Source organism: Pan paniscus, chromosome 19, assembly GCF_029289425.2.
Source record: "Pan paniscus chromosome 19, NHGRI_mPanPan1-v2.0_pri, whole genome shotgun sequence".
Classification (NCBI taxonomy): domain Eukaryota; kingdom Metazoa; phylum Chordata; class Mammalia; order Primates; family Hominidae; genus Pan; species Pan paniscus.
In genome coordinates this window covers 23,643,189-23,778,710 of record NC_073268.2, presented here as the reverse complement: position 1 = coordinate 23,778,710, position 135,522 = coordinate 23,643,189, and the positions used below count along the sequence as shown (strand labels likewise).

At 42.6% G+C, this 135,522-nt stretch overlaps 14 protein-coding genes and 1 pseudogene across 17 annotated transcripts; 10 read left to right on the top strand and 5 right to left on the bottom strand.

Annotated features, from left to right (window-relative positions):
- Window positions 1-4,260: 4,260 nt before the first annotated feature.
- LOC117974276 (keratin-associated protein 4-2) lies at window positions 4,261-4,746 on the bottom strand. Of its 3 annotated transcripts, none has more exons than XM_055101136.1 (2): window positions 4,481-4,746; window positions 4,261-4,411 (listed from the first exon to the last, which is right to left on the bottom strand). In XM_055101136.1, the coding sequence occupies exons 1-2, from the start codon at window positions 4,744-4,746 to the stop codon at window positions 4,261-4,263; spliced, it is 417 nt and encodes a 138-aa protein (XP_054957111.1). The 3 variants fall into 3 exon arrangements, with proteins under 3 accessions (XP_054957111.1, XP_054957110.1, XP_034799222.1); XM_055101135.1 differs by having other exon boundaries at window positions 4,261-4,456; window positions 4,502-4,746; XM_034943331.2 differs by having other exon boundaries at window positions 4,261-4,746.
- Window positions 4,747-10,984: 6,238 nt separating this feature from the next.
- Window positions 10,985-11,482, bottom strand: LOC100980510 (keratin-associated protein 4-1). Of its 2 annotated transcripts, none has more exons than XM_063598623.1 (2): window positions 11,244-11,482; window positions 10,985-11,195 (listed from the first exon to the last, which is right to left on the bottom strand). In XM_063598623.1, exons 1-2 carry the CDS (start codon window positions 11,480-11,482, stop codon window positions 10,985-10,987), a joined length of 450 nt encoding a protein of 149 aa, XP_063454693.1. The 2 variants fall into 2 exon arrangements, with proteins under 2 accessions (XP_063454693.1, XP_063454694.1); XM_063598624.1 differs by having other exon boundaries at window positions 10,985-11,138.
- Window positions 11,483-16,234: 4,752 nt separating this feature from the next.
- On the top strand, window positions 16,235-17,014 carry LOC100969024 (keratin-associated protein 9-1). Its single transcript, XM_024926269.3, has one exon. The coding sequence runs from the start codon at window positions 16,235-16,237 to the stop codon at window positions 17,012-17,014; it is 780 nt and encodes a 259-aa protein (XP_024782037.2).
- A 14,725-nt stretch (window positions 17,015-31,739) lies between these two features.
- Window positions 31,740-32,764, top strand: LOC100969370 (keratin-associated protein 9-2). The gene has a single exon (XM_003813821.6). It carries the CDS (start codon window positions 31,793-31,795, stop codon window positions 32,288-32,290), a length of 498 nt encoding a protein of 165 aa, XP_003813869.3. The 5' UTR covers window positions 31,740-31,792; the 3' UTR covers window positions 32,291-32,764.
- Window positions 32,765-37,564: 4,800 nt separating this feature from the next.
- Window positions 37,565-38,570, top strand: LOC117976483 (keratin-associated protein 9-3). Its single transcript, XM_034941897.4, has one exon. The coding sequence runs from the start codon at window positions 37,618-37,620 to the stop codon at window positions 38,095-38,097; it is 480 nt and encodes a 159-aa protein (XP_034797788.3). The 5' UTR covers window positions 37,565-37,617; the 3' UTR covers window positions 38,098-38,570.
- Window positions 38,571-43,126: 4,556 nt separating this feature from the next.
- LOC106633958 (keratin-associated protein 9-2-like) lies at window positions 43,127-43,636 on the top strand. The gene has a single exon (XM_034943328.3). It carries the CDS (start codon window positions 43,127-43,129, stop codon window positions 43,634-43,636), a length of 510 nt encoding a protein of 169 aa, XP_034799219.3.
- Window positions 43,637-54,741: 11,105 nt separating this feature from the next.
- Window positions 54,742-55,743, top strand: LOC100969721 (keratin-associated protein 9-4). Its single transcript, XM_003813822.6, has one exon. It carries the CDS (start codon window positions 54,793-54,795, stop codon window positions 55,270-55,272), a length of 480 nt encoding a protein of 159 aa, XP_003813870.1. The 5' UTR covers window positions 54,742-54,792; the 3' UTR covers window positions 55,273-55,743.
- A 4,739-nt stretch (window positions 55,744-60,482) lies between these two features.
- Window positions 60,483-61,477, top strand: LOC106633959 (keratin-associated protein 9-2). The gene has a single exon (XM_034943378.4). It carries the CDS (start codon window positions 60,485-60,487, stop codon window positions 61,007-61,009), a length of 525 nt encoding a protein of 174 aa, XP_034799269.1. The 5' UTR covers window positions 60,483-60,484; the 3' UTR covers window positions 61,010-61,477.
- Window positions 61,478-70,538: 9,061 nt separating this feature from the next.
- LOC100981175 (keratin-associated protein 9-6) lies at window positions 70,539-71,603 on the top strand. Its single transcript, XM_024926176.4, is given in 1 exon segment — window positions 70,539-71,603. A coding segment is annotated over 1 exon segment (483 nt). The 3' UTR covers window positions 71,022-71,603.
- Window positions 71,604-76,374: 4,771 nt separating this feature from the next.
- On the top strand, window positions 76,375-76,899 carry LOC112437580 (keratin-associated protein 9-7). Its single transcript, XM_034943327.1, has one exon. The coding sequence runs from the start codon at window positions 76,375-76,377 to the stop codon at window positions 76,897-76,899; it is 525 nt and encodes a 174-aa protein (XP_034799218.1).
- A 3,857-nt stretch (window positions 76,900-80,756) lies between these two features.
- LOC117976718 (keratin-associated protein 9-7) lies at window positions 80,757-81,266 on the top strand. Its single transcript, XM_034943380.3, has one exon. It carries the CDS (start codon window positions 80,757-80,759, stop codon window positions 81,264-81,266), a length of 510 nt encoding a protein of 169 aa, XP_034799271.1.
- Window positions 81,267-95,802: 14,536 nt separating this feature from the next.
- On the bottom strand, window positions 95,803-96,828 carry KRTAP29-1 (keratin associated like protein 29-1). The gene has a single exon (XM_003813823.1). It carries the CDS (start codon window positions 96,826-96,828, stop codon window positions 95,803-95,805), a length of 1,026 nt encoding a protein of 341 aa, XP_003813871.1.
- A 4,864-nt stretch (window positions 96,829-101,692) lies between these two features.
- LOC100970401 (keratin-associated protein 16-1) lies at window positions 101,693-104,950 on the bottom strand. Its single transcript, XM_003813824.4, has one exon. It carries the CDS (start codon window positions 103,244-103,246, stop codon window positions 101,693-101,695), a length of 1,554 nt encoding a protein of 517 aa, XP_003813872.2. The 5' UTR covers window positions 103,247-104,950.
- Window positions 104,951-108,719: 3,769 nt separating this feature from the next.
- Window positions 108,720-109,818, bottom strand: LOC130540924 (keratin-associated protein 17-1). The gene has a single exon (XM_057300230.2). It carries the CDS (start codon window positions 109,559-109,561, stop codon window positions 109,244-109,246), a length of 318 nt encoding a protein of 105 aa, XP_057156213.1. The 5' UTR covers window positions 109,562-109,818; the 3' UTR covers window positions 108,720-109,243.
- Window positions 109,819-117,368: 7,550 nt separating this feature from the next.
- On the top strand, window positions 117,369-124,825 carry LOC100981520 (TBC1 domain family member 3B-like; annotated as a pseudogene).
- The last annotated feature ends 10,697 nt before the right edge of the window (window positions 124,826-135,522 follow it).

Sequence of the window (135,522 nt, the reverse complement as noted above, 5' to 3'; positions counted from 1 at the left end):
CCAGCCCCTCCTCCTCTTCCTCTTCCTCTCAGCCTAATCAACATGAAGATGACCAAGATAAAGACCTTATGATGATCCATTTCCACTTAATAAACAGTAGATATATTTTCTCCTCCTTGTGATATTCCTAATAACATTTTCTCTTCTCTAACTTACATTAATGTAAGAATACAGAATACAATACATATAACACATAAAATGTGTGTTGATTGTTTATGTTTTCAGTAAGGCTCTGGTCAACAATAGGCTATTAGTAACTGAGTTTTGGGAAAGTCAAAGATATTCTTTAATTTCTGGCTGCACAGGGTATTGGCACCATAACACTTGTCTCATTTGAGGGCCAACTGTATATCTGTATCTCCAACTGTGTATATGTATATTTCAACAGCTTAAGATTAAACAAGCAAAAAGATAAGTTGCTCCAATGGAAATTCATAATCCTTTATCCAGTTTCCAGATGTGAGTTGATTATTGGACCTAGAATGTATCAACTGAAGGAGAGGCCAGTCCTCCCAAAAACGGGGTCACAGCAAATAGTAGCCTCACTAGTCCTTTCCCATAAATACCCACAGCCATCTTCTTAGGGGAAAGTGGAATCCCCATGCATTTGGATCCTGTTCGATACCAGATCTGAGTTGACATTGACAGTTGGAAACCCAAAATGTGAACACAAACCCCATTAGGATCTCATAATGACGGTCGGAAAATAAATGGAGTCTTGATCCGGGTTAGTCTTACAGTAGTTTCACAGGGTGCACAGACCCGCATGTGGTCATTTACCCAGTTCTCCAATGTAGAGTTCACCAATAACATTCCTTGACCTATGGAGTAAGAATTATTACAATAGGAAAGGCCCAATGGGAGCTCGTGACATTGCTTGGGACCTCTCACACATTCTCCACGCAAGTGAGTGGATAGAAGCAAGAAATTAGAGACATATTCAAGACTTACAAATGCAGGAGAGGTGAATACCACCTTCATATGATTCACTAGTTCAGACCCAACAAAAACCACATAGATCATGGCAGATGACAGTGGATGAACACAAACTCTGTCAAATAAAAATCTAATTATAGCCAATGTGATTGATGCATGTAGAATCATTTCTGGGACAAATGAACACAGTCTCCAATATGGGGTGTATGGCAACCAAACTGGCAAATGTATCCTTTTCAATAACCACCAGGAAGCAGCATCAGAAGTGAATCCATTTCACCTGGAACAGACAGTGGTGTTAACACTCTGTGCTGAACTAGGGATATGGTAATTCTCCTGATCTTTGTCACAGTATAGTCGCAAAAGATCTAGGCATTGTGAGCATCCTACAGTACAGCATGCTGATCCACAATATTGATAATGTCATGTGAATCAGATTTGATGAACACAAAATGTGAATACTGTGGAGACCTTGCTAAGGATCCATGTGCTCTAGAAGAGAAGAGAAAAGGATTCCAGAGGCTGCCACACTGGTAATATTTTTAAGCGTCCTGTCTACAGCATACCAGGACACCACTGCTGAATATCCGACCTGCCAGCAAGAGAGTGGCCCTGAGTCCCTCGTAAGGTACCATCCTATGAGAGGATCAGCCAGTTACTTGCTGCTGATGGAATTGACATACAGTCAGGCGATGGGCTTGCATTTTCTGCTTGCAGTGCCTCAGCCAGCACCGTTATATGGGGGCCCAAGAGAACTTGTTGTGGCAGTGTGGAATCCTACCTAACTTCACCTTTGACTGATCAACCCCATATGGAGCACAAGGTGTGTGGCAATGGGCAGGTAACTGTAGATGCCCTGTTATCCACAGTATACTTTATGCTGCACCATCCAGAAACAGCTGAATGGATAGTGTGATGCAACCACCTCTTGAAGCCATAATGGAGGTCTCAGCTTGGAGATGACACCCTGTGAGGTGGAGCACTGTTCTTCAGGATGCAGTAAGAATTATTACACCAATCACCATCACATGGTACTGTGTCCACAACAGGTAAAATACATTAATACAGAAAACCAAAGTGTGGACAGAGGAGTTGCTCACTCACCTTCATGCCCTGTGAGCCACTTGAGGGAATTTGTGCTCCCTCCCAAATAACTGTAAGTTTTATGGAGAGATCCTGGCTCCAAGAGGGGAGGAGCCACCTCCAGGGGGCATAGTAAGGATTTGATTGGAATTAAAGCTATGGTTGTTACCTTATCACTTTGGCTGGAGAAAAGCACATAAAGAAAAGAGCTGTTGCCACAGGCAATTGGCCTCATCATCGTGAGGAAGTAGGACCGCTGCTATGCCAATGGGGACAGGGAGGAATATATTTAGCACTTAAGTGATCCCCTGGGGCATGCTTGGTGCTTCTACTTCCAGCCTTGGCTGCATATGAGCAAGTTCAAGGGCTCAAGCCTGATAAGGACACAGTAACCAAGGCTTAGAGCTCTCAGGATGAGGACTCGGGTTACCCTACCAAGCAAGTGACCTAGACCAGAAGCAGGGGTGCCCATGACCCCTCCTCTCATACGTTTCTCTAGAAACTGTGACCAACCAGTTGGAGTGAGCCTAATGAGAGAAACAGCTGCAGCTGAGCAGTGCCAGAGGTGGACTACAGGGCTCCCTATCCTGATCCCATTTACCAGAAAGATACCCCCATCCCCAAGCTAGTGTAAGTAGGACAGCCAGCAGCTCCCTTTGTTCACCTGCACACTTCTCCAGATAGTTGTCCTCAGCTTACAGGAGCCGCCTCATCTGGAGGATTCCGCCCTCTTTGCATCCTCTTCCTCTCCCACAGGTGGGCCATAGCTAGTGGTAACTGATGTAGGATTGTAAAGTTCCAACCACCTTACCTCTCAGAAAGATGGGTCTGTAATACCATTCACACTCTAGAGCTTCCTGTGGGGTCAAATGACAATAAAATCCTTTTGGGCTTAGCCTCTTCTACAATCCTATTCTGTTTCCGACATTTCCTTACTGATTTCTCCTGAGAGCATTTTCTTATAAAAGTCACTTGTGCAAACATCCTGTTTTAGATCTTTCTTTGGTGCCTCCAACTTAGCAGCGTGGCTCAGGGTGAAACCTTTTTCAATATAGCCTTTTTTAGGATGAGAATCACCAACACGGTGGTTGTGTCCTATCCCTCAGATAAAACGATGTGAAGAAAAAAACAATCAAAGACAACTAGTTTAAAAGCAAACATGCATATTGAAATAAAAACTTTAAAAATTAAAATTCTTAAAAGAAGACCAAAAAAGTAAATGAACAAATAATAGAAAAAAATTGTAATGCGCAAAAATTGAAAAGAAAAAAAACAGCAAAATGTTCAGAGGTGTCCATTCAGGTGACAGTAAACTCAAGAGTTGATCAAAATCTATGGTAACCATTCATATTGTACAAAAACATTTTGAAGGACACTAATACTGAGATTAGGAATGCTGCTGTTTTAGATTGTGTGCTCTCTGGGGCAAACCCACAAAAGAGGATCTGAGAACATGTGGTATATTTGGACGATTAACCCAAGAAACACTGGAGGAAACTTGAAGAATGACCCTGGGAAGGAGGGAAAGTCATTATAGAGTGAGTTCATGATCAGAATGTTCCTGCAGGCATCTGGTATAAATCCCGCTGAAGACCTCTGGAAGACTGGTTTGACATACCCCCCACTGGAGGGAAACAAGCCAGGGCATATATTACCAACTCCCACTCATTCTCTGAGTGCTGTTCCTAGAGGCTTTAAGTCTCCAGCCCAGAGTTTGCTCCTTTATCCAGAGAAAGTCCTCAGGTAGAGAGTTCCAGGTGCCTGCTCTAAGGAACCATTTTCCTATGTTTGAATGGAGAGTGCTGATAGGATAGAGGTGGAGCCCCTGATATCATCTGCTGTGGTCTTCTCCCTCTGCAGGGAAGAACATCAGAAAATTTGACAGGTAAGGATGAGAATTCAAGGAGGAAAAATGAAACACAATGCCCGTATATTATTTGTATGCCTCAAAAATTAAAATTTATTTAAGAAAGAGGAATAGCTCCATGTGATAAATTATGGTAGAGAGCAAATATTTCAATTCAGGGAACATGGGGTTGACATATTTCAGAGAAAATTCAAACTTGTATTCATTTGGTAGAGGGTAGCAACATAGTGTTTGGTGAGCATATTTGGAGGCCAAACTCAATCCAAGAATTGGTTGGAACTGAGGTTGTCCAATTGGCCTTGCATGATTCAGTTCACAGGTGGACCATATCAAGAATGCTGGTTAATAAAGGCAGGTGAGTGTAGGTGAGGGCATCAGCAGCAAGAGCCACTAGAGCAGGTTGGGCGGCAGCAGGTGGACACATAGCAGCTGGGGCGGTAGCAGGTGGTCCTGCAGCAGGTGGTCCGGCAGCAGCTGGGGCGGCAGCAGGTGGGCTGGCAGCACACAGACTGGCAGCACTGGGGCCTGCAGCAGCTGGACACACAGCAGCTGGGGCGGCAGCAGGTGGTCCTGCAGCAGGTAGTCTGGCAGCACTGGGGTCTGAAGCAGCTGGACACACAGCAGCTGGGACGGCAGCAGGTGGTCCTGCAGCAAGTGGTCTGGCAGCAGCTGGGGCTGCAACAGGTGGGCTGGCAGCACACAGACTGGCAGCACTGCGGTCTGCAGCAGCTGGACACACAGCAGCTGGGGCGGCAGCAGGTGGTCCTGCAGCAGGTGGTCTGGCAGCAGCTGGGACGGCAGCAGTTCTCTAGGCCACAGCCCTGGTCAGAGCACACAGAGCCACAACAGGAGTTGACCATGGTGTCAGAGGGTGGAGGTTCTGGGTGGATTTCCAGGAAGGTGGGTTTGGAAGGTTTGGAAGTTTCCTTGCCCCAGATCCTCTTTTATACCTTGCTAAGGCCTGATGTCATCAGATGCAGCACTCTTTCCTTGTTATTGTTTGTCCTGATATGTAGGCAATTATCAAATTAGGCAAGTTTGTTGTTCTGGTTAACTTATCCACATAGATGGAAACACTATCTCCTTTCCCTAATGTGTTAGGACTCCTTAGCTCAGCTCTTCCTGAACCACCTCCTGTGTCTCTCTTACTGTAGCTTCCTCCTAGAGCAGCCATGTGACATCTGCCTGTAAGCACATACTATGTGCTTCAGTCTCATTTGCTTAACACATCATGACTACTCTTGGGTGATTACTATTCTTACAGGCCCATGACTCTTTCTGGTGACTCAGGAGGATAAAGCTGCATTTCAGTCTGATGGCTCCTTCATTACAGGTCAGATGGCCTGTGAAGGTTTCAGTGTGAAACAGATTTCAGTGTGAAACAGATGACCACTGGTGTGAGAACGAGAACACTGTAGGACCTATTGCTTTTCTATCTTCCGCACTCTGAATTGTGACCCATTTTCTAGACCTTCTGATGAGAAATACAGAGCTGTTTTAAGGTGGAAAACTAAGCTGTGAAAGTTTGATGCTTCCTTTTCTACAGAAACAACCCTCCAAAATTCAGATTCAGGGCCTCTTGGGGAATGTTGGCTTCAGAGAACAGCTATACTTAAAGGTCCAAGTCCCTCATTTTTTTGCTCCCTGGGGCAGATTTTCCTTGTGACTTTGCCTTTCTGCCTTCCTAGCTCTAACAGGGCACATGAGCTCATCTCTCCAGGTTCCAAAATTTTCTGGCCAACCCAAATTAGATGACTCAGTATCCTTTTCTTGCTCTAATTCGCTCCCAGCCCTCTTGCTTTCTCTGCTGAATTGCTGGGCCTTGAAGATGCCCTATACTCTGCTGCTTCCTTATAGAAGTTGTTGATCCAATTTCACACTTTACATCTTTGTTTTCAAAAAATAAATCAATAAAGAGAGAAAGAAAGCAGAAAACAGGTATCAAGAACAAAGGATATCAGCCTATATTTTTTCATGTAGGGATGGCTGACTATTGTTTCAAAAATGTGCTATGTTGTCAATTCATTAACTCATCAGTTAATAAATATATATGTATTTCCCCACCCCTGAGGAGTCAAGGAACCCAGGGAAGGGGGTGGAAAAATGTCTGACTTACCATGATAGAAATGTTTTATGAACTGGGCAGCCTCTGCAGATAATCAGGGAAGGAGTTTCAGTGTAAGCTGGTGTTTCTGAGGGAGATCCAAGAACCAGATGGAGGGGATTGGATGAATGAGGGAGATTCCCTTTCTGCTCTCAGGTGCTTATAAGTCTAATAAATCAAATTGTGGTGTTCTTATGATGCTGCTATGTTCCAAGCCAGTTCCTACTCCTGCCCTGGCCCTAATTTCCAGGTGATTCAAGCAGAATGAAAACAACTTGGGCTCCCAAGTGAACCCCTGCTTGGTGCGCTGGCTGGTGTTCTGAGCCTGCACTGTTCTCTGGCTCTGATGTACCCAGACATCATATTTTATTGAGGGATGAAAGTGGGTTCCATGATGCTGTGGGATTAAGACCCTGTGAGCCCCATGGTGGTGTACGAGAACAACTCTAAGATTTCCAGGAGACCTTGTATTTTGGAAAAGAATCATGCCCTTGAGAAGCCGTGACGATTGGTGCCTGCTGATGATTCAGTAGAGATCACTTTATATTAACTATTTTTCTCATGATGTGAGTGTGTGTGAGTGTGTGTGTGTGTGTGTGTTTTCCTTAAGATAAATTTACATTATATTTAGGAATCTCTCACGATTTCTTCTAGTACTTTAACAATTTCATTTTTTCTACCTCTACTCAGCTATAATTGAAATATAAAATTGTATGTATATAAGGTGTACACCCTGATGCTCTGATATGTATATATTGTGAAATTATTGTCATGATAAAATTAGTTAACGCCTCCACCACTTCACATAGTTACCATTTTTTGAGTGTGTATAGTGAGAACATTTTAGATCTAGTCTTTCAGCAAATTTTAAATATACAATACAGTGTAATTAACTACAGTGACCATGCTGTACATTAGATCCTCAGAACCTATTCTTCTTATAAATGAATATTTTCTCCCTTTGACCAACATTTCCTCATTTCCTCCATCCACAACCTTTGACAATCACCATTCTACCCTCTGTTTCTATGAGTTTTTAGATTCCACATGTAAATGAGATTATTTGTCTTTCATTGTCTGACCTACTTCACTTAGCATAATGTCCTCAAAGTCCATCCATGTTGTCCCAAATGACAGGATTTTCTTCATTTCATGGCTAATAACATTTCAGTGTGTGTGTGTGTGTAAAATCCTTGCAATCTTACCTTGGCGTTTGTGCCTTTGAGGACACAGTCTCCTCTTCCACACTTTACAAGTTCCCTTTGGCAGGGAAAGACTCTCAGCAGTCAACTCGGCCTGGGATTCTGGACGGGGAAGCTGGTAGCATTTGTGAACAGGCAGGGCTTACTCTTGGGGGTCTCTGGGTGGGTAAAACTCCTGCCCAGGCCCTGAGGTTCAGTGGGGCTGCTGCCTGGGCTTTTGTGCAGCTGTGGCTACTGGCTGGGATCCACGGTTAGGTGTGGCCACTGAACGGTTTCATTTTTATGTTGAATATTTTATCTGGATGAAATTTGTTTTGATTTAACAAATGAAAATCTCTCCTTTTTTTCTTCATTCTGTACATCTTTCATTAATCCCTTTTACTCTTTCTTCCTTTTTTCCCTTTCCTTCGTTTATTCCTGAATTTGGCTACCTGTTTTATAGTATATTTGAAATAATCCTTTCCATACTGCTTTTAAGACACCAGCTTTAGGATATAATTAATTTGTATAGACATTTTTTTTTTGAGACGGAGTCTCACTCTTTCGCCCAGGCCAGAGTGCAGTGGCGCTATCTTGGCTCACTGCAAACTCTGCCTCCCCAGTTCACACCATTCTCCTGCCTCAGCCTCCTGAGTAGCTGGGACTACAGGCACCCGCCACCATGCCTGGCTAATTTTTTGTATTTTTAGTAGAGATAGTGTTTCACCGTGTTAGCCAGGATGGTCTCTATCTCCTGACCTCGTGATCCACCTGCCTCGGCCTCCCAAAGTGCTGGGATTACAGGAGTGAGCCATGTATAGACTTTTAAGTCAATTTCTGGGCTCTACTCAATGGCAAACTTCACTGTTTGAAAATCTCTGGGTTAGATATCTCTAACGTGACTTCCAGTTTACAAACCTATACATTTATGACTTTTTTTTATTCCCTTTTACTTGATGACTCATTGTTATCCTTTATCCCTCCCATCCATGTTCATGCTTATCTTTTAAAATTTATAATTGTCCTCAGGTTCAGTCATGTAAAATCCCATTTTTAAGAGTATGGATCCTATAAGATACAGTAATTTTCCCTACATGCTCCTCCTAGGAGAGAAGCAATTCAAAATAAAATACCCAGCCACAAATACCCGAAAGACATTTCTGTCTAACCTAAATTATGACTTAAAATAGTGATATAAACTCTTCAAAAATTATTTTTCCCAACAACCATATTACTAGGTTAGTGCTGAATGCACCAAAGTCCTCCAAATATTAGCCATAATTAGATAGGCCACAGGAATAAATACAACCTGCATTTTTATACTTCTGGCAACACATCTTGCCTGTTTCGTGCCTATGTTCATTTCAAAATTTAACTGAGACATAAGCTAATGTTTACCCAGAAAAGTGTATTTAGATTCTCATAAGAATAGAGAGATACCCTTACAAGAAAGACTTAAATATTAGAACTCTTTCATCCAGAAAGAAAATAGAAGGTTGGTTAAGAAACTCTTAAAAGCCTTGGCTGGGCGCAGTGGCTCATGCCTGTAATCCCAGCACTTTGGGAGCCCGAGGCAGGTGGATCATGAGGTCAGGAGATCGAGACCATCCTGGCTAACACGGTGAAACCCTGTCTCTACTAAAAATACAAAAATTTAGCCGGGCACGGTGGCGGGTGCTTGTAGTCCCAGCTACTCAGGAGGCTGAGGCAGGAGAATGGCGTGAACCCGGGAGGCAGAGCTTGCAGTGAGCCAAGATCGCGCCACTGCACTCCAGCCTGGGCGACAGAGTGAGACTCCATCTCAAAAAAAAAAAAAAAAGAATGTGACTTTTTTTATGACACTAATGCTATATTGCTCTACTGATATGATAATGTACTTTAATTTTTGCCATTTTCTTCTTCGTCCTTGTCTAAATTTTGCTTCTAACTAAAGTCCTTAACTCTTGGGCCTATTGATATTATTTGGTTATAGAATGGAAATTATCTCAAAGACATGAGAAACTGTGATAAGTTTGAACTTCCAAAAGGGAAAGTAGTTGCTAAAGAGCAGAGGAAACAACCAGATGGCTGCCTTGGAGCTAGGCTGCCTTGGGTAAAACATTCACTTGTCATGGGGAGATGAGAGGCTGCTGTAAACATGGTGACACACGCTGTAAAGACAAAACAGATAACATTTCTTGACAATTTGCTTTGCCTATCCCAGACAAGTGTGGACAGTAATTGGTATTTAGGTATAAATTATACCAATGAAAATGAGAAATCTACCAGTATTTCTCGCTTTACCTTCCTGCTGTCTACCCATCAGCTGAGTGGCGCCCCCATCATTTGCAATGACCTTCCACTGCATCTGTGCTTCACCTTGACAGCCTTGGCATTACTGCTTACTGCACTCCTGCCCATATTTTCTGATCCTTCATGATTATTATCATTATTGAAAAGAATATTATTTCCCCATTTTAGAACATCTATAATTTTTTTGGTCCTTTCCTGAGGATAATTTTTATTCTATTAACTCCTGTATTTTGCTCAAGTATATATTTTTTTCATGTGGAAGTGACATAAGGCAGAATAAGCAAAGCCATGTGGCTACAGGAGACATATGGTTTGCTTGTCTGAATATGACCAAGTTTACCTGAGATACAAGAAAGCTGTAGAGTCTAAGCATATCCCGAGAGTGCATTCTTAGCTCACAGCTTAAAATTACAGCCTGAGTCCTTCTCTTTTACAACTCTATCATTGCCTACCATTCAAACCCTTACCCAACTCCTCCCTGACTCTTCCCCAAAGAGGATATTCCCTTGTCCATGTGTGGCTCCATCTTTGACTAAGAGCTTTCTCATTTGCCTATGACTTTTAGTATAGTACCATTAACATAGAGGTGATGGGATGAGGCCAGTGAGGTTTAACTTCCACCACATTTGGTCAACAGCAACTGTTTCTTAGCTCATCTCAGTCTTGACCTCATAAGAATGTAAACATTTTCCTATATTTTCCTCCTCTTCATTTCATGGGTCTGTGACCTGCACATCTTCCCTGTACCGACTTAACTCATTCTATTATTAAATGTGTGTATATGTATATTCCTAATGTCTTACTCTTCCCCAAGACAGAAAGTTCTCCTCTGATCAGTACTACCCAGCATAATCTATCTACTTTGCTCTTTCCTCTTATTTCCAAGATTAGACAGTGAGCTCCTTTCAGGAAGCTCCTGTGCCTCACATATCTTGATGTGATCTCCAGAGCCCAACAGTGCAATGAACATGACAGATGATCAATAATTTCATTGACTGAATAAGAAACTTTTGTTAGTTAAATACAGCGAGTTATCTTATTTTGAAAAATTTATGAAGTCCTTTCTATAATATAAGCATTACATTATATTTACAAAATCAGTTTTCTTTCCTGGTCGTGGGAACCCAAATTTGTCTTTATCTTGAGAGAAGTAATGCTAAAAAATAAACTGACAACTAATTCTCAAAAAAATTGAAAAAAGAGAAAAGAATTACTGATATTAAGATAATATTTATTGAAGAACAGTTAATATGTAATTTTGAAGGTCAAATCAGGCATAACAGTCAGAGACTTAGAGGCTTAGTCTAACTGCATCATGCATCTGAGGTCTGAATGCTGGGAAGAGATCCATGGGAAAAATGAGTGGTATTAAATGTAGATGGATGCCCTTTCACCAGTTACTTAGTGGAATAACAGGATAATAAAGCTGATGGCCATTTAACACATGGACAAGTTGATATAAATGACACTTTCATATCATGTGATGGTGACTGGCTCATGGTTGATAGTCCAATATGAGGTTCAACAGGAGGATCCACAGCAGCTGGGGCGGCAGCAAGTTGTACGGCAGCAGGTGGTCTGACAGCAGAGTGGACGGCAGCAGCTGGACACACCACAGCTGGGGCGGCAGGTGGTCTGACAGCAGAGTGGACGGCAGCAGCTGGACACACCACAGCTGGGGTGGCAGGTGGTCTGACAGCAGAGTGGGCGGCAGCAGCTGGACACATCACAGCTGGGGCGGCAGGTGGTCTGACAGCAGAGTGGGCGGCAGCAGCTGGACACACCACAGCTGGGGCGGCAGGTGGTCTGACAACAGACTGGGCGGCAGCAGCTGGGGCGACAGCAAGTGGTCTGGCAGCAGGTAGTCTGAGAGCAGGATGGGCGGCAGCAGCTGGATACAACACAGCTGGGGCAGCAACAGGTGGTCTGGCAGCAGCTGGGGCGGCAGCAGGTCTCTTGGCAGAGGCCTTGATCACAGCCCTGGTCAGAGCAGACAGAGCCACAACAAGAGTTAACCATGGTGTCAGAGGGTGGAGGTTCTAGGTAGGTTTCCAAGACAGTGGGTTTTTCGAATGTGGGAATCTCCTTATCCCATGTCCACTTTTATACTCAGCTGAGGAGCTGTTGTCACCACGTAAAAGCTATTTCCTTGTTATTGTTTATCTTAATAGATAGGCAATTATCAAGTTAGCTAATTGTGGGAAAAAATCTGTATAAAAGGTGGAATGCACTTTTATTCTTTCTCTGTGTTAGAGTTTAGCCAATCCAGTCTTTCCTCCTCCTCTTGTCTTCAGTTAATTTAGTGTGTCATTTAATTTCAAAGACTTGTAATCTTACTCATCCAGTCGATTGTCAGGTGACAGATCACTTGGAACTCAGCATTCTGTGTGTCATCCTGAAAACTGCGTGTCTCACAGCAGTCCTCAAATGGGATGATGTTTCTTGTTTTCTGAAGATTCTTCTGAGAAAAATAAACTGTGAAACAACTAGAAGAAAACAGCAGAAATTGTCTTAAAATATTAGAAGTGGAGTGGATTTTCTAATACAGAAAAACTTAATAGCAATGAAGAAAAGGATTGAAAAAAATTTACAACAGAAAAAAACTCAAATGCCTGATTGAAAAACAAGAAGGCTAAAGAGTAGGCTGAAAATAAATAATAATACCTTAGCCAATCTACAAATAAATGAGCTAATATTCTTAATGCATGAATACCTCTTACAACCCAATGAGAAAAACAACAACAACAACAACCAAACAGAAAATTGAGTAAAGGATATTAACAGTGATTTCACTAAAAAAAGAAATTTAAGTGCCTTTTGAGCTTCTGAAAGATGTTTAGTCTCACTCATAATTTAAGGTATTTTAATTGAACAACTTATTCACTCATCAAACCATCTACCGAATACCTACTGTGTGCCAGGTTCTACTGCATGCTCTGGGGATATGGCAGTGAATACTTGCTATTTGTAATGACAAATGTAAAATATTTAAGTTTAAAAACTTTAATAAATTGGTGAAATTATAAAGACATTGACATTTTAATACACAGTTGGCAGGGATCTAAATTGAGGCAACTTCTTTAGATGGTAATTAACAGAATCTGAAATTTAACAGTATCTTAAATTAATTTACCATATTTTGAAATGTGCGTGTGTTTTGATTGAGCCGTTTCACTTCTAGAAATGTATTCAACAGAAGAACCTATACATACCTTCCAAGATATAAGTTCAAGGGTATTCTTTGCAACATTGTTTGCAAGAATAAAGCCTGATTTTAAATTCTATTGTGTTTACGGAGGGGAAAGCCCTTGATGTAGGCAACACACACTAGTGCTCACAGGCAGTGAAGCATCACTTTCTTTTTATCACCAAAGAAACCTCTTTGACCTATTCTTGCAATTTTTCTATAAGTGCAAGATGACATTAATTTTTAAAAAAAGAAATTAAGAATGTTATCTCTTTAGGCCATCCCTATCCCATGCAGACACCTACTTTCCATTTAGACTGAATTATTCAGGAAGGAGGGAAGAGGGGATGGAAGGAAGGATACAAGAACATATTTAGAATATATTTTTATGGACATATTTTATGACTATTTGGGGTATATATAAAAATTATGAAAATTCAGTTTGTTAGGCATAAGATGGCATAAAAATATCCATTGCGTCTAAGTTGATAATGATTTTACTCAAATTCTCCATATCTTTGTTTACTTTTATTCTTCAAATGACCGTTTTTGAAATAGTATGTTTAAAGCCTCTGCTATGATTGCAGTTTTATCACCTTCCTGTCTATTTATAACAGATTTTTTCTTTGCACTTAGTTTGAATGTAGCCCAACTGCTTATGACAACAAGAATATTAATATTTTTGCAGACATAATTAATGTATCATAAGGAAGTCACTATCAAGGTCAAAGCAAGTGCAGGTATCATAGGCTTGGGATTCTGGTCTAACTGAGCCACAGTTCTATGGTCACTTGTTTGTTTAGAAATAGTTAGCCCTCTCTGTCTGAAGGCAGGGGAGACAGCTTAGAGATAACCCTTCTCCTTAAAACAAGTATGTTTTCAACATGATAGTTGACTCAGGCTGGTGGTCAGGAATGAAATTCAACAACAGGATCCACAGATTGGTGGTCTGGCAGCAGACTGGATGGTAGCAACTGAACTCACAGAAGCTGCAGCAGCAGCAAGCAGTCTTGCAGCAGGTGGTCTGGCAGCAGCTGGGATGGCAGCAGATCTCTTGGCAGAGGTCTTAACCACACCTCTGGTGACAGCAGAAGGAGCTGCAGCAGGAGCTGACCATGGTGTCAGAAGGTGGAGGTTCTGGGTGTGGGTTTTCAGTGGCATAAGGTACTAGAGTTCATAAGCCTTCTTCCTTCCAAGTTTCCTTCTCTACCCTGCTGAGGACTTGCCATCACCATGACCTGGGTTATTTTCTTGCTATTGTTTATCTTACCTGAAGAGAAATGATCAGATATTCTGATTGAAGCATGACATTGTAGCAGTTAGCCTTGGTTTTTAAAATGGATGCTAAGGTAATTTCCATTTAATCAGTTATTTATTCCTAAAAGCACCATTTTTCTTCCTTTTTTGTTTTAGCATCATCTCATCCATTCCTTTGTATACTTTTCAGAGTGTGTCATTTGATATTCTGAGCACAGGACGAGTCATTCTTTTGTTCCAACCATTTAATTTCCTGTTCCTGAATGAGCTGCACAGCCACAGTCCCTTCAATTTGAACAGTACTTAAAATAGATGTAAACATGGATATGTTAATACCCAAAAAATAAGACCCCAGTACATTATAGCAAATAGCTGCTAATGAAATCAGCATAGCACACTTATAAATTATGAAGTAGCTAAAAAACATTTAAGGCACGTGGCTTCAAATTTAACTTGTTCAGAATAGAATTGCTCATTCTGTTTCTTTTCCAAACCAATGCCCTAATTAATTCCCCAGTCCTATTACAAATGGTTGTTAGTCCAAATTTTCAAGCTAGGGCTGGGCGCAGTGGCTCACGCCTGTAATCCCAACACTTTGGGTGGCCGAGGTGGGTGAATCACCTGAGGTCGGGAGTTCAAGACCAGCCTGGCCAACGTGGTGAAAGTCCATCTCTACTAAAAATACAAAAAATTAGCCGGGAGTGGTGGCACGTGCCTGTAGTCCCAGCTACTCAGGAGGCTGAGGCAGGAGGATCATTTGAACCCATGAGGTAGGGGTTGCAGTGAGCCAAGATCACGCCCCTGCAATCCAGCCTGGGCAACAGAGTAAGACTCCATCTCCAAAAAAAAAAAAAAAAAAAAAAAAAAAAAAATTCAAGCTAGTAAATGTAAAGTTCTTCATTCAATAATCATGTTTTGGTTCCCGCTATGTGCCAAACCCATTCTCAGGGTGGAGACACAAGTGAAGAATACTCCACCCCATCCTCTCCTTCACTATAACTTCATTCTGACTCAATGAACTGCACCAGATCATTTTACGGGATGAACTGGCAGTGCCGTTACCCATATGCTGGACCAGCAAACAGAGGCTGTGTCCACCTTCACAGCTAAGGTCAGGATGCCTCAGCAGCAGAGATGGCAGAAATTTTTAGCCACAATTTAAGTCAGAGCAAGTCAAGCTGTATCAAAAGACCATTTTGTTGCCAGTGAAAATAAGAAACTCTTTATTTGAATAGATTAGCCAGATATGGAAATTGCTAAGCATCCAAAATATTATGCAACTTATTCTGTCTTTTCCCCATTAATACACATGATGGAGTCATTCTCGTCCTGTTTGTTCCTTCGTTTAAAACACACAACGGTGTTTGTATTTTTAAACTGCAATTCAAAGCAAAATATTTTAGTTGTCTGACTAACTGCTTTTAAACTTTTCTTTGCACCACTAAGCGTAAACATCATGTACCCAGGGATGTTTGTACTTAGGGCCATCAACAGATGTGGAGCTCAGCATGGAAAAGATTACGACAATTACAATTGAGCCCAGTCCCCTGTTTCAGAAATTGAGATACCCAAGTGGAGTTGCTATTACTATTAGAATTACTGTCATTGAATCTGTGTTTGTGTGACACAGATGAAAAGTTTGATAAAAAATAAATTTTAACGGAAAATATTTTAAAATATGGTTTACATTTGTCACCTTGAGTTAATCACCATGTTCTAGTGCTGGAGGGGAAAATGTAGGTGGTGACAATAGTTCTGGCCTCTTCAAGTTAGTTTCAGTTGTCAGGGGATCAGTCAATGTACTCTGTCTTAAAGAATGATAATTCAGGCGAGGCACAGTGGCTCATGCCCATAATCCCATCACTCTGGGAGGCTGAGGTAGGAGGATCGCTTAAGTCCAGAAGTTCAAGGCCACAATGAGCTATGATCGCGCCACTGCACACTAGCCTGAGTGACAGGGTGAAACCTTGTCTCTAAGATAATAATAACAGTAAAATAATAAATAAAAATATACACTTTGTAGTTAAATGATGCTATTGATGTTGATCACCTCTCTCACTTCTGGATATAAGTTTTTATGGGTTATCTATTATTAAGTAGAACAATCATTTATTTTCAGAAGATTCATAACACTTAAGGAACACTTCCTCCCTGGACAATTCCCTATAGGTTATGAAAAATAATGTCATAAATAATAACCAGGAAAATTCTACTCATTGGTTCCAGATTTGGGAACCAGTGTATAAAAGGTCCAGATACTAGAAGGGGGTCATCAGATTCTTGGAAACTCACCTCTGAACAGGAGCCCACTCTCCACCCCTGACACCATGACCCACTGCTGTTCCCCTTGCTGTCAGCCTACATGCTGCAGGACCACCTGCTGCAGGACCACCTGCTGGCAGCCCACTACTGTGACCACCTGCAGCAGCACACCCTGCTGCCAGCCCTCCTGCTGTGTGCCCAGCTGCTGCCAGCCTTGCTGCCGCCCAACTTGCTGTCAAAACACCTGCTGCAGGACCACCTGCTGCCAGCCCACTTGTGTGACCAGCTGCTGCCAGCCTTCCTGCTGCAGCACACCCTGCTGCCAGCCCACCTGCTGTGGGTCCAGCTGCTGTGGCCAAACCAGCTGTGGGTCCAGCTGCTGTCAGCCTATTTGTGGGTCCAGTTGCTGTCAGCCTTGCTGTCACCCGACTTGCTATCAAACTACCTGCTTCAGGACCACCTGCTGCCAGCCTACCTGCTGCCAGCCCACCTGCTGCAGGAACACCTCTTGCCAGCCCACCTGCTGTGGGTCCAGCTGCTGCCGGCCTAGCTGTGGGTCCAGCTGCTGCCAGCCTTGCTGCCACCCAACATGCTGTCAAACCATTTGTAGATCCACCTGCTGCCAACCATCCTGTGTGACCAGCTGCTGCAGCACACCCTGTTGCCAGCCAACCTGTGGTGGGTCCAGCTGCTGTAGCCAAACCTGCAATGAGTCCAGCTATTGTCTGCCTTGCTGCCGTCCCACCTGCTGCCAGACCACCTGCTACAGGACCACCTGTTGCCGCCCCAGCTGTTGCTGCAGTCCTTGCTGTGTCTCCAGCTGCTGCCAGCCTTCCTGCTGCTAATCCACTTGCTGCAGACCCACCACCCACCAGAGACATATTTCCTGAAACATTTTGTCAAAGTTCCTATTCTACCAAGAAACATTCGCTAAGCTTTTCTGAGAAACAACATTCTGACACTGAACTTTGTGATCATCTTCTTCCTACCATGCTTGGGATTCTGCTGAAGGTATGCAGTCTACCTCACTTTCATTCTTCTTCATTCCCTCTGTGTTAATGTACCAGATGGTGGTCAGTCAGCTCCACCTAATTGACATGGATACATGGTCTCAGCCACAGAAAGTGGTCATCAGCTTTTGCCCCTATGGAACTTAAAAAAAAATTCTTAAGACTGCATATCTAACTCTCTATAATGATCAATACTGATCATCTTTTTAGATATATGCATTTTATTTAGAAGCCTCTGCCAGATTACTAAACTCTTTCATGATCACTTTTAATTGTCTCCCTACCTGGTCTTTCCTAATAAAATTTATATTATCCTGCATCTTATGGTATGATTTTTGTTCCATTTGTTTGTTTGTTTGCAGCAGTTGCTTTGCGAAGCCTTACTTTTGAGTTGTGGTTTATATTTATTATCTTGTTCCAGTCTCACAATGACCTACAAGTTGGACAGAGCAAACATTTTAGTGATGAGAAAATGATTTGCCATACAACTAGCAGTTGACAAGGGAAGGTTCAATGACCAGGTACTTTGAATCCAGGTTAAGGACACTTTTTAAAAAACATTTTTCTCCAGGTAGATGCAACAGTGGTGATTGAGTGCAGGGAATATGTACATTTTAAGTCACATCTCAAGCAAACACTTTTCTATCTACAAAGCACTTCCCAAATACTCTCCCCACCTCTATGACCATTAGAGACCATCTTTAAGAGTTCTAGGAATGCTTTTACACTCTTGGTGGGAGTGTGAATTAGTTCAACCATTGTAGACAACAATGTGGCTATTCCTCAAGGATCTAGAACCAGAAATGCCATTTGACCAAGCAATCCCATTACTGGGTATATACCCAAAGGATTATAAATCATTCTACTATAAAGACACCTGCACATGTATGTTTATTGCAGCATTATTTACAATAGCAAAGACTTGGAACCAACCTAAATGTCCGTCAGTGATAGACTGGATAAAGAAAATGTGTCACATATACACCATGGAATACTATGCAGCCATAAAAAGATTGAGATTATGTCCTTTGCAGAGACATGGATGAAGCTGGAAGCCATCATTTCAGCAAACTAACATAGAAACAGAAAAACAAAACACTGCATGTTCTCACTTATAAGTGGGAGTTGAACTGTGAGAATACATGGACACAGGAAGGGGAACATCACACACCAGGGCCTGTCGGGGGATGGGGGGCAAGGGGAGGGAGAGCATTGAGACAAATACCTAATGCATGCGGGGCTTAAAACCTAGATGACAGGTTGTTAGGTGCAGCAAACCACCATGGCACATGCATACCTATGTAACAAACCTGCACATTCTGCACGTGTAACCCAGAACTTAGAGTAAAATAAAAAATAAAAATAAATAAAACTTTTTAAACAGTGTTCTAGTCCATGAAAAGAGCTTTGTGTCTCTAGATTCTGATCCACCACTGAAGAATCTGTCACCAACAACTAGTGTGACATGGGTTTTCCCGGCCCTACTCTCACCAAGAAGAACCTCCTCTTTGCTGTCATGATTAAGCATCTGGGTATCATTTCATTTATTTTAACAGGAATTAGGATTAAGAATCACTTTTGCAAAGCGCACAAGATTGGACCATGCTTCCTGGGTTCCCAAATTTTGAGGCAATTTTGTTTCCTAACATGAACTTTGTTAAGGGAAGATAAATTTGTACAGAATCCTAAGAATTAAGGTAACCATGCAATGGACTTATGCCCTTTGATCCAATCATAATCTCTGGGCCATAAAAGGAAACAAAATAACTCCCTGTGTTTTATGAGATAAAGAAGATAAAGTCAATTATGCTAAAGGAAGTCAAAATCAGAATTTTCAGAAAAAAAGGGAGAAATGTTAGAAACATGAAAATCGGAAGAAATGATGCACTATTTAAAGCCAAGATGGGCATTAAGTTGGTTCCTAAATGGAGGAAACTGGATCTTCTGATGAGAAACTGAATAAGAAAAGGAATAGCCAGAGGACGCAGCAGTACGAAGGCTAATTCAGCTTTGGGAGGACACTAAGAGGTTTTGACTGTGGCCACCTTCTTTTTAATTATTATTATTATTTTTTAATTTTAATTTATATATTTTTATATTTTTTTATTATACTTTAAGTTCTAGGGTACATGTGCACATTGTGCAGGTTTGTTACATATGTATACATGTGCCATGTTGGTTTGCTGCACCCATTAACTCGTCATTTACATTAGGTATATCTCCTAATGCTATCTCTACCCGCTCCCCCCACCCCACAACTGTGGCCACCTTCTTAAGAGACCTGAAGGTGCTTTGGGTGAGCGAACTTCTAGATGTGACAGAGACATGTCATCTTCCTAGGGGATGTATCTGGAATTCTCTGCCAGGTTATTAACTTTCCAACAGGGGGAATGAATGGGTAATTTGCTGACATTTACTGAGAGCCTGCTATACACTAGGTATTGAGGTAGTTGCTCCATGCGCCCTCTGTCTCATTCCCAGGCAATCCCAAAGGTAGGTATTAGTGGCCCCACGTTCAAGCTGAGGAAGTCAGTGTTGAAGAAGTTAAAGCAACTCATATGTGTTGCATAAATGATACAACATTTTTCTGCTTTCCAAAACAAAGCTGTTTGGGGGAAGTACTGGTGAAATGAGAGATATGGATCAATGGAAAATATTGAGAGACAAGAAAGAGATTCACATATATATTATCAATTGATTTTTTGACAAGATGCCAAGTGGATGTACAGATAATCTGTGGTCTTTTGAATAAACAGTGCTGGAACAATTAAACATCCATGAGCAAAAAGAAAAAAAAATAGAACTTTGATTTATACATCACATATATACAAAAATAAGCTCAAAATGGATCACAGGCCAAAGTGTAAAACCTAAAACTACAAAACTTTTAGAAGGAAACATAGAAAAAAGTTTTAGGACTGTAGATTAGGTGAAGATTTCTTAGATGAATACATAACTCCCTCAAAAAGTGGGCAAAGGATATGAACAGACACTTCTCAAAAAAAGACATTTATGCAGCCAATAAACATATGAAAAAAAGCTCAACATCACTGATCATTAGATAATGCAAATCAAAACCACAATGAGATACCATCTCATGTCACTCTGAATGGTGATCATTAGAAAGTTAAGAAACAATAGATGCTGGTGAGGTATGGAGAAATGGGAATGCTATTACACTGTTGGTGGGAATGTAAAATAGTTCAACCATTATGGAAGGCAGTGTGGCGATTCCTCAAGGATCTAGAACCAGAAATACCATTTCACTCGGCAATCCCATTTCTGGGTATATACCCAAAGGAATATAAATCATTCTGCTATAAAGACACATGCACACGTATGTTTATTGCAACACTATTTACAATAGTGAAGACTTGGAACAAACCCAAATGCTCGTCAATGATAGACTGGGTAAAGAAAATGTGGCACATATACACCATGGAATACTATGCAACCATAAAAAAGATTGAGATCATGTCATTTGCAGGGACATGGATGAAGCCGGAAGCCATCATCCTCAGCAAATTGGCACAGGAACAGAAAACCAAACACCACATGTTCTCACTCATAAGTGGGAGTTGAACAATAAGAACACATGGACACAGGGAGGGGAACAACATACACCAGAGCCTGTCTAGGGTGGAGGGCAAGAAGAGGGAGAGTATTAGGACAAATAGCTAATGCATGCCAGGCTTAAAACCTAGATTACGGGTTGATAGGTGCAGCAAACCACCATGACACATGTATACCTATGTAATAAACCTGCATGTTCTGCACATGTATCCCAGAAATTAAAGTACGACTTTAAAAAAATTAAACTGATATCCAAAACACATTGCATCATGTCATGGCTATGTAGATTTTTGCCCAAAAACTTTCAGTTAAAAGTTAAAATGAAAAAAATAAAGTTGAGATGAAATGGGGAAAAAAATAGAATAGGTAAGATTGTGAATATCCAGCAAAAGTTCTGTGAACTCAATTCTAACAAAGCAGAACTTGTGGTTAATAAGGTCAGTGATGGTCTTCACAATAGCAAAGACATGGAATCAGCCTAAATGCTTATCAATGGTAGACTAGATAAAGAAAATGTGGTATATGTATGCCATGGAATACTACACAGCCATAAAAAAAGAATGAGATCATGCCCTTTGCAGCAACGTAGATGGAGCTGGAGGCCATTATCCTAAGCAAACTAACACTGGAACAGAAAATTAAATACTGCTTATTCTCTCCACTTATAAGTAGGAGCTAAAAATTGAGTAAATATGGACACAAAGATAGGGACAACAGAGATACCTGTGTCTACTTAAGGGTGGAGGGTGGGAGGGGGGTGAGGATCGAAAAACTGCCTGTCAGGTACTATGCTGATTACCTGGGTGACAAAATAATCTGTACACCAAACCCTGCAGCATGCAGTTTACCTATATAACAAACCTGCAGCCGGGCGTGGTGGTTCACGCCTGTAATCCCAAAACTTTGGGAGGCCGAGGCGAGTGGATCACCTGAGGTCAGGAGTTCGAGACCAGCCTGACCAACAGAGAGAAACCCTGTCTCTACTGAAAATACAAAATTAGCTGGGTGTGGTGGCGCATGCCTGTAATCCCAGCTGCTTGGGAGGCTGAGGCAGGAGAATGGCTTGAACCCAGGAGGCGGAGGTTGCAGTGAGCTGAGATCGCACCATTGCGCTCCAGCCTGGGCAACAAGATCTAAACTCCATCTGAAAAAAAAAAAAAAAAAGTCCTGCACATGTACCCTTGAACTTAAAATAAAAGTGAAAAAAAATAAAGAAATAAAGTCAGTGATGAAGACCTTGGGAAACAGTGAGCATCTTAAAGTCTGCAAAGGCTGGGGAGAAGAAATACGCCTGGTAAGAATGTCATCTGTTCAGTAGGAAGGCAGATGCCAGAGCTTAGAAGAAATTTAATGTGATTTTTTTGGGACGAAGCACTGGGAGAAAAGATGGCTAGTAAGAGTAGGAACCTCACAGGAATTCCTTTCGGTTCATTCCATTTGCAAATGATCCCAATGAGGAAAAATTGCCAGAGGCCTAGAGTGGAAGGAGCTAATGCAAAAATTATTCTGGCAATGTGAATTCTAAACACTATTGGGATGCAAGCGTTGGCTGGACAATCATTAGAACATTGCGCCAAGGATTCGCAGTGTCTGGTAATTGGTTATTATTATTGGACTTCAGAGGTCACTTCAGTTCTTGAGATACTTCAAAAGTTCCCAAATGTTTTTGTTGGATTCAAAATTGACCATTCGCTGATTTTTGAAGTCCATAAGCAACAAAATATGTAAAATTTAAAAAGAAACACAAAGTGCCATACATACTTATTAGGCATTCTTTTGGAGGAAACAGGAAGTCTGTCTTCCAGGGTAGTAAATACTACCTTGAAAAACGTACCAGTATCTGGCCTTCAGCCTTGCACACTCCAGAAACTGAAATTATTTACATTCTAAAAGTGAAACCACCTCTGGGAGCAGGCTCACTTTCACCAAGCCCATAACATTAGTACCAGTTGAAGAATCTACATGAGAAATAACTTAAAGAGAAGATGACATTTTCATGGGTCTTTTTGACCAGGATATTTTCTTCCTATAGATATACCTGCATGAAAAGTGAAATTATAACCAAAGGTTATTTTCTTTTTTATAATTAAACTTTTTGAGATAATTGTAGATTCACATGCAGTTGCAAGAAATAATACAAAGAAACCTCTGTACTCTTTACCAAGTTTCCCCCCAATGATAACTTCTTGCAAAACTACAGTAAGGTATCACAAGTCCAATGGTGACATTGATACCTTCAAGACACAGAGTAGCTCCATCAGCACAAGGATCCCTTGTATTGCCCTAAAAGCTTATTTTCTCAGCAAATATTTAGAACATTCTAATATTCTAGAAGTTCTAATAATACGGAATGGCATCTAATGCATTTGTTCTAAAACAGATTTTGCCAGGCACTCTGGAAAATTCAAGTGCCTTGCGTGGCTCTCCCTCCCCCATGCAATGTGTCGTAACCAGCACTTCTGAATTTGTCTCAGACTCTCTCTTTTCTCTAAGCTGCCATGGCTCACCAAACCTGCACCCCCATTTATAAGTCCCAGGTTCTCTTTAAAACCATCTTCAATCAACTTACAGTAATTTCTGCAGGTCTTGAAGCAGCCCCTCCCATGTTCCCCAACTTCTGATACAACCTCATTTATGCCTTTGCCTCATAAAGACCTACAAAACATTTTTAATTTTGTTTACTTTTGCCATCATATTTATGGATCATTTATGAAGTTTCAGGCCATAGCATACAAATTATATTTTAGGCGACTCCGGATTTTGTCCACTTTCTCTTTCTTCCAAATAAAAATATAAGCTGCAGCCATGCAGGTCTGTCTTCAGAAACTGGCATGGGCTCTTTGTTATCATTAGACAGTAACGTGACATCATACACCTGTTTGTGTGATTCCCCCATCACACTCCTTCCCCTGGGATCCCTCAGTGAGTTCTGATGGTTTATGCACATCCTACTGCAATTTTTCCTATGACTGCCATTAAACATAAAAGACAATTCCACACTTCAGTCCTCTATTAAAATATAATATTATTATGGACAAGACCAAGTAATGCTTTCACGAAATGGTTTTTCATTTTCTTTAGCTCTGTCCAGTGTACAATGTATGTAACAAAACTTCCCTATTTTTCCACTGGAGAACCTCCATTCAGAATTCCCCCTAGATGGCAGATGTTGGCATGAGTTTACTCCAGTATGTGTTTTAAAAAGAAAAGGAATGACACTCCCTAATTCCAATCCCTGCTATAACATTGATAGTTTAAGAAGTGTGAGAGATCCCCCAGAACTGCCAATATTGGAAGTCCTTTCAACATCAGATTGACTCACTGGAGAATTGTGAAGTTTGTTATGTTCAGAGTTTGCTCATGTGTAAAATGTGGAAAAATGGAAAAAGAATCAGAGGAACATGTATAATGATTCCCACTGAGGTTAACAAGTGTAGATTTGTTTCTAAGATATTAAGAACTTCATGAAATTATAGAAATTTTGAAGACTGATAATACTGATATTATATGAAATTATAGAAATTTTGAAGACTGATAACACTGTATTATGTAAGTTGTTCTGAGAGATTCCCACGGTATTTGTATGATGTTTCAATACCTTCTTTCAGCTTAGATAAGAATATTGGAATCTTCTGAAAATCGATATCAGAATCTACCCAACCTAAAAGCTTTCTACTGTACCTGTCTAATTAATATAAAAGCTTGAGAGTACTTGATATAAGTATAAATAAATAATATAAAGGCTTGAGAGGATGTTGATAGAACTTCCAGGGATTGGATTTAGGGAGTGTCCTTCCTTTTGTTTTTAAAACACATACTGGAGTAAAATCATGCCAACATCTGAAGTCCCCTCAGAATGGAGTACAGGTATTATGAATCCAGATTCACCAAGAAGTTAGTTTTGTTTTTTTTTTTTTTTAATTTAAAAAGCTGCTCATGCTGGGAATGTAAACTGGTACAACCACTGTGGAAAATAGTGTGGAGATTCCTTAAAGAACTAAAAGTAGAACTACCATTTGATCCAGCAATCCCAAAACTGGATATCTACCCAGAGGAAAAGAAGTCATTATACGAAAAAGATACTTGCACGTGCATGTTTATAACAGCACAGTTCGCAATTGCAAAAAATATGAAACCAGCCCAAATGCCCATCAATCAATGAGTGGAAAAAGAAACGGTTGTATATATGATGGAATACTACTCAGCCATAGAAAGGAATGAATTAATGACACTCACAGCAATCCGGATGGAATTGGAGACTATTATTCTAAGAGAAGTAATTCAGGAATGGAAAACCGAACCTGAAATCTTGTAAGTGGGAGCTAAGCTATGAGGATGCAAAGGCATAAGAATGACACAATGGACTTTGGGGACTCAGGGGAAAAGATGGGAGGGGTGAGGGATAAAAGACTACAAATTGGGTTCAGCATACACTACTCGGGTGATGGGTGCACCAAAATCTCACAAATCACCACTAAAGAACATACTCATGTAACCAAATACCACCTGTTCCCCAAAAACTTATGGAAATAAATTTTTTAAAAAAAAAAAAAGCTGCTCAGCTCTGTCTGATGCATGATCTCGTGGTAACAGTGGAAGTGGTCAGATGTTTGACCAATCTCCAAAACCCATGTTCTTCTACCTTTTAAAGATAAAATGCTTCTTAAAACTGTTTCATCGGGGCATGGTGGCTCATGCCTGTAATCCTAGCACTTTGGGAGGCTGAGGCAGGTGGACTGCCTGAGGTCAGGAGTTCGAGACCAGCCTGGCCAACATGATGAAACCCCATCTCTACTAAAAATAGAAAAAAATTAGCTGTGCATAGTGGCGTGTGCCTGTAATCCCAACTACCTGGGAGGCTGAGACATGGGAATTCCTTGAACCAGGGAGATGGAGGTTGTAGTGAGCTGAGATCACACCACTGCACTCCAGCCTGGGCAACAGTGAGACTCCGTCAAAAAAAAAAAAAACCACTAACATACACACAAAAACCTGTTTCTTCCTTTGTTAAATTAAATTTCTAATTAAAATTTTTATTTTTAAAGAATAGAGATTGGCATGCAGTTGTAAGATGTGATACAAGAGATCCATGTACTCTTTGCCCAGTTTCCCCAAAAAATAACATCCTCCAAAACTATAGAAAAATATCACCAACAGCATATGATATTGATATTGACATAGCCAATGTACAACACATTTCTGTCACCGCAATGATCTCTTTTGATTGTTCTTTTATAGCCACACTCACCTGCCTCCCACACCCACTCCTTTCTTTACACCTGGCAACCACCAATCTGTTCTTCATTTGTATAATTCTGTCATTTCAAGGATGTTGTATAAAAAGAATCATACAGTGCTTAACATTTTGAGACTGGTTTTTTCAACACAGCATAATTCCGTGAAAATTTAAACAGATTGTTGAACAGTTTTTCCTTTTTGTCACTAAGAATTACCCTCTGGTATGTATGTACCACAGTTTGTTTGATCATGTGTTGAAGGACATCTGGGTCGCTTCCAGTTCAAAGCAGCCATAAACATTCATGTACAAACATTTGTGTGAACAAGTACAATTACTGAGTTGTATGGTAGTTACATGTTTAATTTTTTTTTTTTTTTTTTGCAGAGTCTTGCTCTGTCACCTATGCTGGAGTGCAGTGGCACTGTCTTGGCTCACTGCAACCTCCGCCTCCTGGGTTCTAACGATTCTCCTGCCTCAGCCTCCTGAGTTGCTGGGATTACAGACATGCGCCACCACGCCCGCTAACTTTTTGTATTTTTAGTAGAGACAGGGATTTACCATGTTGGCCAAGCTGGTCTCAAACTCCTGACCTCAGGCAATCCACCCACCTCAGCCTCCCAAAGTGCTGGGATTACAGGCATGAGCCACTGTGCCTGGCCAGGATGTTTAATTTTTAAGCAACAGCATCAACTGTTTCCAGAGTGTCTGTACCATTTTACATGTATGACTGATTCTGTTTCTTTGAACACTCACCAGCATTTATTTTAGCCATTTTGATAGGTGTGCTAATTTTCGTGGTTTTAGTTTGCATTTCCCTAATGGCTAATGATGTTGAACATCTTTTCACATGCTTGTCATCTGTATATCTTTTTCCATGAAATATTTCTTCATGTCTTTTGCCCATGCTGTACTTTTAGTGTTTGCTTTCTAATTGTTCAGTTTTTAAAGTTCTTTATACATTCTAGGTACTACTCCTTTGTCAAATATGTGATTTGCAAATATATATCATGTATAGTTCACAGCTTGTCTTTTTCTCCTCTGTTCTTTTGCAGAACATAATTTTTTAAATCAATTTATTAATTTCTCTTTAATGGATCATGTTTTTGGTGCTACCTAAGAACTCTTTGGTCTTACATGCTAAAGATTTTCTTCTATTTTTTTCTAAAAGTTTTATAGTTTTATATTTTATATTTAAGTTTGTAATTTATTTTTTTAATTCTTTTTTGTTTGTTTTGTTTTGTTTTCTTTCTTTTTTTATTATACTTTAAGTTTTAGGGTACATGTGCACATTGTGCAGGTTAGTTACATATCTATACATATGCCATGCTGGTGCGCTGCACCCACTAACTCATCATCTAGCATTAAGTATATCTCCTAATGCTATCCCTCTCCCCTCCCCCCACCCCACCACAGTCCCCAGAGTGTGATATTCCCCTTCCTGTGTCCATGTGATCTCATTGTTCAATTCCCACCTATGAGTGAGAATATGCGGTGTTTGGTTTTTTGTTCTTGCGATAGTTTACCGAGAATGATGATTTCCAATTTCATCCATGTCCCTACAGAGGACATGAACTCATCATTTTTTATGGCTGCATAGTATTCCATGGTGTATATGTGCCACATTTTCTTAATCCAGTCTATCATTGATGGACATTTGGGTTGGTTCCAAGTCTTTGCTATTGTGAATAATGCCGCAATAAACATACGTGTGCATGTGTCTTTATAGCAGCAAGATTTATAGTCCTTTGGGTATATACCCAGTAATGGGATGGCTGGGTCAAATGGTATTTCTAGTTCTAGATCCCTGAGGAATCGCCACACTGACTTCCACAATGGTTGAACTAGTTTACATTCCCACCAACAATGTAAAAGTGTTCCTGTTTCTCCACATCCTCTCCAGCACCTGTTGTTTCCTGACTTTTTAATGATTGCCATTCTAACTGGTGTGAGATGGTATCTCATTGTGGTTTTGATTTGCATTTCTCTGATGGCCAGTGATGATGAGCATTTTTTCATGTGTTTTTTGGCTGCATAAATGTCTTCTTTTGAGAAGTGTCTGTTCATGTCCTTCGCCCACTTTTTGATGGGGTTATTTTTTTCTTGTAAATTTGTTTGAGTTCATTGTAGATTCTGGATATTAGCCCTTTGTCAGATGAGTAGGTTGCGAAAATTTTCTCCCATTTTGTAGGTTGCCTGTTCACTCTGATGGTAGTTTCTTTTGCTGTGCAGAAGCTCTTTAGTTTAATTAGATCCCATTTGTCAATTTTGGCTTTTGTTGCCATTGCTTTTGGTGTTTTGGACATGAAGTCCTTGCCCATGCCTATGTCCTGAATGGTGATGCCTAGGTTTTCTTCTAGGGTTTTTATGGTTTTAGGTCTAACGTTTAAGTCTTTAATCCATCTTGAATTGATTTTTGTATAAAGTGTAAGGAAGGGATCCAGTTTCAGCTTTCTACATGTGGCTAGCCAGTTTTCCCAGCACCATTTATTAAATAGGGAATCCTTTCCCCATTGCTTGTTTTTCTCAGGTTTGTCAAAGATCAGATAGTTGTAGATATGCAGTGTTATTTCTGAGGGCTCTGTTCTGTTCCATTGATCTATATGTCTGTTTTGGTACCAGTACCATGCTGTTTTGGTTACTGTAGCCTTGTAGTATTGTTTGAAGTCAGGTAGTGTGATGCCTCCAGCTTTGTTCTTTTGGCTTAGGATTGCCTTGGCGATGTGGACTCTTTTTTGGTTCCATATGAACTTTAAAGTAGTTTTTTCCAATTCTGTGAAGAAAGTCATTGGTAGCTTTATGAGGATGGCATTGAATCTGTAAATTACCTTGGGCAGTATGGCCATTTTCACGATATTGATTCTTCCTACCCATGAGCATGGAATGTTCTTCCATTTGTTTGTATCCTCTTTTATTTCCTTGAGCAGTGGTTTGTAGTTCTCCTTGAAGAGGTCCTTCACATCCCTTGTAAGTTGGATTCCTAGGTATTTTATTCTCTTGAACTACCATCAGAGTGAACAGGCAACCTACAAAATGGGAGAAAATTTTCGCAACCTACTCATCTGACAAAGGGCTAATATCCAGAATCTACAATGAACTCAAACAAATTTACAAGAAAAAAACAAACAACCCCATCAAAAAGTGGGCGAAGGACATGAACAGACACTTCTCAAAAGAAGACATTTATGCAGCCAAAAAACACATGAAAAAATGCTCATCATCACTGGCCATCAGAGAAATGCAAATCAAAACCACTATGAGATATCATCTCACACCAGTTAGAATGGCAATCATTAAAAAGTCACGAAACAACAGGTGCTGGAGAGGATGTGGAGAAATAGGAACACTTTTACACTGTTGGTGGGACTGTAAACTAGTTCAACCATTGTGGAAGTCAGTGTGGCGATTCCTCAGGGATCTAGAACTAGAAATACCATTTGACCCAGCCATCCCATTACTGGGTATATACCCAAAGGACTATAAATCTTGCTGCTATAAAGACACATGCACACGTATGTTTATTGCGGCATTATTCACAATAGCAAAGACTTGGAACCAACCCAAATGTCCAACAATGATAGACTGGATTAAGAAAATGTGGCACATATACACCATGGAATACTATGCAGCCATAAAAAATGATGAGTTCATGTCCTTTGTAGGGACATGGATGAAACTGGAAACCATCATTCTCAGTAAACTATCGCAAGAACAAAAAACCAAACACCGCATATTCTCACTCATAGGTGGGAATTGAACAATGAGATCACATGGATACAGGAAGGGGAATATCACACTCTGGGGACTGTGGTGGGGTGGGGGGGAGGGGGGAGGGATAGCATTGGGAAATATACCTAATGCTAGATGACAAGTTAGTGGGTGCAGCGCACCAGCATGGCACATGTATAGATATGTAACTAACCTGCACAATGTGCACATGTACCCTAAAACTTAAAGTATAATAATAATAAAAAAAACCAATACAGGGGGTCACATCAAGGTCAAATTGGGCACAGAAGGGTAGGAATTTTGCTATATTCGGAATTTCTTTACTTAGAGAAGGTAGAGGAAATAGAGTAAGAATAGGAGAATATATTTTTGGAATGCAATGATAGTAAATATCCTAAACAAAATATAAGTAAATAAAATCCAGTGGCATATACATATGATCGTAACCACATGAATTGTTTTCAGAAATGCAAGACTGGGCTAATATTTGAACATTAATCAACTTTTAAAATAACACATTTTGGGAAGCCGAGGCAGGTGGATCTCTTGAGGTCAGGAGTTCGCGATCAGCTGGCCAACATGGTGAAACCCTGTCTCTATTAAAAATACAAAAATTAGCTGGGCATGGTGGTGTGCTCCCATAGTCCCAGCTACTCAGGAGGCTGAGGCAAGAGAATCTCTTGAACCCGGGAGGTGGAGATTGCAGTGAGCCAAGATTGTACCGCTGCCCTCCAGCCTGGGTGATGAAGCAAGACTCTGTCTCAAAAAACATAGAATAAAATAACACTTACTGGAAAAGGTAGAATAATCATAACATTATTTCAGCTTATAAAGAAAAAGCATTTTGTAAATTTCAGTACATTTTCAGTTTTCTGTCTCTCAGAAAATAAGGAATAGAACAAGCCCTGTTGCTATGATGAAATGAATCTACAAAAAAGACAGAAAGCATCGTAATTAATTGTGAAATACTGAGAGTTCTCCTTTCTATCCAACAAATATAAAAAGATATACACTACACCATTCTATTAGACATTGTCCTGGAGGGTCTACCCCTGGACAAGGGCCAAAAAAAAAGCAAGATTAAAAATACTCTTATAAAGCGAAGAAAACTATTACTATTTTTTATGAGTCATGACTGCACATGTACAATTTTCTGTCACACCAAAAAAAAAATATAAAAAGTATTAGAATTAACACATGTACCCTAAAACTTAAAGTATAATAAAAAATAAATAAAAAAAAAATAAAAAAAAAAAAAAAAAAAAAAAAAAAAAAAAAAAGAATTAACAAGCTAGGAACAGAACTCAGCTTGATTTGCCCGAATCTAGAGCACTTACATCACAGAGAGTCCCATGCTGGTAAACCCTTCAGTCCCAGGCAAATCAGGGTAAATGGCAACACCATCACAGAGACACTTGATGCTTTCTGAATCCCAGTGGACTCCTTTTTCTACCCACCTGCTTTGGTCTAGCTCTGCATTTTGGAATACATTGTGCCAAACACCCTTTCCCTAGTGAGTGTAATAGAACTGGAAGACACAGGTGGAATAGTTTGTAGCGAGAAAGATGCTTGTTACTCTTGAATCAGACTTTTGTGGGTAAATAGGCTTGGTGCCGGGCACGGATTCAATGCATCACTGTGAACATATCAGCATCACGCGACTGCCCACAGACATTTCCCAGTCTACATACAGTCAACCATGAGGCTGGACAGAGAGAACTATCTGCCTCCCGGATCACCAGGAACTATCACATGACCAGATGATGGTCAGAGCAGGAATGATGCTGGTGATGAGACTGCCTTCCTTTTATCTGAAACAAAGTTTTTATGAGTAATTCTCAATTAAAAAACAGATTAAACCCTTACTTTCAAAAGATTCATAAGATTTCAGAAACAACTTCCCCTTTGACAATCGCAAAGGGAGTATGGAAAACAGTGTAAACAACAACAAGGAAAAGTCCTGCTGATTGGTGGAAAATTGGAGGCCAGATGTATAAAAGGTCCAGATTGCAAGGGGTCATCAGATTCTGGGAAACTCACCTCTGAACAGAAGCCCACCCTCCACCCCTGACACCATGACCCACTGTTGCTCCCCTTGCTGTCAGCCTACATGCTGCAGGACCACCTGCTGGCAGCCCACCACTGTGACCACCTGCAGCAGCACACCCTGCTGCCAGCCCACCTGCTGTGTGTCCAGCTGCTGCCAGCCTTGCTGCTGCCCAACTTGCTGTCAAAACACCTGCTGTAGGACCACCTGCTGCCAGCCCACCTGTGTGACCAGCTGCTGCCAGCCTTCCTGCTGCAGCACACCCTGCTGCCAGCCCACCTGCTGTGGGTCCAGCTGCTGTGGCCAAACCAGCTGTGGCCAGAGCAGCTCCTGTGCACCTGTGTACTGCAGAAGAACCTGCTACTACCCCACGACTGTCTGCCTGCCTGGTTGCCTCAACCAGAGCTGTGGCTCCAGCTGCTGCCAGCCCTGCTGCCACCCAGCCTGCTGTGAGACCACCTGCTGCAGGACCACTTGCTTCCAGCCCACCTGTGTGTCCAGCTGTTGCCAGCCTTCTTGCTGCTGATCACGTTCCAAGAGAACCACCATCCTCACACAACAAATTTCTGCTCAACTGACTTATCTTTTGGGCAACTAATTTAATTTGCTGCTGACAGCCACCATGCTCTCACCCAAATTTTTATGAATTCTCTACATGTTTAAAATCTTGGGAATCTGCTTGAGGGATGGCAGAATACTTCATCCTGATTCTCTTTTTCCTTACACCTTGTGGATCATGTGCCAGCTTCATCTGTTCTCAAGTTTGAGTCATGGTCTCAGCTTTGACTCTAAAGTCAAGAGCTTCATTCCCTGCTTCTAAGGAATTTAGGTTTCTGCAACTGATCGATGATCTTTGCAATCTTTTTTTTTGTTTTCAATATCCTCCTCATGGTTCTTGTATCCTTCCTTCTTCTTTTCATGATAAATTTGGGTTGTGTCCCTGGTAGCAGAGATCCTTACCTATATGTTTCTGAATAAATTCTGAACCATCCTCATCTCATATGGTGTTTTGTTTTATTTGAAAGCACTCCTGATATGGGATTTACACACATATCACATACCATAGGTATTATCCAATTTGATTCTCAAAACAGGTGGTAATGTATTATTACCTTCATTTTTCACCTGAAAAAAAATTAATATGTGATGTTATGTAGCTAATAAAGGACAGATTCTGATCCAAGCTGAGGTCCTCTCTTTCTGCCAAAGGACACTTACATTTAACTCTCAACATAGTAGAAATGACATTGGAAGTCAGCACTAGCAAGACATGCACTTGAGTTTATTTAACAATGAGAGAAATAATCTCTCATATTTGCAGATAATATTTTTATTCACAAAAAAATCCCAAATTATTTTTTCCCACACCTCAGTGAGCAACAGCTGCACGACATGGCAGCAGGGACTGCATTTAATGGCTGCCCTGAATGCAGGGATCTTTTTGTCTCAGCCTCTGACCAGCCAATCATTCAACTCATACGCATCAAAAAGATGCTTGAGAATTCATCATATCATCATAAGAGAGAGTCTCATCTGAAGTGACTTATTCTCAGTATGATGTAAATAAAATTCTTACACGGCCTCCCCCTCCTGAATACCTGTTGACAAAGTCAATGAAACTAAGTTATTCCTTGTAAAATACAGACCACACCTTATGCCACATTAAGAGAATTTGTCCCCTAATCGAAATGTTATGAGGAAAATTAAGTAAGGAATTAAGCTGGGAATTGAGAAAGTATGCAATGGGTATGTAAGACGTGGCACAATACATAATCTCTAAACCAAGGAAGGGAATGAAAGAACCTTCTGAATTTTGTAAGACCAATATGAGGCATCTAAAGAAACTGAAAACGGTGTTTGCAGGGAAATCAGAAGAATGTAAGAAAGGAGCAAAGTAGAACATGTGCATTCATAGAAGTCATTATAGACAGAGGTTGGTGCTTTTGGTTCTGAACTGGTGCAAGCTAAGCATTCACTCAGGGAAAGATCAATTGATACTGGCTCTGACAGAAATACAAAGTTTGGGGACCTGGATCACCTTCTTGGGACCTCCTACCAGCATGGGAGTGGTAGAAACACCTCTGATGAGCTAACAATGTAGATTTCCATGACAGATGCCAACTTCTGAGACTGTGAATCTAGAATGCTCTGAAGACTCGGCTGAGGGATGAAGGCCGCTTACTGTGATCATCGTTCAGGGATGAAGTAAAGGACATGAAAACTAGGACATTCCTTTTGACTAGCATCAGTTATGAAAGGTGAATAAGTTCAGCATGTCTACTGTACAGTAGTGTCACTATAGTTGTAAACACTGTATCATACACCTGAAATTTGCCAAGAGGTTAGATCTTGTATGTTCACACCACAAAAATAAAAAGGAAATGGTAACTACGTGGGCTAATAAACATGTTATTCACAATGGATATATATATTAGAGCATCACCTTCTATACCTGAAATAGACACAATTTTTATTTGTCAATTACACCTCAATACAGCTCGAAAAAGTATTTGGTTGATCTGGTTAATTATTACAAAAATATTCTTATCTTCAACATTAAAATTAGAAATTTTCTGAACAAAAACACTAATTCTGGGCTGCCTGCTATAGGAGACATATTGGCTAAATGCTTTGTGTACATTATTATTAATTCTTTTTTTTTTTTTTTTGAGATGGAGTCTTGCTCTGTCGCCCAGGCTGGGGTGCAGTGGTGCAATCTTGACTCACTGCAAGCTCTGCCTCCCTGGTTCATGCCATTCTCCTGCCTCAGCCTCCTGAGTAGCTGGGACTACAAGCACGTGCCACCACGCCCGGCTAATTTTATGTATTTTTGGTAGAGACAGGGTTTCAACGTTTTAGCCAGGATGCTCTCGATCTCCTGACCTTGTGATCCGCCCGCCTCGGCCTCCCAAAATGCTTGGATTACAGGCGTGAGCCACTGCACCCGGCTATTATTAATTCTTTAACAAACTTTCAAAACAGGTATTAATGTTCCCTTTGTAGAGATGAAAAAATTGAGGCTGAGAGAGTTAGTGTATTGTCATAGATTAGTTTCTCCCAGAAGAGACTCTGAGGAAAGCATTCCAGTGAAACTAGTTTATTCGGAAGTGCAGATCACACTGGTAGGATTGGGGAAGTGATACAGAAAAGGGTACACTATCAAGTCAGTATCACAGTCACCAACTAAAGCTTAAACTAAAGGGAAAACTATCAGAAATGACAAAAAAACACACAGCTAGAGTTATCCTACTTCAGGAATGAGGAAGCTAGAGTCTTTATAAATCAGCTCTCCAGAATCATTGGTTGAGAGTTTTTCTCTGTGTTGCATTCACAGGTGACATGACTTCTTACAGCAGCAATACAAGAGCTCTTAGGCACAGAGATGCAGATTCTAACAGATGGAAATTAGTCCAAGCACACTAAGATCTAATATATATGGGTGCAGTCATGAAAACTTACCTATGATCTACAATTAGCTCCACTCAAGTAAAACCTTTGCTACTTAAATGTGATGGACAGCCACAAGATCTAGAAGAAGGAAGAAGAGGAGGTGAGAAAGAGGAGTAAGAGAAGGGACAGAAGATGAGTGGAGGACAAAAGAAAGGAAGAAAGAAAGAAAGAAAGAGAGAGAGAGAAAGAGAAAAAGAAGGAAGGAAGGGAGAGAGAGAGAGAAAGAAAGAAAGAGAGAGGAAAGAAAGAAAGAAAGAGAAAGAAAGAAAGGAGAAGAAAGGAAGGAAGGAACGAAGGAAGGAAGGAAGAGGAAGGAGAGAGAAGAAGGAAATGAAAAGAAAGGAGAGGAAGTGAGATGTAAAATGAAGGCCAATGAAATAAGCTACACTTACTGCTGCTATAGTACAGTGCACCTGAGATTCACAGTCTCCGTTAATTACCACCAGTTCTATTCTCCCTTCACCGCTGGCCAGCAGTCTTCTTGGTCTGGATAACTGCCTGATAACTGCCTGGATAACTTCCTTCCTAAATTGTCTGAGCCTCTAGTTACTATACCACTGTCCACTGTGATTGCTGTTCTTACTGATTTGTGGTTATCACTGGACATGGACACACTATGAGATTCTCCAGTGTTATGGGTTAATTTGTGTCCCCCAAAACTCATATTCAAATAGAATCATTTAAAGTGTTATGTGATAAGGCAAGGTCATATTGGAAACAATTAGGCCTCTGATTAAATATGACTGATGTCTATACAAAAGGGGGAAATTCAGAGACCAGCATGCATATAACAGAAAAATTATGTCAAACACACATGGAAATGATAGACATCAACAAGTCAAGGAGAGAGACCTGGAACATGTACTTCCCTCACAGGCTTCAGATGAAAACAACATTGCCAAAACCTTAATTTCTGAACTGTGAAAAGATAAATTTAAGCCACTTGGTTTACAGTAATTTATTATGGCAGTGCTGGTAAGTTAATATGCTTACTAAGTATCCTGAGCTATAGATATATTCTGCTACACTATATGGCTTAAAGATAATTACCCCTCACCAAATAGTAACTCCTTCCTCTGTCTGCTGCTCTGCTGACGGGAAGAGTCCAAAATGACTAGGTGATAACGATTCCTTTTGATTATAACAAAGAAATAGAGAAGCAAATACTATAATTTTTATTCACGTGAAAATTTTAAAAAGCCAAAGTCATCTACTGGATTATAACTTGATAGAGTGATTAGCTGTTTGGAAATGAGTAAGCAGATATAATTGGGAGAGAATGGCATTAATTTCTATTTCCTAACCTGGTAATGGGGACATAGATGTATTTACAATGTAATACTATATCAGGTTGGAAATTAATAATTTGCATTCTTCTCAAGTGAATGATATACCTAGAAAATGTTTTAAACATGTTAGAACTCCACGATGAATCAGGTATCATCTCAACTCATCTAATCCCTTCATTGAAAAGAAATAGAAGAAATTACTTCTACTTACTTCTTCTTCTAGTTACTGCTAGTAACTAGGTTTAGGGCTAGAGCCACAGCACATGCTGGTTGGCCTGAATCTCAAGGCTTACTTCTAGTTACTGCTAGTAACTAGGTTTAGGGCTAGAGCCAGAGCACATGCTGGTTGGCCTGAATCTCAAGCAGTTATGTGATAGAAAGTCCTCCATTCTCATCCTGGAAATCCCCACACTCCCAGACAAGTCAGAATGAATGGTCGTCCTAGGGCATACATTGCTTGATGCTGTCTAAATCTCAGCGGATTTCTCTGCATCCACCTGTTCTCGATCTGCTCTGCCACATGGAACACACTGTGCCAGTCACCGTCTTCCCAAGTGACATTCAAAGAACTGAAAGACACAGATGATGTGGGTGGCACAGAGAGATGCCTGTTAGTCTTGAGTCAGAATTTGGTGGGTGAATAGTCTTGGGCCCAGGCATGGATTCATTTTGTCACTGTAAATATATCAGCATCATGCTTCTCCCCACTGACACTTCCCAGTCTACATACAGCCAAACATGAGGCTGGACAGAGAGAACTATCTGCCTCCCGGATCACCAGGAACTATCACATGACCAGATGATGGTCAGAGCAGGAATGATGCTGATGATGAGACGGGCTTCCTTTTATCTGAAACAAACTTTCTATGAGTAACTCACAATTAAGAAACAGATTAAACCCTTAGTTTAAAAGGTTCATAAGATTTCAGTAACAACTTCCCCTTTGACAATCCCAAATGGACTGTGGAAAACATTGTAAACAGCAACAAGGAAAAGTCCTGCTGATTGGTGGAAAATTTGGAGGCCAGGTGTATAAAAGGTCCAGATTGCAAGGGGTCATCAGATTTTGGGAAACTCACCTCTTAACAGAAGCCCACCCTCCATCCCTGACACCATGACCCACTGTTGCTCCCCTTGCTGTCAGCCTACCTGCTGCAGGACCACCTGCTGGCAGCCCACCACTGTGACCACCTGCAGCAGCACACCCTGTTGCCAGCCCTCCTGCTGTGTTTCCAGCTGCTGCCAGCCTTGCTGCCACCCAACTTGCTGTCAAAACACCTGCTGTAGGACCACCTGCTGCCAGCCCGTCTGTGTGACCAGCTGCTGCCAGCCTTCCTGCTGCAGCACACCCTGCTGCCAGCCCACATGCTGTGGGTCCAGCTGTGGTCAGAGCAGCTCCTGTGCACCTGTGTACTGCAGAAGAACCTGCTACCACCCCACAAGTGTCTGTCTGCCTGGTTGCCTAAACCAGAGCTGTGACTCCAACTGCTGCCAGCCCTGCTGCCACCCAGCCTGCTGTGAGACCACCTGCTGCAGGACCACTTGCTTCCAGCCCACCTGTGTGTCCAGCTGCTGCCAGCCTTCTTGCTGCTGATCAACTCCTAAGAGAACTACCATCCTCACACAACAACCTTCAGCTCAACTGATTTATCTTTTGAGGGACTAATTTACTTTGCTGCTGACAGCCACCATGCTTTCACCCAAATTTTTATGAATTCTCTACATGTTTAAAATCTTGGGAATCTGCTTGAGGGATGGCAGAATACTTCATCCTCATTCCCTTTTTCCTTACACCTTGTGGATCATGTGCCAGCTTCGTCTGTTCTCAATTTGGAGTCATGATCTCAGCTTTGACTCAAAAATCAAGAGCTTCATTCTTTGCTTCTAAGGAATTTAGGTTTCTGCAACTGATCAATAATCTTTGCAATCATATTTTCATTTTCAATATCCTTCTCATGGTTTTTGTATCCTTCTTTCTTCTTTTCACGATAACTTTGGGTTATGTCCCTGGTAGCAGAGATTCTTACCTATATGTTTCTGAATAAACTCTGAACCATCTTCATCTCATATAGTGTTTTGTTTTATTTGAAAGCATTCCTGATATGGGATATACACACATATCACATACCATAGGTATTATCCAATTTGATTCTCAAAACAGATGATCGTGTATTATTAACTCCATTTTTTCAGCTGAGAACAATTTAATGTGTGATGTTATGTAGCTAGTAAAGGGCAGACTCTGGTCAAGGGTGAGGTCCTCTCTTTCTGCCTAAGGACACTTACATTTAACTCCCAATATAGTAGAAATGACACTGGAAGTCAGCACTAGCAAGACATGTACTTGAGTTTATTTAACAATGAGAGGAATAATCTGACATATTTGCAGATAACACTTTTGTTCACACACAAAAAAATCCCGAAGTAGTTCCCCACACCTCAGTGAGCAAAGGCTGCATGATATGCCTTTAACGGCTGCCCCAAATGCAGAGATCTTTTTGTCTGAGCCTCTGACCAGCCATTCATTCCATTCATATGCATCAAAAAATGCTTGAGAATTTATTGTGGACTCAGGAGACGGAGCCTCATCTGAAGAAACTTATTCTCAGTGTGATGTAAATAAAATTCTTATACAGCATCGGTCTCCTGAATACCTATTGACAAAGTAAATGAAACTAAGTTATTCCTTGTAAAATACAGACCATACATTATGCCACGTTAAGACAATTTGTCCCCTACTTGAAGTGTTATGAGTAAAATTATGTAAGAACAAAGCTGGGAATTGAGAAACTATGCAATGGGCATGTAAGACTTGGCACAACCCATAATCTCTGAGCTAAGGAAGGGAATAAAACAACCTTCCACATTTTGTGAGGCCAATATGAAGAATCTAAAGAAATGAAAAACTTCTGTTTCCACGGAAATCAGAAGAATGTAAGAAAGGAGCAAGGTAGAACTTGTGCATTCATAGAAGACATAATAGACAGAGGTTGGTGCTTCGGGTCCTGAACTGATGTAAGATAACCATTCACTCATGAAAGGATTGATTGATGCTGGCTCTGAGAGAAATTGAAAAGTCGGGGACCTGGGGCACCTTCTTGGGGCCTCCTACCAACAGGGGAGTGGTAGAAATACCTCTGATGAGCTAACAATGTGGATTTCCATGACAGATGCCAACTTCTGAGACTGTGAATCTAGAATGCTCTGAAGACTTGGCTAAGAGACAACAGCCACTTACTGTCATCATCGTTCAGGGATGAAGTAAAGGAGATGAAAACTAGGACATTCTCTTTGACTAGCATCAGTTATGAAAGATGAATAAGTTCAGTAGGTCTAATGTACAGTAATATGACTATAGTTAAAAACACTTTATCATATACCTGAAATTTACTGAGAAGGTAGATCTTAAATGTTCACACCAGAAAAATAAAAAGGAAATGGTAACTAAGTGACCTAATAAATATGTTATTCACAATGAATATATATATCAGAGCATCACCTTGTATACCTGAAATGTACACAATTTTTGTTTGTCAATTATACCTCAATACAGCTAGAAAAAAACGTATTTAGTTGATCTATTTAATTATTACAAAAATATTCTTATCTTCAACATAAAACTTGGGAATTTTCTGAACAAAAAACACTAATTCTGTGTTGCCTGCTCTATGATGGGTACTAGATAAATGCTTTGTGTACATTATTATTAACTATTTAACAAACTTTCAAAATAGGTATTAATTTTCCCCTTGTAGAGGTGAAAAATTTGAGGCTGAGTTAATGTATAGTAATAGATGAGTTTCTCCCAGAAGAGACTCTGAAAAAAAATTCCACTGAAACTAGTTTACTGGGAAGTGCAGATCATACTGGTAGGGATTGGGGAAGTGATACAGAAAAGGGTACACTATTAAATCAGTATCACAGTCACCAACTAAAGCTTAAACTAAAGTGAAAATTATCAGAAATGATGAAAAACACATAGCTGGAATTATCCTATTTCAGGAATGAGGAAGTTAGAGTCTTTATAAATCAGCTCTCCAGAATCATTGGTTGAGTGTTTTTCTCTGTGTTGCATTCACAGGTGGCATGACTTTCTGCAGCTGCAATACAAGAGCCCTTAGGCAGAGAGATGCAGATTTTGACAGATAGAAATTGATCTAAGCACACTAACATCCAAGATATATGGGTGCAGTCATGAAAACTTGTCTACGATCTACAGCTAGCTCCACTCAAGTCAAATATTTGCTACTTAAATAGGATGGACAGCCACAAGCTCTAGGAGAAAGAAGAAGAGGAAGAGAGGAAGCAGAGGAAGAGAAGGGACAGAAGATGAGAGGAGAAGGAAAGAGAAAAGAGGGAAAGAAAAACAGAAAGACAGAGAGAAGGAAGGAAGGAAGGATGGACAGGAGGGAGGGAAAGGAGGGAGCAGGGAGGAACCGAGGGAGGGAAAGGAAGGAAGGAAGGAAGGAAGGAAGGAAGGAAGGAAGGAAAGAGACCGAAAGAAAGAAAGAAAGAAGAAAGAAAGAAAGAAAGAATATATAGAGAGAGAGAAGGGAAGGGAAGGGAGGGAGGGAGGGAGGCAGGAAGGGAGAAAAAGGAAGGAAGGAAAAGAAAGAAAGAAAGAAGAAAGAAGAAGGAAAGGAAAAGAAAGGAGAGGAAGTGAGATATAAAATGAAGGCCAATTAAATAATCTACACTTACTTCTGCTATAATACAGTGCGCCTAAGTTTCATAAACTCCATTAATTACCAAGAGTTCTATTCTCCCTTCACCCCTGGCCAGCACTCTTGTTGGTCTAGATAACTGCTGATAGAGTAGCTCAGAGCATCCTTCCTGAAGGGTCTGAGCCCCTGGTTACTATACCATTGTCCACCGTGATTGCTGTTTTTACTCATTTGTGGTTATCACTGGGCATGGACACACTATGAGATTCTGCAGTGTTATGGGTTCATTTGTGTCCCTCAAAATTCATATTCAAATAGAATCATCTAAAATGTTATCTGATAAGACAAGGTCATATTGGAAACAATTAGGCCTCTGATTAAATATGACTGTGTCTATTCACAAGGGAGAAATTCAGAGACAGTATGGATATAGTAGAAAAATTATGTCAAACACACTTGGAGATGATAGACTTCGACACATCAGGGAGAGAGACCTGGAACAGATACTTCCCTCGCAGTCTTCCGATGAAAACAACATTGCCAACATCTTAATTTCAGAAAAGAGGCCTTCAGAACTTTGATAAACAAATTTAAGCCACTTTTTTTCAGTAATTCATCAGGGCAGTGCTAGTAAATTAATATACTCGGTAAATCTCCTGAGCTATAGATATATTCTGCTACACTATATGGCTTGAGGGTAATTATCCCTCACCAAATAGTAACTACTTTCTCTGTCTGCTGCTTTGCTTATATGAAGAGTCCAAAATGACTAGGCGATAAAGATTACTTTTGTTTATGCCAAAGAAATAGGGAAGCAAATAGTATACTTTTTATTCACATGAAAACTTTAAAAAGCCAAAAGTTACCTACAGGATTACAACTGATAGAGTGATTAGCTGTCTTTGGGAAAGAGTAAGAGCATATAATTGGGAGAGAATGGAATTAATTTCTATTTCCTAACATAGATGTAATGGGACATAGATGTATTTACAATATAATACTACATCAAGTTGAAAATTAATAGTTTGCATTTTCTCAAATGAATGGTATACCTAGAAAATGTTTTAAACATCTTAGAACTCCATGATGAATCACGCATCATCTCAACTCATCTAATTCCTTCATTAAAAAGAAACAGAGAGAGAAGACATGATGCTTACTGTGCTGGTAACTTGGTTGCGGCTAGAGCCAGAGCACATGCTGGTTGGCCTGAATCTCAAGCAGTTACGTGATAGAAAGTCCTACATTCTCGTCCTGGAATCGCCACACTCACAGACAAGTCAGAATGAATGGTCACTCAGGGCATAGATTGCTTGATGTTGTCTAAATCCCAGTGAATTTATCTGCATCCACCTGCTCTCGATCTGCTCTGCCACATGGAACACACTGTGACAGACACCCTCTTCCCAAGTGATGTTCAAATAACTGAAAGGCACAGGTGGTGAGGGTGGTACAGAGAGATGCCTGTTAGTCTTGAGTCAGAATTTGGTGGGTGACTAGTCTTGGGCCCAGGCATGGATTCATTTTGTCACTGTAAATATATCAGCATCATGCTTCTCTCAACAGACACTTCCCAGTCTATATACAGCCAAACATGAGGCTGGCCAGAGAGCTTCCTGAGCCTCCCAGATCAACAGGAACTATCACATGTCTAGATGATGGTCAGAGCAGGAATGATGCTGATGATGAGACGGGCTTCCTTTTATCTGAAACAGTGTCTACGAGTAATTCACAATTAAGAAACAGATTAAACCTTAATCTGTTTAACCTTAAGGAAACAACTACCCTTTGAGAATCACAAACGGACTGTGGAAAACAAGATAAACAGCAACAAGGAAAAGTCCTGCTGATTGGTGGAAACTTTGGAGGCCAGATGTATAAAAGGTCCAGAATGCAAGGGGTCATCAGATTCTGGGAAACTCACCTCTGAACAGAAGCCCACCCTCTACCCCTGACACCATGACCCACTGTTGTTCCCCTTGCTGTCAGCCTACGTGCTGCAGGACCACCTGCTGCAGGACCACCTGCTGGAAGCCCACCACTGTGACCACCTGCAGCAGCACACCCTGCTGCCAGCCCTCCTCCTGTGTGTCCAGCTGCTGCCAGCCTTGCTGCTGCCCAACTTGCTGTCAAAACACCTGCTGCCAGCCCACCTGTGTGACCAGCTGCTACCAGCCTTCCTGCTGCAGCACACCCTGCTGTCAGCCCACCTGCTGTGGGTCCAGCTGCTGTGGCCAAACCAGCTGTGGGTCCAGCTGTGGTCAGAGCAGCTCCTGTGCACCTGTGTACTGCAGAAGAACCTGCTACCACCCCACGAATGTCTGCCTGCCTGGTTGCCTAAACCAGAGCTGTGGCTCCAGCTGCTGCCAGCCCTGCTGCCGCCCAGCCTGCTGTGAGACCACCTGCTGCAGGACCACTTGCTTCCAGCCCACCTGTGTGTCCAGCTGCTGCCAGCCTTCTTGCTGCTGATCAAGTCCCAAGAGAACCACCATCCTCACACAACAAATTTCTGCTCAACTGACTCATCTTTTGGGGGACTAATTTAATTTGCTGCTGACAGCCACCATGCTCTCACCCAAATTTTTATGAATTCTCTGCATGTTTAAAATCTTGTGAATCAGCCTGAGGGAGGGCAGAATACTTCATCTTGATTCTCTTTTTTCTTACACCTTGTGGATCATGTGCCAGCTTCGTCTGTTCTCAATTTGGAATCATGATCTCAACTTTGACTCAAAAGTCAAGAGGTTCATTCTCTGCTTCTAAGGAATATAGGTTTCTGCAACCGACCAATAATTTTTGCAATCATATTTTTGTATTCAATATCCTCCTCATGGTTCTTGTATTCTTCTTTCTTCTTTTCATGATAACTTTGAGTTATGTCCTTGGTAACAGAGATTCTGACCTATATATTTCTGAATAAACTCTGAACCATCCTCATCTCATATGGTGTTTTGTTTTATTTGAAAGCATTCCTGATATGGGATTTACACACATATCACATACCATAGGTATTATCCAATTTTATTCTCAAAACAGATGGTCATGTATTATTACCTTCATTTTTTTAGCTGAGTACAATTTAATGTGTGATGTTATGTAGCTAATAAAACACAGACTCTGGTCCAAGCTGGGGTCCTCTCATTCTGCCCAAGGACACTTACATTTAACTCTCAATATAGTGAAATGACATTGGAAGTCAGCACTAGCAAGACATGCACTTGAGTTTATTTAACAATGAGAGGAATGATCTCTTATATTTGCAGATAACATTTTTGTTCACAAAAAAGTTTTCCCAAATAAATTTCCCACACCTCAGTGAGCAACAGCTGCATGATATGGCAGCAGGGACTGCATTTAATGGCTGCCCTGAAAGCAGGGATCTCTTTTTGTCTCATCCTCTGACCAGCCATTCATTCAATTCATCTGCATCAAAAAATGCTTGAGAATTCATTGTGGACTCATGAGAGAGTCTCATCTGAAGGAACTTATTCTCGATATCATGTAAATAAAATTGTTATATAGCCTCTATCTCCTGAACACCTATTGACGAAGTAAATGAAACTAAGTTATTCCTTGTAAAATACAGACTGTACCTTATGCCACATTAAGAAAATTTGTCCCATAATTGAAACGTTATGAGGAAAATTAAGTAAGAACAAAGCTGGGAATTGAGAAAGTGTGCAATGGGCATGTAAGACTTGGCACAATCCATTATCTCTGTGAGAAGGAAGGGAATGAAACAAACTTCTGCAGTTTTTGAGGATAATATGAACCATCTAAAGAAATGAAAAACTTGTGTTTTCAAGGAAATCAAAATAATGTAAGAAAGGAGCAAAGTAGAACTTCTGCATTCATAGAAGTCATGATAGGGGGCAGTTCCAAGGTGGCCAAATGGGAACAGCTCCAGTCTACAGCTCCCAGCATGAGCGACGCAGAAGATGGTTGATTTCTGCATTTCCAACTGAGGTACCGAGTTCATCTCACTGGGGCTTGTTGGACAGTGGGTGCAGGACAGTGGGTGCAGCCCACTGAGCATGAGCCAAAGCAGGGCGAGGCATTGCCTCACCCAGGAAGTGCAAGGAGTCGGGGGAAGCTGTGACAGATGGCACCTGGAAAACTGGGTCACTCCCACCCTAATACTGCCCTTTTCCAATGGTCTTACAAATGGCACACCAGGAGATTATGTCCCACGCCTGGCTCAGAGAGCCCACACCCACAGAGCCTCTCTCATTGCTAGCACAGCAGTCTGAGATCGAACTGCAAGGTGTCAGTGAAGCTAGGGGAGGGGCGCCTGCCATGGCTGAGGCTTGAGTAGATAAACAAAGTGGCCAGGAAGCTCAAACTGGGTGGAGCCCACCACAGCTCAAGGAGGCCTGCCTGCCGCTGTAGACTCCACCTCTGGGGCAGGGCATAGCCGAACAAAAGGCAGCAGAAACCTCTGCAGACTTAAATGTCCCTGTCTGACAGCTTTGAAGAGAGTAGTGGTTCTCCCAGCACAGAGTTTGAGATCTGAGAACAGACAGACTGCCTCCTCAAGTGGGTCCCTGACCCCCGAGTAGCCTAACTGGGAGAAACCCTGCAGTAGGGGCAGTCTGAGACCTCACATGGCCGGATACCCCTCTGAGATGAAGCTCCAGAGAAACGATCAGGCAGCAACATTTACTGTTGAGCAATATTCGCTGTTCTGCAGCCTCCGCTGCCAATACCCAGGCAAACAGGGTCTGGAGTGGACCTCCAGCAAACTCCAACAGACCTGCAGCTGAGGGTCCTGACTGTTAGAAGGAAAACTAACAAACAGAAAGGACATCCACACCAAAACCCCATCTGTATGTCACCATCATCAAAGACCAAAGGTAGATAAAACCACAAGGATGGGGAGAAACAGAGCAGAAAAGCTGAAAATTCTAAAAATCAGAGTGCCTCTCACCTTCCAGAGGAACACAGCTCCTCGCCAGCAATGGAACAAAGCTGGACGGAGAATGACTTTGATGAGTTGAGAGAAGAAGGCTTCAGACGATCAAACTTCTCCAAGCTAAAAGAGGAAGTTTGAACCCATTGCAAAGAAGCTAAAAACCTTGAAAAAAGATTAGACAAATGGCTAACTAAAATAACCAGTGTAGAGAAGTCCTTAAATGACCTGATGGAGCTGAAAACCATGGCATGAGAACTACGTGACGAATGCACAAGCTTCAGTAGCCAATTCAATCGACTGGAAGAAAGGATATCAGAGATTGAAGATCAAATGAATGAAATGAAGTGAGAAGAGAAGGTTAGAGAAAAAAGAGTAAAAAGAAAGGAACAAAGCCTCCAAGAAATATGGGACTATGTGAAAAGACCAAATCTACGTCTAATTGATGTACCTGAAAGTGACAGGGAGAATGAAACCGAGTTGGAAAACACTCTGCAGGATATTATCGAGGAGAACTTCCCCAACATAGCAAGACAGGCAAATATTTAAATTCAGGAAATACAGAGAACACCACAAAGATACTCCTCGAGAAGAGCAACTCCAAGACACATAATTGTCAGATTCACCAAAGTTGAAATGAAGGAAAAAATGTTAAGGGCAGCCAGAGAGAAACGTCGGGTTACCCACAAAGGGAAGCCCATCAGACTAACAGCAGATCTCTCAGCAGAAACTCTACAAGCCAGAAGAGAGTGGGGGCCAATATTCAACATTCTTAAAGAAAAGAATTTTCAACCCAGAATTTCATATCCAGCCAAACTAAGCTTCATAAGTGAAGGAGAAATAAAATACTTTACAGACAAGCAAATGCTGAGAGATTTTGTCACCACCAGGCCTGCCTTACAAGAGCTCCTGAAGGAAGCACTAAACATAGAAAGGAACAACCGGTACCAGCCACTGCAAAAACATGCCAAATTGTAAAGACTGTCAATGCTAGGAAGAAACTGCATCAACTAACGAGCAAAATAACCAGCTAACATCATAATGACAGGATCAAATTCACACATAACAATATTAACCTTAAGTGTAAATGGGCTAAATGCTCCAGTTGAAAGACACAGACTGGCAAATTGGATAAAGAGTCAAGACCCATCAGCGTGCTGTATTCAGGAGACCCATCTCACATACAGAGACACACATAGGCTCAAAATAAAGGGATGGAGGAAGATCTACCAAGCAAATGGAAAACAAAAAAAAAGCAGGGGTTGCAATCCTAGTCTCTGATAAAACAAACTTTAAACCAACAAAGATAAAAAGAGACAAAGAAGGCCATTGCATAATGGTAAAGGGATCAACTCAACAAGAATAGCTAACTATCCTAAATATATACGCACCCAATACAGGAGCACCCAGATTCATAAAGCAAGTCCTTAGAGACCTACAAAGAGACTTAGACTCCCACACAATAATAATGGGAGAATGTAACACCCCACTGTCAATATTAGACAGATCGACGAGACAGGAAGTTAACAAGGATATCTAGAAATTGAACTCAGCTCTACACCAAACGGACCTCATAGACATCTACAGAACTCTCCACCCCAAATCAACAGAATATACATTCTCCTCAGCACCACATCACACTTATTCCAAAATTGACCACATAGTTGGAAGTAAAGCCCTCCTCAGCAAATGTAAAAGAACAGAAATTATAACAAACTGTCTCTCAGACAACAGTGCAATCAAACTAGAACTGAGGATTTAGAAACTCACTCAAAACCACTCAGCTACATGAAAACTGAACAACCTGCTCCTGAATGACTACTGGGTACATAACAAAATGAAGGCAGAAATAAAGATATTCTTTGAAACCAATGAGAACAAAGACACAACATACCAGAATCTCTGGGACACATTTAAAGCAGTGTGTAGAGGGAAATTTATAGCACTAAATGCCCACAAGAGAAAGCAGGAAAGATCTAAAATTGACACCCTAACATCGCAATTAAAAGAACTAGAGAAGCAAGAGCAATCACATTCAAAAGCTAGCAGAAGGCAAGAAATAACTAAGATCAGAGCAGAACTGAAGGAGATAGAGACACAAAAACCCTTCAAAAAATCAATGAATCCAGTAGCTGGTTTTTTGAAAAGATCAACAAAATTGATAGACCGCTAGCAAGACTGATAAAGAAGAAAAGAGAGAAGAATCAAATAGACGCAATAAAAAATGATAAAGGGGATATCATCACCAATCCCACAGAAATACAAACTACCATCAGAGAATACTATAAACACCTCTATGCAAATAAACTAGAAAATCTTGAAGAAATGGATAAAGACTAAACCAGGAAGAAGCTGAATCCCTGAATAGACCAATAACAGGCTCTGAAATTGAGGCAATAATTAATAGCCTACCAACCAAAAAAAAGTCCAGGAGCAGACGGATTCACAGCCAAATTCTACCAGAGGTACAAGGAGGAGCTGGTACCATTTCTTCTGAAACTATTATAATCAATAGAAGAAGAGGGAATCCTCCCTAACTCATTTTATGAGGCCAGCATCATCCTGATACCAAAGCCTGGCAGAGACACAACAAAAAAAGAGAATTTTAGACCAATATCCCTGATGAACATTGATGCAAAAATCCTCATTAAAATACTGGCAAACTGAATTCAGCAGCACATCAAAAAGCTGATCCAACATGATAAAGTGGGCTTCATCCCTGGGATGCAAGACTGGTTCAACATACGCAAATCAATAAACATAATCCAGTGTATAAGCAGAACTAAAGACAAAACCACATGATATCTCAATAGATGCAGAAAAGGCCTTTGACAAAATTCAACAACTCTTCATGCTAAAAACTCTCAATAAATTAGGTATTGATGAGACGATCTCAAAATAATAAGAGCTATTTATGACAAACCCACAGCCAATATCATACTGAATGGGCAAAAACTGGAAGCATTCCCTTTGAAAACTGGCACAAGACAGGGATGCCCTCTCTCACCACTCCTATTCAACATAGTGTTTTAAGTTCTGGCCAGGGCAATCAGGCAGGATAAAGAAATAAAGGGTATTCAATTAGGAAAAGAGAAAGTCAAATAGTCCCTGTTTGCAGATGACATGATTGTATATTTAGAAAACCCCATTGTCTCAGCCCAAAATCTCCTTAAGCTGATAAGCAACTTCAGCAAAGTCTCAGGATATAAAATCAATGTGCAAAAATCACAAGCATTGTTATACACCAATAACAGACAAACAGAGAGCCAAATCATGAAGGAACTCCCATTCACAATTGCTTCAAAGAGAATAAAATACCTAGGAATCCAACTTACAAGGGACGTGAAAGACCTCTTCAAGGAGAACTACAAACCACTGCTCAATGAAATAAAAGAGGACACAAACAAATGGAAGAACATCCCATACTCATGGATAGGAAGAATCAATATCATGAAAATGGCCATACAGCACAGGGTAATTCATAGATTCAATGCCACTCCCATTAAGCTACCAATGACTTTCTTCACAGAATTGGAAAAAACTACTTTAAAGTTCATATGGAACCAAAAAAGGGCCCGCATTGCCAAGACAATCCTAAGCCAAAAGAACAAAGCTGGAGGCATCATGCTACCTAACTTAAAACTATACTACAAGGCTATAGTAACCAAAACATCATGGTACTGGTACCAAAACAGAGGTATAGACCAATGGAACAGAACAGAGCCCTCAGAAATAATACCACACATCTACAACCATCTGATCTTTGACAAACCTGACAAAAACAAGAAATGGGGAAAGGATTCCCTATTTAATAAATGGTGCTAGGAAAACTGGCTAGCCATATGTAGAAAACTGAAACTGGATCCCTTCCTTACACCTTATACAAAAATTAATTCAAGATGGATTAAAGACTTAAATGTTAGACCTAAAACCATAAAAACCCTAGAAGAAAACCTAGGCAATACCATTCAGGACATAGGCATGGGCAAGGACTTCACGTCTAAAACACCAAAAGCAATGGCAATAAAAGCCAAAATTGACAAATGAGATCTAATTAAACTAAAGAGCTTCTGCACAGCAAAAGAAACTACCATCAGAGTGAACAGGCAACCTACAGAATGGGAGAAAATTTTTGAAATCTACTCATCTGACAAAGGGCGAATATCCAGAATCTACAAAGAACTCAAACAAATTTACGAGAAAAAAACAAACCATCCCATCAAAAAGTGGATGAAGGATATAAACAGACACTTCTCAAAAGAAGACATTTATGCAGCCAACAGACACGTGAAAAAATGCTCATCATCACTGGCCATCAGAGAAACGCAAATCAAAACCACAATGAGATACCATTTCACACCAATTAGAATGGCGATCATTAAAAAGTCAGGAAACAACAGGTGCTGGAGAGGATGTGGAGAAATAGGAACACTTTTACACTGTTGGTGGGACTGTAAACTACTTTAACCATTGTAGAAGACAGTGTGGTGATTCCTCAAGGATCTAGAACTAGAAATACCATTTGACCCAGCCATCCCATTACTGGGTATATACCCAAAGGATTATAAATCATGCTGCTATAAAGACACATGCACACGTATGTTTATTGCGGCATTATTCACAATAGCAAAGACTTGGAACCAACCCAAATGTCCATCAATGATAGATGGGATTAAGAAAATGTGACACATATACACCACGGAATACTATGCAGCCATAAAAAAGGATGAGTTCATGTCCTTTGTAGGGACATGGATGAAGCTGGAAACCATCATTCTCAGCAAACTATCGCAAGGACAAAAAACCAAACACCACACGTTCTCACTCATAGGTGGCAATTGAACAATGAGAACCGTTGGACGCAGGAAGGGGAACATCACACACCGGGGCCTGTGATGGGGTGAGGGGAGTGGGGAGGGATAGCATTAGGAGATATATCTAATGTAAATAACGAGTTAATGGGTGCAGCACACCATCATGGTGCACGTATACATATGTAACAAAACTGCACATTGTGCACATGTACCCTAGAACTTAAAGTAAAAAAAAAAAAAAGAAAAAAAAAGAAACAGAAGTCATGATAGACAGAGGTTGGTGCTTCGGGTCCTGAACTGATTCAAGCTAAGCATTCACCCATGGAAGGTTGATTGATACTGGATCTGTGAGAAATACAAAGATTGGGGACCTAGGTCACCTTCTTGGGGCCTCCTACCAACAGAGGAATGGTAGAAATACCTCTGATGAGCTAACAATGTAGATTTCCATGACAGATGCCAACTTCTGAGACTGTGAATCTAGAATGCTCTGAAGACTTGGCTAAGAGACAACAGCCACTTACTGTCATCATCGTTCAGGGATGAAGTAAAGGAGATGAAAACTAGGACATTCTCTTTGACTAGCATCAGTTATGAAAGATGAATAAGTTCAGTAGGTCTAATGTACAGTAATATGACTATAGTTAAAAACACTTTATCATATACCTGAAATTTACTGAGAAGGTAGATCTTAAATGTTCACACCAGAAAAATAAAAAGGAAATGGTAACTAAGTGACCTAATAAATATGTTATTCACAATGAATATATATATCAGAGCATCATGTTGTATACCTGAAATATACACAAATTTTTATTTGTCAATTTTACGTAAGCACACTTTGAAAAAAGTATTTAGTTGATCTAGTTAATTATTACAAAAATATTCTTATCTTCAACATTAACATTAGAAATTTTCTGAACAAAAATCACTAATTCTGTGTTGCCTGCTATGTGATGGGTATTGGCTAAATGCTTTGTGTACATTATTATTAACTATTTAACAAACTTTCAAAATAGGTAATAATGTTCCCCTTTAGAGATGAGAAATTTGAGGCTGAGAGAGTTAACATATTGTCATAGATTAGTTTCTCCCAGAAGAGACTTTGAAGAAAAGATTCCAAGGAAACTAGTTTACTGGGAAGTGCAGATCACACCGGTAGGGATTGGAGAAGTGATACAGAAGAAGGCACACTATTAAGTCAGTATCACAGTCACCAACTAAAGCTTAAACTAAAGGGAAAACTATCAGAAATGATGAAAAACACACAGCTAGAATTACCCTACTTCAGGAATGAGGAAGCTAAAGTCTTTATAAATCAGCTCTCCAGAATCATTGGTTGAGTGTTTTTCTCTGTGTTGCATTCACAGGTGGCATGACTTTCCACAGCTGCAATACAAGAACCCTTAGGCACAGAGATGCAGATTTTGACAGATGGAAATTGATCCAAGCACAGTAACATCCAAGATATATGGGTGCAGTCATGAAAACTTGTCTACAATCTACAATTAACTCCACTCAAGTCAAATATTTGCTACTTAAATAGGATGGGCAGCCACAAGCTCTAGGAGAAGGAAGAAGAGGAAGAGAGAAAGCAGAGGAAGAGAAGGGACAGAGGATGAGAGGAGAAGGAAAGAGAAAAGAAGGAAAGAAAAACAGAAAGACAGAGAGAAGGAAGGAAGGAAGGAAAGAAGGAAGGAAGGAAGGACAGGAAGGAGGGAAAGGAGGGAGCGGGGAGGAACCGAGGGAGGGGAAGGAAGGAAGGAAGGAAAAAAGAAAGAAAGAAAGATAGAAAGAGAAAGAAAGAGAGAGAAAGAGAGAGAGAAGGGAAGGGAAGGGAGGGAGGGAGGGAGGGAGGAAGGGAGGAAAAAAGGAAGGAAGGAAGGAAAAGAAAGAAAAAAAGAAAGAAGAGAGAAGAAGGAAAGGAAAGGAAGTGAGATATAAAATGAAGACCAATTAAATAATCTACACTTACTTCTGCTATAATACAGTGCACCTAAGTTTCATAAACTCCATTAATTACCAAGAGTTCTATTCTCCCTTCACCCCTGGCCAGCACTCTTGTTGGTCTAGATAACTGCTGATAGAGTAGCTCAGAGCATCCTTCCTGAAGGGTCTGAGCCCCTGGTTACTATACCATTGTCCACCGTGATTGCTGTTTTTACTCATTTGTGGTTATCACTGGGCATGGACACACTATGAGATTCTGCAGTGTTATGGGTTCATTTGTGTCCCTCAAAATTCATATTCAAATAGAATCATCTAAAATGTTATCTGATAAGACAGGGTCATATTGGAAACAATTAGGCATCTGATTAAATATGACTGTGTCTATCCACAAAGGAGAAATTCAGAGACAGTATGGATATAGTAGAAAAATTATGTCAAACACTTGGAGATGATAGACTTCGACACGTCAGGGAGAGAGACCTGGAACAGATACTTCCCTCGCAGTCTTCCGATGAAAACAACATTGCCAACACCTTAATTTCAGAAAAGAGGCCTTCGGAACTTTGATAAATAAATTTAAGCCACTTTTTTTCAGTAATTTATCAGGGCAGTGCTAGTAAATTAATACACTCAGTAAATCTCCTGAGCTATAGATATATTCTGCTACACTATATGGCTTGAGGGTAATTATCCCTCACCAAATAGTAACTACTTTCTCTGTCTGCTGCTTTGCTTATATGAAGAGTCCAAAATGACTAGGCGATAAAGATTACTTTTGTTTCTGCCAAAGAAATAGAGAAGCAAATACTATACTTTTTATTCACATGAAAACTTTAAAAAACCAAAAGTTACCTACAGGATTACAACTGATAGAGTGATTAGCTGCCTTTGGGAATGAGTAAGAGCATATAATTGGGAGAGAATGGAATTAATTTCTATTTCCTAACATAGATGTAATGGGGACATAGATGTATTTACAATATAATACTATATCAAGTTGAAAATTAATAATTTGCATTCTTCTCAAATGAATGGTATACCTAGAAAATGTTTTAAACATGTTAGACCTCCATGATGAATCAGGCATCATCTCAACTCATCTAATTCCTTCATTAAAAAGAAATAGAGAGAGAGAGAAGACATGCTGCTTACTGTGCTAGTAACCGGGTTGCGGCTAGAGCCAAAGCACATGCTGGTTGGCCTGAATCTCAAGCAGTTATGCCATAGAGAGTCCTACATTCTCATCCTGGAATCGCCACGCTCACAGACAAGTCAGAATGAATGGTCACTCAGGGCATAGATTACTTGATGCTGTCTAAATCCCAGTGGATTAATCTGCACCCACCTGCTCTCGATCTGCTCTGCCACATGGAACACACTGTGACAAACACCCTCTTCCCAAGTGACGTTCAAAGAACTGAAAGACAGGTGGTGAGGGTTGCACAGAGAGATGCCTGTTAGTCTTGAGTCAGAATTTGGTGGGTGACTAGTCTTTGGCCCAGGCATGGATTCATTTTCTCACTGTAAATATATCAGCATCATGCTTCTCCCCACAGACACTTCCCAGTCTACATACAGCCAGCCACGAGGCTGGACAGAGAGAACTTCCTGAGCCTCCCAGATCAAAAGGAACTATCACATGACCAGATGATGGTCAGAACAGGAATGATGCTGATGATGAGACTGCCTTCCTTTTATCTGAAACAAAGTGTCTATGAGTAATTCACAATTAAGAAACAGATTAAACCTTAATCTGTTTAACCTTAAGGAAACAACTACCCTTTGAGAATCACAAATGGACTGGGAAAACAATGTAAACAGAAACAAGGAAAAGTCCTGCTGATTGGTGGAAACTTTGGAGGCCAGGTGTATAAAAGGTCCAGATTGCAAGGGGTCATCAGATTCTGGGAAACTCACCTCTGAACAGAAGCCCACCCTCTACCCCTGACACCATGACCCACTGTTGCTCCCCATGCTGTCAGCCTACGTGCTGCAGGACCACCTGCTGCAGGACCACCTGCTGGAAGCCCACCACTGTGACCACCTGCAGCAGCACACCCTGCTGCCAGCCCTCCTGCTGTGTGTCCAGCTGCTGCCAGCCTTGCTGCCGCCCAACTTGCTGTCAAAACACCTGCTGCCAGCCCACCTGTGTGACCAGCTGTTGCCAGCCTTCCTGCTGCAGCACACCCTGCTGCCAGCCCACCTGCTGTGGGTCCAGCTGTGACCAGAGCAGCTCCTGTGCACCTGTGTACTGCAGAAGAACCTGCTACTACCCCACAACTGTCTGCCTGCCTGGTTGCCTCAACCAGAGCTGTGGCTCCAACTGCTGCCAGCCCTGCTGCCGCCCAGCCTGCTGTGAGACCACTTGCTGCAGGACCACTTGCTTCCAGCCCACCTGTGTGTACAGCTGCTGCCAGCCTTCTTGCTGCTGATCAAGTCCCAAGAGAACCACCATCCTCACACAACAACTTTCTGCTCAACTGACTTATCTTTTGGGGGACTAATTTAATTTGCTGCTGACAGCCACCATGCTCTCACCCAAATTTTTATGAATTCTCTACATGTTTAAAATCTTGGGAATCTGCTTGAGGGATGGCAGAATACTTCATCCTGATTCTCTTTTTCCTTACACTTTGTGGATCATGTGCCAGCTTCGTGTGTTCTCAATTTTGAGTCATGGTCTCAGCTTTGACTCAAAAGTCAAGAGCTTCATTCTCTGCTTCTAAGGAATTTAGGTTTCTGCAACTGATCAACAATCTTTGCAATCATATTTTTGTTTTCAATATCCTCCTCATGGTTCTTGTATCCTTCTTTCTTCTTTTCATGATAACTTTGGGTTATGTCTCTGCTACCAGCAGAGATTCTTAGCTATATGTTTCTGAATAAACTCTGAACCATCCTCATCTCATATGGTGTTTTGTTTTATTTGAAAGCATTCCTGATATGAGATTTACACACATATCACATACCATAGGTATTATCCAATTTGATTCTCAAAACAGATGGTCGTGTGTTATTACCTCCATTTTTTCAGCTGAGAACAATTTAATGTGTGATGTTATGTAGCTAGTAAAGGGCAGACTCTTGTCCAAGCTGAGGTCCTCTCTTTCTGCCCAAGGACACTTACATTTAACTCTCAATATAGTAGAAATGACATTGGAAGTAAGTATTAGCAAGTCATATACTTGAGTTTTTTTAACAATAGGTCAAATAATCTCTTATATTTGCAGATAACGTTTTTGTTTACAAAAAATTCCCAATTTCCCACACCTCAGTGAGAAACAGCTGCATGATATGGCAGCAGGGACTGCATTTAATGGCTGCCCTGAATGCAGGGATCTCTTTTTGTCTCAGCCTCTGACCAGCCACTCATTCAATTCATCTGCATCAAAAAAAGCTTGGGAATTTATTGTGGACTCATGAGAGAGAGTATCATCTGAAGAAACTTGTTGTCAATATCATGTAAATAAAATACTTATACAGCCTTCATCTCCTGAATACCTATTGATGAAGTAAATGAAACTAAGTTATTTCTTGTAAAATACAGACCATACATTTTGCCACATTAAGACAATTTGTCCCCTAATTGAAATGTTATGAGGGAAATTATGTAAGAACAAAGCTGAGAATTGAGAAACTACACAATGGGCATGTAAGACTTGGCACAATCCATAATCTCTGAGCCAAGTAAGGGAATGAAACAGCCTTCTGCATTTTGTGAGGCCAATAGGAAGCATTCAAAGAAATGAAAAACTTGTGTTTCCAGGGAAATCAGAAGAATGTAAGAAAGGAGCAAAGTAGAACTTGTGCATTCATAGAAGTCATAATAGACAGAGTTTAGTGCTTTGGGTCCTGAACCGACGTAAGCTAAGCATTCACCCATGGAAAGATTGATTGATACAGGCTCTGAGAGAAATATAAAGGTTGGGGACCTGGGTCACCTTCTTCGGACCTCCTACCAGCATTGGAGTGCTAGAAGTACCTCTGATCAGCTAAAAATGTAGATTTCCATGACAGATGCCAACTTCTGAGACTGTGAATCTAGAATGCTCTGAAGACTTGGCTAAGAGACAAGGGCCACTTACTGTGATCATCGTTCAGGGATGAAGTAAAGGAGATGAAAACTAGGACATTCTCTTTGACTAGCATCATTTATGAAAGATGAATAAGTTCAGCATGTCTACTGTACAGTAATGTGACTATAGTTAATAACACTTCATCATATACCTGAAATTTACCAAGAAGGTAGATCTTAAATGTTCACACCACAAAAATTAAAAGGAAATGGTAGCTTCGTGACCTAATAAACATATTATTCACAAGGAATATATATATCAGAACATCACCTTGTATACCTGAAATAGATACAACTTTTATTTGTCAATTATACCTCAATACAGCTAGGAAAAAAAGTATTTAGTTGATCTAGTTAATTATTACAAAAATATTCCTATCTTCAACATTAAAATAGGTAATTTTCTGAACAAGAAACACTAATATGTTCTGGATTGCCTGCTATAGGATGGGTATTTGCTAAACACTTTGTGTACATTATTATTAACTCTTTAACAAACTTTCAGAATAGGTATTAATATTCCCAGCGTAGAGATAAGAAAATTGAGGCTGAGGGAGTTAACATAATGTCATAGATTAGTTTCTCCTGAAAAGACTTTGAAGAAAAGATTCCAGTGAAACTAGTTTACTGGGAAGTGCAGATCACACCGGTAGGAATTGGGGAAGTGATACAGAAAAGGGCACACTATAAAGTCAGTATCACAGTCACCAACTAAAGCTTAAACTAAAGGGAAAACTATCAGAAATGATGAAAAACACACAGTTAGAATTATCCTACTTCAGGAATGAGGAAGCTAGAGTCTTTATAAATCAGCTCTCCAGAATCATTGGTTGAGTGTTTTTCTCTGTGTTGCATTCACAGGTGGCATGACTTTCTACAGCTGCAATACAAGAGCCCTTAGCCACAGAGATGCGGACTCTGACCGATGGAAATTAATCCAAGCACACTAACATGCAAGACATATGGGCGCACTTACGAAAACTTGTCTGAGACCTACAATTAGCTCCACTCAAGTCAAATCTTTGCTGTTTAAATGTGATGGAGAACCACAAGCTCTAGAAGAAGGAAGAAGCAGAGGAGAGGAAGAGAAGGAATAGAAGATGAGAGGAGGAAAGAGAAAAGAAACAAAAAAGAAAAAGAGAAGGGAGGAAGGAAGGAAGGAAAAGGAAAGGGAAGGGAAGGGTAGGGATAAAGGAACCAAAAAAAACATGAAGGAAGGAAGGAAGAAGAAGGGGTGATTGAAGAAAAAGAAAGAAAGAAAAATGAAGAAGGAAACGAAAAGCTGGGGGAGGAAGTGAGACATAAAATGAAGGCCAATGAAATAAGCTACACTTACTGCTGCTATAATACAGTGCACCTGAGATTCATAAGCTCCATTAATTACCACCAGTCCTATTCTCCCTTCACCCCTGGCCAGCACTCTTGTTTGTCCAGATAACTGCCTGAGGGAGTAGCTCAGAGCATCCTTCCTGAAGGGTCTGAGCCCCTGGTTACTATACCACTGTCCGCTGTGATTACTGTTTTTACTGTTTTGTGGTTATCACTGGGCATGGACACACTATGAGATTCTGCAGTGTTATGGGTTAATTTGTGTCCTCCAAAATTCATGTTCAAATAGAATCATTTAAAATGTTATGTGATAAGAAAAGGTCATATTGGAAACAATTAGGCTTCTGATTAAATATGACTGATATCTATACACAAGGGGGAAATTCAGAGACAGTATGCATATAGTAGAAAACTTATGTCAAACACACATGGAAATGATAGACATCTACAAGTCAAGGAGAGAGACCTGGAACAGATACTTCCCTCGCAGCCTTCAGATGAAAACAACATTGCCAACAGTTTAATTCCAGACTAGAGGCCTTTAGAACTGTGAAAAAATAAATTTAAGCCACTTGGTTTGCAGTAATTTACCATGGCACTGCTAGTAAGTTAATATACTCAGTAAATCACCTGAGCTATAGATACATTCTCCTACACTATATGGTTTGAGGATAATTACCCCTCACCAAATAGTAACTCCTTTCTCTGTCTGCTGCTCTCCTGACATGAAGAGTCCAAAGTGACTATGCAATAACGATTACTTTTGATTATGCTAAAGAAATAGAGAAGCAAATACTGTAATTTTTATTTACATGAATATTTTTTAAAGCCAAAAGTTAGCTACAGGATTACAACTTGACAGAGTGATTAGCTGTCTTTGGGAATGAATAAGAGGATATAATTGGGAGAGAATGGGATTAATTTCTATTTTCTAACATAGATGTAATGGGGACATAGATGTATTTACAATATAATAATGTATCAAGTTGGAAATTAATAATTTGCATTCCTCTGAAATGAATGGTATTCCTAGAAAATGTTTTAAACATCTTAGAACTCCACGATGAATCAGGTGTCATCTCAACTCATCTAATTAATTCATTAAATAGAAGGAGAGGCTGTGGATGGTGGCTCATGCCTGTAATATCAGCATTTTGGGAGGCCGAGGCAGGCAGCTCACAAGGTCAGGAGTTCGAGACCAGCCTGACAAATATGGTGAAACCCTCTCTCTACTAAAAATACAAAAATTAGCCGGGCATGGTGGCCGGCATCTGTAGTCGCAGCTACTCGGGAGGCTGAGGCAGGTGAATCCCTTGAACCAAGGAATCAGACGTTGCAGTGAGCCGAGATCACGCCACTGCACTCCAGCCTAGGCGACAGAGAAATACTCCGTCTAAGAAAGAAAGAGAAGAAATGATACTGACTGTGCTAGTAACCAGGGTTATGGCTAGAGCCACAGCTTATGCACATTGGCCTGAATCTCAAGCAGTTATGTCATAGAAAGTTCTACATTCTCATCCCGGTAATCCCCACACTCGCAGACAAGTGAGAATGAATGCTCACCCCTGGGCGTAGATTGCTTGATGCTGCCTAAATCCCAGTGGATTTCTCTGCATCCACCTGCTCTCGATCTGCTCTGCCACATGGAACACACTGTGACAGACACCCTCTTCCCAAGTGACGTTCAAATAACTGAAAGACACAGGTGGTGAGGATTGCACAGAGAGATGCCTGTTAGTCTTGAGTCAGAATTTGGTGAGTGAATTGTCTTGGGCCCAGGCATGGATTCATTTTGTCACCGTAAATATATCAGCATCATGCTTCTCCCCGCAGACACTTCCAAGTCTACATACAGCCAACCGTGAGGCTGGGCAGAGAGAACTTCCTGAGCTTCCCAGATCACCAAGAACTATCACATGACTAGATGATGGTCAGAGCAGGAATGATGCTGATGATGAGATGGGCATCCTTTTATCTGAAAGGAAGTTTCTATGAGTAATTCACAATTAAGAAACAGATTAAACCCTTACTTTCCAAAGATTCATAAGATTTCAGAAACAATTTCCCCTTTGACAATCCCAAAGGGACTGTGGAAAACAGTGTAAACAGCAGCAAGGAAAAGTCCTGCTGATTGGTGGAAACTTTGGAAGCCAGGTGTATAAAAGGTCCAGATTGCAAGGGGTCATCAGATTCTGGGAAACTCACCTCTGAACAGAAACCCACCCTCCACCCCTGACACCATGACCCACTGTTGCTCCCCTTGCTGTCAGCCTACGTGCTGCAGGACCACCTGCTGCAGGACCACCTGCTGGAAGCCCACCACTGTGACCACCTGCAGCAGCACACCCTGCTGCCAGCCCTCCTGCTGTGTGTCTAGCTGCTGCCAGCCTTGCTGCCACCCAGCTTGCTGTCAAAACACCTGCTGCAGGATCACCTGCTGCCAGCCCACCTGTGTGACCAGCTGCTGCCAGCCTTCCTGCTGCAGCACACCCTGCTGCCAGCCCATCTGCTGTGGGTTCAGCTGCTGTGGCCAAACCAGCTGTGGGTCCAGCTGTGGCCAGAGCAGCTCCTGTGCACCTGTGTACTGCAGAAGAACCTGCTACTACCCCACGACTGTCTGCCTGCCTGGTTGCCTCAACCAGAGCTGTGGCTCCAACTGCTGCCAGCCCTGCTGCCGCCCAGCCTGCTGTGAGACCACCTGCTGCAGGACCACTTGCTTCCAGCCCACCTGTGTGTCCAGCTGCTGCCAGCCTTCTTGCTGCTGATCAAGTCCCAAGAGAACCACCATCTTCACACAACAACCTTCTGCTCAACTGACTTACCTTTTGGAGGACTAATTTACCTTACTGCTGACAGCAACCATGTTCTCACCCAAATTTTTATGAATTCTCTGCATGTTTAAAATCTTGTGAATCAGCTTGAGGGAGGGCAGAATACTTCATCCTGATTCTCTTTTTCTTATACCTTGTGAATCATGTGCCAGCTTCATGTGTTCTCAATTTTGAGTCATGGTCTCAGCTTTGACTCAAAAGTCAAGAGCTTCATTCTCTTCACTTAAGAAACTTAAGTTGCTGCAAATGATTAAGAATCTTCACAACTATGTTTTCTTTTCAATATACTCATGATTCTTGTATCCTGCTTCCTTCTTTTAATGATCACTTTGGGTTATCTCCCTATAACCAGGGATCTTACCTATATATTTCTTAATAAATAAATTTGGAACTATCATTCATCCCATATGGTGATTTGCTTTATTTGAAAACATTCCTGATATGGGATTTACACATATATCACATACCATATGTATTACCCAATTTGATTCTCAAAACAGACAGTCATGTATTATTGCCTCCATTTTCCAACTGGGAAAATTTTAATGTGTGATGTTATGTAGCTAATAGTGGACAGACTCTGATGCAAGGTTGCGTCTTCTCTTTCTGCCCAAAGACACTTACATTTAACTCTCAATAAAGTAGAAATGACATTGGGACTCAGCACTAGCAAGTCATGCACTTGAGTTTATTTAACAATGGAAATAATAATCTCTAGTATTTGGCAAGAGATAACATTTCAGTTCACAAAAGTCTTCCCAAATTAATTGCCCACCCGTCAGTGAGCAACAGCTACATGATACAGCAGCAGGGTCTGCATTTAGCAGCTGTCATGAATGCAGGGATCCTATTGGCCTATACCAGCCAATCATTCAATTCACGTGCATCAAAGAAATTTTTTAACCTTTTTTTAAGGTTCAGGGGTACGTGTGCCGGTGTATTTTATAGTTAAATTGTGTGTTGCAGGGTTTGGTGTACAGAATAGTTTTTCACCCAGGTAATAAGCATAATACCTGATAGGCAGTTTTTTGATTCTCATTCTCCTCCCACAGTCCACCCACAGGTAAGTTCCAGTGTCTGTTGTTCCCTTCTTTGTGTTCATATGTATTCAATGTTTGGCCCCCAGTCTTATGTGAGAACATGTGGTATTTGGTTTTCTGTTCCTGTGTTAGTTCCCTTGGGATAATGGCCTCCGGCTCCATCTGCGTTGCTGCAAAGGACATCATCTTGTTCTTTTTTTCCTTTTTTTTCTGTATAGTATTCCATGGTGTATATGAAACACATTTTCTTTATCCAGTCTACTTTTGATGTACATTTTAAGTTGACTCTATGTCTTTGCTATTGTGAGTAGTGCTGCAATGAACATACACATGCATGTGTCTTTATGGTAGAACAATTTATATTCATTTGGATATATACACAATAATTGAATTGCTGGGTCGAATATTAATTCTAAGTTCTTTGAGAGATCCCAAAACTGCTTTCCATAATGGTTAAACTAATGTACAATTCCACCAACAGTGTATAAGTGTTTCTTTTTCTACAAAAACTTGCCAGCATCTTTTATTTTTTGACTTTAACAAGAGCTATTCTGACTTGTGTCAGAGGGCATCTCATTGTGGTTTTAACTTGCATTTCTCTAATGATTAGTGATGTTGATCCTTTGTTCATATCCTTTTTGGCCGCTTGAATGTCTTCTTTTGAAAAGTGTCTGTTCATGTCCTTTGACCACTTTCTAATGAGATTGTTTGGTTTTTGCTTGTAAATTTGTTTAACTTCCTTACAGATTCTGGATATTAGACCTTTGTTGGATAGATAGCTTGCAAATATTCTCTCCCATTCTGTAGGTTGTCTGTTTACTCTGTTGATAGTTTCTTTTGCTGTGCAGAAGCTCTTAAGTTTAATTAGGTCCCATTTGTCAATTTTTTCTCTTTTTACAATTACTTTTGGTGACTTCATCATAAAATCCTTGCCTGGTCCTATGTTTAGAATGGTATTGCCTAGGTTGTCTGCCAGGGTTTTTATAGCCTTAGGTTTTACATGTAAGTCTTCGATCCATCTTGAGTTGATTTTTGTATACCATGTAAGGAAGGGGTCCAGTTTCAATCTTCTGCAAATGACTAGCCAGTTATCTCAGCACCATTTATTAAATCAGGAGTCTTTTCCCCACTGCCTATTTTCATCAACTTTGCTGAAGATCACATGTTGTAGGTGTGCAACATTATTTCTGGGCTCTGTAATCTGTTCCATTGGTCTATGTGTCTGTTTTTGTACCAGTACCATGAGGTTTTGGTTATTGCAGCCTGTAATGTAGTTTGAAGTCAGATAATGTGATGTCTTCAGCTTTGTTATTTTTGCTTAGGATCGCCTTGGCCATTCAGGCTCTTTTTTGGTTCCATATGAATTGTAAAACTTTTTTTTTTCTCATTCTGTGAAGGCTGTCATTGGTAGTTTGATAGGAGTGATACTGAATCTGTAAATTGCTTTAGGGAGTATGGCCACTTTAACAATACTGATTCTTTCTACCCATGAGCATAAAATGTGTTTCAATTTGTTTGTGTCATCTTTAATTTCTTTGAGCAGTGTTTTGCAATTCTTGTTGTAGAGATCTTTCACCTCCCTGGTTGGCTGTATTCCTAGGTATTTTGTTGTGTTTTGTGGCTATTGTGAAAAGGATTACATTATTGATTTGGCCCTCAACTTGGATGTTGTTGGTGTATAGGAATGCTACTGATTTTTGTACAATAATTTTGTGTCCTGAAACTTTGCTGAAGTTGCTAATCAGATCAAGGAGTTTTTGGGTAGAGACAATGAGGTTTTCTGGGTGTAAAATCTTATTCACACACAGAGATAGTTTAACTTCCACTTTTCCTATCTAGATACCTTTACTTTATTTCTCTTGCCTTATTTCTCTGGCTAGGACTTTCATTACTATTTTGAATAGGAGTGGTGAGATATGGCATGTTTGCATTGTTCTGGTTTTCAAGAGGACACATCAAAAACTTTTCAGAATGCATCATATCCTCATTTGAAGAGACTAATTCCTTCGTGTCAAATAAATCAAACTCATATCTGGCCTCCTCCTGAAATTTCATTGAAACAGCAAAATGGAATTAAATAATTCCATGTAAAATACAGACCATACCTTATGCAACATTTAGACAATTTGACTTCCTGATAAAAATGTTATCAGGAAAATTAAATAAGGACAAAGTTTAGGATTGAGACACTATGCAACAGGCGCATATGACTTTGCATAATCCATAATCTCTGAGATATCTAATGGGTTAAAACAATGTTTTATGAGGCCAAAATTAAGCATCTAAAGGAAATAACGATTTGTGTTTTCAGGGAAATCAGAAGAATGTAAGAAGGACTGAAAGTAGAAAAATGTGTACATTCTTAGAAGTCATGATAGACAGACGGCTGGTGCTTTTGGCCCTGAACTGATGATGCAACCCAAGCATTCACTAATGGAAGGACTGATTTATACTGGTTCTGAGAGAAATAGAAAAGTCTGGGATCTGGATTACCTTTGTGGGACCTCCTACCAGCATGGGAGTGCTAGAAATACCTCTGATGAGCTAACGATGTAGACTTCCAGGACGGATCCCAACTTCTGAGACTGTGTACCTAGAATGCTTTGGAGACTTGGCTAAGAGACAAAATCCATTGACTGTGATTCTTCTGGGGTGACAGGGTAAAGGAGATGAAGACCTAAAACATTCACTTTGGCCAAGATCAGTTATGCGAGGTAAATAAGTTCTGCAGACCTAGTGTACAGTAGTGTGGCTGTAGCTGAAAATACTTTATTTTATACCTGAAATGGCAAGTATGTGAGCTAATGAATATGTGAATTAGCTTCACTGTGGTGAATATCTCACTAAAAAATATATATATCAAAACATCACTTTTTATACCTTAAATATATACAATTTTTATTCAATTATACCTCAGTAAAGTTAGTAAAAACCAAATCTAGCAGCACATCAAAAAGCTTATCCACCATGATCAAATTGCTTCATCCCTGGGATGCAAGGCTGGTTCAACATATGCAAATCAATAAACATAATCCATCACATAAACAGAACCAATGATAAAAACCACATGATCATCTCAATAGATGCAGAAAAGGCCTTCGATAAAATTCAACATCCTTCATGTTAAAAACTCTCAATAAACTAGGTATTGATGGAACATATCTCAAAATAATAAGAGCTATTTTTGACAAACCCATAGCCAATATTATACTGAATGGGCAAAAGCTGGAAGCATTCCCTTTGAAAATGGCACAAGACAAGAACGCCCTCTCTCACCACTCCTATTCAACATAGTATTGGAAGTTCTGGCCAGGACAATCATGCAAGAGAAAGAAATAAAGGCATTCAGATAGGAAGAGAGGAAGTCAAATTGTCTTTGTTTGCAGATGACGTGATTCTATATTTAGAAAACCTCAGCATCTCATCCTAAAAACTCCTTAAGCTGATAAGCAACTTTAACAAAGTCTCAAGATACAAAATCAATGTGCAAAAATCACAAGCATTCTTATACACCGATAATAGACAAGCAGAGAGCCAAATCATGAGTGAACTCCCATTCACAATTGCAACAAAGAGAATAAAATACCTAGGAATACAACTTACAAGGGATGTGAAGGACCTCTTCAAGGGAAACTACAAACCACTGCTCAAGGAAATAAGAGGGGACACAAACAAATTGAAAATCATTACATGATCATGGATAGAAAGAATCAATATCATGAAAATGGCCATGCTGCCCGAAGTAATTTATAGATTAAATGCTATTCCCATCAAGCTACCCTTGACTTCCTTCACAAAATTTAAAAAAAAAAATACTTTAAATTTCATATGGAACCAAAAAAGAGCCCGTATCACCAAGACAATCCCAAACAAAAGAACAAAGCTGGAGGCATCACGCTACCTGACTTCAAACTATACTACAAGGCAACTGTAACCACAACAGCATGGTAGTGGTATCAAAACAGATATATAGACCAATGGAACAGAACTGAGACCTCAGAAATAACACCACACATCTACAACCATCTGATCTTTGACAAACCTGACAAAAACAAGCAATGGGGAAAAGATTCCCTATTTAATAAACAGGGCTGGAAAAACTGGCTAGCCATATGCAGAAAACTGAAAGTGGACCCCTTCATTACACCTTATACAAAAGTTAACTCAAGATGGATTAAAGACTTAAATGTGAAACCCAAAATCACAAAAACCCTAGATGAAAACCTAGGCAATAACTTTCAGGACATAGACGTGGGCAAAGACTTCATGACAAAAATGCCAAAAACTATCACAACAAAAGCCAAAATTGACAAATGGGATCTAATTAAACTAAATAGCTCCTGCACAGCAAAATAAACTATCATCAGAGAGAACACACAACCTACAGAATGGGAGAGAATTTTTGCAATCTACCCATCTGACAAAGGTCTAAAATCCAGAATCTACAAGGAACTTAAACAAGTTTACAAGAAAAACAAACATCCTCATCAAAAAGTGGGCAAAGGATATGAACAGACACTTCTCAAAAGAAGACTTTTATGTGGCCAACAAACATATGAAACAAAGCTCATCATCATTGATCATTAGAGAAATGCAAATCAAAACCACATTGAGATACCATCTCATGCCAGTCATAATGGTGATTATTAAAAAGTCAGGAAACAATAGATGCTGGCGAGGCTGTGGAGAAATAGGAACGCTTTTACACTGTTGGTGGGATAGTGAATTAGTTCAACCACTGTGTAAGACAGTGTGGCAATTCCTCAAGGATCTAGAACCAGAAAAACCATTTGACTCAGCAATCCTATTACCTATATACTCAAAGGAATATAAATGATTCTACTATAAAAACACATGCACATATATGTTTATTGCAGCAGTATTTACAATAGCAAAGACTTGGAACCAACCCAAATGCCCATCAGTGATAGACTGGATAAAGAAAATGTGGCACATATACACCATGGAATCCTATGCAGCCATAAAAAACAATGAGTTCATATCCTTTGCAGGGACATGGAAGAAGCTGGAAGCCATCATTCTCAGCAAAGTAACACAGGAGCAGAAAACCAAACACCGCATGATCTCACTCATAAGTGGGAGTTGATCAACCAGAACACACAGACACAGGGAGGGGAACATCACACACCAGGGCCTGTTGGGGGGGTCGGGGGCAAGGGGAGGGAGAGCATTAGGACAAATACTTAATGCATGCAGGGCTTAAGACCTAGAGAACAGGTTGATAGGTGCAGCAAACAATCATGGCACGTGTATACCTACTCAACAAACCTGCACATTCTGCACATGTGTCCTGGAACTTAAAGTAAAAGAAAAAAAAGTTGATCTAGTTAATTATTATAAATATATTCTTATCATCAACATTAAAATTAGTTTAGGAATTTCTGGAGAGAAAAGAAACAATATGTTTTCAGTTGCCTATCATTTGATGGATATTGTGTAAATTTTTTATGTACATTATCATTAATTATTGAAAAAACTTTCAAAGTAGGCATTAGTGTTCTAATTGTAGAGATGAGGAAATTGAGGCTGAGAGATGTAATGTCATAGTTTGGTTTTTCCCAGAAGATACTCTGAGAAAAAGATTCCAATGAATACAGTGTATTAGGAAGGGCAGAACAGGACAGAAGGGATTGTGGCAGTGATACAGAAAAGGGCATACTATTAAGCCAGTATCACAGAGATCAACTGAAGCTTAAGCTAAAGGTAAATTTTTCAGAAATGATGAAAAACACACAACTTTGAATTCTCAAACTTCAGGAGTGAAGAAGCTAGAGTCTGTATAAATCCACTCTTTAGAATTTTCAGTTGAATATTTTTCTCCCTGTAGTGTGCACAGGTGACATGACTTTCTGTAGTTGCAATACAAGAGCCCTAAGGCACAGAGATGCAGATTCAGGCAGATGGAAATTGGTATGAGCACCCTAAGTTCCATGATATACAGGTATGGTAATGAAGACCTGTCTACAGTAACATTTGCTCCATTCAAGTCCAGTCTTTCCTTCTTAAATGTAATGGACAGCCATGAACTCTAGGAGAAAAAGGAGGACGAGGAAGAGGAGGAACAGAAGGTGAGAGAGGAGGAAAAAACTAGGAAAGATATGGGAAGAAGACAATATACACAGACGGGAAGAAAGGAACGGAGGAAGAAAGAGAGCAAGAGACAGAAGGAAAGAGAGTGAAAAGGAAGGAAGGAAGGAAAAGGAAAGAAAGAAAGAAAAAGAAAGAAAGAAGAGAAAGAGAGGGGTGGGGAGGGGAGGGGAAAGGAAGGGAAGGGAAGGAAGGGAAGGGAAGGGAAGGGAAGGGAAGGGAAGGGAAGGGAAAAGAAACTACTGCTTTAATAGGGTGCTTCTGAGATTCATAATCTCCATCAGTTTCCGCCAGTTCTATACTCCCTTCATCACTGGCCAGCACTCCTGTTGGTCTAGATAATTGCCTGATGAGGTAGCTCAGAACTTCCTGCCTGATGGGTCTTACCCTCTAGTTACTTACTATACCATTGTCCAACTGTGGTTGCTTTTGTTACTCATTTATGTTTATCAATGGGCATGGATACACTACGAGATATTCCAAGGTTATGGGTAGAATTGTGTCCCCAAGAACTCATATTCAAATAGGGTCATTTAAATGCAATATGGTAAGATAAGGTCATATTGGAATAAATTGTGCTTCTGATTCAATGTGACTGATGTCTGTATAAAAAGGGGAAATTCAAACAGGATGCATATAGAGGGAAGATGACGTAAGAGACACATGGAGAAGATAGACATCTACAGGTCAAGGAGAGAGACCTGAAACAGATATTTCCCTCACAGCCCTCAGATGAAAACACCATTGCCAACACCTTTATTTTAGCCTTCGGAACTGTGAGAAAATAAACTTCAGCCACTTGATTTGCCAGTTTTTAATGGCAGTGTAATACTTTAATATATATAGTAAATCTCTTGAGTTTCAGATATATTCTCCCTACGCTCTATGGCTTCACGAAAATTATCCCTCATGGAATATTAACTCCTTTATCTACCTGCTGGTCTGCTAACATGAAGGATCCAAAATGAAATGACCAGGTTATAATTGCTGCTTTTGATTATGCCAAAATCACAGTGAAGCAAATTCTATAATTTTTATTTACATAAAAGTCAAAGAAAAAACCAAAACTGACCTACAGGATTAAAACTTGATAGAGTGACTAGCTACCTTTGGAGATAAGTAAAAAGATATAATTTGGAGGGAATGGAATTAATTTCTATTTTGTAAACTGGTAATGGGGACTTAGATGTATTTATAATGTAATATTATATCAAGTTGGAATTCATAATTTGCACTCTTCTGAAATGAATGGTATAATTTAAAAAGTTTTAAACAACGGTAGACCTCAAAGAGGAATCAGATATCATCTCAACTCACCTAATTCCCTCATTGAAAACAGAGAGACAGAGAGAGAGAGAGAGAGAGACAGAGACAGAGACAGAGAGAGAGACAGAGACAGAGAGAGAGAGAGAGACAGAGACAGAGACAGAGAGAGAGAGAGACAGAGACAGAGACAGAGACAGAGACAAAGAAATGGCAATGATTGTGCCAGTAACCTGGATTAGGGCTAGAGCCACAGCTCATATTGCTTTGCCTGGACCTAAAGCAGTAATGTCACAGTAATTCCCAGTCCCACATTCTCATGCTGGTAAGCCCCTCAGTCCCAGACAAATCAGGATGAATGGTCACCGCAGCACATAGATTGCTTGATGCTTTGTGAATTCCAGTGAACCCCTCCTCTTTCTACGTGTTTGCTTTGGCTCTGCTCTGCCACATAGAACACATTGTGCTGAACACCCTCTTCCCAAGAGGCTTTTATAGAACTGGAAGAGACAGGTAAAGTAGGTTGTACATACAGAGATGCCTGTCAGTCTTGAATCAGACTTTGGTGGGTGAACAGTCTTGGTCCCAAGCATGGATTCAATTCACCACTGTGAATATATCAACATCATGCTTCTCCCCACAGACACTTCCCAGTCTACATACAGCCAAAGGATGAGACTGGGCAGAGAGAACTTCCTGAGCCTCCCCAGTCACCAGGAACTATCACATGACGAGATGCTGGTCAGAGCAGGAACGAAGCTGATGATGAGACTGCCTTCCTTTTATCTGAAACAAAGTTTCTACGAGTAATTTACAATTAAGAAACAGATTAAACCCTTACTTTCCAAAGATTCATAACATTTAGGAAATGACTTCCTCTTTGACAATGCCAAACTGACTATGGAAAACAATTGTAAACAGCAAGAAAGAAAAATCCTGCTGACTGGTGGAAACTTTGGAGGCCACATGTATAAAAGGTCCAGATTGCAAGGGGTCATCAAATCCTGGGAAACTCACCTCTGAACAGAAGCCCACCCTCCACCCCTGACACCATGACCCACTGTTGCTCCCCTCACTGTCAGCCTACCTGCTGCAGGACCACTTGCTGCAGGACTACCTGCTGGCAGCCCACCATTGTGACCACCTGCAGCAGCACACCCTGCTGACAGCCCTCCTGCTGTGTGTCCAGCTGCTGCCAGCCTTGCTGCCACCCAACTTGCTGTCAAAACACCTGCTGCAGGACCACCTGCTGCCAGCCCACCTGTGTGACCAGCTGTTGCCAGCCTTCCTGCTGCAGCACACCCTGCTACCAGCCCACCTGCTGTGGGTCCAGCTGCTGTGGCCAAACCAGCTGTGGGTCCAGCTGTGGCCAGAGCAGCTCCTGTGCACCTGTGTACTGCAGAAGAACCTGCTACCACCCCACGAGTGTCTGCCTGCCTGGTTGCCTAAACCTGAGCTGTGGATCCAGCTGCTGCCAGCCCTGCTACTGCCCAGCCTGCTGTGTGTCCAGCTGCTGCCAGCATTCTTGTTGCTGAGCAGCACCACAGAGGACCATCATCCTCACACAACAACCTTCTGCTCAACTGACTTTTTTTTTCTTTTGAGACGGAGCCTCGCTGTCACCCAGGCTGGAGTGCAGTAGCACGCTCTCAGCTCACTGCAACCTCCATCTCCTGGGTTCAAGTGATTCTCCTGCCTCAGCCTCCTGAGTAGCTGGGATTACATGCCTGTGCCACCACGCCTGGCTAATTTTTTGTATTTTTAGTAGAGACAGGTTTTCACCATGTTGATCAGATTTGTCTGGAACTCCTGCCCTCAGGTGATCCACCTGCCTCAGCCTCCCAAAGTGCTGGGATTACAGGTGTGAGCTACCACACCCAGCCCCAACTCACTTATCTTTCAGAAGATAAATTTACTTTCAAACTTTACTGATACACAGTATGCTTTCACCAATTTTTTTTATTTCTTTGCATGTTTAAAATCTTGGGAATCAGCTTGAGGGAGGGCAGAATACTTCATCCTGATTCTTTTTTCCTTACACTTTGTGGATAATGTGCCAGCTTCATGTGTTCTCAATGTGGAGTCATGGTCTCCATTTGACTCTAAAGTCAAGAGCTTCATTCTCTCCTTCTAAGAAACTTAGGTTTCTTCAACTGATCAATAATCTTTGCAATCATATTTTTGTTTTCAATTTTGTCCTCACGTTTCTTTTACCCTTCTTTCTTCTTTTCATTGTAACTTTGGGCTATGTCCCTAGTAGCAGGGATTCTTACCTATATATTTCTGAATAAATTCTGAACCATCCTTCATCTCATATGGTGTTTTATTTTACAGAATTGCTGATATGAGATTTACACACATATTGCATGCTATATGTATTATCCAATTTGATTCTGAAAACATGTTATTATGTATTATTACCACAATTTTTCAGCTGAGAACAATTTAATGTGTGATTTTATGTAGCTAATAAAGGACAGACTCTAGTCCAAGGTGAGAGCTTCTCTTTCTGCCCAAGAACACTTACATTTAACTCTCGGTAAAGTAGAAATGATATTGAGACTCAGCAATAGCAAGACATGCACTTGAGTTTATTTAATGTGGGAGGTATAATCTCTCATATTTGCAGACGAAATTTCTGTTCACAAAGGTCTTCCCAAATTAGTTTTCCACACCTCAGTGAGTAATAGTTACATGGGATGACAACAGGGATGGCATTTAATAGCTGCCCTGAGTGAGGATCCCTTTTTGTCTCAGTCTTTGACCAGCTATTTATTCAACTAATCTGCATCAGAAAATTTTGAGAATGCATTGTGTCCTCATGAGAGAGGATCTCATTTGGGGATTTTTTTCCTGGTATCACGTAAATAATATTCTTATATGGCTTCCTTCTCCTGAACACCTGTTGACAAAGCAAAAAGAATTTAAGTTATTTCTTCTAAAATATGGACCATACATTAAGCCACATTAAGTCAAATTGTCCCTCAAATCAAAATGTTATTAGGAAAATTAAGTGAAACAAATTTGGGGATTGAGGGACTATGCAATGGGCATGTATGACTTTGCACAAACCATAAAGGTATAAAACAACCTTCTGAATTTTGTGAGGCAAATAGGAAGCATCTCAAGAAACCAAAAACCTGTGTTTCCAGGGAAATCAGAAGAATTTAAGAAGGAGGAAACGTGGAAGAACTTTCTGATTCATGGAAGTCATGATAGATGGAAAACTGGCGCTTTTGTTCCTGAACTGATGATGCAACTGAAATATTCAGTCATGGAGGGATTCATTGATACTGGCCCTGAGAGAATTAGAAAAGTTAGGGACCTGGTCCACCTTCTTGGGACCTCCTCCCGGCATGGGAGTGGTAGAAATACCTCTGAGGAGCTAACAATGTAGGTTTCCAGGACAGATACCAGCTTCTGAGGCGGTGTATCTAGAATGCTCAGAAGACTCAGCTAAGGGACAAAAGCCACTGACTGCGATAGTTGTTGCATAATGGGGTAAAGAAGCTGAAGAACTATCACATTCTCTTTGACCAACATCGGTTATGCAAGATGAGTCAGTTCTGCAGATCTAGTGTACAGCAACGTGACTATAGTTAACAAAAATGCTTTATTTTATACCTGAAATGTGCTAAGAAGGTAGATCTGAAGTGTTTACACCACAAAAATAAAAAGGAAATGGTAACTATGTGAGCTAAGGAATATATGATGATTCACAATAAGTATATACATATCTCAAAACATCACCTCGTACACATTAAATATACACAATTTTATTTTTATTTATCAATTATGCCTCAATAAAGCTAGTAAAGAAAGAAGTGAGTTGATCTGGTTAATTATTATTCATGTATTCTTATCTTCAACATTAAAATTAGGAGTTCTCTGGACAAAAAAAAAAACTAATATGTCCTAGGTTGCCTACTATTTAATGGGTATTGATTAAATGCTTTATGAACATTATCATTAATTCTTGAAGAAACATTCAAAGTAGGTATTAATGTTCCCATTGTAGAGATGAGAAAATTGAGTCTGAGAGAGGAAATGTAATATCAGAGTTTGGTTTTCCCATAACAAACTCCAAGAAAAATATTCCAGTGAAAGTAGTTTATTGGAAAGTGCAGATCACACCAGCAGGTATTGGAGAAGTGACACAGAAAAGGGTAGACTATTAAACTAGTATCACAGTGACCTTATAAGCTTAAACCAAACAAAACACTATTAGAAATAATGAAAAACAAACAAATTATAATTATCCTACTTCAGGAATGAGGAAGCTAGAGTCTTCACAAATCAGCGCTCTGGAATCATTGGTTGAGTGTTTTTCTCTATGTGGCACGCACAGGCGACATGACTTTCTGCAGTTACAATACAAGAGCCTGTAGGCACACAGATGCAGATTTGGGCAAATGCATATTGGTCTGAGCATACTAAGATCCAAGATACAGGAATGGGATAAGGAAATCCTATCTACAATCTACCATTTGCTCCACACAGACCCAATCTTTGCTTCTTAAGTGTGGTGGGCAGCCACAAACTCTAGAAGAAGGAAGAGGAGGAGGAAAGGAAGAGGAGAAAGAGGAAAGACAGAAAATGAGAGGAAGAAGAAAGACGGAAAAATGAAAGAAAGAGAGAAGAAAGGAAGGAAGGAAAGAAGGGGGGAAGGAAGAAAGGAGGGAAGGAGAGAGGGAAGGAAGAAGGAAAGGAGGGATGGAAGGAAGAAAGGAAGGAGGAAAGAAAGAAAGAAAGAGAGAGAGAGAGAAGGAAGGCAGGAAGGAGAGAGAGAAAAAGAAGAAAGAGAAAGAAAGAAAAAGAAAGAGAAAGAGAGAGAGGGAGGGAGGAAGGAAGGAAGGAAGGAAAGAAGGAAGGAAGGAAGGAGAAATTAAGAAGCAAAGAAAGGAGGGGGAGAGATATGTAAAATGAAGGCCAATGGAACAAGCAACAGTTACTGCTGCTATAATAGGGTGCACCTGACAGTCATAATCTCCATTAATTATCAAAAGTCTATAGTTCCTTCACCACTTTCCAGAAATTTTGCTACTCTAGATAATTTCCGGAAGGAGTAACCCAGATGTTCCTGCCCAAAGGGTCTGAGCCACTACTTACTGTACCATTGTCCACTGTGATTGCTGTTTTCACTCACTTGTGGTTATCACTGGGCATGGACACAGTATGAGATTCTCCAGTGTTATGGGTTGAATGAGTCCCCCAAAATTCATATTGAAATGAGGTCATTGAAAACATAATTAGTTAAGATCAGGTCATATTGAAACAAGTTAGGCCTCTGATTCAATAGGACTGATGCCTGTATAGAATGGGGAAGTTCAGACGCCATGTGCATCTAGAAGGAAGATCATGTAAGAGACACATGGAGAAGACAGACATTTACAAGTCAAGGAGAGACACCTGGAATAGATGCTTTCCTAACAGTCCTCAGGTAAAAACAACCTTGTCAACACCTTAAATTCAGACTACTAGCCTTCAGAACTGTGAGAAAATAAATTTCAGCCACTTGGTTTGCAGTGGTTTATCATGGCAGTGCTAGTAAATTAACATATTCAGTAAATCTCCTGAGCTACAGATACATTGTCCTACATTCTACGCCTTCAGGATAATTACCCCTCACCAACTCTGTTCTCTGCCTTCTAATCTGCTGACATGAAGAGTGCAAAATGACTAGGCGATAATTATTACTTGCGATTATGTGAAAGAAATAGAGAAATAAATATTGTAATTTTTATTCACACAGAAGTGAAAAAGGAAAAGCCAAATTGACCTACAGGGTTACAACTTGATAGAGTGATTAGCGGCTTTGGGGGATGAGTAAGGAAATATAACTGAAAGCGAATGGGATTAATTTCTATTTCCTAACCTGGTAATGGGAACACAGATGTATTTACAGTTATATCAAGTTGGAAATTAATAATTTGCATTCTTCCAAAATGAATGGTATACCTAAAAAATGTTTAAATATGTTAGAACTCCAAGACAAATCAGGTATCATCTCAACTCATCTAATTCCTTCATTAAAAAGAAATAGACGGAGAAGAAATGGCCTTGATTGTGTTAGTACCAGAGTTAGTTAGGGCTAGAGCCACAGCTCATGCAGGTTTGCCTGAATCTAAAGCAGTTATGTGACAGAAAGTCCCACATTATCATCCTGGTAAGTCCCTCACTCCCAGACTAATCAAGATGAATGGTCACCCCAGGGCAAAGATTGCCTGATGTTATCTAAATCCCACTGGACTTCTCCTTGTACCCACCTGATTTGGTTCTCTCTGACACATAAAACACATTGTACCAATCACCCTCTTCCCAAGTGACTTTGATGGAGCTGAAAGACACAGGTGGTGTGGGTTGTACAGAGAGCAATGCCTGTTAGTCTTGAATCAGACTTTGGTGGCTGAACAATCTAGGCCACAGATATGAATTCATTTAGTCATTGTGAACACATCAGCATCACGCTTCCCCCCACAGACACTTCCCAATCTACATACAACCAAAGAAGGAGGCTGGGTAGAGAGAACTTCCTGAGCCTAACCGGTCACCAGGAACTATCACATAATAAGAAGATGGTCACATCAGGAACGATGCAGATGTTGAGAGGGGCTTCCTTTTATCGAAAACAAACTTTCTATGAGTAAACTACAATTAAGCAACAGATTAAACCCTTACTTTCAAAAGATTCATAACCTTTAGGAAACAACGTCCCCTTTGACAATACCACAATGACTGTGGAAAACAATGTAAACAGCAACAAGGAAAAGTCCTGCTGATTGGAGGAAACTTTGGAGGCCAGGTGTATAAAAGGTCCAGATTGCAAGGAGTCATCAGATTCTGGGAAACTCACCTCTGAACAGAAACCCACCCTCCACCCCTGACACCATGACCCACTGTTGCTCCCCTTGCTGTCAGCCTACGTGCTGCAGGACCACCTGCTGCAGGACCACCTGCTGGCAGCCCACCACTGTGACCACCTGCCGCAGCACACCCTGCTGCCAGCCCTCCTGCTGTGTGTCCAGCTGCTGCCAGCCTTGCTGCCACCCAACTTGCTGTCAAAACACCTGCTGCAGGACCACCTGCTGCCAGCCCACCTGTGTGACCAGCTGCTGCCAGCCTTCCTGCTGCAGCACACCCTGCTGCCAGCCCTCCTGCTGTGGGTCCAGCTGCTGTGGCCAAACCAGCTGTGGGTCCAGCTGCTGCCAGCCCAGCTCCTGTGCACCCGTCTACTGCAGGAGAACCTGCTACCACCCCATGACTGTCTACCTGCCTGGTTGCCTCAACCAGAGCTGTGGCTCCAGCTGCTGCCAGCCCTGCTGCCGCCCAGCCTGCTGTGAGACCACCTGCTGCAGGACCACTTGCTTCCAGCCCACTTCTGTGATCAGCTGCTGTCAGCCTTCTTGCTGCTGACCAACTCTCCAGAGGACCATCATCCTCACACAGCAACCTTCTGGCAACCTTCTGTCCTCCTCTTGGAGGACAAATTTGCTTTCAAACTTTGCTGACAACCAGCATGCTCACCCTAATTTTTATGACTTCTCTGCGTGTTTAACATCTTGTGAATCAGCTTGAGGGAGGGCAGAGTACTCCATCCTAATTCTTTTTTTCTTTATACCTTGTAGATCATGTGCCAGCCTCATGTATTTCCAATTTGAGTCATGGTCTCAGCTTGACTCTAAAGTCAAGAGCTTCATTCTCTTTCTCCAAGAAGCTTAGGTTTTGCAACTCATCAATGATCTTCACAATCATGTTTTCATTTTCAATGTCCTCCTCGTGTTTCTTGTATCCTTCTTTTCATGATCACTTTGGGCTATCTCCCTAGAAACAGGGACCATTACATATACGTTTCTTAATAAACTCAAAACCATTCTTCTTATCACATGGTGTTTTTTTATTTTACAGCATTCCTGATATGGGATTTACACGCATATTGCATACCATGTATGTTACCTAATTTGATTATCAAAACAGACAGTCATGTTTTATTACCTCCACTTTCCAGCTGAGAAAATTTTAATGTGTGATGTTATTTAGCTAAAAATGGACAGACTCAGATGCAAAGTTGGGTCTTTTCTTTCTGTCCAAGGGCACTTACATTTAACTCTCAATAAAGAAAAAACTATATTGGGACTCAGCATTAGCAAGATATGCACTTAAGTTTACTTAACAATGGAGGAATAATCTCCTGTATTTGCAGATAACATTTCCATTCTTATATGGCTTCCTTCTTCTTCTCCTGAATACCTATTGACAAGGCAAAATGAACTTAAGTTATTCCTTATAAAATACAGATGCCATCTTTTGAGACTGTATATCTGGGATGCTGTGAAGATTCCAGAGGGAGAGAAAAGCCACTGACTGGGATAGTCGTTGGGTGATGGAGTAAAAGAGATGAAAAACTAGCACATTCTCTTTGACCAACATCAGTTATATAAGACAAATAAGTTTTGCAGATCTGGTGTACACTAATTTGGATATAGTTTAAAATACTTTATTGTACACCTGAAATTTGCTGAGAAAGTGGATCTTAAATATTCCCACCACAAAAATAAAAAGGAAATGGTAACTATGTGAGCTAATAAATATGTGATTATTTCACAGTGAATATATATATCAAAACATAACCTTTTATACCTTACACATACACAATTTTTATTTGTTAATTATACCTCAAAAAAGCTAGTAAAGAAAGAATTTAGTTGATCTGGTTAGTTATTATACATATATTATCTTCAAAATTAAAATTATTTTTTAAGTTTTCTGGACAAAAAAAGAACTAATATGTTCTGGGTTGACTTCTATTTGATAGGTAGTGACTAAATGCTTTATTTTCATTAATATTTATTCTCAAAGAAACGTTCAAAGTAGGTATTAATGTTACCATTGTAGAGAGGAGGAAATTGAGGCTGAGAGAGTTAATGTAATATCATAGTGTGGTTTCTCCCAGAACAGATACCAAGAAAAATACTCCAGTGAAAGTAGTTTATTGGGAAGTGCAGATCACACCGGTAGGGATCAGGAAAGTGATACAGAAAAGGGTACACTATTGAGCTGGTAAGTATCACAGTGACTAACTAAAGCTTAAACCAAAGGGAAAACTATTAGAAATGATGAAAAACACATAAATTAGAATTCCCCAACTTCAGGAATAAAGAAGCTAGGGTCTTTGTAAATCAGCTCTCTAGAATCAATGGTCGAGTGTTTTTCGCTCTGTGGCATGCAGAAGTGACATGACTTTCTGCAGGTACAATACAAGAGCCTTTAGGCACAGAGATGCAGATTCTGGAAGATAGAAACTGGCCTGAGCACACTAAAATCCAAAATATATGGACGGGATAATGAAAACGTTATCTATGATCTGCCATTTGCTCTACTCAGATTTATTCTTTGCTTCTTAACTGTGATGGATAGCCAGAAATTCTAGGAAAAGGAGGGTGGGGAGGAGAGGAAGAAAATGGACAGAAAGGTCTGAGCTGCTAGTTACTGTACCATTGTCCACTGTGATTGCTGTTTTCACTCATTTGTGGTTATCACTGGGCATGGACACACTATGAGATTCTCCAATATTATGGCTTGACTTGTGTCCCCCAAAATTCATATTCAAATAGGGATATTGAAACTGTAATTACTTAAGATCCGGTCATATTGGAATCAGGCTTCTGATTCAGTATTACTGATGCCTGTATAGAATGGGGAATTTCAGAGGTAGTGTGCATCTAGAAGGAAGGTCACGTAAGAGACACATAGAGAAGACAGACATCTACACATCAAGGAGAGAGACCTGGAACAGATGCTTTCCTAAGAGTCCTCAGGTGAAAACAACCTTGTCAACACCTTAAATTCAGGCTGCTAGCCTTCAGAACTATGAGAAAATAAATTTAAGCCACTTGGTTTGTAGTGGTTTATCACGGCAGTGCTAGTAAATTAGTATGTTCAGTAAATCTCCTGAGTTACAGATACGTTCTCCTACATTCTACCACTTCAGGATAATTACCCCTCAACAAACAAGAACCCTGTTCTCTGCCTTCTAAACAGCTGACATAAAGAGTGCAAAATGACTAGGCAATAATTATTACTTTTGATTATGCAAAAGAAATAGAGAAGCAAATATTATAACTTTTATTCACAGAAGCAGAAAAGGAAAAGCCAAATTGACCTACAGGGTTACAACTTGATAGAGCGATTAGCTGTTTTTTGGGATGAGTAAGGGAATATAATTTAAAGGGAATGGGATTAATTTCTATTTCCTAACCTGGTAATGGGGACATAGCTGTATTTACAAAGTTATAACAAGTTGGAAATTAATAATTTACATTCTTCTGAAATGAATGGTATACCTAAAAAATGTTTTAATATGTTAGAACTCCAAGACACATCAGCTATCATCTCAAATCATCTAATTCCTTCATTAAAAAGAAATGGAGAAAGATAGAGAGAAGACATGGCACTGACTATGCTAGTACCACAGTTAGGGCTAGAGCCACAGCTCATGCTGGCTTGCCTGAGTCTAAAGCACTTATGTTACACAAAGTCCCACATTTTCATTCTGGTAAGCCCCTCTCTCCCAGACAAATCAGGATGAATGGTCAACCCAGGGCAAAGATTGCCTGATGCTATCTAAATCCCACTGGACTTCTCGTACCCATCTGCTCTGGTTCTGCTCTGCCACATAGAACACACTGTACCAATCACCCTTTTCCCAAGTGACTTTGATGAAGCTGAAAGACACAGGTGGTGTGGGTTCTACAGAGAGATGCCTGTTAGTCTTGAAACAGATTTTGGTGGGTGAACAGTCTTGAACACCGGCATGGATTCATTTTCTCTTTGTGAACCTATCAGCATCATGATTCTCCCCACAGACACTTGCCAACCTACATACAACCAAAGAATGAGGCTGGGTAGAGAGAACTTCCTGAGCCTCCCCAGTCACCAGGAACTATCACATCACCAGAAGATGGTCAGAGCAGGAACGATGCTGATGATGAGACGGGCTTCCTTTTATCTGAAATAAAGTTTCTATGAGTAATCCACAATTAAGCAACAGATTAAACCCTTACTTTCAAAAGATTCATAACCTTTAGGAAACAACTTCCCCTTTGACAATACCAAAATGACTGTGGAAAACAACATAAACAGCAACAAGGAAAAGTCCTGCTGATTGGTGGAAACTTTGGAGGCCAGATGTATAAAAGGTCCAGAGGGCAAGGGGTCATCAGATCCTGGGAAATTCACCTCTGAACAGAAGTCCACCCTCCACCCCTGACACCATGACCCACTGTTTCTCCCCTTGCTGTCAGCCTACCTGCTGCAGGACCACCTGCCGGCAGCCCACCACTGTGACCACCTGCTGCAGCACACCCTGCTGCCAGCCCTCCTGCTGTGTGTCCAGCTGCTGCCAGCCTTGCTGCCACCCAACTTGCTGTCAAAACACCTGCTGTAGGACCACCTGCTGCCAGCCTACCTGTGTGACCAGCTGCTGCCAGCCTTCCTGCTGCAACACACCCTGCTGCCAGCCCACCTGCTGTGGGTCCAGCTGCTGTGGCCAAACCAGCTGTGGGTCCAGCTTCTGCCAGCCCAGCTCCTGTGCACCCGTCTACTGCAGGAGAACCTGCTACCACCCCACAACTGTCTGCCTGCCTGGTTGCCTAAACCAGAGCTGTGGCTCCAGCTGCTGCCAGCCCTGCTGCCGCCCAGCCTGCTGTGAGACAACCTGCTGCAGGACCACTTGCTTCCAGCCCACCTGTGTGACCAGCTGCTGTCAGCCTGCTTGCTGCTGATCAGTTCTGCAGAGGACCATCATCCCCATACAGTAACCCTCTGGCAACAGATTTATCTTCTGGGGGACAAATTTACTTTCAAACTGTGATGAAAACCAACGAAGTGAACTTAGGGTGAACTTTGCTCACCCTAATTTTTATGACTTCTCTGCATGTTTAACATTTTGTAAATCAGCTTGAGTGAGGGTAGAGTACTTCATCCTGATTCTTTTTTCCTTACACCTTGTAGATCCTGTGCCACCTTCCTGTATTTTCAATTTGGAGTCATGGTCTCAGCTTGACTCTAAAGTCAAGAGCTTCATTCTCTTTCTCTAAGAAACTTAGGTTTTGCAACTGATCAATAGTCTTCACAATCATGTTTTCATTTTCAGTGTCCTCCTCATGGTTCTTTTATCCTTATTCCTTTCATGATCATTTTGGGTTATCTCCCTAGAAACAGGGACTCTTACCTATATGTTTCTTAATAAACTGAAAGCTGTCCTTCATCTCACATGGTGGTTTTTTTTTATTTTACAGCATTCCTGATATGGGATTTACACACATATTGCATACCATACATGTTACCTAATTTGATTATAAAAACAGACGGTCATGTTTTATTACCTCTACTTTCCAGCTGAGGAAAATTTTAATATGTGATGTTATTTAGCTAAAAAATGCAGACTCAGATTTAAGGTTGGGTCTTCTCTTTCTGTCCAAGAGCACTTACATTTAACTCTCATTAAAGTAAAAATTACATTGGGACTCTACATTAGCAAGACATGCACTTAAGTTGACTTAACAATGGAGGAGTAATCTCCTGTATTTGCAGGTAACATTTGCAGATAACATTTCCATTCTTATACGGCTTCCTTCTTCTTCTCCTGAATACATATTGACAAGGCAAAATGGACTTAAGTTATTCCTTATAAAATACAGATGCCATCTTTTGAGACTGTATATCTGGAATGCTCTGAAGATTCCAGAAAGAGAGAAAAGCCGCTGACTGGGATAGTCGTAGGGTGGTGGGGTAAAGGAGAAGAACTAGCACTTTCTCATGACCAACATCAGTTATATAAGACGAATAAGCTCTGCAGATCTGGTGCACTCTAATGTGGACACAGTTTAAAATACTTTTTGTATACCTGAAATTTGCTGAGAAAGTGGATCTTAAATGTTCACACCACAACAATAAAAAGGAAATGGTGACTATGTGAGCTAATAAATATATGATTATTTCACACTGTATATATATATATATCTCAAAACATAACCTTTTATACCTTACATATACACAATTTTTATTTGTTAATTATACCTCAATAAAACTAGTAAAGAAAGAATTTAGTTGATCTAGTTAGTTATTATAAATATATTCTTATATTCAATATTAAAATTATTTTTTAAGTTTTCTGGACAAAAAAAGAACTAATATGTTCTAGGTTGCCCACTGTTTGATAGATAGTGACTACATGCTTTATGTTCATTAATATTTATTCTTGAGGAAATGTTCAAAGTAGGTATTAATGTTACCATTGTAGAGATGAGGAAATTGAGGCTGAGAGAGTTAATGTAATGTCATAGTGTGGTTTCTCCCAGAACAGATACTTAGAAAAATATTCCAGTGAAAGTAGTTTATTGGGAAGTGCAGATCACACCATTAGGGATCAGAGAAGAGATACAGAAAAGGGTATACTATTGAGCCAGTAAGTATCACAGTGACCAACTAAAATTTAAACCAAAGGGAAAACTATCAGAAATGATGAAAAACACTTAAATTAGCAATCTCCATCTTCAGGAATAAGGGAGCTAGAGTCTTTGTAAATCAGCTCTCCAGGATCATTGGTTGAGTTGAGTGATATTCCTCTGTGTGGAATGCACAGGTGACATGACTTTCTGCAGTTGCAATACAAGAGCCCTTAGGCACAGAGATGCAGATTCTGGCAAATAGAAACTGGCCCAAGCACACTAAGATCTGAGAAATATGGACAGGATAATGAAAATGTCATCTATGGTCTGTCATTCGCTCCACTCAGATCCAATCTTTGCTTCTTAACTGTGATGGACAGCCAGAAATTCTAGGAGAAGGAGGTAGAAGAGGAGAGAAAGAAGAGGGACAGAAGGTTCTGAGCTGCTAGTTACTATACCGTTGTCCACTGTGATTGCTGTTACTCATTTGTGGTTATCACTAGGCATGGACACGCTCCGAGATACTTCCATATTTGGATTGATTTTTTTTCCCCAGAAATTCATAGCCAAATAAGGTCATTGAGAATGTAACTAGTTAAGTAAGGTCACATTGGAATAAACTGGTCTTCTTATTCAATATGACTGGTGTCTGTATGAAAAGGATGGTAGAATAGAAGGAAGGGAGGGTAAGAGGAAAGGAAGGCAGGAAGGAAGAAGGGAAGGAGAGATATAAAATAAAGGCCAAATGGAACAAGATACAGTTACTACTGTAATAGGGTTCACCTGAGATTCATCAACTCCATTAGTTACCACAAGTTCTATACTCCCTTCACCACTGGCCAGCACTTCTGTTGTCTAGATAATTGCCTGATGATGTAAGCCAGAACCTCCTGCCTGAAGGGTCTGACCCTCTAGTTACTGTGTTATTGTCCACTGTGATTCCTGTTACTCATTTGCAGTTATCATCGGCCATGGACACACTCTGAGATACTTCAATATTTGGATTGACTTGTTTCCCCAGAAATTCATCACCAAATAGGGTCATTGAGAATGTAACTAGTTAAGGTAAGGTCACATTGGAATAAAATGGGCCTCTGATTCAATATGACTGGTGTCTGCATGACAAGTAAAGTTCGCCACACACCTACAGTCACCTCATTTTCAACAAAGGTGCCAAGAGCATACACTGGGAAAAAGACATTCTCTTCAATAAACCATGCTGGGAAGACTAGATATCTCTATGCAGAGGAATGAAACTAGATCCCTCTTTCTCACCACATACAAAAATCAAATCAAATTAGATCGAAGACTTGAATCTAAGACCTCGAACTATGAAACTACTACAAGAAAATATTGGGGAAAATCTCCAGGACATTGGTCTGGGCAAAAATTTCTTGAGCAATACCCCGCAAGCACAGGCAACCAAAGCAAAAATAAACAAATGGGATCACATCAAATTAAAAAGCTTCTGCACAGCAAAGGAAACAATAACAAAGAGACAACCCACAGAATGGGAGAAAATATTTGCAAAATACCTATGCATTGTTAATGAATTAACAACCAGAATATAAGGAGGTCAAATAATTCCATAGGAAAAAAAATCAAATAATCTGATCACAAAATGGGCAAAAGATTTGAATTGACATTTCTCAAAAGAAGACATATAAATAAGCATATGAAAAGGTGTTCACCATCATTGATCATCAGAGAAATGCAAATCAAAACTACAATGAGAGATCATCTCACCCCAGTTAAAATGGCTTATATCCAAAAGGCAGGCAATGACAAATGCTGATGCAGATGTGGAGAAAAGAGAACGCTTGTGCATTCTTGGTGGGAATGTAAATTAGTACAAGCGCTATGGAAGACACTTTGGAGGTTCCTCAAAAAACTAAAAACTGAGCTACCATATTATCCAGCAATCACACTCCTCGGTATATACCCAGAAGAAGAGAAATTGGTATATCAAAGAGACATCTGCACTCGTATATTTGTTGCAACACTGTTTACAATAGCTAAGATTTAGCAGCAATGTAAGTGTCCACCAACAGATGAATGGATAAAGAAAATGTGGTACATACACCAAATGAAGTATTATTCAGCCATAAAAAAGAATGAGATCAAGTCATTTGCAACAACATGGATGGAGTTGAAGATCATTATGTTAAGTAAAATAAGCCAGGCACAGAAAGACAAACACCACATACACATCCGGAGTAGGTTGCACAAAGACAGGTAGGTGCCTGTTATTCTTGAATCAGGCCTTGTAGGTGAATAGCCTTGACGCAGGCATGGATTCAGTTCGTCACTGTGAACCTATCAGCATCATGCTCCTCCCCACAGACACTCCCCAAAGAACAAGCTGGGGAGAGACACCTGCCCTGACCTTCCAAGGCCAGTAGGAACTATCACATGACCACATGATGACCAGAGCAGGAAGGATGTCAATGATGTGACCACCTTCCTTTTATCTGAAACAAAGTTTCTAACAGTTATTCTCAATTAAGAAACAGATTAAACCCTTACTCTCAGAAGATCTATAATATTTAGGAAACAACTTCCTCTTCAATAATCCCAAACTGACTATGGAAAACAATGTAAACAACAACAAGGAAAAGTCCTGCTGATTGGTGGAAACTTTGGAGGCTCAGTGTATAGAAGGTCCAGATTGGAAGGAGTCATCAGATTCCGGGAAATTTACCTCTAAACAGGAGCCCACCCTCCACCCCTGACATCATGACCCAGTGTTGCTCCCCTTGCTGCCAGCCTATGTGCTGCAAGACCACCTGCTACAGGAGCATCTGCTGTGGGTCCAGCTCCCGCCCGCCTTGCTGTGGCCCAACTTGCTGTGCAATCACCTGCTACAGGACTGTCTGTGTGACCACCTGCTGCAGCCCACCCTGCTGCCAGCCCACCTACTGTGAGTCCAGCTGCTACCAGCCTTACCAATGAACTAACTCCCACTCCCCTGACTTTGTTGACAACCAACATACTGTTGCCAAACATTTGATGTGTTATATTGTTAAATTGTGAGGCTGCTTAGTGAAGTGGAGCTGGCTTCACTTTGATTTTTCTCTTCCTTATTTCCTATATATCAGAGTGCCAGCTGCTAGTCATCTTCATGGATCCTTGACATGAACTCAAGATCTCAGCCAAGGAAAAATTGTCATCCCCTTTTCCCTCTAACAATCTTAAAATATCAAATCCCTAAGACTGTTCTCTTAAGTCTCTGCAACTGATCAATATTGCTGCAAACGCGCAATATCAACCACGTTATATCAATGTACTCATTATTCCTGTGTCCTGCTTCTCACCTCCATAATCAGTTAGAATTATCTTCAAGGATCTAGAACTAGAAATACCATTTGACCCAGCAATCCCATTACTGGGTATATACCCAAAGGCTTATAAATCATGCTACTATAAAGACGCATGCACACGTATGTTTGCTGAGGCACTATTCACAATAGCAAAGACGTGGAACCAACCCAAATGTCCATCAGTGATAGACTAGATTAAGAAATATGGCACATATACACCATGGAATACTATGCAGCCATAAAAAAGGATGAGTTCATGTCCTTTGCAGGGACATGGATGCAGCTGGAAACCATCATTCTAAGCAAACTATCACAAGGACAGAAAACCAAATACCGCATGTTCTCCCTCATAGGTGGGAATTGAACAATGAGAACACTTGGACAAAGGGCAGGGAACACCACACCCCAGGGCCTGTCATGGGGTGGGAGTCAGGGGGAGGGATAGCATTAGGAGAAATACCTAATGTAAATGACGAGTTAACGGGTGTGGCAAACCAACATGGCACATGTATGCCTATGTAACAAACCTGCACATTGTGCACATGTACCCTAAACTTACAGTATAATAAAAAAATTATTTTAAAAAAAAGAATTATCTTCCTAAAGTCTTTCCTGTCATGGACCATACATTGGGGTTTTGTTCTGCACAGCTATTCCTTTAAAAGGCCTTGCATGTGTATTGTATTTCCTATTATCTCTTCTAATCTCATAGTAACCCCACAAGGTGGGCAAAGCAAAGACTATCATTTGCACATTACAAATGGGAAAAATCACTGGCCTCATGTCATACAGTTAGAAATTGATAGAATTAAGTCCAATACCCAGATGTTCTGAATCTTGATCCAGGGCATTATTATTTAGATTTTAATACAAGTAGAAGTAACTCTGGTGTCTGAGTTTTAGGGAAGGTGTATGATTTGAGTTGCTTGTTGACAAATGAAAATGAAATGTCTTGTACATGTAGGTCACTTTTCTACCTAAAAATGCAGAATACTTGAACAAAAAAGACTAAGAAACACCCTGCAATGCGCACAAGACACAGTTTCTGTGCTCCAAATGCTGGATCAACCTAGCTTCTCAATCAGAGGATTATAAGGGTAGTGCATATTTACAGAATCCTCAGAATTGAAGTAACTGAGCAATGGGTATATAATGCTTTGATCCAACCAGTGCCTCAATGTTGTGAGGCAAAGTTGAAGCAGAGGAGATTCAACATCAGAGTGTTAGAAAAAGAAAACATAAGGATTTGAGAAAGAAAATAAAGGAAACTGGTCACTCTTAAAAAGCATAGTGGATATAATGACAATAGACGTTATTGTAGTCCCCCAAAGTGGGAGCTAGACTTTCCGAAGAGCTGAACACCAAAGAAGATACCAAGATATTTCTTGAAAAAAAAGAACAGATACTGGCTCCAGGGGAAAAATAATATTCTGTGGCCTGAGCTATCGCATAGTAGTTAGGTCTTAGGAAATCTAAGAAGGTGGAGGGATTTTCCAAAGAGGCTTCCATGTTGTCTGACTTGCTAAGTGCTTGCTCTCCTGATGCATTCAAGGATGAGCTGAGGGACTACCATTTACTGAGTAACTACAGGTATTAGTCTAGGTTTTTCTAATTCATAATCCACCAATGTTTTATTTTCCTCATTTCACAGATGAAGAAACAGAGGCTAAGGGAGATGAAGGAACTTGTTCAAAGTTGTACAGTTAACAGTTGACCTGGCTTCAAACACTAAGCTGTCTACACTACACTCACTGTGTGTGCTATGCTCCCTGCCCCTACCAGTCTAGAGACATAACCGGGTCTATGGAGTCTCGAATATGACAGCAAATTACTTGGTACCCTCACACAGTCTCATTTCCTTATTCTACCAGTAGTTGGGACTTCGGGAGAGTGAATAAGAATAAAGACTTACATCTGGATATTAAAACAATCCTTTATTTAAATAAGATTTATTGAGCACTTACTGTGTGTTAAGTACTGTGCCAGGTGCTGTGATTACAGAAGTGAACGAGACATTCAACATCCTCACCTTTACTGTGCTTCGGGAAGAATACAAACGAGACAAAATTTATACAGTAGAAGTGAGGAAGGTGAGCCTATATTATTAATGATATAGGAAGGGTGGTTCATGACGACTGTATCTAGCAGAATTGTATCTTAGCAACGAATCAGAGAGGGAAGGAAATAAAAAACTTCCATTTTGAACCCATGAATCAATTTACCATGTAGAACAACAGGGGTGATACTGAAAGAATTCAGGTACAAAAATTCCACAAAAATGTAAATGCAGAAACAATAAAACATGGTTGGAATATATTAAGTACTTCCCCCAAAGCCTGCAGCTTGTAGGTAGCAGAACAGGCATGATGCAAATACTCATCTATGTGATTTCGATCCTCATGGCCCAGACTTTCCTGCCTTCTTCCACAGTGGAAAACCTGTGCATGAACAAAGAAGGGAAGATGAACCCATGAGCTCTCTTTGTGTGGACATACTGCAGTGTTCCTGGCCAAACACAGGAAATTGATGATACATTGCAAATGCAGATCACAAAACCAGCACACACAGGAGGAGAAGGGATGAAGGAACATCCAACAATCTAGCTATTTTGTGGGGACCTCAGAATCACTAAAATTGAGCAGAAGGTTCTTAGGCATCCAGGTAAACCACCTTGATCTAGATTTTAACAATGAGAAGGACTTGGTAAGCAAAGGTTGGTGATGATAAACTTGCTGCAAAAGGACCATGTAAAAATTTGTGATAGCAAGGCAAGGAAATGCTTGTTTGACTGGAACTGCATTCTACAGAGCAGGAAGATAATTGGCATATTTACAGGAACATGAATGTGATTTTCCAGCAAAGGGCACTGGAATAGAGGATGGAGCTAAGGGTAGGGAAGCGCTCAGAAAAGCCATTCTGATTGCTTAGTCACAGATGCTTCTAATGAGGAAAAAGTTCAGGGGGTCTAGAGTGAGTACAGAAATTCTCTAAAAGCTCTTTAAAAGATCTTCCTAGGAATGGAACAGACCACCCCGGGTGTATGAATTTCCATTTACTAGACACTTAAGCATTGGATCTGGCAACACATGGCAGGAAGTTTATTAGGATTCCTTCCATGCCTGAGATTCTTTGAGATCCTTAAACACTCTGTCTTGCCCCATCATTATTTGATTAATTAATTGCTAACAGGTTGTTATTCTCTGAACTCCATAAGCATTCACATACATAATGCTTTAAAGAAAGCATACACACTGTCATGATAATTGGCTTTCCCTTGGAGATAAAAAAAAAAAATAAGGACTATCTCCCCAAAGGCATGCAAGGTAGAATTCACAACCCTTGATAAATGTACCTGGGTCTGGCCTTTAGCCTTGCAGACTCAGAGACCTGATTTTACTTACATTCTAAGGGTTAAGCCACGTCTTAGAGCAGACTCCTGTTAGCCAAGCCCAAAAAGCAAGGATGCCTATTTATTAAATTACAGGAGAATTAAGTAACAGGAACTTCTAAACCACCACATGAGTAAGGAATCAGACAGGAAGTTATATAAACTAAATGTTGAATGGCATTTGACATGTTCATTTCACAATAGTTCTCACCAATGGAAATTGAAAATTCATAGTCCCTCTCCTGTGGGCAGTTGCCTGGAGGCACACTGCCAACATTCACCCCAGCACTTGTCTTAACCCTGATTTTCCATGGTTCAACAATACTCTAATTTAACTTTCACATTTTTACATCTTCAATTAGACTTGAATCAATTCCTCAGACTTTGAATGCATACATCTTTTTAAGGTGACGCTACATAATTTGGTTTTGATCGTTTTGAACATAGGTTCCAAGTCTTGGATGATATCTGACTGTACCAATGCATTCTCATTCACACCATTGCATGGTGAGCATCCATGATGAAATTTATATTTGGTTTAGTTCATGTCTACCATCATATCTGCTGACTATTTGTAATATTTCTATTGCATGTCAGGATAACTTGGGCTTTGTTTATCTTTCTTATCTCACAAAGTCTTTAAAAAAAGATTACTGTGTGATACAGAGTTGTCATCATAATGATAATGTAGAATTATCATCAGAGTGTTGGGTTGACGCTTATGATTTTGTGTGTGTCTTTGTTCATCTGATTATAATCTAACATCACCAACTTGCTATGAGTGACACACCACATACTTCTTCCTTCCTCCCTGCTGTGAGTTATAGTGGTGATTGGACTATAATTAATTTATTCTTCTTAGAATTTGAATTACACATAAAAGACAATCCCTAGGTTAGGCTCTCTAGTGCAATGTAATATTGTTATGGAAAGAACAGGGACTAATTTCAGAAAAACCAGCCTGTGTTTCCTACATTCAAAATAGGGAAAACTCGGCTCTTTCATCACTGGACACCTTCTCCTTGGAACCTCTTCTGACACATGGTTCAGATAACACAGCTTGGGATTTTTCTTGTGAATATGCAGGAAACAAGAATGAATGTTATATTCTAAGATCAAACGCTGGGATAAATTTAATTAAATTGTAGGTTTGGAGGTAACTAATGCAGAAAATATAGGATTAAAAATCAGAAATAAAATTAAAATGATTCCCACTTAAATAAACAAATATAGACATTATTCTAGAATACAAATCAAGAAAGCCTAAATTGGATAGATTGTATAAACTCGCTAAGGAAAGCATGCAAGCCTTATCCATCCTTTATTATCACTGCGTTCCACAGTGGCTGTGGCCTGTCCCAGACCAGAAAACCTTCAGATCCTCTTTCTAAACAAAAGCATTCCTTATGCAAGATAAGGACAAGGTAAAAACCAAGCTCTTCAGCCCCAGTCAGATTCCTGCTTGGAACAAAGATTAAGATGGAAAGGGTCAAATTTCAATAATCTTCTGCCCTTTAAGGTTGATTCCTAGCAAAATCAACCCAGTTTTTTCCAAGCATTCCCCTTTAAGTGCCCAATAGTAATAAATATAGCAAAGCATAAGTATACTTAATATATAAAACAAACAACTCACTAAGACCAACATTAAGTCCACTATGAAAGAATTGTACCTACACAAATAGGTGATGATAAGAATATAAGGGATTTCATTTAAGATCTACTGGTAAAATTATGATTAAGACATAAGAAAGGAGGACTTCTTAATATTACTTATATATTCAAAGAATAATATTTGAACAGAATGCTGTAGAAGGACAGCTGGAAAGGGGAATAGTGGCCCCAAATGGATGTAAACAGCATAGGAGAGAATTTAGTTTCTTTAAATGAGTTCTAGTTTCCTGACCGTGGACAAACTACTTCTCAGATACTGAGACATCTTCCAAGTGAGAACATTGAACACTGAGCTCTTTTTTTTTTTTTTTTTTGAGATAAGTCTCGCTCTGTCACCAGGCTGGAGTGCAGTGGTGCGATCTCGGCTCACTGCAACCTCCACCTCCAAGATTCAAGCAATTCTCCTGCTTCAGCCTCCTGAGTAGCTGGGATTACAGGTGCCCGCCACCATGCCCATGTTTCACCATGTTGGCCAGGATGGTCTCGATCTCTTGACCTCATGATCTGCCCACACTGGCCTCCCAAAGTGCTGGGATTACAGGTGTGAGCCACCACACCCAGCCAAGAACATTGAACTCTTATTGGTGATGTTTGAAGAATCGTGGGGAACCTAAAATTTGGGAGACTGGATCTATATTAGCATCAGAGAAAATTTTCATTCAATCTGAACTGATCAAAATAAGGATAGCTCCCTCTCCTTCAGGAAGCATTGAGCATGCCAGCATTTGCAAAATATATACCCGAACTTGAATTGCAAGAGCAGTTTTTTGCTTCTTGGCCCTGAAAATAACTTACAACATCCAAGAAGACTTTAAACAATGTATCTCTTACCTATTGCACAATTTGTTTTTATACAATAGCGGGTTTATTGTTATTATTGTTGTTTGTAATGGTATTTCTAGGGTTTTCTATATTTCAAATGACTGACTCTTAATTCTGTTTAGTGCTGAATCACTGTTTTCCTCTTTCATTTTTCTTTTAACTGGTAAATATTAACTTCCTTCATACAGCTCTGTCCTAAGACAGGTACAGCTAGCTTATCGGTGACAGCCGGACATGCTTGCACTGAATGACCGATGCTTTCCACTCTTCTTCTTTCCTCCTCTTTCCTAGTAGCTCAATTCAATAAGGTTAAGCCCTTTTCTGATGGTTTGAGATACATTTAAAATGAATTTCTTATATTTATTTTTCTGGTGAAATAATATGTTATCAGGGAAACAATAGGGATTTGGCTTTTAAAAATTCATCATAGTCTTGTTAAAAAAAAATTATTCAGTGGCACTTGTGAAAGCCTGGTAAGGGAGACTTTATTCAGGAACACTGCAGTAAACAAAGGAACCACCATAACAGGGTCTTGCACTGGGAGACAGAGATTGGACTCATCTCCTAAAATAGCATGGGCAAGTGAGAATTTACAGCCAAGGAGCAGGGTGGCGGTCAGTGGATGGAAAATTACTAAGAGGAAGCATCACCAGTAGGGAAATTTTGGCTAAACTGACCTAAAAGTGCTCTTGCTGAAGACAGGCGAGGGTGATCAAACATCACTTGGAGAATGGTGGCAGATAAGAGATCTGATCTTCTATTAAGGGTGATCAGATATCGAGGATGGGGAGTTCTTGCTAAACCTATTTAGCAGGGCTCTTTGCTAAAATTTTACAAAACTGGATTTTACAAGGAAGTGCACCCATGGGCCTATGAGAAGGTTCAGAAGCTTGACTAAACTATGGACAAGGAAAAAAATCTTCATTGGTCCTTACTGCCTTTTTAAAGAAACATTGGACTTCATGGCCACTAGTGAGGGTTTGGATTTAACTAATGAGTATCACTAGAAATTGGACATGCATGAGATTCACCATCCCTGTCCACCACCTCTGCTGATTGTCTTAATAACTGGTTAATTTTGCCACCTCTAAAATATCTTTCCTGCACATTTCTTCATTGTATTTATAATTTGAATTATCTTCTTTGCAACTAAGGCATTTCCCAATTTATCACCTAGTAATCTATACTCATCTTGCATATCCTTTCGTGACCTAGATTATGTGTGCAGTATATCCTTCATAAGCTCTTAGATTTAAAGGATATTTTATATTTTACAAAGCTTTTTCCCATTTTGGCCGGGCACAGTGGCTCACACCTTTAATCCCAGCACTTTGAGAGGCCAAGGCGGGAGGATCATTTGAGGTCAGGAGTTCGAGACCAGCCTGGCCAACATGGCAAAACCCGTCTCTACTAAAAATACAAAATTAACCAGGCTTGGCAGTGTGCACCTGTATTCCCAGCTACTCGGGAGGCTTAGGCACGAAAATCACTTGAACCTGGGAGGCAGAGTTTGCAGTGAGCTGAGATCGTGCCACTGCACTCCAGCCTGGGTGAAAGAGCGAGACTTTGTCTCAAAAATTAATTAATTAATTAATTAATATTTTTTTAAAAACAAAGTTCTTTCACATCTATTCCCATGCCACTAAGTCAAGAGACTAATTTTTAAGACTTCGGGACAGATCTATGGATCCCATCCATGCTGACTTAGAGCATAAGCAAATAGTTCATTTAAACAGCAACCCTTTAACCAGGCACAGTGGCTCACACCTGTAATCCTAGCACTTTGGGAGGCCAAGGTGGGTGGATCACTTGAGGTCAGGAGTTCAAAACCAGCCTGACCAATGTGGTGAAACCCCGTCTCTATTAAAAATGCAAAAAATTAGTGGGGTGTGGTGACACGCACCTGTAATCTCAGCTGCTCGGCAGGCTGAGGCAGGAGAATCGCTTGAACCCAGGAGGCGGAGGTTGCAGTGAGCCAACGTCAAGCCACTGCACTCTAGCCTGTGCGACAGAGCAAGACTCTGTCTAAAAAGAGCAATCCTTGGATTTTGTTTGCAACAGCTCTGGACTATTTATCAGGAAATCACTACCATCAAATATTTTTCCAGTTCCAGCTAGGTTCAGGTGTTGCCAAGAAGTTTCTGATGAAGTGGGCTACAGGAGGGAACTTACTTCTAGATGTTATAGAACTATTGTTGTAAGATGAATTTATTTAGATGGGCAAACTGATGAGACCAACGTGAGTAACACCAAATGCCGTACACTACGCAGATCGGCAAGTTTCATGTTATACTGGGGACTCATGGGCTCATTACACCCATCTTTTGGGCCATTTTTATGTCTCAAATATCAGTTTTTATTCTGTTGTCTTAACTTATAGCCACTGAGATAACTCCCTACTGATATTTAGTTTCCAAGTTGACCTTTACAAGGCTGCCTTAACTTTGCCCCTTAACATCCTTTATCAAAGCCCATTACACGAATCCCACATTTGAGATTTCCAAAATAAGACAATCATGCATAGTTTTTCCTCAGGAATGGAACTTCTCAGGACAAGTATGATGTGTACCCTAGTTATTAAATAGATAGGGAAACAATCAGAACCTTCTTTCAAGACTACGACCCTTGTGATTCTAAAACTGGGGATAAAACAATTAATAGTCTCTCTACAGATCCAAAGTATACCTCAGTGACAGAAAAATGTGAACTATGAAGATTTGTGTGCTAGTTACCAAATTATTGCTGCTCACCTACAGGTACACCCTTCATTGCCTGCTCTATGATAATACAAAGTGATCCTATGAATATTTCTCCTTAGCCAGCTGACACAATGTCCCAGGCAGGAGAATTGCTTGAACCCAGGAGGCAGAGGTTGCAGTGGGCCGAGATCACGCTCTTGCACTCCAGCCTGGGCAACAAGAGTGAAACTCTGTGTCAAAAAAAAAAAAAGAATCTTAAATGAATTAACCCTAAGCTATTCTCTATGGCCAATACCTCATGTTTGTTTTCATCTGTGGCTTTCCAGAACCATTTTTGTTGTTGGCTTCCTGTCTACTCACTATAGGGAAAATGAGCCCACTCAGCTCAAAAGAACTCTTGGTGGTGAAAATTTTGGAAGCCAGTGAACTGTTTGCCCTTACTCTCGTCCAGCTGGAGAATCTATAATCCTAGACACTAGCTACCCTTGCAGACCAATGCAGACCCACTGACTTAGATGACTCAGGCTCATTGTGTTCAAATGTGACCTGAAGGAAATCTACATAGAGGTGTGTGTAGGAATGAAAGCACTCCAGGAGTCTTATTTATTATACTTAACCAGTCACATTTTTATTAGCAGCTGGCAGCAACGAGGTCTTCTGAAAGACCAGGCAGCATCAAGAAAGAGAAACAAGAGAGGGTTTGCTAAAGTGAAATGAATTGACATCATCAGGAAATGCAAGCCGCAGTGTGGCAGTCCATGGTTGCTGAAAGGTTATTCTAGGTTAAGAAGGATCTCTTCGTGCCTGGACAAGTTCCCTGGTCAGCACCTGGAGAGAATGTGAAGGTGGAATCAGGGTAAAGTTAGAAAGCAGGCAGCATTTGTACTCGGTGGGAGGCAGACACCCAGGGACAGCTATGCATTTATAGACAGCCGCAGACCCTCAGAGGAGGTGTGAAGAGGGCTCCATTAACAAAGTGTTGCCTTGCAGAAGCTGGACTCACAGCTGGGTTGGCATGAAGTCGGCAAGCAATTGGAGCCACTACTGGGTGATGTGCCTAAACCAGTCACACAGCAAGCTGATTTGCAGCCACTCTGGTTATAGGAAGGGGGTCCATCACAAGTTCGTTGGCCAGAAATCACAGTGTCACAAGAAGCTGGTTTGCAACAGTTCTTTGTGGAACAAGGGGCCTGGCAGTTAGCCACTGGCTGGTAGATGAAGCATGTGGAAGGAACCAGTTGGCAGTGAAGTGGCTGGCAATGGGAAGGCACACAGCAAGTAGTATTGCAAGAACTGAACACACAAGTCGATGGCTGGCAGGGAACAGGCATGTAGAGGGCTGATTGGCAAGGCTTGAAAATATAGCAGATGGGTTGATAATAAGTTGATTTACAGGGCTGGCCTTCACCACTGACGGGTTGACATGAACTTCCTTGGCACCAAGTTGGTTGGCATGGACTAGCTGTACAGATGGTTGGTAGGCAAGAAGTTTCCGGACAGGAGGTCACTTCAGAGCAGGATGGCTGGCAGGATCCAGCATCACAGCAGACTGATTGGCCACAAGCTGCCTGACATGATCCAGACATGCAGACAGATTCCTGGCAGGAGCTTTGCTGGCAGGGACTGGCATCGCAGCACTTTTCCTGACAACAAGTAGATTCCGAGCAGGATGGCTGACATGAGCTAACCAGACAAGGAGACTGACCAGTGCCAGACTGATAGCAGGCTGCGTGGGAGCACATAGGTTGGCAAACAAATCCCACACAAGACGTTGCTGGAAGGCAGGTAGGTTGACACGAAGCAGGATCACAGCCACTTGGGGCACCAATGGATGGCTGACAGCTTTCTTGGCATGTGACCAGTTGCCACATTCTGCTGTGGCAGGAACTAGGCAAACAGAGAGCATGTCGAAAGCCACCTTTAACTGGGTATGTGGTGACGGTGGGCACAGCTGGAATGGCTGTGGTGTTTCCAGGACAACAGTCGTCTGCCATGGTGCTGGTGCTGACCTTGCTGGGAAGTTGCAAGCTCAGTATACCTGCATTGGAAAGACATCCGATACAGAGGGGCTTTTATAGTCCTTCACTAGGGGTGTTGGCACGCCATGCAGCATCTTTCCTTGTTATTGTTTTTACTCATTTGCATGCAAACATCTGATTAGCAGGCTTCAGGAGCCTGGGAGATGTTTCAACTTTGAAAAGGTGTCTGTTGAGTCTGGAGTTTTCTGCGCTGCATTTGGATTCGTTGACACTGCTCCTGCTCTTGGATGAGCTGTCTCTTTTACAGATTGCTCTCCAGCCTCACTGAAGCAGGCCTTTCCTGGCACTAACCTTTCATCAGGAGGCCTCTGCCAAGCCAGAGTGGCCCTGCTCTTCCTCCAGGAATGCAGCTTTGCACCATTCAATCAGAAATGAAGCCTTGACCCAGTTTGGGGAGAGGATGTCAAGATGGGAAATGGAAAATTAGTCCACGGAACCCAGGGACACTTAAGTGCCTCTACCTCTTTTTAAAACCTTCCCATTTAGCATTCCTGAAACTTGTTTACTAGTACTATTACTAATAATAACAATAGAAATGGCTTTCATTTATTGCATAGTTACTAGATCAAGTCCTTGGCTGCATTTTCCACTGAATCCTCACAATGACTTCAGTAAGTATAATTGTCATCACTATGTTAGAAGTGGCAAAACTAAAAAAAAGTAATAAATAAAGAAGAAACCAGGTTTAAAACAAAGTTAAGATTAAAATATAAAACTTCATTGGCCCTTTTAGGAAGCTTAAAATCTGCCCCAAATTGGTTCCTCTCAAGATTTTTTTAGAACAGAAAAGAAAAAAACAGAAGTGGCAAAACTCATAGAGTTTAAATCATGTTCCCAAAATTATGCAAATGAAAAGGGGTAGAAACAAAATTCAAACCTAGCTTTGTCTGACCACCAAACCCCTGACCTTAACCACCTATTAGACCCCCTGACTTTGGGGAGGCAGGGAGAAGGCAACACTGATATAGTGGCTGCAGGCTGACACCCCTATGGCAACAGACTGGCTCGTGAGCAGGTTGCCCAGGCCCCATCCTGGGGATCCTCCGCCTACTCCAGTGACTGTAATCAGCAGCTAGACCACACTGGTGTGAGTACTTACCTCTACTTATCAATACACTCAAACACAGTCTTTTAATTTTGGAAATTTTTAAAACTACCAAATATTTCATTATGAAGTATCAAACCCACCCTAGGGCATCAACAGCATATGAATTCTATACAAATAAAAACACCCCAGCAGTGATAATAAAAAAATCACTGTAAAGTGGTGTTAATGTTAAACCAATCCCTTCCAAGAGGAATTCATGAGGGACTTTCTTGGACCTTCTGCTTTTCCTCCGGGCTTGTCCTGGCTCCGCATCACCAACCAGGTCCGGTGTTCTACACCAGCCAACGTTCTGGCCGGTTCACGCTGGAGGCACATGACAGAGTGCAAAGATCACGGTGTGGGGAGCCAGATGGGGCTGGCCTTGATTTCTGGCTCTGCCACTAACTCATTCTGTTGAATGTGTTAGCTAATTACCTAAGTCTTCAGAGTATGGCGATTTCATCAACTGCGTTGCCATGTCTCAGGTTAGTTTTTTGTGGGTGTTTGTTTGCTTTGGTTGCTTCACAAATTATTGAAAATACTGAAAACGCTGAAGGGTACTTTGCAAACCCCCAGCTACAAAATGCCTTCTCCTTGGCACCCTCCTCACCTCCATTTTAAAAAGAAGAGAAACATTTTTGATCAGAACAATGTCTGGAAAACCTTCTCCCCTGCCATTGAAATGCCTTTTTCCCCACAGTTGGTTTCTATGTCACACCATGGATCACTTCTTTTGCCCTCCTTCTTGTCTGTATTCATGTTGGCATCTTTCAATCTGCAGGAATCCATGCACTGTGTTTTATTGCTGAATATTTACCCCCAAAGCTCTTCATCTTCCCAGAGGATGTATTTAATACTTTCAGTCTTACCAAATATGTCAATCAAACTGAGAACATGAGCATATTTGAAAAATCACATCAACTTCAGTCCAATATCCTATACCACTTTTATAGTTTTAAAGCAATCCATTCTACATCAATTTTTCTCTAAGTGATTCTGCTCTTGTTTTCTTTTTTCCTAAAGGAAACTCTCAATAGCAAGAACATCTGTCTTGCTGTAGTTCAAGGCACTAAAAACACCTAGTGTATCAACAAAGACACCTGTGACCACATTGAGACATATCATGATCCATACAGAACCTAGGCTTTGGAAAGAACTGGGTTTTAGTCATTTGCATGTTACTTATTAGCCATGACAATCGTGAATTTTATCACTCCCTTTATATATATGTGTTTGTGTGTGTGCATATGTGTATAAATGCATGTATACTCATACATATGTGTGTCTGTGGTTTTTGAACAATACACACATATATGTTTGAGTGTGTGTATATATATACACAGATTATATTAATATACATAAATATATACACACACGTATGGTTTTCTGGAGCTTGTTTATATCAATCAACACTATGTTAGTAAGATTCATCCATGCTATTGCATGTCGCCATTTTCCAGTCATTTTCACAGTATAATATCCCATTGGGTGAATATACCACAATTTAATTGTCCATTGATGGGCACTTGGATTGTTTGTCCTCCGAATTCTGCATCTTATGTATAGGTGAAAAAATAGGAGAGAATACATATTACTTCAAAGAATTGCTGTAATCCATATGAAATGCTTAGTCCAGTGCTTGGCACAGAGGTTCAAAACCCTAGCCAAATCCTCTGTGTGTGTGTGTGTGTGTGTGTGTGTGTGTGTGTGTGTGTGTGCGTGTTTAGACAGAATCTCTCTCTGTCACCCAGGCTGGAGTGCAGTGAAGTGATCTTGGCTCACTGCAACCTCCTTCCGGATTCAAGCAATTCTCCTTCCTCAGCCTCCTAGTAGCTGGGACTACAGGCGTGCACCACCATGACCAGCTAATTTTTGTATTTTTAGTAGAGATGGGGTTTCACCATGTTGGCCAGGCTGGTCTCGAACTCCTGACCTCAGGTGATTCACCCGCCTCGGCCTCCCAAAGTGCTGGGATTATAGGCTTTAGCCACAGCATCTGGCTGACCAACTCCCCTCTTGACTCTGGAAGGAGACAATGATAAATCCCAATGGCTTGATGAGACAGTAACTCCAACGCCAATGTGATTAAGTTTTGCTTTTGACTTTCTCCCTCTGCCATAGTCTGACCCAGTGGTTCTCAAACAGGGGTGATTTTTGCACTCCCAGGCAATGTTTGGCAATGTCTGGAGACATTTGTGATCATCACCCTCAAAGGATGCTACTAGAATCTGGTTCATAGAGGCCAGGGATGCTGCTTAACATCCTATAATTCACAGGACAGCCTTTACAACAAAGAATCGCCCAGCCCAAAATGTCAATAATGCCGAAGTTGAGAAGCCCTGGTCGACCCTCACACTGTGCTCATGATGACTCAAGCTGCCCCTTGAGGACAAGGAATAGGCCTCCATTCTGCGCACTAAGTGTAGGGAGTGACTGCTTTGAAGAGACTCTGTCCTTGGAGATTGTAAGATACGGAATTTATCCTATGAGTGTCTTGGAGGAACTAGGAGAACATAAACAAAATTCTCACACAAGAAATCCAAGTTACCCAACCTTCTTTGCTGTAAGTATGATCCCTGATCCCCACTTGTTTTTCTTCCTGTGGACCCAAAAACAATTGGCTTCCTTTCCTCCCCAGTCTCTCTATATCCAGAACCATGTTCTTCCATTGAGTTCTCCACACCAACCAAGGCCAGAGGGATGTTCCAAAACCCAGTGCTCTTCCTGTCACCTCCCTGCATGCAGCCCCTTGATGCTTTCGTGTCAGCCCTGCATCAAACCGAAACACCTCTGTCTAGCATGCAAGACCCAACATAGACAGATCACTGTCTACGACCTGACCTCATGGCTCATTCCTCAAAGAACAACTCTCCCATGCCTCACCTAATGAACAATTTGCTCTCAAGCCCCATTCACTTGTACATGTCTCCTTTGCCTAGAAAGTTTTTCCTTTCCTGTTTGTAACTGGTTAATTCCTACTCATACTGAAAGACTCGATGCCAGTATCACATTCTCCAATAATTCTTTCCTTGTTCCCCCACTATGCTCTGCTGAGTTCATGGTGCTCTATGCTTATCTCCAAGTACTTGGCACAAAGGAATGTCATAATTGTCTTGCTGCCCACCAGAGAGTGAGTTTCTTGAGAGCAAAGACTGAAACTTCTTATGTTTATTCTTAGAGCTAAACACAGTCCCTGGCACCTAGCTGCTGTCTAATAATGCCAGAGGGATGGGTGGGTGGATGGATGGTTGAATGGAGCTGCTGTTAAAGAAGAAGCAAGTCACTGATGAGACTATGGCATTAATGGAAGAGCAAGGAGAACAGCAAGTTGCTTCAGCTTAGCCACCTTTATTGGACAGTGACATATTTTACCTGATTGGAGAAGTTCCTAAGGAACACAAGCATGCATAGCAAGGGAGAACATACATGATGACAGAAAAAACTACATGCAGGAAAGAGACCCGAGATGATGTGGCAAAGCAGCTCTTCTCAGCTTAATCGTAGCAGAAGACAAGAACCTGGAATATCTCCCTCTCACTGAACAGAAGGCCTTCATTTAAGTGATCAGGATACTGACATTTCTGATGAGTTCTTTGAGGTGTAAGCCGATGGTGAGTAACAATGCAGAAAGAAAGAGCTCCTAGTTAAGTCATAATGAGCTTTGGGGAGGACAGTGAAGTTTTGTCTCTAGCTGGTGGCTTGATTTGCAAGCATTGGGGGGCTGAAGCCAATTTAGCAGTTGGCAGGCTTGCTGGCAGCAGGCTGAGCTGCTGCGGCCTCACGGGTGGTTGGGCTGATGGGTTTGGCTTCAGTGGGCTGGCAGGGACCCTCTTCTGAGACATCCACCTTGCAGGGGGTTGTGTCAACACAATCCAGTTGGCTGGAAGTGGATTTTTTGCAATCCCGTTTGCAAGAGTCAGACTCAGTGCAAGATGGGCGGAAGTAGACTGGGCGGCAAGAGTAGGAAGTGACACAGGCTGGGCGGCGCAGGATGGAGTAGCATGGGCGATAGCAGGCAGGACGGTAGGAGATGGATGTCATGTATGGCTGCCTATAGGTGAGGAGTCCAGAGCAGATTGGGCGGCAGATCGGACGGGAGACCGGGCGGTAGGAAACCGTAGCACTGCAAGGCCGTTTGCTGGAACTGGGTATGTAGAAAGTCCTAGGACAAGTTGGTCGGCAGATGGCAGATGCAGAAGACCCTGGACTGCAGGAAAGAGGTCGGCAGGAGGTAGATGGGCAGGAAACTGGCTCAGGGCAGACAGAACGACAGCGCTTGACTACATAGCAAGTAGGTTGGCATGGACTGGACACACAGACAGCTGGTGAGCAGGGGCTGGGCTCAGAGCAGATGGGTTGGCAGATACTGGAGACACAACAAGAAGGCTCTTGGCAAGTGCTGGGGACACAAGGTGGCTCGCACGGGCTCTGAACACAGCAGACAGGGCGGAGGCAAACTGGCTCACAGACCAGAGCCACACACGTAGCTGGCTGGCAGATGCTAGACTCTGAGCAAGTTGGCTCACAAGGGCTGGGGTCACAGCAGACAGCCTGGCAGCTACTGGTCACAGAGCAGGTAGGTGTCGGGCACACCGGCTGACAGCAGGAAGGCTCACAGACCACAGGTTGGCAGGAACTAGGCAGGGTGCAGACAGCTGAACAGCAGCTGGGCTCACAGACAACTGGCTTGCAGCAGCTGGATTTGCAGAGGACAGGCTGGCAGGAAGTGGGCACACAGAGGACTGGTTGGCAGTAAGTGGCTTCAGAGCCTACAGGCTGGCAGCAGCTGCTCACGGAGCAAGAAGGCTCACAAATAGCAGGCTCACAGCACACAGGTTGAGCACAGCTGCTCACGGAGCAAGAAGGCTCACAAATGGTGGCCTCGAAGCACACAGGTTGGCAGCAGTTGCTCACTGAGCAAGAAGGCTCACAGATGGTGGCCTCGAAGCACACAGGTTGGTAGCAGCTGCTCACGGAGCAAGAAGGCTCACAGGTGGTGGCCTCACAGCACACGGGTTGGCAGCCGCTGCTCACGGAGCAAGAAGGCTCACAAATGATAGGATCACAGCACAGGGGTTGGGCACAGCTACTCACAGGACAGGAGGGCTGACGGCATTGTGGCCCACAGCTGGATGATCCACAGCTGTCTTGACAAGTCACCAGCTGCCATGTCTGGCTCTGGCAGGAACTGGGCAGGCAGATGGGGCCTCCACAGCTCACCTCAGTGGAGCAGAGAGAGGTGGCTGGCATGGAGAAGCATTTCCTAGAACAGCAACTGCCAGACATGGTGGAGGTGGCCGTGCTTCCTTGTGCTGAGTGCTGAGAGGTTGCTGCCTCACTGTGACAGCTCCCTGAGGCCCTCACTTTTATACTCCCTCACTGGCGTGTTCTGTTTGGGACTCCTGCATCTTTTCCTCATTGTTGTTTGGGCCAGTTTGCAGAGGAACATCTTATTATACCACCGTTTGTTGATCTGGAAGCTGTTTATCTACCCGTAAAGAAGCTGTTTATTTATTGATGTGCTAAATTTGGAATCCTCAGAGCTACAGGTAATCTTGGAAGAAGCATCCTCACCTCCAAACTGGATAATCTATATTTCTGAGCATTGTGAACAGGGAAAGAAGAATGAAACTTATGATTTATCCACCTTCTAGTCTTCCATACAAGGCCCTGGGTTGGGTTCAGAGGATGCCACAGGAATAAGACCTATTCACCCATTCTCTTGGATCTCGCCCTCTAGTGGGCAGATAAGCATGCAGACAAACTCACTGCAATACAATAATAAGTTCAACAATAGACATACAGAGATTAATTGAGAGGAGAGGTGATGAACTCAGTTGGGAAAAGAACAACTGGGCTGGATTTTAAATGACTGCACCTTACAGCAATGATCTTGCTTAAAACCACCAGCAATCTCATGAGGCAGAGATTTTTCTCCACCATTAGAAATGAATAAATGGTCCAGGAACCATGGCTCACGCCTGTAATCCCAGCACTTTGGGAGGCTGAGGCAGGCGGATCACCTGAAGTCAGAAGTTCGAGACCAGATTGGCCAACATGGCAAAAACCCATCTCCACTAAAAATATAAAAAATAGCCAGGCATGGTGGCACACACCTGTAATCCCAAATGCTTGGGAGGCTAAGGCAGGAGAATCACTTGAACCTGGGAGGTGGAGGTTGCAGTGAGCCAAGATCAAGCCACTGCACTCCTGCCTGGGTGACAGAGGAAGACTCTGTCAAAAAAAGAAAAAGAAAAAAAAGGAAGGAAGGAAGGAAAGAAGGAAGGAAGGAATGAAGGAAGGAAAGAAGGAAGGAAGGAAGGAAGAAGGAAATAAAGAAAGAAATAAGAAAGAAAAGAAGAAAGAAAGAAGAAAGAAAGAAAGAAAGAAAGAAAGAAAGAAAGAGAAAGAAATGAAGAAATGGGGGCAGAGGGTCAGAAAGTTTCAGTCACTTGCTAAAGATCACACACAACCTGTCCCTGATCTAAGGCGGCTGTCCCTCCTTCTCACCAACCTGTCTAGACCTACCTTTCTCAGAAGACTTCATCAAAGTCACATATCGCCAGCTTAGCCCACCGCCATCCTCCATGCTATCCCATGAACATAGAACATTGGCTTGACCTGTTCCTGGAAATCATGTGACTCAGCCTTTCTGCTCTTCCTCAAGCATTCATTAGACCTCCAGGGTCTTCCTTGCTTTTAATGATTTTGACAGTTCCTTTAAAAAAAAAAAATCTCCAAGACCCAAAGGGTAAATAGTAAAAACAAGAGACTTCTCAGGTGTGTCTCTCAAAGACTTTGTGAACAAAAGACTCGTCTTTGCTACTCTTGAGACAGATGAAGGGAGAAATGAATCCTAGGTTTCTGAATTCCAGGACTTAACATCTTGCTCAGTGAAGGGCCTAGTTTGCCTCCACCATGTGTTTTCATCAACACAAAAGGCAGGCTCTCGCTTGGAAAAGCTGAGCCATTCTGCCATCCATTGTGCCATCCATTGTGCCATCCATTCATCCCTCCCTTCATTTATTAATTCATGCAATCATTGACTCAGTTTCTCTTTTATTTGTGCACTCAACTCAGCCAACACTGGGTTCTGTATGATAGATACAAAAAGAGTGAGTTGCAATTCTGGCCACAAGGAGCCCAAGTTTAGAAGAGAGATAGACACATCTATAAGCAAGTATGGTACAGAATGCAAGTGTTGTGAAAGAGGGATGCAGGTGGTGGATGCAGCAGAGAGAGATAGCTGGTATGGAGAGGCATTTCCTAGAACAGCATCTGCCAGACATGGTAGAGGTGGCCATGCTTCCTGTGAGTGCTGAGAGGTCACTGCCTGACTGTGACAGCTCCCCGAGGCCCTCACTTTGGAGGCACCCAGGAGAGATATTGACATGGTTTTTGGAGGCTGGGCATGGTGGCTCACACCTGTAATCCCAACACTTTGAGAGGCTGAAGTGAGTGTATCACTTCAGGTCAGGAGTTCGAGACAAGCCTGGCCAACATGGAGAAACCCTGTCCCTACTAAAAATACAAAAATTAGCTGGGCATGCTGACATGTGCCTGTAATTCCAGCTGCACTTGGGAGGCTGAGGCAGGAGAATTGCTTGAACCCGGGAGGCAGAGGTTGCAGTGAGCCAAGATGGCACTATGGGCGACAGAGCGAGACTCTGTCCCAAGGAAAATTTTTAAAAGGACATGGTTTTTGGGGAATTAGAGAAGCCTTTTCAAGTAATATGAAGGCTCAAAGAGAGTGGACAAAAAGGGGATCATAAAGGCAGGAAAAGGATAAGATGTGGAAATCAAAGACATAGAGCACATAACATTTGGGAAGCAGCAAATGGTTCAACATATCCAGGATGAAAAGCAGAGGGGATAGGAGGGAAAAGCAGTGGGGCTAGAGGGGTTACTAGGCACCCAATCATGAAAGGTCTTGTGGACCATGATTAAGAAGTTGTATTTTTTTAATGATAATGAGGGTTTAAGCAGGAGAGTAACTTGATCAGGGTTGCCCTTTCAGAAGGATGTGTCCCCTCTCTCTGGATGTGGAGAAGGGAGGGTGAGGGCAAGTCTGAAGGCAGGGAGACCACTAGGGGTCTGTGGCAATCACTTAGAAGTTTCATGGCAACAACCTGAACTGGGCAGGTTCAGAGACCTGAGAGACGGATCATGGTAGTTGAAAATGGAAGATTAGGAACAGGGAGTGCCATTATTTTAAATGTGGCTCTCAAGCAGTGGGCAAAGAGGACTTTTGGACAGGCCTACAGAGGGAAACACAGAGGAGCTGCTGAGACCCTTCTCTTTTCCATTCACTTCTCTTCCTCAGCTAAACCAGCAGTGAATGGAAGTCCGCCCCACAAACAAATTTCTCATAAACTCTCTCAGCCAAGAAACTCATCCATTGTGCTGGAATGTCATCTCTTCGAAGAATCCTTCCCTGCTAAATGAAAAGGCAGGTCATTCAACTATGTAGCCCATTTCTACTTTATTCTTCTTTATGGCTCTTATCACCCCTTGACCTCATATAAGCACCATGAGGGCAAGGACCTTGTCTATTCACAGATGCATACCCAGCACCCAGAGCAGCAGCTGATACATTGGAGGCACACGATTAGTATTTATTGAGTGAATAAATGAGAACCTCTGTGGATAGCTAAGAAGGGCAAGCCTGTATCAGTAATTCAAAAATCACTACCTCCACACATGCAACCAGGAGGCATGACCATGAGCAATAGAATAATCAGGTGCTCTGAATCACAACTACTCAGTGCAGATTCACTGGTCTCTGGACAAGTGTGTCCCATTGGCAGCTCCTGCTTTGGCGGTGGCTTTGTCTTGGGGGTTAAAGAGCCAGTTCCTAGGAAGCCAGTTCCAGCCAGAGTGAAAATGGCTCAAATAGTAGAGTCTGAAACTGAACCAAGGCAGAGTCAAATCTCAGGTTCTCTCCAAAAGAAGACATTAATAATACTGCTGGGTTCATAAATGAAAGAAAAAAATGAAAACACAATGAGCTACCACTATACACCTGTTGGAATGGCTAGAAATAAAAAGACTGATAATATTAAGTGTTACCAAGGACATAGACACTGGAACTCTCAGACATTGCTGGTTGGAATACAAAATGCTGTGGCCACTTTGCAAAACAACTCGGCAGTTTCACATAAGGTTAAGCATTCACTTACCATTTAAACAGCCATCCAATTGCTAAGTATTTATCCAAAACAAAGCATATGTTCACCAAAAAAAAAAATTGTACGAGAATGCTCATAGCAGCTTTATTCATAATAGCCAGAAATGCAAAAGAATCCAAATGCCCATAAGTAGGTGAATATATTTTTAATGTAGTTTATCTATATAATGGGATGCCATTCAGTAGAAAAAAAAATGAATTATTGATACCTGCAATGATGAATAGATACAAAACATGGTAGGCAAAATGAAAAATAGTGCATACTGCATGATTTCTTTTATATGAAATTCTAGACATGGTGAAATCTGTAGTAACATAAAGAACAGGTTGATGGTTGCCAGGGTCTGGGGGTGGGGGAAGAACTGACTGCAAAGACAAACTGGGAATTTTGGGGGTGATGGAAAGTTCCATAAAGATCTTGAGTGCAGTGGTGGTTACATAAGTATACACGAATGTCAGATCACATCATACTGTTCACTAAAAATGGGAACTTTTTATTATATGTAAATTATATTTCAATAAAGTTGACCATAAAAAATGAAACAAAAATATTTTTTAAAGAAAAAGGTAAAAGCAACATAATCCCAGTTTTATTCATAACTATGCTTAGAAAAGAGTCTGGAAAGCTTATCAGTAATAGACTCTGAGTGGTGAGCCTTCAGAATGCTATATTCTTTATATGTTTCTGTATTTTTTCATTTTTTAGAGTTCATTGCTATGCTTATAATCAGAAAAAAATTTTTCTTTGTCAAATGAAACATTGCTTTGTAGGCATAAAAATAAATACTATTTTTCCAGGGCAAGAGCAAAATTAGTTTTATTACACACACAGCTAAGGTCACTTTCAACAAGAGGTTGATCAACTGTCTTTTGAGTTTTAACCTCCCAGGTGGACCCACACACCTTGGCTGGGCCCTACCTAGCAGAAGTATACTCACTCCCTCCTCCTTAGAACTCAGGCAGAAGAAACGTAGCTGGTTCCAGGTAAGACAACCTAGCACAGAAAAGTGAGACTGGACCAAGCATGAGGCTGGAAGAAGGAACTGTACTGCGCAGAACATCCTCAGAAACTGTGAATTCACTAGCTTTGCCATTAGAAATCCTTTCCATTCAGAACCAATCTTGTTTTACCAAAGCCTCCTCTCCGACTTTGCCAGAAAGTTCTGATCAAGCCTGAAGCCCTCCTGCAGAACCATCCTAGGAGAGCTGTAGTGCAGAAGAAAGCCATGCCCCTCAATCACCATTAAATGTGGCCAGCATCAGCATTCACCCAGGAGCTTTTAAAAATGCAGGTCCCTAGGGACTCTAGGCCCTAGAGCTAACGGGTAAAATCTCCAGTGATAAAACCCAATGATCTATATTTTTAAAAGCTTTTCAAGTGAATCTCATGCAGCACACGGAAGCTTCCGTCTAGATCTGTGGTTCTCAAACTTCAGTGCATAAGAATTATCTAAGGTTCTTGTTAAAAACACAGATTCCCAGGCCACACTTTGGTGGATTCTGATTCTGTATGTCTTAGGGAGGGCCTCAGAGTCTCCAGTTTTAACAAGCTCTCAGGTGATTCCGACGCAGGTGATCCAAAAACCACAATTCAAAAACCCTAAGGCAGATGACAGAGTGAATTTTTCTAACCCAGTCCTCAGCAGGGAGGTCAAGGAAGAGGCAAGAGAACTAATTAGGTTATGCCAGCATGCTCAAATTTATTAAGAGGCTCACAAAGAAGATGGACGTTTTTTGCATCTCAAAGCAGCAGAAAGCCAGGGCGGAGGATCAGTCCCAAAGACACCTTGAAGAAGAGGATGTCTTATAGTACAAGACATTGAACTTCATGTGAATAAGTAAAGTATTGGGGATTCACCCTTGAGCTTGGTATCACTTAGTTGTGACCGAGTTTTAATGTTTCATCAGAGTATGGCTCTTGTTCTCAGTGCCTTGAAATACCAGAGAAGGTGTTGGAGAACAAGCCCTCCTCTACAAATCACAGAAAGACAAGACACTGTCTTGGGGGTATGGAAGGTTCTGGACACGAGGGGCTGTCCCCCTGGAGCAGATGGAGGCTTTCGGTGGGACTGCATCAGTGGTGGAGGGAAAGGTCTTCATTTTGTGTCGCATATAGGTGTGGGCTGGCAGCACACAGGCCCACAGCACCCGGAGCCGCAGCAACTGGACCCACAGCAACTGGATCCACAGCAGCCACCCCCGCAGCCTCCGCAGCCTCCACAGCCTCCGCAGCCAGATCCACAGCAAGACGATCCGCAGCAGCTGCCCCCGCAGCCAGAGCCCCCACAGCCAGAGCCCCCACAGCCACAGCAGGAGCCGCAGCAGCCACAGCAGCCCGGCTGACAGCAGCACTCTTCACAGCAGTTTTGTTCCTGGGTGCAGCAGGTGAAGCAGTCCCCCGGGCAGCACCCCATGGTCCGGGCCCGTCAGCTCGCAGGTCAGTAACGCAGCCGGAGTTCCCCACGACTGACCGTGGCCAGCCAGCTGGATGGCAGCTTTTATATCCCCTCACCCAGGCATGAGGGACGGCATGTTTTCTTTGTTATTATTTATGCAAGTTTCCATAAGACCGGCTCATTAACTGGCTGTTTATTTTCCAGTCCTGAGTACCTCAACTCATAAAAACGCCCCACTCCTGCCAACTACTGTTTATCCAGAGGGTAAAAATACATCTTCGAAAAGACCTGTCATCATGGCCAAGCATCTGCCAGCTGTCATTAGCCCAGGTTGGAGATGGGAAGGGGAAGCCGGCCACAGCCTCTGGCTCTGGAATGAGGGGCTTGCCTTCCACATCTTCGCAGGTTGGCGATGGACCCCATCTTCCATGGATGCTAGTCCTGGAAAGGCAGACCGGCAGCAGCCGAATGCTCTGTTCCCCCTGACACCAGTGGAGGCTACTGAGAACGCCTGGTCACGTGGCTCCTCCCAGGTGGAAATGGCATCCTCATCCCGGTTCATGTGAGCCAGGCAAATGTTTGTGTCTGTGTGTGGTATGGGGAGTGTGCCACACGTTTAAGCTTGGCCGGTGAGCATCAGTCATGAGTAATAACTGCCCTGTGAAACGGAGAGAGACTCATCGTAAAGCTGCAAGAAGCTGGTAAGGCATGGTCTGTCTCGGCGGCAAGGTGAGCTGAATATTCGCACTTCTGTCTAAATAGGTGGGAAGAACTGAGATCAGAACCCGCTACCCACCCCCACTCCAGCCCCAGGCCTTTCCTTGACCGGGGAAGGAAGAGATGCAGGAGGAGGAAGAAGAGGAGAAGGGGAGGAAGAAAGGAAAGAAGAAAAGAAAGAAGAAAGCAGGAAGGAGATCAGTAAATATCCAAAATGCTACATTAAAATAGGAATGTAGCGCACTTTTTTTAAAAGAGTTCGAACCTTATAGACCATCTGGCAGAAGGAGAAATTAGAATACAAAATACCCAGAGTGTCATCCCAAGGAATAAAATGCCTTTGCAAGGAGTCTAAAATCTACAGATGGTTCAGGTCCATGTGTAAATTTTGAGATGGTTCAAAATTTCTGTCTCTTTCTTGGGCTTTGGTACCTTGTTCTCCTCTTGGAGTGCCCATGGCAGCCCTGGAGCTGGAATACAACATCTAGTAGGGGTAGAGGACAGAAGATAGGGGTGGGGTGGGAATGGAAGGAGGGATGGGAGTAAGGATCTGGATCAAGGGATCTAGTCCTTCCCTTTTCATTTCCCTTTCTTTGTAAGATGGGCTAGAAGTAAGACAGCCTCTAAGAAGGGCTAGAAGAACTAAGGACAGGGTGGGAGTCGGGAGGGTAAATGATGAATGAGTTACTTGGATCTGATATGATATGCAATACTTCACAAGATATGGAATTTTAGAGCTGGGAGGAACCCCTGAAACATCATCTGGTCCAGGGTTTTATATCAGAATTGCCTAAAAGGGGGCCTTTTGAAAAATACAGATTCCCAAACTGTATTCCAGTCCTTATGATAAATCAGAATGTGTGCTTATGAGAGCTTGAGAAGCTATGTATTTTAAACTTTCTCAGGTAACTTGGGTTATATTAGGAAACACTGATATAATCTAATCCTATCATGACCATCACTGCCAAGCACTTGTGTTTTACAGAAGATGATACCAAGGCCCAGAGATGACACATCCGTGGTAGATTGGACCCATGGCCCAGATGTTCTCCCTCCTGGTCCACTGTTTCTTCCACCATACCACATCCACAGATGGGCACCTCTGAGCGAGCATAATACAGCAATGTCTATGGCAGACGTGTCCTTTTTTTTTTTTTTTTTTTTTGAGATGGAGTCTCACTCTGTTGCCCAGGCTGGAGCGCAGTAGCTTGATCTTGGCTCATGGCAACTTCCACCTCCTGGGCTCAAACGATGCTCCTGACTTAGCCTCCCGAGTACCTGGGATTACAGGCACGCACCAACAAGCCCAGCTAATTGCTGTATTTTTAGTAGAGACAGGATTTCGCCATGTCGCACAGGCTGGTCTGGATCTCCTGACCTCAAGCGATCTGCCCGCCTTGGCCTCCCGAAGTGCTGGGATTACAGGCGTGAGCCACTGCACCTGGCCGACACATCCTTTTACATATTTATTTATTTTAATAAGAGGTCAAGCATTCCCAGGATAAAAGGTACAAAAGAGTAGAAAGTCTTCCTCATCTTCCAATGTCTCACCATTCAGTTCTCCTGCCTCTCACCCACCCCCTCGCTGCTCCCATAATTACTTAACCCCTCTGTACCTGAATTTCTTCATCTATAAAACAGAAATTAGGATAATAATAGTGGCAGTGTCATAGAGCTGTTTTGATTAAATGAGTAAATATAAATGTATACATATTGAACACTTGGTTGTTTGAACAACTTGAAAGTATAAATTATCACACTTTTATATTTAACAATTCATATACTCATGAGCATTTACTCAGATTAAGTACAACATTCAGTGTGCAACTCAAATTATACACTATGATTTCAATTGTGTAAATGTACATGTCATGATGAGGACTTGAAGTCCTCATGGTGGTGTTATTTTTCTTCTGCAATTTCTTTCACTGTTGGTCTTTCCACACAAATTGGGCAGTAGTAGGGACTTTTTATATTTACTGCCCCCAGGGTAGGGTTATTACTGTAGAAATGCAGAGAGAATGACTTAGGTCAATGCTTAGCTTATACAATTCAAAGTAGACTTTTGCAATGCAGGAGAGTGGGTGGTCAGATGACCAGGTCCATCTAGCCTCCTGGATGGGGTAATGAGAGGATGTAGATGTAGAGGATGTAGTTCTTTTGTGGACTAAAAGAACTCTAATATCTTAGTTGATGCCATGAGAGGGATGATAGGGCCAAGAGTAAGAGAGAACCATGTATATTTCAGCAAATGCCCACCATGAACCTGTTGCCAGCCTCTTGAAGGCTATGAAATTTCCATTTGATTCAAACATAACACCCCTCAAAGCTCAGACACCTCCTCCAGATGAAGGTTGGGAGGGAGAAATCCTGAATGATTTCTGTGTTTACATAGAACTGACTTTTATTTTTTTCCCCCATAAGGTGGAATGAGGGTTTGAAATAAGTTTAAACAGTCTCAGAGGAAAATAAAGTTATATATTTTTAACATATCTTAGAACATGAATTTTGAAATTTGTAACTAATATATGTTATTATATATTTATATATGTATATATCTTTATGGATACTTATCTACATTAATATAAATATTTACATGCAGATATTTGAAAAAACACTAAAAGGAAAACTAAAATATTAGCAGTAAATGTATTTATTGTGGCATGATAAATGATTTTTATTTTCTTCTCTTTTTTGTATTTTTTAGAAATTTGCAGTGTGTAGGTATGAAATTTATAATGTAAACATTTTATTATTATTATTATTTGAATACAGTGTCAAAGGCAAATGAAAACCTGGGAACAATACAAGTAACTCATAGACAAAGCTTGCTTTCATTTTCTATTTAACAAAGGATTTCCATCAATCAAAGAGAAAGACCAGCAACCCAGTAGAAAAATTGACAATGGAGATGAAAAGATAATTCATGGAAGAGGGAATATGAATAGCATTTGAGCATATGAAATATTGCTTAGTTGCATTCACAATAACAGAAAAGCAGATTAAAACAATTCCAAAATCCTATCTGTTACCAGATTTGCAAGGTCATATATTTTGATAACACATTGTGTAATAAGGAGTGAAGAGACAGATAGTCTCACACATTGCTGATGGGAGTGTAAATTGGTACAACCTTTATGGCAATATCCATCAAAATTACCAATGCAAAAACTAATTGATCCAATAATTTATATTCTAAGAGTTTACGACAGGGATATATCAAGATATATATATAAAATGATATAAGTATACAGTATCTGTTGCAACATGGCTCCAGAATCAACACTATCAAACTACCAACATCATTTTTAACAGAATTTGAAAAAACTATTCTAAATTTCATATGGAACCAGAAAAGATCCCAAAGAGCCAATGCAATCCTAAGCAGAAAGAACAAAGTGGAAGGTATCACATTACCCAATTTCAAACTATAGTGTAAGGCTACAGTAACCAAAACAGCATGGTACTGGTACAAAAACAGACATATACAATGGAACAGAATAGAGAATCCGGAAATAAAGCTGCTCACCTACAGCCACCTGATCTTTGACAAAGTTAACAAAAATAAGCATTGGGGAAAGGACTCCCAATTCAATAAATGGTGCTGGGATAACTGGCTAGCCATATGCAGAAGAATTAAACAACCTCTGTATTTCACCATATAGAAAAATTAACTCAAGATGGATTAAAGATTTAAATGTAAGGCCTCAAACTATAAGAATCCTAGAAGAAAAACTAGGAAACATCATTCCGAACACTAGTCTTGGGAAAAAATGCATTACTAAGTTCTCAAAAACAAATGCAACAAAAATAAAAATTGACAAGTGGGATCTATTTAAATGAAAGAGCTTCAGCACAGTAAAAGAAACTATCAACAGAGTAAACAGATAACCTATAGAATGGAAGAAAATATCCACAAACTATGCATCCAAAAAAGATCTAATATCCAGAATCTATGAAAAACTTAAACAATTCAACAAGGAAAAAACAAATAACCCTGTTAAAAAGTGGGCAAAAGACATGAACAGACACTTCTCAAAAGAAGACATGCGAGTGGTCAACAAACATGTGAAAAAATGCTCCACATCATTAATCATCAGAGAAATGCAAATCAAAACCACAGTAAGATACCATCTCACACCAGTCAGAATGGCAATTATTAAAAAGTCAAAAAACAACAGATGTTGGTGAGGGTGTAGAGAAAAGGGACCGCTTATACACTGTTGGTGGGAATGTAAATTAGTTCAGCCACTGTGGAACGCAGTTTAGAGATTTCTCAAAGAACTTCAAATAGAACTACCATTCAACCCAGCAATCCCATTACTGGGTGTATTAGTCTGTTCTTGCACTACTATGAAGAAATGCCTGAGACTGGGTAATTTAGAAAGAAAAGAGGATTAATTGGCTCACAGTTTCATAAGCTATACAGGAAGCATGATGCAGGCATCTTCTCAGGTTCTGGGGAGGCCTCAGAAAACTTACAATCATGGCAGCAGGCAAAGGGTAGCTGGCACTTCACATGGCCAGGGCAGGAGGAAGAGAGAGAGTGGGGAGATGCTACACACTTTTAAATGACCAGATCTCACAAGAACTCACTCACTATCACAACCAAGGGGGCTAGTGCTAAACCATTCATCAGAAATCACCCCTGTGATCCAATCACCTCCCACCAGGACCCACCTGCAACGCTGGGAATTAACAACTGAACATGAGATTTGGGCAGGAACACAGATCCAAATCATATCACTGGGTATACATCCAAAAGAAAATAAATTGTTCTACCAAAAAAACACACATCCACTTATATGTTCATTGCAGCACTATTCACAATAGCAAAGACATAGAATCAGCCTAAATGCCCATCAGCAGTGGACTATATAAAGAAAATGTGGCACACATACACCATGGAATACTACCTGGCCATAAAAAAAAAATCATGTCATTTGCAGCAACATGGATGCAGCTGGAGGCCATTATCCTAAGTGAATTAATACAAGAACAGAAAGCTAAATACCATGTGTTCTCACTTACAAGTGGGAGCTAAACAGTGAATTCACATGGACGTAAATATGGCAACAATAGACACTGGGGACTATGAGAGGGGAAAGGGAAGGAGGGGAGCAAGGGTAGAAAAACTAACTATTGGTTACTATGCTCACTACCTGGATGATGAGATCAATTTTACCACAAACCTCAGCATGTATACCCAGGTAGCAAACCTACACATATATCCCCTGAATCCAAAAGAAAAGTTGAAATTATTTTTTTAATTACTCTCCAGAAAAATTGTCCTCATTTGTATTCACTTCACAGTGCCTTCGCCAATATTAGTTGTTATTTTTAAAATCTCTTTGTCAATTGGGTAGGCCAATTATGAAGTCTCATTATAGTATTTATTTGTACTTAGTAATTATCATTGCATATTTTTATAGGCCACTGTTATTTCCTTTTTAGAAATTATCTGCTCATTCTAATTAGCTACCCATCTTTCCCACCTTACTTATATGAACTTATTTTATTATGCCAGGTATATTAACTTTTCGTTGTGTCACTCACACATGTTGCAAAATTTGTCCCAGGGTGTATCACTTTCTTTTAGTTGTGTCTATATTTTTACGCACAGAAATTTCTTTCTATGTAGGGAAATCTTTTTTTCCTAGTGTTTTATGTTTCAAAAGTTCTCCTCCATCCCCAAATCAGACAACTATTTGCTTTATTTTCATCTATTTTATGGTTGTATTTTTTATACTTAATGCTGCTATCCATCAGGAATTTACTTTGGTGTGTGGCAGATACTGCTTTACAAAAAAAAAAAAAAAAAATCCTAGTTTTCCTAATTGGGGAACTTGACTGCCTATTAAATGAAGTTTGCTGACAAGATCCTGCCTCTACAAAAAATTAAAAAATAAAAAATTAGCTGGGTGTGGTGGTGCATGCCTGTAGTCCCAGCTACTCAGAAGGCTGAGGCAGGAGGATGGCTTGAGCCTAAGAGCTCAAGGCTGCAGTGACTGAGCTCAAGGAGCCATGATCAAGCCACTACATTCCAGCCTGGGCAATGGAGCGAGACCCTGTCTCTAATAAATAAAAAAAAATAGTTTCTGTACAAGAAAGAACAGAATGTAGAGATCAAAAACGCAATCATGTCGTCTGTTCTGGCAGCCTCTAGTGTTCATCTCATGATATTACACAAGCAGCTTCTAGTGTTTCCTTTAGAAGCACTCACAAGACAGGCTCTGACACTAGATTCACCAGAAGCAAGTCAACAAAAATTTGGTTTGATGAGAGAAGCTTATTATATTTACATGGAACTAATTTAAACCATGCATCCAATTAACGATCTCTTAGCAAAGGAGGCACATTACCGTCCCTCCCTCATGCCAGGCCCTGCTGTGAGCACTTTATACGTGTTTTCTTGGTTAATGCTCAAGATAGCTCAACACAAGTATTAATATCCTTATTTTGTACATGAAGAAACTGGAGCTCATGGTGATCAATTACTTTACCCAGACAATGCAGAGCTTGGATTTGAACCCAGATCTGTCTGTTTCTGAAGCCCATCTTCCCTCCTCTATGTCTGGCTTTCTGAGAGAACCACAGAAAATTGCAAAGGCCCTGAGGCAGGAGCGTGATTGGCATGCTTGAGGCCCAGAGGGGAAGTCTGCATCTGGTCTGGTCTGGTGTGAGCAGGGGAGAGCGGCAGACAGCTCAGGGGAAGAAGAAGGCCCAGGTTCAATGACCTGAGGCCGTTGCAAGGCTCTAGCTGTCACTCAGAGGAGATGGAGAGCCAGCAGAGGGTCCTGGGTAGAGGAAGGCTCAGCTGTGGCTCAGGCGTTAACCATTCACTGCCCTCTGTCCTCTGCCTTCAACCCTCAACTTTTTGCCTCTCCACCCCACCATGCTGGGTGGGGAGGGCTGAAGTTAGGGAGCACCCACAGAGGCTCTGATGCTGGCCCTGGGACCCAGGAGTGAGAGTGATGAGGAACTGGCTGCACACATGAGTAGGGCAGCCGGATCTGGCCAGAGAAGCAACACATGCACCCTTTATCTTGGACCCTTCACCCTGGCTCCCTCTGAGTTGCAGGGATGCCGAGCTGGGCTGCCAACGGACATGGGGCCTGAGTATGCTGACATCTACAAAGGCACTGATCGCCTTGAGATTCTGCAGTGAGTCCTCATCCCTTAAAGCACCAATCTCAGCTCAGGGATGGGTTTTGCCCTTAGAAAGGCCTTTCTGAGGCAAGATGTGTCTACCTGGCTCCAGCCAACCTCCTTTTCAGGGCCAGAACTCCTCCCTGGCACCCCTGCAGGTCCAGCCCATGGTCGTTATTAGGCCAGAGGTGCGTGGCCCATCTAGGGAGCGTGGCTCATCTAGGGAGCGGGTGGGAATGGAGAGAGGGCTAGGTCAGGCCCCTGGGCTCTCAGCAGTTCTGTCTCCAAGTTAGCACAAGAGGAGGGGGGCAGCCTGAGGGTCTGGCCCTGTCCACTTTCTGAGATCCAAGGGTTGTGGCCACAGGGTGAGGGGATGCTTGGCCCAGCCTGGGGGCAGTCGTCCGGGAGGTCTCTGAGGGCCCACCTGCCTGTCTTCTTCCCCATTCCCCATGGGGAAGGGCATGGGGAGAATGAGGGCTGTGGCCCTGGGGGAATGGGGGAGAAGATGGGTAGGGCCATGTTCTGGGCATCTCACGGTGAGACCAGGGAGGCAGCAGAGCTTGTGGCTAAAGGCCCTGGATCTGGTGCTGGGAAGGAATCTGGGGCCAGGTAGGAGCCCAGCCTGGAGCTGATCCCTCGGGGGTCATAGGATAGAGAAACAGAGGATCCCAGGGGAGGTGGGGTGGGAGTGAGCTTATGGGCTGTGCCACTTCTGAAATGCACCCCAAAGGAGCCGATGGTCTGGTGAGGATGACAGAAGGGGTGGAGCCAAAAACACCAACTCACCTGGGACTCGTCAGCAGAGTCCCAGCAGAGGGAGCCGGTCAGTCCCCAAGGCTCTGCGTGGCTTTCCAGAGACTCTGCTTCCAGTTGGCCTGGACAGCACGGTGTGCAGAAAGTGATGGGGGAGACTGACTTAAGGCAGGCGGGACAGTGGGAGAGGACAGTCAGGCGCCCCAATCCCAGCTGCTGCAGTGTCTGGGAGGAGGCTGAGGGCTGACAGCCAAGGGCTCCAAGAGCCAGGTGAGGCTGGAGGTGGGGCAGGGAAGCCATCCTGGCCATCTGTGGGGTCCTCGGTCACCCATGTCACCCTTGGCATCTCCCCAGCAGCCGTCGGCAGCCCAATGAGAGAGCAGACAAGGTAGGCATGTGAACAGATCTGGGGAGTATCACTCGGGGGTTCTGACAGGACAAGGATCAAAGAAGGGCCAGGGTGGCTGGGGAAACGTTCACCGTCTCTGGGTTGGACAGGATGGCAGAAATTGGGGAACAAGCAGGGTGGGTGGCTGGAGTGCAGGGAGAGGCAGGTGGATGCCGGGAGGTCAGACCCTGTGAGGGCTTGGGAATGTCGGGTGGGATGGGCCCTGGATGCACCCTGGGTTCACCAGGCAAGTCTCAGGCCAGGGTCCCTAAACCTCAGCAGGGTGATGTGGTCACTCCCTGAGGGACTCCTGTCAGGGCCCGGCTACCCACCCTGGGTGGCACCTGTCCCGTCTCGGGCTGATTTTTCTCAGCCACCCTGGCCAGGTGACCTCCACTTTTAGTGAAGGCACCTTCCTGTGTCACCAACTTATCTGGAGCCTTTAGAATGTCTCTGCTGAGGGCCCCACAGAAGCCCAGGACTGAACGGATACCCCCAGGGCTACACAGGTACCCCCAGGCCCCAAATGAGACGCCTTTTATCTCCATCAACAGAGGGCATCTTATCTCCCTGTGGCTGCCCTCTGTGTCCTGGAGCCACACCCTTTGGCTCTGATTCTGTGCAACTGACTGTCCCCTCCGTGAGAGTCCTCCTGCCCTCCTGCTGGCCAGGCTCCAGCTGCCCTTGGTGCCCACAGATGGGTCGATGAAGCCCAGATGGCAGCATTTCCCCTTCCCATGTCCCCTGGCCCGACCCCACTTCCAGGAGACGACCACGAAACCCAGCACCCACCCAGTTCTTCCTGCCCTCTGTCATGGCCTCAAAGTCAGCCTTGCCCTCCTAGCACCCTGGCCCAGGAGGCCTCCAGGAGCACCTCCGGCCAGGCTCCAGAGGATGTTCCCATCCCTCTTCCCCAGGGCCAAGGCCGCATAGTGGGGTCACCAGGTGGGAGGGTGGGAGGCCCGGTGTTCATGGGCCTCTGCAGCTGCCCAGCAATTCCAGCCGACAGTTCCACATCTTGGGAACAGGCTCTGATTTGATGATGGGCTGGGGGCTTCTCAGGATTCCACAGCCCAAATGGCACAGGGGTCCAGGGGCTCCAAGACCACCAGGAGCATGTGGTACCCACGCCACACCCCAAGACCATGAGGCACTTGGTGAGTTTATGGTCCCCTCGACTCTTCCCTAGAGGCCCAGCATCCCATGGGGCCAGAGGAGTCGGGGGTGCTGGAGCCCCTCGTGGGGCTGGTGAGAGGCTGAGTCCCAGCCAGGGCCTGACCTGGGACGTGGGGTTCTCCATGCACTGGGAGTTGGGTTTCCTTTCCTGCCCTGGAGGAGACAGAGGCACGGGGACAGGGGCCCAGCTCCTGCAGAGCAGGGCGGAGGGCAGTGTGTCCACTGGGAATGCAGGAAGGGGGAAGGTGTTGTGGGGAGCCCTGGACACCACCCAGTACTCTGCACTTGGGGAAGGGTCTTCAGAGGGCCCTAGAAGAGGGAGGTTTTTAGGGCAGGCCAGGGGGCCCTGAGCACCTCTGTTCCTCCTGTCGGGACACGGAGGGGCTATGTGCTCAAGGTTCCTCATTAGCTTGGCTTCTACAGAGGGTGATCAATGGGATAAGGAGGCACAGGGAGACCGTGGCTCAGGGACCCTCCTTGTCCTGCAGTGCCCTACTTCCCCAGCCCAGGGGTCTGGCTCACCCCCAGCCCACAGGAGGCTCAGGCAGGTCCCTGTAGGACACACAAGCAAGGCCCTCTGCCCAAGAGGGGTCATCCCCCAGCAGAGGCCAGGGCTCAGGCCCAGCCTCATGGACAGACTGACCCAGGACCTAACTTGGGAGGGCTCAGGGAAGCCAGATCCAGCCTCCTGGAGGGGTCAGATGACCCTCATGGGGAGGGTCACTGACTCTGGGGGACTGAAGCCCCAGGGGGCCCAGATCCAGCCACCAGCCTCCAGCCTGGAAGAGCCAGGGCCTCCCACACCTGCTGTCCCCACAGATCTCTCTCGGGCTCACCCTAAGCCTGTGGAGGGTGTATTTGGTAGAGAGGAACAGGTGTTGATGCCAATGGCACGCACTGCCTTTAAGGTTCGGAGGAGTAAGTCCACGTGTGCCCAGTGGGGACTGGGAAGCTCTGGGGTCAGACCCCGCCTGGCCCAAGGGCAGCTTCCTCACACTGTCCCCATGTTTCTCTGCTCCAGCCCAGAAGAAGGTCTGGCCTGGTGAGCAGGGCAGGGCACAGTGATGCCGAGCCCATCCCGCACGTGACCCAGATGAAAGTCGGGAGTGTGGCGAGCACTTCCCTGCCCAGGCCTCCCCCAAACCACAGCCTCCTGTGCACATCTGCACCCCTGTGGTGGCCACAAAACGATCCGGCACCACCCAGTGGGAGACGACAGAGGTGGCAATGGGGTGTCGGCTCTGACGCCTCCCAGGGAACTTTCCTGGCCTGATCCTCACCCTGTCCCTAGAGCACCTCATGAAGGCTTTCAGGTCTGGCCTGTGGGCGCGTTTTCAGGACCAGTTCCCCCAAACCTGGGCCCTGGACAGTGATGCAGTTCTTAGGCACCTTCAGGCCTCTGTGCTCTGTAAGGAAACTACCAGGAAGCATGGGGACCTGCCACCCCCAGGAAGGCTCCAATACCCAGTCCCCCCACCGAGTCACCTTCTGGGGCAGTCAATAGTGGGGGAGTGCCTGTGACCCCAAACCTGGGCCTTCCTCTTACATCTTTTCTTCCTCCTCTTCCTCCTGGACGCTAAGTAAGTGCAGGAGGCCCACCGGTCCTCAGGGCAGGCGCTCAGTGCATGTGTACTGGTACTCAGTGCTGTGCACGCAGGAGGGGGATGTGGGCAAGACCCTCCAACAAGCCCCCTCCCACTTTCCATTGTCCCACCCTCCCCCTCAAATGGCCCTCAAGGGCATTGGAAGAGCCAGGCCTATTTGGGGGAGCCCCCGCCCCTCCCTGCAAGCACTGACAGACTCAGAGAGCGGCAGAGGACCCTCACTCCGGCACACCCTTCCAAGGGTGCCAGGAAAACAAGTCTCGAGCCAGGGAGACAAGGGAATTGGTGTCCCTGACTCCCAGAGCATTCAGGGAGAGGGCACGGGTGGGACCCCTGGCCCAGAGCCAGAGCCAAGAGTTCAGCCAGATGTGGGAACAGTCAGTCCCGGCATGGACTGGGCAGCCCAGGAGGGCAGAAAGGGCCCCGTGTCCGGGTCCTCTCACCCACTGTGGAGATAGGTCCCCATGTGAGGTGACAAGGGGGCTGGGTGACAACCAAGGCCCCTCCCACCTGAGTTCTGACTAGGGACTGTATCCCAGGCCCAGCAGCCCTGGGATGAGGGTGATAAGGCAGGAAGCCCCCAGCCAGCCTGAACCCTGGGAGGAAGTCCCAGAAGGCAGTCCCAGGAGCCACCTGCCGTGCCCATACAGCTTCCCCACCCCAGGCGGCACACACTCCCTCCCTCTGGGATCAGCAGCCTACAGGCGTGTCCTGTCAGGCCACGGGGGCCACACAGAGACCCCGAGGACTCTAGAGACCCAGGCAGGTGGGGCCTGCCCCGGAAAGATCTGCATGGGCTCACTGGAGATGCTGACCATATCTGTTTTCCTTTCAGCCAAACCTAAGCAAGGGTCCTCAGCACCCAGGCCTGAGCCGGCTTCACCGTGTGGCAGGAAGACCCTCTGCAAGGGGAGTAGGCAGGCTCCTCCAGGCCCGCAAGCCCACTTCCAGCAGTGCATTTGGTCAGCTTCCCTGCCATGGGTGCCTCTTCCTTTCACACCCTGTCCTGTCTTGGTGGGGCTATCCCAGGGTGTGCCCAGCCTGGCCCCAGCTCAGGGAGGACCTCGGGTTTCCTGGAGGTACCTGCAGTGGAACTCCCTGCCTCAGCTCCCAATGGACTCGGATGTGGTGAGCCCTTGGTTTCCCCATTATGATTTTGAACAGGGCTGTTGGGCCCGTGTCCCCTCCAAATGTGTCCTGGACAGCCCTGGGACCATGGGACAGACCTAGCCCAGGAAGCCCATGGGGACCTCGACACCAGGCCCTGCCCAGGCCCATCAGGACTAAGAAGGAGATCAGGAGATACCCCCACTGCACCATGGGCACCTGTATCTGGAAGGAACCAGGGTGGCACCCACCAGCTTCCCCGCAGCCCCAGATACCTTGGAAGATCCCATTCAATGGGGAAGCTGGTCCCATCAAGGCCACAAGAGAGAGACGTGAGCACGGCATCCCTGCAGCCCCGGACAGCCAGCAGTATGGACCTGGGGCACAATACCCAGGCCAAGAGTGGCCTGGCCTAGACCCCAGCCCTGGGAAGAGAGGGGTACCAGGGCTGTGGTGGGCTCCCAGCTGCAGTCAGCATGACCATGCAGGGGACCCTGGCACTGCAGAGCTCTGCATTGTCACAATTCACCTTACAGAACCGGAGAGAGATCTCGAAGCCTTGCAGCCACTGCTGCAGCCACAGCAGGCGCCACCACCACGTGCCTTCCAGCTGCCAGTGCAGGCTCTCCTGACAGCAGGGCACCCTGCAGCCCTCACCTCAGCAGCTCAGACTCTGAAGGTATCTGTTGTTCATGTTCCCAGTGCTCCCACCAAAGAGAATTACTACAGAGAATACTCTTGGTCCTGAGGTGGGCAAAGTAGCATGCCCTGTGGATGGAGCCGGCTTCTTTCCCAGCCACCATGCTTGCTGGATGGGCCCGCAGAGCAAGTGGCCATGAGACGGGCATGGGGACGGGAGAGGCTCAGCATCCTGTACATGCCCTTACCAAGGCTCACCAGGCTGACACCACTGCTGAGCACCTTGTCTGGGAAAACAGACTCACACCCAACCCCTGCGATGGCACCATTTCCCAGAAGGACCAGCTGGCCACCTACTGGCAGGCTGAGCACACTGCGGAAGGGGCTGAGATTGGCTTTCACTGCACTGAGCCACAATGTGGACATGCACTTGCCGGCCCTGCAGTGCACACAGCACTGCTTCCGACCAGGGCACCCCATTCACAGCTAGGGACAAGCAGCAGTACACTCCCGAGGCCCCACAACCCAAACAAGCTTCCCATCCTCGTTTTACTTTTTTGTTAAACTTATGAAAATTTATGAAGAAAGTGCACAGCTCTAAAGACATTAACAGATGGAACACATCAGCCCCCAGATCACAAAGCCAACCCAGCCTCTGCGCCCCCAGCCCTGCAACCAGTGTTCTGACTTCTGACAACACCATGAGCCTGCCTTTTGTACTTTACACTCATGGAAGGATAACCACCTCCATGTTTTAAAATAAATGTTTACTTTTGAAATGATTTTAGATATACAGTAAAACTGAAAAGGCATTATAGTGTACTCCGACACCTTCCGTCCAGCTGCCCCTAATAATGACATTTTGCATTACCATGGCACATTTGTCCAAATTAAGAAATTTAGGCCAGGTGTGGTGGCTCACACCTGTAATCCCAGCAATTTGAGAGGCCGAGGCAGGAGGTTAAGGTTCATTTGAGTCCTGGAGTTTGAGACCAGCCTGGGCAACATAGGTAGACCCTATCCCTGGAGAAAAGTTAAAAAAAAAAAAAAGGAGCCAGGCATGGTGGCGTGTGCCTATAGTCCCACCTAATCAGGAGGCTGAAGCAGGAGGATCGCTTGAGCCCAAGAGATCCAGGAAGCAGTGAGCTATGATCGCACCACTGCATTCCAGCCTGGGCGACAGAATGAGACTTTATCTCTTAAAAAAAAATTAAGGAATTTAACATGGGTGCAATCCTGTTAACTGAATAATAATGTTAACTATTATTTAAGGTTATTAATGCTGTCACTATATTAGTATGGTGAAATTCATTCAGATTTCACCTGTTTTTGCTTAACTTCTAGTACCTGTCCCAGGATCCCACCTCGGACTCACCTTCTGTCTTTAGGTCATTCCTCCTTAGCTTCCTTCAGAGGCTACAACCAAACACACACCTTGGCTGAATGGTAGAGCTGATTGCTCCTGGGCTCCAAACCTCTGCAGCATGTTACCATACTGAGTACCATAGGTAGTGGTAACACAACGGTGGCTATTTGTGTATCTAAACACAGAAAAGGATGATAAAAATACAGTATAAATGATTTAAAAAAAAATTGGTACACCTGGCCAGGAGTAGTGGTTCGTGCCTATAATCCCAGCACTTTGGGAGACCATGCCGGGAGGATCATTTGAGCCCAGAAGTTCTAGACTAGTCTGGGCAACATAAAAAGACCCCATCTCTTTTTAGATATCAATTTTTAGAGATGGTACACCTGTATAGGGCAGCTCCATTATAACCTTATGGGACCACCATTCTATATGCATTCTGGCACGGACTGAAATGTTGCTATCTGACACATGATTGCATAGGTAAGTAATCTAGAGATGATTTAAAGCATATGGGAAGATGTGCTTAGGTTATATGCAAATACTGTACCATTTTATATCAAGACTGGAGCATCTGTGGATTTTGGTATTTGTGGGAGGTGGTGAAACTGATTCCCGACGTACGCAGAGGGACAACTGTAAACATTTCAGACCCCACAGAAGGCTCAATTGCCTGCCCCCTCACCCTCAGGTAAGCTTTCTAAAGTGTTTGTTTCACTTTACCTGCTCATCCGTGAGCCAGAGGGCTCCATCAACAGCTTGGGCTGTCTCAGAAAGACCTGGATTCAATCCCATTCAGCCACTTAGTAGCTGTGTCACTTTGGGCAAATCGTGTAACTTCTCTGAACCTCAGTGTCCTCATCTGTAAATTGGGCCGATGGTGACCCTTACTTTGCAGGGCCCCCATGAGGACTAAGTGAGATGAAAGCTGACACCCCAAGTGACACCACTTCTCCCTTCCTCAGACTCAACAGGAAAACGCCTTCACTGCCCAATGCAAAGGCTATGGGGAGGATGAGAGGCTCCAGGGATCCCCTGTCCCAGGAGCATAAACCCTGGATTTTTGCTTCCAGAAATAACCTTCTCTAGGATCAGGATGGTTCTTAACTCCCCAAAGACTGTGAGCCCACCCTAGGCGGCATCTTCAGCAGTGGGGAAGGGGATGCACTGTGCCACCCTCACCCTGGCCACTGTCTGCCCTCATGACTCAGAGCCCAGCTAGGTCCCCACGCAGAGCAGTGCAGGAACCTACCTTGGTCCCAGGCTCCAGCCATCCCGGCCACCCCCACCTGCCACCACCCTGCCGCCTCCATCCCTCAGCCCCTGCCTGCCTCCTTCACAGCTCAGTGTCCTGACATCTTAGCTCCTTGCATGTCACCGTCATCTGTCTCCTCAAGGGGAGTGCAGCACAAGGGCAGGAAACTCGGTCAGTCTGTGGATGTGTCTCTGGTGTCAGGCAGAGATTAAAAGCTCCATATATACTTTCCCAGTGTCTGCGTGCATTCCAAAGCAAGAGACAGCTTTGGAAATGAGAAGAGACCCTCCTGAGGTGAGAGTCCTTAGTTGGCATTTCCCAAGTATTCTCGGCATGCCAGGCACTGAGCTGGACCCATGGACATGTGAGCTCTGGACCCCGTGGGGTGCTGCCACTCATGTACAGGTAGGTCCGCCTGGACCTGGTGCAGTCACATAGCTCCCTGATAGCTAAGCTGAAATTGGAACCCGTTCAGTTTGGCTCTTGCACTGCTCAGTGGCTCCCCAGCTGCTCCAAGGGAGAGCTGAAGCCTTGCAGTGGCCTCAGGTCATTGAACCTGGGCCTTCTCTCCCTGAGCTATCTCCTGCTCTCCCCTAGCTCACACCAGGCCAGATGCAGGCTTCCCCTCTGGGCCTCAGGCATGCCAATCATGCTCCTGCCTCAGGGCCTTTGCACAAGCCATTCCCGCTGCCTGGAATGCTCTCTGCCTAGAAAACTGCTTGGCTGACCCATCACCTCCTACAAACCTTGCTCAAACCTTGCTTCATCAATGAGGACAACCCTGGCCATGCATCTAGAAGGGGCCCAGCACAGGGTATGTGCTCAATACACAGATGAAGAAAGAAGGGATGGAGAAGAGGGAGGTGGAGGAAGGGCAGAATGCCCATGGCCATTTTTATTCCAGTGATAACAGGTAGCAATGAATACCTAAGGGCAACGCGGATGGGGCAAAATCAAAGATCACAAAAGGCCAACATGAGCAGGTTGGGAGAGTGCAGCTCTACTCATCTGCCCTGATGCAGATTTGGGGACTCCAGATGTGTCACCTCTGGGCAGCCCCTTCTCGGCCCCCTCCCCACTGAGCTCTTCTTCCACCTCCAAGCCTGGCCCATCCTCCAGGGATCCAGGACAATATAGGAGACAGCTGTTTTATCTCCCAGAACACTGGGAAAGGCTGTGGGTGGGGAAGATGCTCAGCGGCCCTTGAAACTCATCTCAGTTTTGCTCCAAATGTGCAGCCCTGCCACTCCTGTGAACAGGAAGAGCACTGGAATGAGAATCAAGACACTGGGCCCTATTCCTCAGCATTTCCCAGGGGCCTGGGAGAGGGACAGTTGTCTCATGTATTGTCCTGCTTTGTCTGTGTATTGAGCACATACTCTGTGCTGGATGCCTTCTAGATGCGTGGCCGGGGTTGTAGTCCTCATTGACAAGGCAAGGTTCGAGGAATGTTTGCAGGAGGTGGTGGGTCACCCAAGCAGATATCTTGGCAGAGAGCATTCCAGGCAGTGGGAATGGCTCATGCAAAGGCCCTGAGGCAGGAGCATGACCGGCATGCCTGAGGCCCAGAGGGGAAGCCTGCATCTGTCCTGGTGTGAGCAGAGGCAAGCAGCAGAGAGCTCAGGGACAGAAGTCCCAGGTTCAATGGCTGAGGCTGTTGCAAGGCTCTAGCTGTCACTCAGAGCAGCCAGGGAGCCAGCAGAGGGTCCTAGCCAGAAGTGGGTTCAGCTGTGGCTCAGGTGTTAACAGGCCACACCACACCAGCAGGGAGGAGAGGGGGGCCAGCTGGCTGGTCCAGGTAAGTAATGAAGGGTGCTCAAACTAGGTGGGAGAAGGCAGGTGGCGAGTAGAGTCACCTCAGGATCATTGTGAGGATGTCACCTACATGATTTGCTCATGGACTTAATGGGGATGGGGTCTGGAGGGAAAAGGAGAGACCAGTCCACAGGCCCCATGAGCCATATAGGAACCAGACTGAATGGGTTTTAATTTCAACTCAGCTAGCAGGGAGCTATGTGACTGCACAGGAGCCGATGCAAACTGGACAGACAGGGACATCCTCCCTGGACTACTGTCCCACTCATCCATCCATTCATCCATTGGCCCACCTCTAGTACTGTCCCAACTACAGCCCTAGCAAGTGGAGACAACAAAAAGACCAGTTTTCCAGCTTTGTGGTCTTGGAAGAAGTTGCTACCAGTATGAGGAGAGACAATCAGTTTCCTCCAGGAACCAGAGAGCATATCAGCCAGCCTGAGGGTCAGGAAAGGAGCTCAGCCTCTCCACCAGCTAGACAGACCTGCAGTAGGATGGGGCTGGGGCTGGCCATGCAGATCACTTGGGCCTCATGAGGGGAAAAGAAAGACCAGGGGGCAGAGGAGGAGCATGGGGGCAGCTGGTGGCCTCAGAAGAAGGCACCTCAGAGAAGGGGTCTGTCTTAGTTTGTTTTGTTTTCACACTGCTATGAAGAAATACCTGAGACTGGGTAATTCATCAAGGAAAGAGGTTGAATTGACTCACAGTTCAGAAAACTTGCAATCATGGTGGAAGGCGAAGGGGAAGCGGGCATCTTCTTCACAAGGCAGCAGGAGTGAGTGAGAAAACGAGGAAGTGCCATGCTTTAAAACCATCTGCTCTCCTGAGAACTCACTCACTATCAGGGGAACAGCATGGGGGAACCCAGCCCCCTATAATACAATCACCTCCCATGAGGTTCCTCCCTTGACACATGGGGATTACAGCTCAAAATGAGATTTGGGTGGGGACACAGAGCCAAACCTATCAGTGTCTCACGTCTTGCAGCTCCCCCGGGGCTGAAGCTGAATGCAGATCTGCTGACCCTGATCTACAGCTTGCGGAAGCTCTGCCTATGTGCCCCCATCTGCTGCTTCCTGGGGTTGGGGCCTGCTTCCTCAAAAGGAGGGTGGATCTGTTCTCCTGCCAGCCCCCCACAGGGCCTTGTGGAGCCCTGGCCATGTCCTCCCAAGGTGAGGTCATAAAACTGGGCTCCTTGCCCTTCTTGTTGCTTGGGTGACAAGCCTCGGGTCGTCCCTAGGTCCTGTCACTGCTCCTGCTTCTAAAAGGAGAGCATTTTGCCAAATCTTCCTGGGAGAGGCTGGGGGCTCATCCCTGTTATTTGTTCTAGCTTGGTAAAATGAGGTTAAGACATCTAGGCAAGCAGACAATAGAGTGGCACCCAGGAAGGATGGGTGGCGGGTGCTGGCATTTGGGCTTGCCTGGACCTTGTGGGGAGGGGGAAAGGTTACCAGGAGGCAGCACTGTCAGTCAGGGCTAAAGTCAGGAAGTGGGGGGAGAGGGGGCAGAGTGTGGCTGGCTTTGGGGGGAGCATAAGTGAGAGCCAAGATTTGTCAGCATGCAGTGGGTGTGGCTGACACCTGGCCTAGGGGCTGTGGAGCCCAGTGGTTGCTCTTAGTTCCTGGATCCAGGGAGATTTCTGGAGCCTGTGCCCGGGGCTTTCTAGGGGTGAAGATGGTGAGGGGCAGGGAAAGGGTGGCAGAGGAGGCCTTGCATGGCAGGGTGCAGGGCAGGATGCTGGGCAGGGACCAGATTGCAGTGGCTGCTCTCATCCCCACCACTACCCCTACCTCTACCCCAACCCTGGTGCAGGGTGGGGCCTTGGCAGGTGTCCTCTGTTTTGGCCTTGGCAGATCACAGGATGGAAGCCAGCAGTCCAATAGGCGTGCCACTCAAGCCAGCAGTGACCTGCAGCTTCTGCTTCCTGGAGAGTGGGGTGCCCACCCAGGAGAGCACAAGCACACCCCACACCCCTGACCTTGAGGGCACTGGGAGATGGGGGCACTGTACTGGGACCAAGGCCCGGCAGCCCTGTGCGTGTGCCCTGGAAGGTAGCCTAGGAGTCCTGCGTGTGCCTCTCTGCACGGCAGGGAGGGGTGGGCAGGAGCCTGAACAGTGGCAGAGAGGGAGAGGAGGAGGGAGAGAGAAGTGGAGAAGAAGGAGAGAGAAAGAGACATGGGAAGAAAGGAGTGAGAGAGAGAAAGAGAGATGGGGAGAGAGACAGAGGAGGCTGAGAGGGAGTGTGGGGAGAGAGATAAGGAGAGAGACATAAAAGGTAGAGAGAGAGACAGGGAGAGATGCGCATGAGCAGAGGTCAGGTCACTCTTGATCTTAGTTCCCAGTGCAAACTGTAGGTCACCATCACCTGCCCACATATGCACTAAAGAGCTCTGTGCCTGCTGCCCACAGCCCCTGAGAACTCCTTCTCTTGAAGAATAAAACTTTTGATGGCTGCCATTCCTCACTGGATTTTGGTTGTGTCTTTGATGAACCATGATGTCCCACCTTCCCGGGCTCAAGTCTCCACCAAAAGCTGATGCCTCTTTTTGGGAGGCTCTGCAGTGCCTTCATCTCACTAGGCTCCCCAGGAAGCTTGTGAACTTGGGTTGGACCCTAAGCAGTCGGATACATGCTGGGGCTCTGCTTCTCTCTTTCACTAACAGGGAAAACCAAGAAAGAGATTGAAGCATGGTCTGCAGAGAAGGCACTTGTGCAAACACCAGGAGAACAAGAAGCCTGAGTTGTCTTCATTTCTCTTAAAAACACTCATTCCCTCCCATGCCACCTTAGTGAGGGCATGAAGCACAGCATGTGTGTGTGTGTGTGCAGGTATGTGCACATGTATGTATGTATGTGCATGTGTGTGTGTGTTGCAGGGGTGTGCTGTGGACAGGAGGTCCAGGGGTCAGCTCCAACTCAAAGCTGCAAGTCTCTGTGATAGAATGGTCAAGATTCACTGGACCACAGCAAGAGAGTGTTTTCATGTGCATCCAGTTTTATTAGCATTTAAGCCCATATTTTTAGTACCCTGTAAACCTTAAGTTGCTTATCTATTCTTAGAAGCATTTACACCAGTGGTCCCCAACCTTTTTGGTACCAGAGACCAGTTTCATGGAAAACAACTTTCCCATGGGCCAAGGAGAGGGAAAGGGATGATTTGGGGCTGATTCAAGCCCATTACATTTATTGTGCACTTTATTTCTACTATTAATATATTGTAATATACAATGAAAAAATTATACAACTAACCATAATGTAGGATCAGTGGGAGCCTTGAGTTTGTTTTCCTGCAACTACATGATCCCATCTGGGGGTGATGGGAGACAGTGACAGATCATAAGGCATTAGATTCTCATGGGAAACTCTGAAGTTTCCCATCAGCAAGAAGCTAGGAGGAGAGAAGCAAGAGACCCTCTTCCCTCTCTCCTTTCTTGAAGGAGAGAGGAAAGAAGCCCCCTCAGCTAGCCCTGAAGGCAAACATATGCAATGCTTTAGAGTTACTAACGTCAGAGTGGTGTAAGGACTGGAAAAGATGGTCCATGTTGAATCCACACTCCCTCCCATTCCCAGTCTCCTATTTCCAGGAAAAGCTGTCCAGGCCCTTCCCAGGCCTGCGTTTTGTTTGGGGCACACATGCCACCATAAACTCCATCACCTGCCATCTTGGAACTCTCTCTCCACAAATCCCTTTTTTCTTTCTACTTTTATTTGCAAAATTTCTGACAAAGAAAATATCATTAGAAGATATTCTCAGTAAAAATCAGGGATGTGTATTTGAAAGAGGAAACTGCATCCTGGGCAACAAAATGTCCTGAGACAATGAATCAGCTAGACAGATATCTTAGAGAAACGAACCAACCCAAATGTGGTCCTCATTGGCAACATACACATATTTTATTGATGCTTCTGTGGTTAATAGCATTGCCATGCTCCTCTTGACACATGGTGCTTCCCAGTCCATCATAGAGGGGCTCATTGTTTAAATACTCATTGTTTAAACCTTGTATAGTGTTTCCAGGAGAGCTTTAAATTATTGTAAAAAAGCAGCTAGATTTTTTATAAAGTGACCTTTGACTCGCTTAACCTTATCCTTATCATAGTAAGTATGAAAATTACAATACCTTTATACAAATGCCTTATTGGAGGGGTCTGAACAAATGTCATTGCCATCACTTAGATTTGTGTATACATTTACAAAACCATAAAATGCCAGAAGGACATACATTTAATATACATTAATGCATACATTTCATATGTATGTCCTTCTAGCATTTTATGGTTTTGTAAATGTATATACAAGTCTAAGATTTTTTTAAATACAAACATAAACATGAACTGGCATTTTTCAATCAACTTCTTTAATTGGATATACAATTTGTGTGAGTTTGATAGAACTCGTTGGTCCAACCAAAGAAGTTCACTATTTTACTAGGTCTTCACTTGTTATCAGTCACAGCTTAACCTAATGATCATTAATGGGAAAAAAGAAAAAAATTAACCACTTTGTGCCTGGGACTGTGGTGTCCTGGGTCAAACACAAGATATTACAGGTTACTCAGCCTATTCTAAGCATCATAAGTTTCCACCAGATAAACAGCAATGCCATGAAGACTTCAAGGATTAACACCCAGGATTACCACAATTATTAGTGGCTGAAATAAAGAGATTAGCCTTTGCTTTTCCATCCAATTCTTTTGTATTTTGTTTTCTTTTAATAGCAATAAAATACTTTAAAACAAACATCTAGTCAAAAAAAAAAAAAAGAACAGAGAAAATATATTTTACAACTTGCGCTTTCCTACCCAGAATCTGTGGCTGTTAATATTTTTTCATATTTGCTCTAAGTGGGTTTAAAATTAAGAAATACAGCATTGAGAACTTCCTTGACTTTTATATCCATTCTCATTCCAATCTCTTCTTCCCAGAGACAAACACAATTATACATTTGATATGTATGTCCTTCTAGCATTTTATGGTTTTGTAAATGTAAAGTCTAAGTTCTTTAAAATATAAACATAAACATGAACTGGTATTTTTCAATCAACTCCTCTAATTGGATGTACAATTAGTGTGAATTTGAGAGAACTTGTTAGTCCAAACAAGAAGTTCACTTTTTCACCAGGTCTTTACTTGTGATCAGTCACAGCTTAACCTAATGATCACTAAAGGGAAAAGAAAAAGAAAAAATTTAGAAACATCCTGACTCTCTCAATTAGAATTCAAAACTTTCTAGAATGGATGCCTCACATTGTTACATTTGACCACCTTTGATTCAACAGGCCCTGAGTTTATGTCTAGCAAGAGATGCCCAGAGCTCTATGAAAAAAAAGGGGAGCAGACCAGACCGAAACTTTGCAGTCTCAGCATATCACAGAGCCACAGGGATGTGAGCATGTCAGGCAACTTTCTGGGTTTACACTTAAGCATCTCTGAGAACTGGAAAAACCCTTGGCACAAATTCAATCTTTGTGTGGGCAAACCACTTTAGTTCTTAGTTTCTGTTTACTGTTGGGCTTCATTCAAATGTTGCATTGTGTACCCCTGTTCTTGCCACCAAAGTTCTTTCACCATGAAGTTTCACGTCTAATCCTATGAATGTCATGGTTGTTAATCTAAGAATAACATACTGCCTTCAAAGAACAGCATCAAGTTTGAGAAAAGGAAGAATTACTCCCTTCTCATTAGAAAAAAGACAATCATGTACCCACATGTTTCCTGCTCTTCTCAGTTGCCTAAGTGCGTCTTCTGTTGATAAACAAAAATATTTTTTGCTGCATAGTATTGCTCAAGCAACCCCTCTATGCCTCATTTCCTCATCTGCCCTAAATAGGTTATGCATTTCAGGCAGGCAGATTATTAATTATTTGTTGAGCACCTATTGTGTGCCTACTTTGTGTCTGCCATAAAAGTACCACAAGGATCAGTTTAAAAATGAGAGAATTTCTCAAAATTATTTAAACTGTCTGACTCAAGCTCTAATCTAGCAGGGACAATGGCCAGATGGAGTCCAGGGATGAAGTTTTGAGCTGGCTGCATGGGTTGTTCCAAGGCAGCAATATGCAGGTATGAGCTGTGCCAGGCACAAGAGCACCCAGCTGCAGGGTGGGATGGAGACCAGCTTATGTGCTGCTTGCCAAACCAGGCACCTACAGGCTTCATCCACCCAGAGAGAGAGCCTTTCTTTAAACCATTAATGGTGCACAGGGGTTATTGCAGACCTGGCTGAGAGGCCAGGAGCAGAGAAAGCTAGAGAGAATGGGGGCATATATCAGGAGGCATCAAAGGCCAGAATTAGGAAAAGCTAGAGAGAATAGGGGCAAATAATGCCCTGGAGGCACCCAAGGCCAGAACCAGAAAAGCTGGATCTACCATTAAATCCAAGGGGTGAACATGGGGTTAGAAATGGAGACAAAGGCAAGGTAGTGACAGAAACAGGGTCACAAACAATGACCAAGCAAAAAAACTGACAATTCACTAAATGCCTAAGACAACTGCAATAGACAGTTTGTTTTTTTCTTCTTCTCCTCCTTTCTTCCTCCCTGCCTCTCTTCCTTCCTTCCTCACTCATTCTCCCTCCTTCCCCCTCGTCCTCCTCTTCTTCTCCTTCCTCTTTCTGTTTTAGTAACAATCTCAGAGCACAAGTGTAAACCTTCAGTTAAACGGACAGCAGTGAGGCAGACATCTGCTTTTCTAAAATCCTTGACATCCAAATGTGAAACAGAGCTCACTAAATCTCAGTTGCAAAATTCTAGATGCTCCTCTCTCCATCTCTCACCCATGGAATATTTTCCCTCTCATAGCCCCTTGAAGTGTCTATGCACTTCAGTTCATAAAATGCTGCCGTGGGGAACCAATCTAATTAAGCACTTATCAAGAAAGCATTCAAACTCTCTCATCTATGTCCTTTCCCTGCCCCCAGAGTGCACCCTTCTTAGAGGCACGTCCCTCTGTGCTGGTCATACCTGTGCATTACCATGCATGGCCTGCAGTCACTTCCCGCAGTGACCCTCCCACATGTCCCCCTGGCTCTTTGACAATGGACCACACACCCTCTGCTCTCAGGATCTTGGTAACCCTCATGTTTCACAGCAGCCAGCAGTCAGTCAGCCTCCACAACCAACCAAGATGAAGTCAGCATGTGCAGGTCTGAAATAATTATTAACAGGAAATACAAACACGTTAAATTTTACCCAGGCCTTTAATGATACACTTAATTGTTGGTTTCCTGTGTAGAAAATAGGCATAAGTGGAAACCAGTTCCCATAAAGTGACTGAAATTCCTATGACTTTGACACCACCAGCTCTGTGCTCTACTTTTATCTTTCCATTTGAAAATTTTGATTGTTATAATCAGCAAAAATACCACCAGTTTCATAATCATAATTAGCCATCTTCCTCCTACCACAGCACGCACACACACCTGCATTCACACACACAAGCATAGGTGCACAGACCCACACAGATGCATGCAGGCACATCTGAATTCATTTCTCTCTGATTCTCAGCCCTCGAGCTCAGATTTTTCAGTTTCTTGTCCCATCTGGCCTGTCTTCTACAACCCTCAATTTGAGAGAACCTGAAACTAGATTCTCACCTGGTTACTGAAGGACTCAAATGAGCAAAACCTTTGATTCTCAAGTCTGTGGAGACCCTGTAATGAGCAATAGGAAAGGGGTCAGAATGCAGGGCTGCTAAGGAAGTGAATAGGAACTCCATTTACTGGACACTTATGATGTATCTGGTTGGGTTGAGCATCTTTGCAACATAATCTGATTCTACCCTTATTTAAAAAAAAGTGAGGTGGTTATTAGTCTCCCATTTTCAGTTTAAGAAACCGTGGCTTAAAAAGCATAGTAACACAATGCAGGCTGAGATACAGATAGAGGTTACAAGACTGAAACCAGATTGAAAACTAAAGCAGTCACTTTCAAATGCATGATTTTTCTGGGGTTTGGTTTCTAGCCTTTCTTTTTTCACCTTTTAACCACTTTTAAAACTTTAAACACATGC

What these genes read in the sequence shown, in the direction of transcription:
- LOC117974276 (XM_034943331.2), bottom strand. Translation starts at nt 4,746, where the DNA reads ATGGTCAACTCCTGTTGTGGCTCTGTGTGCTCTGACCAGGGCTGTGGC.
- LOC100980510 (XM_063598623.1), bottom strand. Translation starts at nt 11,482, where the DNA reads ATGGTTAACTCTTGTTGTGGCTCTGTCTGCTCTGACCAGGGCTGTGAT. An exon ending in TGCCGCCCCAGCTGTGGTGT is followed by an intron (nt 11,196 to 11,243) that starts GTCCAGCTGCTG and finishes CTGCCGCCCCAG; the next exon opens with CTGTGATGTGTCCAGCTGCT.
- LOC100969024 (XM_024926269.3), top strand. Translation starts at nt 16,235, where the DNA reads ATGACCCACTGCTGTTCCCCTTGCTGTCAGCCTACATGCTGCAGGACC.
- LOC100969370 (XM_003813821.6), top strand. Translation starts at nt 31,793, where the DNA reads ATGACCCACTGTTGCTCCCCTTGCTGTCAGCCTACATGCTGCAGGACC.
- LOC117976483 (XM_034941897.4), top strand. Translation starts at nt 37,618, where the DNA reads ATGACCCACTGTTGCTCCCCTTGCTGTCAGCCTACCTGCTGCAGGACC.
- LOC106633958 (XM_034943328.3), top strand. Translation starts at nt 43,127, where the DNA reads ATGACCCACTGTTGTTCCCCTTGCTGTCAGCCTACGTGCTGCAGGACC.
- LOC100969721 (XM_003813822.6), top strand. Translation starts at nt 54,793, where the DNA reads ATGACCCACTGTTGCTCCCCATGCTGTCAGCCTACGTGCTGCAGGACC.
- LOC106633959 (XM_034943378.4), top strand. Translation starts at nt 60,485, where the DNA reads ATGACCCACTGTTGCTCCCCTTGCTGTCAGCCTACGTGCTGCAGGACC.
- LOC112437580 (XM_034943327.1), top strand. Translation starts at nt 76,375, where the DNA reads ATGACCCACTGTTGCTCCCCTTGCTGTCAGCCTACGTGCTGCAGGACC.
- LOC117976718 (XM_034943380.3), top strand. Translation starts at nt 80,757, where the DNA reads ATGACCCACTGTTTCTCCCCTTGCTGTCAGCCTACCTGCTGCAGGACC.
- KRTAP29-1 (XM_003813823.1), bottom strand. Translation starts at nt 96,828, where the DNA reads ATGGCAGACGACTGTTGTCCTGGAAACACCACAGCCATTCCAGCTGTG.
- LOC100970401 (XM_003813824.4), bottom strand. Translation starts at nt 103,246, where the DNA reads ATGTCTGGCAGTTGCTGTTCTAGGAAATGCTTCTCCATGCCAGCCACC.
- LOC130540924 (XM_057300230.2), bottom strand. Translation starts at nt 109,561, where the DNA reads ATGGGGTGCTGCCCGGGGGACTGCTTCACCTGCTGCACCCAGGAACAA.